The 142,022-nt window shown below is 48.6% G+C and overlaps 2 protein-coding genes across 2 annotated transcripts; one reads left to right on the top strand and one right to left on the bottom strand.

Moving 5' to 3' along the window:
- The first annotated feature begins 58,441 nt into the window (after positions 1 to 58,441).
- On the top strand, positions 58,442 to 86,085 carry AHCY (adenosylhomocysteinase). The gene is made up of 10 exons (XM_030462944.1): positions 58,442 to 58,615; positions 60,461 to 60,651; positions 63,393 to 63,468; positions 65,814 to 65,966; positions 71,310 to 71,422; positions 74,135 to 74,342; positions 75,147 to 75,234; positions 76,093 to 76,210; positions 83,121 to 83,315; positions 85,126 to 86,085. The coding sequence occupies exons 1-10, from the start codon at positions 58,588 to 58,590 to the stop codon at positions 85,255 to 85,257; spliced, it is 1,302 nt and encodes a 433-aa protein (XP_030318804.1). The 5' UTR covers positions 58,442 to 58,587; the 3' UTR covers positions 85,258 to 86,085.
- A 12,845-nt stretch (positions 86,086 to 98,930) lies between these two features.
- Positions 98,931 to 103,375, bottom strand: ASIP (agouti signaling protein). The gene is made up of 3 exons (XM_008491153.1): positions 103,180 to 103,375; positions 100,993 to 101,054; positions 98,931 to 99,109 (listed from the first exon to the last, which is right to left on the bottom strand). Exons 1-3 carry the CDS (start codon positions 103,352 to 103,354, stop codon positions 98,933 to 98,935), a joined length of 414 nt encoding a protein of 137 aa, XP_008489375.1. The 5' UTR covers positions 103,355 to 103,375; the 3' UTR covers positions 98,931 to 98,932.
- Positions 103,376 to 142,022: the final 38,647 nt, after the last annotated feature.

The following is a 142,022-nucleotide window of genomic DNA, read 5'->3' as shown; positions in this document are numbered from 1 at the left end:
GCATCCAGACCCCTAATCCTTACTAGCACATCATGCCCAGAGCCTCTCTGGAACATTTCAGTCTCAGGCTGGAGTGTTTCTGCCTTGGCCATAAGGCAACCCCCCAAGCAGCCCCAGGCTGGGGTCTCTTTTTGGGTGTCCTTGGAGCAGACAATGAAGACAACATCCCTCAGCCTGGCTGTTTGAAAAAAGCACAGAGCTTTCCCAAAATGGAGATAGGATTGAGGTACACTAATTTCTGTGTTCCTGCCCCTTTCCCTGCTCTTCCTTTCAAATTTGAGTTGTTTTTTTTTTTTTTGCTTCTGCTGCTTCTTCTTCTTCTTATAAAAAAAAAAAAAAAAAAAAAAATTTCTCCCTGCTGTTGCCATGTGAAAAACCCACACAAACAACAGGAAAAACTGGCTACCTCCACGCAGAACCCGGCACAGCGACTGCAGAGAGACTGTCACACAGGCAGCAGCCTAAAAAAACAGGGAGAAAAATAGATTTTTCCCTTCAGCCTTTTCAGACACATGACTTGGAGACTTATTATAGTAATAACAGGCAAAAAATTTTTTTCAGAAGAGAGGCTGGTCTCCATTTATTTCTTCCTCACACTGATGAAGTCCCTTCACCAATTTAAAGGGGGCAGATTCTGCTTTCAGCCACCCCTGTTTCCAGCTGACCAGCTCTTCAATCATGAACCTCTCTGATGTAGGAATCCCTCAGATTTGGGAAGGAGGGAAACCCACGCCATGGGACAGAGCCTTTTCAAGAAGGTGTTAGTTAAACCTGCCATTAATTGCTCTCCACCTATTGCAGCTGATTTCCTTGGCTCAGAGCCTCTTCACAAACCACCAGTTCACCAAATGAGGTGCAAAATACAAGAGATCAAAATGCTGGCATATATGGCAGCTCTCCTCTTGCAGCAAGAGGCCCAGAGGACAAACAGATGAGGACAAACCCAGGGAATGGCTGTGGATGCACATTGCTGGGAGGCAGGAGCTCTAGCAGAAGATAAGCCTTTTGGATGGTTGTCCTTGTATTTGTTTAGCTTCAAAGGGCTTAAAACAAGAACATGTTTGGATCTGCACATTTTCAAGTACATCTGTAATTAAGTCTAGGAGTAATCTAGGAGCAGAGCATTCTGAGATGCTGACACTTCACTGAAGCACAGTGCCCTTTAGTTCCTGCCCAGCCAGCTGTGGGTTGTCATGGAGATCACATCTGCCACCCATTTGTTCACAGGCTAATTAGACCTTTTCTGTTCTGGTGTGTGCCCATCCCAGATTTTGCTCTCCCCTCTTTACTTGTATACCAGGAGGGTGGGTGATTCCCACTGGAGGTGCTGCCAGGCAGCCAGCAGAGTCTGGCCAAGCCAGCCCGCCTCCAGACCCAGGAGGTTTTGTGCCTGGAAGGAGCTTCAGCTCCTATGGCCTTGAAATGGGACTGGGTACTGGCCCAGAAGCAGAGATGCTTTATGCTGAAGTTATCCTGATTGATACCAGTGGCTATTCTGGATTTCCAGCACTAATCAGGAACAGACCCGTGCCCAGCACTGCTACAGCTGAAAGCAAAGTAATTTTGGGCCAGACCCTGAACCTGATTCTTCACCAATGGTCTCAGCATGGATTCTCCCTAAATCTTCTGCCTCAATGACCAACTCCTCTGCTGTGCTGCATCATTGAAAGGGAGGGATTTGAGGGGATGCTCAGCTTGGGTGGTCCCAACAAGTCAGGCAACACTGTTCACTGTCATGACCTGCCTCTCAGGATTCACCTTCCTTTTTTTCTGACACTGAGTTACAAGATCTGTTTGTACTCTCATCTGTTCTGGCCGGGGACAGGAGTCAGAGTAAGAGCAGCACAGGGAGGCATTTTTCTTCCCTGGCTCTGTGTGTCCAGCCACTTGCAGATCACTTGTCTGCCTGGGGCATAAGGCAGGGTCACCAGAGTCCCAGAAAAGAGCAGGTCTGGGAAGCTGAGAGCTGGCAGTCACCCACCTGCAAGCACACACCTCTCACAAGGGGAAGGCAGAGGTTAAATTCATGAAATCTCTTAAGTGCAGCAACCCAGCAAGTCAGAGGAAGCTTGGTGTCCACCCCCCAGGGCTGGCACAGAGAAGGCCAGTGTTCTTCCCACAGGTTGATGCTGCTTGCTGTGTGACCCTGAGTCAGTCCTGGCTATCCACACTTTTCTCAGAGTGCCTCAGTTTCCTTTTTTCCCTGCTGAACTGGCTTGCAGGACCATTGGGCTCATGTCACTCATCCCTGGATGACCCTTGAAGCCCCGGGAGGGGAGGTGCAGCCAAGGTGCATTCTGTGTACTGCCAAACAACAGCCTTGGGCTGACTCTATTTCCAGAGCCAGGGGAGGGATACAGCCTTTCCATGCCTGAGAGAGACAAACAATTTATAGCCTGATGCTAAAAAGAACAACTCTGACAACAAAAAGATACTGGGGCAAGTGTCACTCTTCGTTTAATCCTGATGGATCTATTCTAACAAAGTAGTAGATAAAGCGGGCTGGGAACATGTGTATACATCCCTGGGCCATCCTCAGACACTGCTGGATTCATGATTCAGAACATTTTCCCTCCCTATGCTGCCCTTGCTCTCCAGGCAGAGCCACAATGAGACCAGACCCATGAGACCCACTGCTCTGAGTCTGTTTAAGGGCTCACAGGTTCAGCCACATGAGTGGAGGCTTTTCAAATGCTGCTCCTGAAGGTGTAATAGGAAAATGAGGTACCAATGAGGTACCTTTTGGTCTGGAGCCTGATCTGCACCTGCCTGAACCAAAAGCTAGACTTGCAACATTTTTCTTGATAGCCCATGATGGCTTTGCCACCCCATTCTCCAGAGCAACATTACTTTCTCTTATTACTTCTCCCACACTTTGGTTTTAGCTCTTCCAGTTAAATGAAAAGAAAAAAAAAAAGGCAGGGGATCTAGTGACCTCTGCAGGTCACCCCTCTTTGGCTGTTGGGGCCATTCCTGCTGGAACAGGAACCTGGATTTGGGATCTGGATTTGCAGGGTGAGCAGGCAGGACCAGGGTGGTGGTGGGGAGGCAGGAGGTGCTTGGAGGTGTTCCTACAGCCAAGACAGACATGCTGGAGAGGAAAGGTGCTGGGAAGGGCCAAGGCAGCCAGAGGAGCCTTCCTAGGGTTGGGCTTTCACTGCTGATCCCTGCAGAGCTATGAGGAAGCAGAGGGTCAAGGAGAGAGCCAGGGAGAAACCCCCCTGCCCTGGTTGGTGAGAAGTGAGCACTGAGAGCAGACTGCACGTCTGAACCGGCCAGAGGGTGCCCAGAAGGACCAGCTGATCAGTGGGTCTGGATCAGGACCACGGGAGAAGCAACACCTCCTCCCTGCAATGGAGGATTCTGCCTTTTTCACCCCTGGGCCCTCCTTGGCCCCACTGAATCAAACCCCTGAGGCAGAGAGCAGTGACAGCTCTGTGCTGGCCCGGCCCGACCCGGCTGCTTGGTGGGAGCAGAGGTGGGCCCAGCACCCAGGCACGGCCCCCATGGCTCTGCTGGGCAGAGGGAGACCTCAGCTCTCATTTCCAGCTTGGTGTCAAGAGGGATCTGTTCATTTCCTGCCTTTATTTCCTTCACTACCTGGCTGCAGGACCCTCTGCTGGCTGGGCACCAACCATAACATCTCCTGCCTCTTTCTGTCCCCAAGCCTAGCCCGGTCTTTGCTGTTTACAGAGCCTGGAGTGGTAACTGTGGGCAGGCATTTGCAGAGCTGTGTCTGGGAGGGTCTGTTTGAACATCTAATTATAACACAGCAAACCTTCTGAACAGCAAAGCTGCAGTCCTGTCACCCCCTGGAAACATCGAGCCATGCCTGGGTTGCTGTCTGATTCTGATCTACATAATTCACCATAATCCTTAAAACTGACTCGAGCAATGAGGTACATGGCACAGCTCACTGGATTTAATCCACCACTCCAGTGGTGCTAACGAAGGCAGGGGAGGAACACGTGGATGGCTAGGAGGCAGAGATAAAGCATTAATCCAACCATATGCTTTCAACCTTCTTTACTCTTCCACCCTCACCCCAGTGCCCTTTTGCAATACTGAGGGAGACCAGAAGCAGTGGGCAGAAAGAGGAAGGCAGGAGGACTGTCCCTGGGGGTGGGTGCTGTGTGCTCTGGCACCCTGTGCACCCTCAGCAGTTTGGGACAGACCCATGGACAGGGCAGGGCCACAGGGACCAAGCAGGAATCTAATGGAGATGCTGGTGAGGAAAGGGAACAGCTCCTGGTCTGTGATGGTCTCATTTCTAGATACAGCCCATCTATTCAATCCTAGCACCCAAAAGAGGCTGACATGACACCAAACCTTGTGTGTGTGCAGCACCCTGTAACACCTCCAAACCTCCTCCCTCCCACCTGGCACTGTCCTTGTCACTATCTGTGACACTCACCAGGGGTGCCCCAGGCTGCCCTCGGGACGACCATTTGGTGGGCTCCATCTCACCTGCAAGGCACGAGGGGCAGCTGCAGACAGAGTGCAGAGATCAGGACCTAAAGAGCCACCCTCACCCACCCTGGGCAGAGCAGGATGGAGAGAGGACAGCGAGCCTGCTGAGTACCCCATGTGCCTTCTCACAAGGGGGGTACAAGCAGCACCCACTTTAGCAGCACCCACTTTCCTGCCAGCTCTCACCTGCAGCTGGAGAGGGGTTCCCTGTGCCTGCTCTCACCCTCCTGGGGCATCACCTCAGACCTTCTGGTGGTTGCTGTGTAAGGAGAGGGAAGGTGAGGAAAACCCTGCATCCACCAGTGAGGGACCAGCCCTCAGGATCTGCTGTGGGAAGTGGTGTTGAAACCCCTCTGTAAGCCCTCAAACAAACCAAATGGGCTTCCAGACAAGGGCTGCCTGGCACCTATGGACATTACAGCATGAGTATGGCCTGGAGCCTGCACCTGGGGTCAGTGATAGAGACAAGTGGAGAGAAGTCCACTCCAGGTGCTCAGTCTGATCTGTCTCAACCAGGCTTACCCCCTGTTTGCAAATTATTGTTTAAGTGGAACAGGCCTATAAAAGGAGAGGAGGTGGTAGGCTTGGGGAGCTTCACTGACACCAACCCATTGGCTGGCCCAGTGCTGGATCCAGGACCTGTGAATTCTGTTGTCTCTCTTTATTTTCTTTCTGTTCTTTTATTTTTGTCTTCCCTTTTTTTGTTTGCTTGTTTGTTTTTCCATTTATTTTATATATATATAAAAAATAGTTGGTGGTTTCTTCCAAACAATTGCTCTGAAGTTATTTTTAATTGGTATAATAATAAAAAATCTGTTATTTGCAAGAAACAGACCTTGACCAACGTTTCTGCCTTAATCTGATTAAGGGTTATTGGACAGTCAACTTTTCTCTCAGACTGTAATATTTTAATTATTCTTTCTGGGAAACCCAAGCCTGGGAGGAGGATTGGACCCAGCTGCACTTAGGCTCCTCTCTGAGAAGGATTCTAGAAAGGAAGGGATCCAGTCCAAACCTTCCTGGTTATTAAATCCAGGCTGTGTCACCCTCCAGCAGCTGGACAGCCCCCCATGGGGCAGGGCTGGATGGGAGGAGGCAGGACTGTGTTCAGAGAAGCATCTGGAGAACAGAGGTTGGAGGAGGATGGGTGTTCTGGTAGGGAGCAAGGGTGAGGAGGGGAGGGGGAGCAAGGTCCTATCTCTCCAAGGATCCTGGCAGGATGAGCCCAAGCATCTCCAGCTCCTTCTGCCTACTTGCTGGGAAGAGCCGGGCACACAGCTACAACCCATCCAGGGGTGGCTCCTTTGCAGCTGCAGAGGGGCTTGAGCCACCACCCAGTAACCAAATTCAGCCCTCCATGCCTGGCTGGTGCCTGCTCCATCAACAGGTGTGGGAAGCAAACCCTGCCACTGCTGCCTGTGGGATCAGTCAGCAGGGAAAGGTGCTCTACAGAGGCAAAGGCATTCAGAGCCCAAATTAGCCACACCGGGCTCAATCTGAGATTTTGACAGCGGATGCCAAATTTATTTCCAAATGCACTCTGGAAATGTCAGAGTACTGGTCGGAAGGAATCGGGTACATGCTCCCTTTTAAATAGAACTAAGCATATGGGAGGAGGATGATTAGATTGCTTCCAAGCTGCCAAATTTCTTCTCTGCAGCTAAAAATCTTTCCCAGAGTGTCCCAACCCACAGTGTTTCTGAGCACCAAAGCCTGTGCTGAGACTTTTCCATTGACAGTTGTGCTCTAAGCAAGAAAACTCAGCTCTCCAGTGAAGTCCCAGGTGGTCCCAACTCCCAGGAGGCTGGGGGTTCTCCTGCCTCCTCTTGTAAGCCTTCCACTCCTCCCCTGGGGAGGGGGCAGAGTCTAGAATATAATCACAGAATGGTTTGGGTTGGACGGGTTGTTAGAAGCCATCTAGTCCAACCCCCTTGTCATAAGCACAGACATCTTCAACTGGATCATGCTGGCCAGAGCCCTGTCCAACCTGACCTGGAATGTTTCCAGGGATGGAGCATCTGCCACCTCTTTGGGCAACCTGGGCCAGTGTTTACCACCCTCATGGGAAAAAATTTCTTCCTCAACTCTAGCTTAAATCTCCCCTCTTTCAGTTGAAAACCTTCACCACTTGTATTACCATGACAGGCCCTGCTAAAACATTTACCCCCTCTTTCTTATAGAAGGCCCCCTTTACCAGCAGTAAGATCTCCCTGGAGAATTCTCCAGTCTGAACAACCTCAACTCACTCCACCTTCCTTCACAGGACAGATGCCCCATTGCCAAAGCTCCCACTCTCTTTCTCTAGTATCACACTGATTTGCTGCACCACACACCCCAAAATCTTACTGTCTTATATCTGCTCCTACCTCATCTATAGTGCTTTCCGTGTCCAAGAAAGCACCAAGTGAAGCCATCAGTCATGTCCCAGCTCAGTGGACTGGGAAAACAAAGCCTGTTGCAAAAAGACAGCAAACCCCAAAGCAGCTGAGGCTGGAGCATCCTCACCTCCTCAATCTCTGGGCATCACTGCCCAGAGGGGCTCGGGAGGAGGCAGAGCTCACCTGGCAGCTCAGGGTCAGGAATTGCCCCAAAACAGGCTGCAAGGCAGAGCCCAGAGGGCAGGCACAGGACTGTTGAGCCCAAGCAGTTAAAGTGAACTGGCACAGCTGCTCCCAGCTCTGCTCTCAGCCCACATGCAGTTAAGTGGCGGGTAGGAGGTTTTTCTCTGCATTGCAAATCCCTTATTTGAGTGCTGCAGTGCTGCTTGGAAGGAAAACAACCACTCTGGAGAGATAGCAAAGGGGTCCAGAACAACACCGGTGCCTTGTCTTGCCCAAAATGGGTCCCAGAACTGGCCCCAAGACAACCTGGCTCTGTAGATAAAACTAAAGATTCCCCAGCAGCCAGCCTGGGCGAGTGCAGGAGGTGCCCATTCCCATTCCCATTCCCATTCCCCTGTGCTTGCTTCTGGCACAGATAGCCCCTTGCTGAGCTCTCTCTCTTCAAACCTGGGAAGCAGGAGGAGAGGAGGAGAAGGCAGAGGGAAGAAGGCTTCCAGGTCTGCGGAGGTTGGTTGGCAGCAGAACAGGAGCTGTCAGAAGTGGTGGGAGGAAAGTGCTGCCGGCGCGTGGCTGCAGCCCCTCTGCAGCGTGGGCCAGAGTGGTGCTGGGAGGGTGCTGGTGCCATGAAGCTGCCGAGGCAGGGCACAACAACAGTGTCCCCTCTGCTCCCACTCTGCCAGACCAGCTGAAGCACCCACGCTGAGAGAAAATGGGGCTGGGGGCAGTTCCTGCCTCCTCTGCACAGGGGGCTGTGCTCTGCACCCCCAGGAATGTGGCTGCCCCTTTCTCAGAGGGATCATTTGGTGCTGTAAGCTGTTCAGGTTACTCCTGGTCCCAGCCTATCTCCACATGTCATATCTCTGACACCCAGCACCTGCTGCACACACCCAGCAGCAAATCCTCTTGCCAGACACACAGCACTATGGGCTACAAAACAATCCCTGTGTTTGCTGGTGCACAAATTCCCCCATCACCAAGTTTTTGGGAGCTACCTTATTCAACTACCACCACCTGAGGAGTGAGAGACTGGGCTTGTGCTCCTTAGCACAGGTGTTCAGGGACTGATGGAGTGTGAAGGTCTGGGGACAGTGTCCACAGAGCCTTTGACAGGTGAAAAACCTTCAGAGGGTTTTTCACCCCTGGGTGATGAAGGGGTCAGGAGCACAGTGGAGCTGAAATTCGGTGAATGTGCCAGGGCTTTCAATAGAGACCAGGGAGCCTCTCTGAGAAAGGTCTAAAACCAGAACTCATCCTTGCTCCAGGCCCTTGGAAGCCAAGGCAAGGGGGATGGAACTGAGCAAGGTGGAGCCCTTAGGGAGCCTCTCAGGAAGGATAGCAAGTGCCAATCCACTTGTTCCTAACAAGTGACATCATAGGAGGAGAAAGGAAAGAACCCTAAAACCAAGAGACAGCAATCCCTAGAAGCAGGGAACTGTCACTGGGAGTGGGACTGGGACTGGGGGGGTAGATTTCATGCACCAGATCTCCTGAGGGAAGCAGCAAGGGGGCACATGGTGTCAGGAGGCCAAGCCAGCCCAGCAGCTCTGCCTATGCAGCCCCATCCTTCCCACCCCAACATCCACCTCTTCACCCCTCTGACTTTATTTAGCTCACTGTTTTAGAACAACCCATTCATCCATCCATCTTGTTGTCCACTTGACCATCTGTCCTTCCATAGTTTTCTCTTTTATCTACGCACAACCTAAATCCATCAGCTGTCTGGATTGCTGTTTATCGAGGAAAGTATCCAGGCAACGATTAGGATTTCCATGTATTAGTTCCAGTACGTGTCTGTGGGTCTCTCTACAGGGTTTCTCTCTGCTTCTGTGCCAGCCAGAAGATCTGCAGAGATCTGGGCACCAACACACATGGCCTGTGGTAACAGACATCAAGCCTTGAAGTCCTTTGCTTTTATTCAGTCTCTAAGCAAGTGAGCTTCCAGAAGGAGGACAGATGTCTCCAGGAGTGGCCCTTGGCTTGTAGAAACCAAACAATCTCACAAATTCATCAAGCATAAATGTGGAAGCTGACTCTTGCAAGCAGGCCAGATCTCTTCCCTTTGCAAGGTGCTTGGTTTCATGGCTCCACGTTGTGCTGTGCTAGGAAGTCTCCAGGCTGAACATCAGCTCACAGCACCCCACCAGCCACCCTCATCCCTAAAGAAACACCACTGCTCTGAGCTACACCAAACATTCTAAGAAAGACAAGTCCTCAGCCATGCTTCATTGTGGATGTGTTCATGGAATGCATTCCTCTCCAGAATGGAGAATGGGCCAGGTGTTCTAATGAACCATGGAAATGCTCACCATCCCATCTTATTCCACCACCTCCTTCTGTACTCAAGGAAGCACGACCCAATCAGGGAGCCCTAATCCCTCCAAAACTGTCTGTCCCTGACTTTGTCCCAAGCCCTGGGGTAATCCTGCTCCCATTTCCTGGCTCTGCCTGCAGCAAGCAAGCAAGCAAGCAAGGCTGGAGCCTTAGGTTAAGCCTCTCTCCAGCACACAGAAGAAGGCGATTAGGAATAAGAAGTCCTCATCAGCCTCTTCTAAGAACTCCACAATCTGTATTCAGTTCACTCCTTAGTTTTTAATTTCAGATGCTCTCCCACTATGCACAAAGGCTCTGGCATCCATCTCCTAAAGGCCAGCAGATCCCTCCAGCCACATGGACAAATTCCTGCAGGAGCACAGGATATAGATACACTCCTGATTTCTGGTCTCACCCAGCCAGGGCTCCTTCTCCCCTCCAGACCCAACAACAAATCCCAGGGTCGTTTATGCAGGTATCCAGCAACCACCCCAGAGGCTTCTGCACAGACACTGGCTGGTGAGGGATGGGGGCTTCTCATGCAAACCTTCTTTCTCCTTTCAATTAATTTGAGTTATTGGCTTCTCATAACCATTAGGCAGCAGGAGGATTGCTGTGATACAGCCATGTCTCTGATGGAAGGGGTTGCTTTGGTTCCAAATTCCCAAAAATGCAAAGTGAGACCAGAGCCCTGGTGAGACATATGGCAAGAGACAGTCAAACCTGGATTTTCTGGTACTTTCAATTAGGTTATGAAAGCAGAATTCCTGACTAGTAAGAAGAACTCATGTCTCCTTTCTGAAGACCTATTTCACTGAGTACCCTGTGCAGAAGCTTCAAGAAGGTCCCTGCTTAAGACAGGCATGAGCAAAATCCTGTATCCTGAAGGAGCTGAAGCCTCCAGCCACTCTTAGATGGGTACCAGCAAGGTTTGGCCTCCTTGGCTCAGAGAGAGCAGATGGAGCACAGCAGCTCCAAGTCTTGCTCAATGGCTCCATCTCCACCTGCATGGGGTTGCCAAGCCAAGGTTTGTTCATGAGAAGCTTGACTGGGAGTGAGCATGCACCAGGCCTGAGCAAGCACAAGTGTCCTCTCCAGGTCTATGAAAAATGACCAACTGCAAAGCCCAGCCAAGGCTGCCAGCTTTGTGCTGTGAAAAAGTGCAGGCAGAGGCTGGCCCATCCCTTCCAGGTCACCCCACAGCATTGGAGGGCAGAGGCACCCAGAGATGGATGGTACCAATGGAGCACCACGTCCTTCCTCTGCTGTGTTCTGCTCCTGCCATGTGTCCTTCACAATGGGACCTGCCCACTGCTTCTCCCTCCTGAGCATCACTGAACCATCACCCTGGACACCAACTCACTGCCTTGCCACATGATGAAGTATGCAGGCAGCCAACCCAGCAGTGCATCCCTCATCCAGGCTGTCCTGAGCTCTGCCACCCACCTCCTGGGACATCACCAGCTACGTTCTGGCACCCTCCCTGCAGACCAACAGACTGTGCAGCCTCAGCATCCCCAGATGCCTCTGTGGAGCCCACCACACCAGCACAGTGGGGGTGGGAACCCATCTTGTGCATACATCCCTCACCCTGAGCCTCACAGGAACACAAGCAAAAACATCTCCAGGGTTTTTCTCCTCCAGGTCAGAGGGAAAGAAGCAGGCTTGTCTCTGCTCCATGGCTTTCCCCAGCATCCCCCATCTCCAGCACTGCTATCCCATGCCAGAGCACCTGGCACATGGCTCTTGCCTTCCAGCATCTTCCAGGGCATGGGAGCTGGGCTTGGCCCTGGCACCATGATTTCCCTCCCAATTCCCAAGGAGCTATGACATGGCACCAGCTGCCAGGGAGGACCATCCCTCCCCATCACTGCTCCTCTGCTGAGGAGCTGTGGGGGAGGCTGGGAGGCATGCAGGACAGAGCCTGGCCACACTCATTGGGGAGGTAGAGGTGGATTTTTTCCTCACCCTTTCCTTACAAAACAGAGAAAGGGAAAAAGAACGAAAAGAAATTGCAAAATAAAGCAAACCCGACAACTCCAATTTCTATCTTAATGAACAAATGAAACACATCCCAAGAGGTAATTAAGTGTTTCTAACCAAACATGTGTCACCAACACTAAAAAAAAAAGAACCCAGGGAGAAATCAAATAACTGTGGTTAAGGATAAGAGACAGCAGGGTGCCCAGCAGGGTATGGGACAGGTCAGCAGCCAGGGCCCTGTTCCCCCTGCCCTGTGCTCCCACTTTGCCATGCAGGTCCCAGGGGAGTGGGGGTGTCCTGCTCCCAGCACCCGAGGTGTTCCCAGTGGTTTCTCCTAAGGACATCAGTCTCTCCTGTGCCACCCTCCTGTGTGCCCCATGGGCACCCTGACTACTTGTTCTCAGGGCTCTCTTCCCAAATTAGACACCAAGCTCTGTCTCACCCATCCTTCCTGATATAACATCCAGGAAATACCCAAACCTGTCTCATTTAATTTCCTTCTGGCCCTTTCTCTGCCCTTGGGGAGCTGCCTGGAGCTATATCTCATCTATCCCCCAACCACTCAGTTTGTGCTGGGTTGCTGTTTGTTGCTGGGTTGCTGCTCAGGAGGAAGGATGGAGAAGGTTTTTCTGCAGTGCAGAAGGGGTGAGGTTGCAGTTGTGCATGACCTCAATGCTCAATCCAGCACTGTAGGCATCCCAGGTGCACAGCACACTCCTCCCTGCCCCACCTCCATCTTCATCCCTAAGTCTCCTTCAGGTCACTGCACTAGAAGCCAGAACCTTGATGTTAAGGAGAAACCTCCATGTATGCCAGCCAGCAGAAAAACACATCTCCAATAACCCCAGAAGGCTACAAATACTCTTTTTTTTTTCTGTTTTTCTGTTTTTTTTTTTTTTTTTTTTTTTTGGCCCAGAGGATTGACAAAAAGATTGACTTTGTTAAAAAACATCATGAATTTTCTTGTGGCAGCAAATCAAAGAGGGATTTTAGCAGCTATCATATCGAAAAAGCAGATGCTGTGGTGAGGGTGATGAGCTCCTCATCACTCTGTACTCTTTGGAGAAGCTCACTCTTAGTAACTTAGAAGTTACTCACTGCTAAGTGGCATCAGGGCCAGGACAGGGCACCCACACCAGCCCTGCACTGTCTCATCTCTTGGGGTTCCTGACCAAGGCTCTGGGGCTGTGAAGGAAATCCCCCTGATATGCTCATGATGCTTATTAAATTTTAGGAGCATTTTCTCCCTTTGTGAGGCCAAATCAAGACCTTTTGAAAATTTGGGCTTGGCTGAGCTGAGGATGGAGCCGGTGTCACATCCCAGGGCATGGCAGGAGCTGGTTCCTGACATGGAGAAGGCATTTGATTTATTCCTCTGTAGGTTTGCCTGGCCTATCACTGTAGAGAAACAAGATAAACCAGGTGCCTCGAGTTGCCAAAGAGTGGGTGTGAGTCCACCTGTGCCTGGTTAGGGCAGGCCCCCTATTACCAGGGGGCCAATAAAGGTGGGACACACACCCACAGAGAGAAGCTCACTCTGGTGCGAGGCAATGGAGAGGCCAGCAGCTCGTTGAGCCTCAGGAGCAAGAAAGGCTCCTCCTGCTACATTTGGTGGAGAATGTGGGCAACATACAGACGTCTAAAGAAGCAGCAGTGTGAGGAGCTGGCAACAGGAACATTCTCCCTGATTTGAAAAAGTGCCTGGGCTAACACTCTCCCTGAAAGGTATGACCAGCAAGCTCTTTGGATTGGAAACCCCTGAGCAGAGGGAAACCAAGATAAGGATTCTCGTTGGAAACCCCTGAGCAGAGGGAAGCCAGGAGGATGGAATCCCATGAGGAAGGGTTAAAACCTGTGTATGGAATCCCATGAGGAAGGGTTAAATTCGGTAATCCCATGAGGAACCAGAAACCCATGAGGAACCAGCAAGCTCTTTGGCAACTCAAGGCACCTGGTTTATCTTGTTTCTCTACATATCGCCACCTCTCAACTGCAGCCTTCAGAACAAGCTCCTTCCCTATGGATCTTAGCAGCTCTGACAACATTCACTGAACCCAGAGCCCTGCCCTTGGCACAAGATCATCTCCTTCCCTCAGGGAGCACATAGGCTTTCCATGTGCTTGAAAAGGCTGCAGCCATTCCCTGCAGAAGCCTTCTTCTCTCTCTGCATCCTTTTCTTGCCCACCCAGGCTGCTGTGAGTCATGTGCAGCTGAACTCCTGGTTACAGTGAGAGCAGGAAGGAAATCATGGTGAGGGGCAGCCCGACAGATGCCCCTGTGCCTACAGCTGCTGGGTGTAGCTGCCCTTTGGGTCCACTTGACACCTGACTGATGGTGTCCCATGGTCCCAAGAGGAGCCTGGATGCTCCCGTGCTCTGGCATTGCTCCCAGCAGCCCAGGCACCACTCGGAGCAGATGCTGTCCCAGCTCACCCAGAACAGAAACCTCCAGCCACCCTCTGTCCCAGGCCACCAGGGCTGTGCCAGCACCTTCCAGCAGTTCCTGTCACCTCAAGCAGTCCCCTTGCCCTACAGCAATGCTTCTCCTCCTTTGCTCAGTGCCCAGGCTCTCTTTTTGCCTCGCTGAGCAACAGCATCCTGAGAGAGGAGAAGCCCACAGCTTCCCAGGGGCTTCTCTTGCCTTGGAAACCAAGGAAACCCCATGGATCAGTACTGTGGCCCTGTGGGTCCCCCTGGGCTTTCCAACACCAAGGGGGTCCTCTTGCCTTGGAAACCAAGGAAACCCCAAGGATCAGCACTGTGGCCCTGTGGGTCCTGCCCCAGGCTCTGGGCAATCACAGTCTGGATGCTGTGACAGTCTCAGGGGACTCTTCCTCCAGGATGCTGCCATCATTCACAAGCTAGGGCAGAAGTGGTCTGTTGTCTGCATGGTGGGCAGAGCCTGGCAGCAGCACTGGCACCGTGCTCACCAGGCTCCTTGGACTGAGGACAAAACCAAGGGTGAGTCTAAGGGGGAATGGATAACCCCAATCCCTTCCCCAGTATATCTTTCTCCAGCCTCCCCCACCCTCTGCCCCAGGACCCCTCAGGCTCACCCTGTGAGGGAGGGATCCTACAGAGATCTCAAGTACCCCAGCCCCAGGGGTATCAGCACCAGACAGGCTCTGAGCACACCTGTATCCTGGAGGAGGCTGCCAGAGAGGTTGTGGAGCCTCCTCTGGAGACATTAAAAACCCGACTGGACACATTCCCATGTAACCTACATTAGATGATCCTGCTCTGGAAGAGGGGTTGGGCTCCATGATCTCTAAAGGTCCCTTCCAGCCCCCAATATTCTGTGATTCCCAGCATCTCCCACAGCACTCCTCCTACCAGCCCACCCCGGCTCCCCACATGTCCCTGCCTTCCCTGGGAACACACTGAGCAGGGCTGGGCCACAGGGCACCCATGAGAAGGACTCAGAGAGCCCTTGGAAGGAGTCAGCCATGCAGAGAAGAGTGGGCTCAGCTCCTCAGACGCTCTGCAGAGCAAGAGGTGGAGGCAAAGAAGGAACTCAGCAGGGATTTGAGTCCATCCCTGGCTTCCCTAGCCCTACTGCAAGCATGGATATGGGCTCATGAGCTCATCAAGAACAACCAGTCCACCATGAATGGGTGGTGGTCCCACTGCTGAGGTCAAATCCTCAGGTGTCACCAGAACACGTGCTGGGGTCCTGTTGAAAGGGGCAGCACCATTCCCCTGACTCCAGGGTCTCCATGGGCTGTCAGAGACCAAAGATTGAGTTCCAGCTTGATGAGAGTGTCCAGGAAAGGTCAACAGACTCCAGTATGGTCAGCAACTCACCCTGCTCCAAAGCAAACCTTTCCCCTTATGATTGTTGGGGGCACCTGGGACATCACACGGATGATCCCAGAGTCTTGGAGAAGAATCAGTCACCGTAGAATCAAAGAATGTCTTAGGTTAGAAGAGGCCTTCGAGATCATCTGCTCCAACCTTCCTGCCATGGACTGGGTGTCTTTCATCTAGACAAGGTTGCTCAAAGCTTCATCCAACCTGGTCCTGAACACTTCCAGGGAGGGGGCAGCCAGAGCTTCTCTGGACAACCTGTTCCAGAGTCCCAGCACCCTCGTACTGAAGAACTTCTTCCTAAGATCCAGTCTAAACCTATTCTTCTTCAGCTTAAAGGAGTTCAAAGGACATTTCCCCTTGTCCTATTGCTGGAAAAGAAATGGGGTTCAAGCCATGAAAGCAGTCAGGTGTACCACCAAGCTAAAGAAGAGGGCAGCTTCCTGCTGCTTTCAGTCTGCCCGGCTCAGCCCAGCAGTGACAGGCACAGCACTCTGAAAAGAGCAGCTTGCACTCCAATAGGATTAGGGGAAGAAAACTGCATTGCAATAAACCTAAGGAGGGGACTGACTGCCAGGGCTTTAATCTGAGTGGAGCTTTCAAGATAAGAGCATTAAGGAGGGAGGATAGAGCAGTCTTGATGCAGGGATGGTCTGAGCTGGTCCCCAGGCTGGGCAGCAGCACAGCAGAGCTGCCTGTGACATGTCCTGGCACCTGACAGCAGCTCAGCACAGCCCTTCAAATGTGACCCCCAGTACAGGAGATGGGGGAGCTCTAAGAAGGGCAGGACACAGCACACAGGATCACTATTTTCTATCAGAAACCTGGAATCCCAAATGGGAACGAAGTCAGCATGGTTGTTATCAAGAGACTTATGGGAAGAGATTCCTCCTTCCAAAAAGGGAACCCAGCCCCTGGCAGCTCTAACAGCACTTCAGCTCCAAGCTGACACTGGATTTCCTCTTCTGGCAGGTCCTTCTTCTGCCTCCTTTGTGGGGCCAGAGGCACCGTGCCCTCTGCAGAACTCTGCTCCTCCTGCAGCCATCACCAGCCTGGGTGATCTCCAACCCACACCACATGGATGGGACAGGAGCTTGACAACTGCTGTAGCAAAGCAGACACAAACTTCTTGCTCTCCAACATGCTCCTTCAAGAAAGTCAGACACCTTTTCTTCCTTGTGACCCTTGGGAGAGTATCCCCATGACAGCCCCAGGGAAGAGGAAGGGAATAAGAAATGTCAACCTGCATCCCTGGCTGAGGAGGACAATTGTTCCCACACTACGTTTGCCCTTGGAGGACCTACACCTGGGATGTAGCCAGGGATGCCAGCACAGGGTGGAGCCACCCCTCACATCAGCACAATCTGTCTGGAAAGAGTGGGGACTGTCAGCTCAGCAGGCAGCTCCTGCACTCAGCTGAAGAAGTCCTGGCTAAGCACACAGCTTCATCATGCTCCAGAGATGATGGAGACAGCCCTGCAGCTTGGTGGAAGTAATTGAGGAAAGAACATTTGTAAGGCAGGAGACAGCAGGATTAAAAAGGTGAAGCCCAAAAGGAATATGAAAAGAGAAGCGTTGATAATGGATAGGAAAGCAGGATCCAAGCCCAGCACTTTCCTGGATGTGCTGTTGAACAGTAGCAAGACAAGAAGAGCTGAGATCAGACCATCAAAACAGCCATGGAGCTTGCAGTTGAACAGGCATAGTCTGCTGCTGAGCTCCCAGCCTTTCTGGGAGACCTTGGTGCTGGTTCCTCAGCCCATCTGGGCCAGCTGGCCAGCATTAGGACCACTGCTTGCACATGGAGGTCTGTCCCAGGTGAAGTGCAGCAGAGTGACCATCACTGCTTGCCCAGCACATCCCCTCCTGAGCAGCTTTTGTCATGTTCTGGCCCTATCTTTGCAGAGCAGAATTCCCCAAACACCTGGTGCATTCTTCTTGAGGGCATTCAGAGACCTCCCAGAACACACTAGAAAGGTCATCACTGCAGTCTGCTGTGTTAATTGCTGCTGATCAGACAGCTTTCTTGGCAAGGAGGGAAAGGCATTTGAGAAGAAAAAAAATGTCAGTAGAGCTTATGAGACAGAAGAGTCCAAACCTCTCTTTGCACCAGGTGCCAAGCAGACACAGACCACCCCTGCAAAGCCAGGGGCTGTGACCACCAGGCAGAGCTGCAGGATGAGTCCCATCCATGTCACAGAGAGTGGAGGAGCCCGGGTGAACCATTGCCTGCCCACTGCTGCCCTGGCAGACTGAGAAGTGCTCAGACTTCTCACACTCAGAGCAGGTTCCTCTCTTCACCATGGTGAGGACCAAGGGGGAACTCACAGCCCATAACCCCCCACATCCCTCCCTTGTGACTTTTGGTGTCTTTGTGTCACCATGGCAGTGATTTGACCCCAGGCCCATCAGAAAGCACAAACAGATGGATCACCTCCCCTGCCTGCTCTCAGATCCCCTCCGTGCCACCTCCACACCACCTGCCACAGCCTGGTACCACTGGCCCCACACTCTTCCTTCCTTTTTCTTCAAGACCTAGGCTACCTCCAACAGGTTTCAATTCCTGTTCCTTCAGTCTCAAACACTAACCAGAGCATTACCTGCCTCCCAAATCATTCTCTGCTGTCTCCAAAGCCCAGCCAGGGCAGAGAGAGAAGCTGTGACTGCCTGCAACAAGGCAGAGGACTGCCCTGCTTGGGTTTCTTTAAAAAAACAGCTTGCTGTAATCTCCTGGGCAACCCCACATATTCACAAGATCCTGAGTCAAATCATTTGCCTGGGGGAGGCCTTCTCCATGCAGAAGGATTCATCCCACCCTCATCATTTCCCAGTGCCATGAGCCTGGCCCAGGGTTGTCCCCATACACCACAGACAGGGCTTGTGTTGCTGCTGCTCTAAATGCTTCACCACACTGCAGATCCTACCCCTGCACCACACCACTAGAAAGACCTCCAGCATATCTGATGAGCCCTGATGAACCAGATAATTCTCAGATGACACCAAGCTGGGGGGGAGTGTGGATCAGCTGGAAGGCAGGAGGGCTCTGCAGAGGGACCTGGACAGACTGGAGAGTTGGGATGATCCCAACGGGATGAGGTTCAACATTCCAAGTGCCGGGTCCTGCACTTTGGCCACAACAACCCCATGGGGAGCTCCAGGCTGGGCACAGAGTGGCAGAAAGGGACCTGGGAGTCTGGATTGACAGAAGCTGAACAGGAGCCAGCAGTGTGCCCAGGTGGCCAAGAAGGCCAATGGCATCCTGGGCTGGCTCAGGAACAGCGTGGCCAGCAGGTCCAGGGGAGGGATTCTGCCCCTGTGCTCAGCTCTGGTGAGGCCACAGCTTGAGTCCTGTGTCCAGTTCTGGGCCCCTCAGCTCAGGAAGGAGATTGAGGTGCTGGAGCAGGTCCAAAGGAGGCAACTGGGCTGGTGAAGGGACTTGAGCACAGACCCTATGAGGAGAGGCTGAGGGAGCTGGGGGTGTTGAGGCTGGAGAAGAGGAGGCTCAGGGGAGACCTCATCACTCTCTACAACTCCCTGAAAGGAGGTTGGAGCCAGGGGGGGGTTGGACTCTTTTCCCAGGCAACTCTCAGCAAGACAAGAGGGCAGGGTCTCAAGTTGTGCCAGGGGAGGTTTAGGTTGGAGATTAGAAAGAATTTCTTTCTGGAGAGGGTGATCAGGCATTGGAATGGGCTGCCCAGGGAAGTAGTGGATTCTCCGTGTCTGGAGGTTTTTAAGCAGAGGCTGGATGTGGCACTGAGTGCCATGGGCTGGGAACCACGGGGGGAGTGGATCAAGGGTTGGACTTGAGGGTCTCTGAGGTCCCTTCCAACCCAGCCAATTCTGTGATTCTATGATTCTATATCATGAGGCACAGAGAATTATTGAATTGCCAAAGAAATCACAGCGAGCCAAGAGAACACACAGGGATGAAGCTTTGTACCCCCCAAAGCCTTTTCATCCAGCACACAAGCACACTAGGAGCCAGACCAGCCCCAAAAGCACCCAGCTCAGAGGAGTGGGGATTCTGGGTAAGGCTGTGCTCAGTATGTGCAACATTATTCCCTGAAGAAACACTGGTTCATCATCAGCATACTCTAGGCAGCAAAGTCCCCACAGCAGAGAACCAGCAGGTCAGGATCCCAGACCTGCTGGGATGGTTATGGCCAGGATCACTGAAAACACCCGTTTATGGACTTAAAATCCATGATGCAATGGTAGTGCCAGGGTCCATCCCCTAGAGCACAAGTATAGCAGGACCTGTGCTGGGGGACACTGGTGCTGGGGTCTGATCACTCAGTTCCCAGTCCAAGGGCAATGGGAGCTTCCCAGACCAGGAACCAGGAACCCCTTAGAAACCCTATAAGAAATTAACTAAGGAGGATGTTTGAGGCTCAACCAGCCCTTGCTGGGATGGGGAGGACCCTGGGGGCTCAGGCAGCTCCAAACCTAAGAGGCAAACTGACTCCAAAATGTAAAGGGCAGGCAGCACTGGATGGTAATCCCCCCCAGAGATAGGTTGGAGACTCTCTAGCAGAAGCAGCTTCTTCTGGCTCAGACCTCTACAGCAGAGTCCTTCCCTGAGCCTGGAGAGGTTGGATGGTGAGTCAGAAACCTGAGTGGTCTCACTGTCACCAAAACAGGGGACACAGGCAGGGGCAGGGCTTCAGGGCTCCAGGACTCCAGGGCTCCAGGGCAAGGCCAATTGTGGCTTCCTCAGGAGGGATGAGGGGACCCAGTGGAGAGGGACCACTGCTCCCTGCACAGGCTGGGCTGGATTTGGGTGTTAATGAGCTGGAAAGGACAGGGAAGATGTATTTCATCAGGGCTTGAGCTCTAGAGGTACTTCAGCATCACCCATAAAACATTGATCTGGAAACTGTGCATTCACCTCTGTTCCCAGCATGGCCATTCAGGATGAGGAACAACCATTCACACTGCTGAGGTTTGCAATGGAATCACCCAGCAAACCCTCAGCCCCAGGGAACACTATTGGCAGTGGGGGAGGGAGTCTCAGGACCCCTGTCCTGGGCAGCCTGGGACCAGTGGGATCAGTTCCTGGGTTTAGTGGAAATAAAGCAGTGGGGCAGGAACAGGGGGAAACCCGAGAAACCCAAGGGCTGAGAACCAGCCCCATGTGATGCTTGTCCAGGAGCACTGGAGGGAAAAGCCAGGAGGCTGCAGCAGGCCCAGCCCTGGTCCCGAGTGTCCCCCCAGGATGCTCCATGGGGCAGGAGCCCCACACAGTAACCTGGAGAAGGGGTTTCTGGAGGCTGCTGCCAGGCAGCTGCTGCAAGTGCTTGCTGTGGGGTGTTGCCATGGGCCACCCGATTTGCCAGCCTGTTCCCTCCATCTGCTGAACCCAGCACGTTGATTTTTGTGTTTCCAAGTTTGATCAGATCGACTCTTCCACTTTAATCTAATGAGTGCACTGAGCTGAAACAAACACAATCTGGCCACAGAGGGCCAGGGAAGGATGGCTGGGGGCACTGCAGAGGCACCACGGGGAGCCCTGGTGCAGAACCAAGGCAGTTTTGGTAGCCAGCGTAGCCCAGGCTCACGCCCCTCACCCCACACATGCCTGCAGGGCTTTCCCCACTACTCCAGGGGACATTTTCCCCTCCTTTCCTTGTCCTGTGCCACTGGACTGTCTTTCCAGATAATTACCCCACAGATGGAACCTGCTGTTGCTCCCAGAAGTGACCTTGGCCACCAAAGGACAGCAGGAGCCTTTTTGCCCTCCAGGCTTCCCCAGAGACAGGCAAGAAACCTTCACTGGGAGGGACAACGTGCACAGCCAGCCCCTGGGGTTTGCTGCTCTCTGGGTATGAGCTCCTCTGCACCAGCTCCACAAGCTCTGGGGCACGGCTGAAGGCACCAAGGCAATGGTTCCCCACACTGAGATGGTCACTTCCACAAGAACCCCCAGCACTGTGTCCCTGCAGAGACTCCTTGAAGGATGGACGAGCAGTCTCAGGCTTGAAACTTTTTCTCCCTCTGTTTTTCATACCTAGTTTAATAACAGTAAAGCTCTGGGTAGGGTTTGTTCACCTTCCCGTGGTTTGTGTTCAGTGGGGAAAGGAGCTCAGCCCTGGGAAGAGCTTCAGGGAAGAGCAAGGGCTGGATGTGGGGTCTTTTAAGAAGCCATTTGCCCAGGCAGCATCACTGCCAATATCCCACTGTGCTTCTTCCCTGGTGCAAGGAGAGGGATGGAGCAAAAAGGAGGCAGCTCAGCTGAAGACACTGTCTGCAGATTTCTGCAGCAAGGACAACAGCCCTTGGGAGGATCTGACCTTGCACCAGTGGAAAGCCCCAGGAGCCCCCTGGCTGGGAAATTCCTTGGGGTGGAAGGGGAGTTGTCATCTGGCAAATTGTGGGGGCTGCTAGGGTGGCAGCTGGGAGGCTGGAGGCAGGACAGGCTCCTCCTGGATGCCCAGCTGCCTGGTACAGCTCAGCTGGCTGAGCCAAGCTGCCCAGCTGGCCCTGGTGAGGACAGCTCCATGGAAGGGCTCAGCTGCCAGTTGTATGCAATGTCAGGGTGTGCACAGGGACAAACTGGTCTTCTGCTGTGATGAGCAACAGAGGAAGATGTGGGGATGCCCCCTGCAGCTGGACCTGCCCTGCTCAGGGGCCAGGGCTTGGGTACAACAAGCTGGGTATGCTGGAAAACTCCAGGGAACAGGGGCTCCCATGGGGCTGTTTGTCCCCAGGAGCTGGGCAGAGCCAGACCAGTGCTTGTCCAGCTCCAGTTCTCCATCCTGCATCCTACACCTCCCTTCAGCCTCAGCTTGTTCTGGCAAGAGGCTCAGCAGGTTCCCAAGTCCATGTGGCACCAGGGGAGGTTTAGGTTGGATATAAGAAAGAATTTCTTTCTGGAGAGGGTGATCAGGCATTGGAATGGGCTGCCCAGGGAAGCAGTGGATTCTCTGTGTCTGGAGATATTTCCAAAGAGCCTGGATGTGGCACTGAGTGCCATGGGCTGGGAACCACGGGGGGAGTGGATCAAGGGTTGGACTTGAGGATCTCTGAGGTCCCTTCCAACCCAGCTGATTCTGTGATTCTAAGTGCTCAGGTTCTTGGGCTCTGTGGGATGAAGTGCAGAGCTCCCTGGGGAGCTGATATGGTGTCCCCATATGGTGGCACAAGTGTCCCCACGCTGAGGAGCTCAGCAGCCTCTCAACTGGGGTAAGGGTTGGCTTAACCTTGAGCCTCTCTGCAGTGAACTTGTGCATGCAGATAGGTTTCGTTTACTCTCCTCCCCAAACAAAATCCCCCAACTCTCTCCAGCTATCACATTTTCAGGTTCTTTTTCCTTAAAATGATAATGAAGTCCATGCCATGAGAGGCTCGCTTTTGCCCTGCTTTAATAACGAGGGAAGATGAAAAGACCAGGAGAAGATTTGCTTTTTCAGTGTCTCACTGTCACTCCCATTTCTGTGCTCTCTGTCCTTATTTCTCATTCTCCTTTCCAGGAGCTGTCTGTAAACCTTTGATAATAACCTCTTCTCTCCCAAAAGCAGGCAGTCTCCTTTCTTGCCTGCACAGCCAGAGAAACGTCACACTTTCCCTTTGATGTCAGGATAATGTATATATGTAGCAACGTGTGTATGTGTAACAAATGCAAACAGCCAGCTCTCTGCCCCAGATTTGGCAATTTAGGGAGAAAAAGGAAAAACTAAAAAAAAAAAATCTTAAAATTAATTATTCAATTAATTTATTTCTCCTGTAAATATTTCTGTTTGTTCTCTTCCTATTGCAAAGGTTTGGGATTATCTCCCCATTCATCACAGAGCTACCTCTGGGCACCCTGCCCTCCCAGGGGACCCATTTAGGGACCCTAAATGTCCAGGGTCAGGGCTGGGCCAGGGATGTCCTGGGTCCTGCTGCCACCAGGGGACATCCCCCATCACTGCTGAATACTGAGGTGAACTCAGGTGGGTCTCAGGGCCCAGAGGAGATGACACCTTCAGTCCAGCAAGATTATGGAGCAGCCACAAGCAAAGCAAGTAGCTCAAAACCTACAGTTTTGACCAAACCAGTTTGGGAGATGGATTTGCTGGAAAGCCTCACCCAGCAGCAGTGTGGGTGCCAGGGCTGCCCCACTTCCCTTGTCCATGTCTGGCTGAGCCAGGGGCCTGGGAAGTCCCCTGTAAGTTCCACTGTTCCCTATTGACAGTGCCTCTGGCTGAGGAAGTATTTCTCTGGTCCACATGAGCTGTGATGTGCCTGGTTAGGATGGAGGCTGAGCCTCCTCCCTGCACTGGAAGGATGGGAGGCATCACCCCCTGCCTGATTCCACCTCCAGCCCCAGCCTCTGGAACCCTCCCAGCCCCAAACCCTCACCCCTCCGGTCCCAGCACAGCTCAGGGTGTGATTTGGGTGCAGCACAAATCCCTGGAGGCAGTTGGGATGCAGTCAGCATCCAAACAAGCTGGGTGGGCACTAGGATGTCTGTTTCTCAGACACAGGGATCTTTCCTTGACTCCTCAGTGCCAGTGGGGACTCGTTTAATTGCAGACACAGTGGGGTCTGCAGGCAGCAGGCCGAGCAGAGGAGTTCATCTCCTCTTAGCCAAGGAACCCCAATAACCTCCAGACCCCACAGCCCTGTGGGATACAGCTGGGGGGGGGCACCCCAGGTACAGCAGGCAGAGCTCCCTGTCCCACAGGTCCTCCCCAAACCTCACACACTCCAGCATTATTTTCATTTTTGTCTTCACAGCCACCCCTTGGGTCCCTGGTGTCAGCCAGAACTGTGGGTGCTGGTGGCACCTGCAGGGAGGGGGTTTGGATCCCCCCAGACCCAGAGTTTATGTAGAGTGGTGCCCATGCTGTGTCAGTGCTCCCACCGGATGCAGGAGCTGGATCCAGAGCCACTCCTGGAGGGAAGGACCTGACCCTGGTTTGCTTAAACCAGCCTGGGGCCACCAATACCTCCCTGGTGAGTGTGACAGAACCTGTGACAATGATGACAGGGACCTTCTGACCACCTGGCAGCACTTGCTGTCCCTGGCCTCACGATTCACCCCTGGGGCAGTGAGTGGGGTGAGAGCTGGGGGAGGCTCAGCTGCAGTGAGGGGCCAGGATGCAGCAGCCAGGTCCTGCCATGGTGGCCAAGCTGGGACCTCCTGTGCTCAGCACTCACCAAACAGCATGCTCAGGGCAGCAAGTTTGGGCACATTGGTGGGATCCAGTCTGCCAAAAAAACGGAGCCTCTCCCTCTCCAGCTTCAGGCCATGAGGTCCTGCAATGCATGGTGACCCTGTTCCTGTGTTTTGTGACTTACAAGCCACTGATAACCAGGCTTGCCCTGAAGCTTGCCTTCCAGAAACCTCTTGTTCATCCCCAAACACACCCTGACCCCAGGGAGTGCAGCTCCTGAGGCTCCCCAGCTGCCTGCTCCTTCCATCCCACTGACATCTCCTCCTGCTCCCCCAGGAGCTGAGTGGCTCTCACCACCTTCTCCATGGACGTGTCAACAGCTGCCCTGGGGTGCAGCTGCATGGGGGTTTGCACCAAAAATGGAACATTTGGCTTCTGAAGCCTCTGTTTGAGTGACTCCATTGTTCACTTGCTTTCTCCTTCTGCCTCTGATGCAGACCCTCAGCATCAGGAGGGCTGGGGCTGGCATAAGATGCCTTCCTTGTCTGTGCTGCTCACCTGCCCTCTCTGAATACCCCAGACCACTCTACCCATGGGAATCTGAGAGAAGGAGTGAGGTTATCTCAGCTGGCTTCACTCAGGGCCCTGGAACTGCTCAGCCCATGCAGTGAGCAGAGGCCTCTGAGTCACAGCTGCCATTGCACACTTTCTTCCACAGGCTAAAGACAGCAGGAAAAGGGCTGTTCCTTCAAGTCACTGGTTGTACCTGTTTTCTTCCATCACCACTTCTGTTCTGCAGCCTAGGACAGCTCCATGCCCCTGTCCTGCCCTCTGGGCACCAGCCCCCCAGGCTGTGTCCTCTAGGTTGTGCGTCCCAGGGCCAGGCTCTGTCTGCCTGGGTGACAACAGGAGCTGCATCCACACCACTCCTACAACCCCTTCCTGTGCTTAGCAGCTGCACCTTGTATTAAGCCATTTGCAAAGGTTAATGCATGCAGGACAGATTCTCTTCTCCCAGATTAATTGATGCTAAAGACACTCGCAGCAAGGGGCCACCCATGATGTGGTAAGGGCTGCATGATCCCCTCACAGTGTGCTACTACTCCTTTTGGTCCTCAGCCTGCCCAAAGCACTGCTGCTGCCTGTCACTGCTGTGAGTAAAACCAGAGCTCCCTGTGACCCCCTGTGCCTTCTGCCCTTCTCCTGCCACAACTCCACTCCACACCACGGCCACTCTCCCCTTCACTGCTCTTGTGCATGCAAGGAATCTGCTGTCACCCCTCTGTGAGCCTCCACCTCCATCCCCAACCTGTACCTTGCTCCCTAGATTGTGTCTTGCCAGTCCAAGGGACACACATGCTGACACTTGGAACACCAAACTGCTTTACATGTGACTCTTGATGGCCACCAGCCCATCCCATCTCCACACTGTCCCTCCAAACCCAGTCTGCTCCTGCTGGCTCTGCTCACCACCTTGCATCACCTACAACTCCTGCCCTCCTTCCCTCTCCCAAGCCCCTACCAGCTGCATCTTATTTTTAAGCTTGTTGGCTTTTTTTTCCCCCCTTCTGCTTCCAAGTCTCATTTTATCCCCAGCCTTGAAAATGTGAATGCCTACCAGCATCCCTAAGGTCAGAGCCATGCTGGGATGGGTTTTCCCTGAGCTGGGATCCCAGCTCCTGCACACCAGTGGTGCACAGGGCCCCATCTCCTGCCAGCTGTGCCACCCAGGTACCTCCACCACCTGGGAGACAAATGGGAGCTGGCTCACAAGCTGGGGCTGCCACGCTGATGACTTCACACTTGGTATCACAGAGGGAAATGAAAATGCTAAAACTCTGGAGAAGGAAGAGGAACATGCATTGAACCAAAGCAAGATGGGGGAGCAATCCTTGCAGAGCCCAAGAGGAGCCTGGATAAAACTCTTCTGCCTTATCCCTGCCTGCACACCTGGCTGGCCAGGGTAAGCTCTGCTCTGTGCTGCCATCACTTGTGTCCTGCCCAGGCTCCAGAGTCAGACGCTAAGATCTTCCTATTCAAAAGGATTACAAATTACTGTCTGATCCACTAATTAGGAAGGGAATATGAGTGTGCTTCTGACAGTGATGTTTAGCAGCCATTTAGAAACTGCTCTGAAGGCAGCAAGGTACTGTGAGCACACGGCAACATGGAGCTGCATCTGCTCCATGCCACCAGACTGAGACCATCCCCCTGGCCCCAGCCTGGCAGCTCCTGAGCCACGGGACAGCCCTGGGAGGCTCAGCCTGGTGACATGCCCAGCCTGCACAGCTCCTGCAGCCAGTCTTGCCCTTCTGCAGAGCTCATCTGGCTCTCAAGGATGTCCCCAGGCCATTTGGCTCCTAGCCCTGGTGCCATTACTTCATATTTATTTAACAAAATTAAAACCTGATTAGTGGGGCCAGTTGAAGGCAGGGGAACAAATCAGATCTTGGTGCTGCTACCAGAGAAGGGCAGCCTGGTGCCAGGCTGGAGGCCACCTGAGCTGGCTCAGGGAGATGAGGACCCTCCTTCCAAGGCACCCCAGAGGACAGGGCAGGGGCAGGGAGCAGCACAGCGAGCTCCTCATGCTGCTCCCACCACCTCTTGGGCTTTCCCCTTGGCTTCTTCTCCACATGGCCACAGGTGGCAGGGACCTGGCTCTGTTTGGGAAAGGACTGCAAAAGGAAAGCCCTGACTGGCACCTCCATGCTGTGCTGGGACTCCCTGAGAGCCATGGGGATGTGGTCCTTGTGCTTGCAGACAGGCATGGCCATAACCTCTGATAGCCCCACTCCAGCTCTGCAGCCACCACAGGGCAGGATGAAAGCATCCCCCTGCCTGTGTGTTTTGAGTGAGGCCCATGACATGAGTGTGGAGGCTGCTCTGAACCCTTCCTCCAGACAGTGCCCAGAGACAGGATACTGCTCCCAGCCAAGGAAGGGCAGCAGGGACCCCTCAGCCTCTCCTAAACCCCATCTCTAGCAGACTCCCTGCTTTTCATGTAGCTTCTTACAGGACCAGGTTTCTCCCTCCTGATTAAGAAACTTGCTGAAGATCAAACAAGAGACCAGGTGGGTCTATGACCATCTCAGGAACTTTTCTACAGCTCTGGCTTTTCCCTAAAGTCATCCTAGTACTGACCCCCATTCCTCAGCATCACACTTCTAAAACCCAACCCACTGGTGAAACAATGACACAAACCAAACAGCTCAGCTTCCTCCAGAAGTTCTCCCTGGTGCCTGCAAAGACCCAGAGCTTGGGAAAGATCAGCTACCTCCTCAGGGCACAGGGGCACAGATACTCCCACCCTCCACCCCACCATCACCCTGCTGAGACCCAATGTCTGCAAGATCTCCCCGTGGGTGCTCTCCCAACCTGTGTGGCTGTGAGTGCTCCCTGCCAACCACCAGAGCTGAGCCAGCCCCCTGTGAAATCAGATGGAGGAGACACCTCCCTCAGGTGAACCTGGCCAGGTTAAGGTATTAGATTGAGTGACAGTGGTATTAATGACTGCTTGCAATTTTAGTGAAGTGAATATCCCTGTAAAAGCTCTTTATGCCCCAAAACATACGATATGAGAGAGAACAGCACTTCCAGATACATTTCTACAACATTTGAGCATGGTTTTTTGCAGACACCTATTTAACAGTAATGCCAGCCCAGCCTAGTGCCCCACCTGCACTGGGACCTCCCCACAGACTGCTACCAGCCACCCTCAGACATGTCCCCGTGCCACCACCGAGGAGGGCAGTCCCCTCTGCACCCCCAGGACAGTTCACCAGTGCACACCTCTGCACCAGGGCCAGCAGCCAGGTCATCCAGGGCCTCTCCTTGCACCAAGTTCCCTCAAGTCCACAACGCACGGAGACTTCTCCCAATGGGAAAGGTCCTGGCGTACCCCATGGCCCCATGCACCCCCTCATGGGGACACTTCCCTGCCCAGGGTGGGAAATGTCACAGCAGCTGCTCCTTGTCCTTATCTCCTGTTGGTTGTGTCATCCCTGCCCTGGAGGTGACACACAGCTGGTCCCTGGTCCATGCAGCCTGTCCCAGGTGCTGGGGGTGGCACTGCTGCTTTCCCAGCCACCACATCACCCTGAGGCAAGTGTCCCTCAGTGGGAAGGGGACAAAGCTCTGCCCGGGGCTGGCACCCTATGTGTAGCACGTTCAGGAAGGTGAAGGGCAGCAGCTCCCAAGTGATCCTGTCTGAGTGAGCTGGGAGGCCCGGGTACCTCCCAGCTGGGATGAGGCTGAGCAAACACTTCTGAGCCATGAGTGAATCCCTCTGTCCTCAGGTGAGGGTTCAACCTGACTCCTGGATGGAACAGCCTAAAGACCTGAGCTCTGAGCCTAATGTACATAAACATTCCTGCACACCTTCCCTCTGAGGAGGGAGGTTAAAGCAGCTTCACATGTCCAGTGCCAGCCAGCAGGCCAGCACAAACAGGCATTTTTGGAATCCAAATTCCTTTTCTCTTTCTCTGAAATTTGCCTTGATTCAGAGACCTTGGTTGTTCCTGCAGCAGACTGGGTCAGTTACCATGAGGGATGCAAGCTCTCTGGGAGGCATCCACAGGCACACTCCAGGCCTGGATGGAGCTTGGCAGAGGGACCCTGATGGAGCTGAGAGGTGCTTGGTCTGAGCCCATCCCAGTGGAGGGACTGGAAGTGGCTGGAGGAGTGGGGATGGAAAACCATATCCAGCATATTCCTGGATGCTGACAGAGGCAAAAATGGCTGGATTTGATGGCTTTGACTTCAGAACCACAAAGCTGGACTTCCCAAATAGCTATGGCTCATTTATGGACCAGTCCAGAGAGGTCAATTGATCAGCACAGGGATGTGCAGAACACTTGGGGCAGAGGTCAATAACTGGGCACTTAGTGCTAGGTTGTGTTCATTAATCAGTCAACATGAGAACACTGCAGATTGTTTAGAGGAGATGTGGCACTGAGGAGAAGTGAAGGAGGCCAGGGCAGAGCAGGGCCTGGCTTTTCTTCTCTCTGGAGATGGCACATGGCCAGGGCAGCAGGCAGCTGCATCTCTAGGACTAGGGAGATGAGTGCTACCAGGAGTCTCTGAACCTCTGGAGCTATCCCATGATGATTTCATGGATGTTTTGAGGGACAAGGCTCTTCAGGGACACTGCAGATGCAGTTTGGGATGCCCACCAATGAGGTTAAGAACCTGACTCAGAGAAACTCCTTCAACACTTGGTTTGCCTTTGGGGTTTTGGCCCCCAGAGGCCAGCCCAGTGTCCTGCAGCTCATCTTGCTGTGGTAGACATTGGATTTGGTCACTTCTTCCCACAGGTGTGCAGAGGCATAGGTGCTGATTTGTGTTCAGCTCCTGCCAGCATCTGGCCACCAACCCTTTTCCTGTACCTCAGCAGGGTCCACCAAAGCCCACAGCAGAGGAGAGGGGACGTGGCTGTACAGCAAGGAGACCAGGCAGTGCTTCTTGGAGCTGCACAGTGAAGGAGGGAGCAAATCAGTCAGGGCTGATTGCCTGGAAGTGGCTCACCTTCTCCAGGACAAGCAGTGCCACCAAAGTAGGGCTGCTGGGCTCCCTGGGGCCGTGGCAGCACAGAGACTTTCTTGGCTTGCTGCAAAGAACAGGGCGTTTCATCTAATTATATCAGCTCTGGCCCATAAAGAGGAGCAGGGAGACGGGGTGCCCTATTTACACAGCCCTCTTCTGGTCCCTGGCAGCCACAGCACCAGCACCAGCACCACCCCATGCCTGGTACCACCCTGGCCTGGCAGCCTCCTCGCTGGAGGAGGGAGCAGTTCCACTGCCTGCACCTCACACCTGGGCACAACCACTCCCAGGATGGGTGTTTGCAGCTGAGGGGAAGGATGTTGAGCAGGTGTGGGTCAGTGTCTGAGGGACCAGTGACTTCTGTCTCCATCCTGCCCTCCAGCCCCTGGACCGGCTGCTGCTGAGCTGCTCCTGCTGCCCACCACCTCATAAACACCCCAAGATCAGCTGCTCACACATCTCAGGCCAGGCCAGGCAGCCCTCTCCCTGCCCAGCATTTGCTTCGCTTCCCAGCTGAGCCTCTGCTCCAGGAGGGATCATCACCTGCAGAGGGAGATGGAGCCAACCCCCCCTGCAGGCTTGTGGTAGCCCCTGGCCAAGAGCCTTTTTGGGGTGGCTGTAGCCATCAGAAGGTAATTGCTATCTCAGGCAGCACAGGACTGACAGCATCAGGGCTATGCCATGGGCAGGGCAGGCAAACACCTGGGAGAAAAACCAGAAGAAACACACCAGTGCTGGGGTTATTCTCCTGCTTTGAGAATGCCAGGTAAGGGCACTCAGAAGAGTCACCAAAATGGTGTGTACAGAGCTGGGGGAGACAACGGTGCCTGCAGAGCTCATCCAAAGTCCTCTGGGTCCACTTCCCTGAAGCTTCCCTGTGCTCTAAAGGTTCTAGGCACAATCCAACCTCTCCTCATATGGGACCTCTGGATGCTTCAGTCAACAAATGGTGCTGGAGACTTGGCCCCTCTGCATATGTTTGGAGATGCCCCTTTGACCTTCCTGGGAGCTGGCCTTGGGGAATCCCTTTCATTCCATCTCAGCCATGGATCTGTGAGCCATTTCCATTGGGCTGTTGGTGGCACAGCCCTGCAGTCTGCTCTGGTAGGGCTGGCAGGAGAGGGCTCCCTGCCAGCTTCATCCCAGGGAAGCCCAAGGATTGGGGAATGGCTGGGGGTTGCCTGGCCCCTGCCACCAGCCTGGTGGAGGGGCTATGGGAACAGAGCAGATTGGGAAGCACTCCTCACCTGATGTTATTTTGGTTGCTAGGTGATTAAATCATCCATCTGCTTATGACAGCACAAGGGAGCAGTGAGTCAGTCCCCTTTGTACAAGACAACAAAGGGGTTTTCAACTCCAGCCCACCTCCAGCCTGTCCCTGTGTCTGTCCATGCCTGCAGGACATGCAGAGGGCAGAGCCTGCCATGTCCAGGGCAGCTGGCAGAGGCAGGCAGGCTGCCCTGGGTTCTGCCAGAATCTTCCAACATGCTCCTGGTGAGCAGGACCTCCACAGCATCCTGGAGAGCACAGCCTGTGAGCCATGTCCTCAAGCACCACCTTGCCAGAGGGGGTTTCATTATTGCATCTAAAACAACTTTGGGGGATGCAACGAGCCCCACTAGAAGCAAAGGGAAGTTTTCTGCAGCTCCTTGGGACAGCTCAGCACCCCCAGCACAGCCACCCAAGCACCTGCCTGTGCTGCAGGGATGGCAATAACACTGCACATGTGGAGCTGCAGCCTCGGGAGCAGAACCCAGAGGAAAGCCAGCATGGGAGAGCAAGGCAGAAAGGCAACAGTTTGGCAGAAAACATTTTTATAAAGTGAAGTCTATTAGATGAGGAAAGTGGGAAGAAAGAGAAAGAATAACTCTGGTGTGTGTGTGCGTGTGTGAGAGGGTGACAAGAGGAGCCTCCCTCCCTGCAAAGAAGAAACCGTCTCAGTTTCTCAGGTTTTGGAACTCCCTTTCACTGGAAAATTAAAGCAATGCTCATAAATGTGTTTGGAAAGTCCAGTACCAATGAGTAAGGCTCTGAGGCACATGTAGCCATCAGACAAACCCTTCTGCTGCCAACTTGGGAAGCAGCTACTGAGTGAGGGGCTGGAGGCTGCTCAGGACCCACCACCCCTGCCCACACAGAGCCCACTAAATGCTGAAGCCCACCAGGACCAGTGGAAACCTCCCAGGAGATACATGGGCCTCTGCGGGACCTTCAGTGGTCTTGTGGAGCTTTGCTTCAGGGATGGAGTTGCAATGTCACCCCAGAGGCTGCTCAACCCCTACCCACCAGTGTCCCAGTGGATAAAGCCCTGTAGCAGGTTAAGGAGCACCAAGCATAGCAGAAATGAGGCAAAAATATAGCAGAGCGGTTGGGAGATGCCCAAAACTGACTTCTCCACCTGTCAGGTCCCTTCCACTCCACACACCCCGTGTCAGTACTCAGACAGCACCCAGGCACCCACAACAGGATCCCAAACCCAGCACCCAGAATCCCAGACCCCAGGAGCTGGGCTGGTGGCCTCCCCAGTGCTCTTCACAGCCCTCCCAGATCCCTGGCAGCTCTCATGACTTCTTAGTGCAAAACCTCATTAATGAAGAGGAGAAGGAGGAGCAAGCTGAATGGTCTGTCCTAAGGGATAGCACATCAAGGAGGAGGAGGAGAACTCTGAGTGTTGATCTCAGGACATGCAGCCACCAGAGGGAGAGGAACAACTGTCTGGAAAATAACAAGGAGTGGGAAAGGCACGGGGTCCATCTGGATGGCAGCTGGCCCACAGGGGCTGCCAGCAACAGTGGAAGCCAAAGAGGTGTAGGCAGGAGTGCAGAGGGGCCACAGGAGCAGGCACTGGGCTCCTCTTGGCCACTAGCCCTGGCCACCAGCCCCTGGCCAGCTTTCCCCAGGCAGACAGCATGGAGCCCCAAGATCAGGGCTGTCTGCATCACACCTGGGTCTGCCAGGGAGCAGTGGGAGGGGAAGGTTTCCCTCCCTGCTTGCAGCTCCAGGTAGAGGAGTGGAGCCATCAGGGTGACAGGGGCTGTATGGCCAGCATCTCCATGAGAGAGGTTCCTCCTGCTCTGGAGCCTCATATTTTTCCTTGGGTCACCAGAAGCAATTGTTTCCAAAAGTCAGGACCCCTGTTCTGCAGCAGCCCCCTACCCCTGTGCTACATGGGGGACTTCACTCCCCATGGATCAGAGCCCTTGGCCACCACCTCTCTGTCCCTGTACTCTCCTGTGCTCTCCTCTGCTCATGCCTTCCACAGCTCAAACCCCACAGGAAGCCCTATCTGATCCACAGGGCTCAGGAGTCCCACACCCCACCAGCCCCACAAGATGACTGAAAAGCTCACAGGGAGCTCTGGTACATCTATTCCTGTCCCCACCCCATTGGGGATGCTACACCTTCAGTGAACACCAGCCTATCATGCTGAGCGTGGGAGAGGACAGTGACCATCATGATGTGCTGTGTCTGTCCCTCTGTGTACCTCCAGCCCCCAGGACATCCAGCACGCTCCCTGAAAAGCACAAGTCAGACCTATGCCTGGCATGGAAATGGTTTTCCCACCCCAGAGATTTTTACCCACCACCAGTGGGGGCTAGGCAGGGAATCACTGCAGTGCTGATGAACTGAAGGGCTGAGAAATCCTTTGAGCTTCAGTCAGTGGAAATTCTTCCTCAAGACACTTCTTAAAGGATTCACTGGGCTTTGGTCTCTTCCCAAACCAGCAGCAGTGTCCAGCTGAGACAAAGGGTGGGTGGGACATTTAGAAAATGACAAACTGACACTTTCTGATTATTTGGGAAATTGTCTTATTGTTCAGAACATGAAAATGGCAGGTAAAGGGACTATGTCCCTTGAACTGTGTCTACTTGGTCCCAACATCAGCCCCAAGTCCCAGCAGGTCTGCCCCAGGAGAAGGGTCCCTGGGATGGGGCTCTTCCCACCAGGCTGGGTGCTCCCTAGTCCAGCAGAGCAGGGGACAGGCAGCAGGTCCCAGCACCACCTGGCTTAGGTGCCCATCTCAAGGACTTGCTCACATCCACAGAACTCCAGCTGAGCTGCTGGAGCAGCCACCGCCTTGTGCCTCCCCACCCCAGGAAGGATTCATCGGATGAGGGAAACGGCGAGAGAGTGTCAGCTCCATTCCTGCAGTGAGGAAACGGTGCCATTAAAATCCTCTCTTCTGTGACACACACAAAGCCTATTTCAGTAATAGTTTGGCAGGGGAATAACATTACTGAGCCTAAAAATATCTCTTGGGGTGCTGCTCTGCTGATGGAGCAGTAGGACACTACCCTTGCCCACCTCGGTGCTGGCCATGGCAACCACCCAAGAAGGACACAGCCACCACCTCCTCTGGAGCTGGGAGCAGCATGGCCCTGCCCCCAGGGTGAGGGACAGAAGGACACATTCTGGCATTCAGGAATGCCAGGAGGAGAGGTATGGGCTGGGAGAGAACCACAGCTGGTGGGAATGGGGAAAGAGCTGCAAGAGCCCTGGAGACACCAGAGTGGGTGGAGCTGAGCCAGGGATGGAGATAAGAAGATGGTGGAAAGGGTCAGCACCCAGGCAAGGTTTCCTGAGAAAACTGCCAGGCTCCCTGTGACTGCAGCTGAGGACTTCAGTCTGATTCAAAGTGGCCTTATACACACCATCAGCCCATCTCCATCCCTGGGGCACAGGGGGGGTTTGACACCAACAGGAGGTAACAACTGAGGCTTCTTCACTGGCACAAGCCAATGCCCTGAAACGTGCTGGTGACTTCTGCTGCACGTTCCTCCCAGCCTACGAGCAAAGCCCTGACCATCAGCTGGGCACCAAACGTGAGGCATCAATGACCCATCTCCAACACCTCTACCAAGGTCCTGAGCCAATGTGGATGAAGCCAAATACCCTGCCACAGCTGAGAGGGATGGCACGTGGAGGAGAGGAGGTGGGGAGAAGGTCCTGGCACCCCCTGGCACATTCCATTGCAGTGCTGAGCAGCAGGGGACAGCTGGAGCTGCCGTATTGTCACACATTCGTCATCCTGCAAGGGAAATGGTGTGGGTGGCCCCTGCCCTGCCAAGGCACATGGAGGTAAATGGCAGAAGGATTTGGATATTAAACACTTACTCTAAGGGGACTTTCATGACACCCATCATGGGTCTCATTCTGCCCCTCTTGAGCAAGAAACTCAGCCAGTGCTGAGTAGTTTTAATATTCCTTCCCTCTACATAATTAATTCACACACTGAGCTGCCTCCAACCCTCCCAGTTCACAGGCCAGGCCTCTGCCCACCTGAACATATCAACACCTTTTCAAATCTCCTAGGTACCTCCTACAGAGGAAATTCCTCCAGCTCCCGTCCAGCACAGGAGAGAAAAGGGGACACCAAGCCCAAATGCAGCTGCTGGGACCTAAGGGAATGGGGTTCCTCAATGTCCGAGTCATCCAAGAGATGTGCAGAGGGGTTCTTGGTCCCCAAGGAATGCAGTAGCCAGATCCAAGGGACATCTAAATGATCCTGTAAGCAGGAGTGTAGGCTTGTGGCTGTTTGTCACAATCCCCCCATGCCCAGTGGGCATAAAAGCCCTGAGATCACCACGACAGCTCTGGAAGTTGTACAGCACTTCCTTCAAGCAGCTGGAAAGCTTTGCAAAGAGCTGCAGCGAGCCAGACCTCATTCAGGGAAAGCTCTCAGGAAAGGTAATTTTCTTGACAGCCCATGGTCTGAACCCACCAGACAGCTTTTATAGCTGGGAAAGGTTGAATCCAGGAGATCCTGCCTGAGCAAAACCAGACCTGGCACATTAGGGTTCAGCCTACAGGAACTTTCTCTCTGCAATGTCTCTGTGAGCAAGAGGGGGCTCAGGAATGCCCACGCACAAACCCAACACACAAGGTGGCACAAGAAGCCCACTGGAAGCTCTGCTAACAGCTGCATGGTTCTTGTAGCCAAAGGGGCTTCCCATGGGGGAACCCAGCTAAGCTCCCAAACAAAAGGTGTAAGCAGATACAAAGTGTGAAATACAGGTGTCCTCTGCAGAGCATCGCTGGGTTGATGCCACAGTCAGTGGGACACACCAAGTCCAGGCTGCAAGAGGCTGGCATAGATCTGAGAGAGTGTGGTTTCAACAATGCTTGGCTGTCACATCACAAGTTTGCAGCAAGACACAGCACCTCAAGCAATGGCTCACGCCGAGGGCTTCCCTCATATCCCCAAGCAGAGGAGCTGAATCCTCACTGTCACTTATTCAGCATAAACCTAAAAATACCTCCCCAAAATAAAGAATAATGAAGCAGACTCCCTGGTCAAAACAACTCCCTCTGATCATCTCAGCTACAGCCCTGGTCAACCTGAAAACCCTTTGCTTTCGGTAGGTACAGACCAGAGTCCTTTTCCCAGACGTGGCCTCCTGGTAGGCAGGGTGGGTGATACCTCGGGCTGGCCTGGGGTGGGCACATTCACCAGGGTCTGAGCAGGCACAGAGGTTGCCCAGAGCTGCCAAGCTGCAGGGAGGGGCTGCCCACTGCCCCCAGGCTGCCCAGAGCTGGGATGCTGCTGCTCCTGGTTTCAATGGACCCAGGCTGGAAGACAGTGAAAGAAAAAACCCTGACGAGCTCCCATATCCAAACCAGCACCTTGAAACCCATTCAAAAGCACATCAGAAGCCAGAGCAGCTTCTGGCAACCAGTTGCTGCCTCGCTTGTGGCTGACACCACTAAGCACAAACTGAGGAGTGCCCATCTTTGACACGGGCAGCAGTGCTGGGGCACCAGGGTCCTCCTGGGGATGCTTTCCCACAGGGTGCTCCTCTCCTTCGTGGATGGTGAAGGGATGATGTGAGCACCAAGGAAAGCAGGTTGCCAACTGGATCCAATACTGTTCATCCCTGACGACAGCAGTAGCTGCTCAGTGCCTGAGAGAAGCCCGATTGTGGACAGATTAGAGAGGACTCAGCATGTTCATTTCCATCCATGCTGTGCTGCTATTACCCAGACTGAAAATAAAGCCTCATTTTTCATGCAAAGATGCACAATGGTTAACATGAGACAAGCTTGCCTGGGAGGCATGCAGGTATCAAACCAATTTCAAAATGGGTTTCCAATTACTACTGAACTTTATTTGATTTACGTTTTTTTTTTTTTCTGGCTTGCCAAATGTTTACTGTCCAGGGGTGAAATTCAGCCTGGCACTGTTGACCAGCAAGGGTGTAAGAAGGTGCAAAAGTCTCCTGCTGCAGAGTAGCACGTTTCCCTTCAGCTGCTCTGTTCCTTCACCACTTGCAGTTGTGCTTCAAACTGTACCAGCACATCATGTACAGCGAGAGGAGCGAGGGAGCTGAGCTGCTGCAGAGATCAGAACGGGGCTCGCACACACCAGCTGCCAAGCCAGGATTTGGAAAAGCCTCATTTTCCTGCCGGCGTAAGAAACAGCCCCAATGTCTCGGGAGCAGGAGTGGCTGCTCTGACCAGGCATCAGCTTCCTGCAGAAAGCCTCTGGGCTGGCTCAGCTTTGTGCCTCCTCAGAGGAGAAGCAATTGGAGGCGGATTTGCGACGCTCTGAGAGTCCATTTTGCAGGAAGGGCTCCAAGCTGCCCGGTTCCTGTGGGCTGCCAGGCCCTGCACATCTGCACAGACACATCTGCTCCCAGCACAGCAGGTGCCAGCCCCACACCAAGACAGTGGCACAGTGTCAGGTGGGTCACGAAGGTTCAGATATGCCAACTGAGATGATGGCAATGAGACCCTAAATCCTGCTGCTGCCTGGGCCTCAACCTGGACTGGATCACAGCAAGGCCCATAGGAGAGGTTGCTCCAAGGCATCTCTTTCCTGGAGGGGAAGAAGCATGTCGGGGGACATTTGGCTGCCCTTCCAAAAGTTCAAAGAGAGTGACTTGACCACCACCTCTGGGCTGATCTGCACCATGGATACATCCAGAAGGGCAGGCAGGGAACATCCATGAAGAAACAGAGGGTGCTGCCCTACCAGCTGGCTCCAGCTCCCTGGCACTGTCAGCTGGGTCACCTCCCACTAGACCACAGGTCAGGGACACCTCCCACTACACCAGGTTGCTTCAGCCTGCTTTTTAGCACTGCCTGGGATGGGGCATAAAGGATGGGGAGGGATGAACTCTGCCTTCCTCTCCTCAGATACATAGACAGGGCCACAACCAGTGCCCACAGCTGCAGGGTGAGAGGTGCTACAGACCCTCAGGAGCAGGCTGGGGGTAGCCAGCAGAGCTGCTCGCCGGTGGTGCCAGGAGCCGGCCGGGGGCTACCACCAGCCCGCTCATCCCTGCCCCCACAGCATGCTTTCCCCTCGGTGCCTGCTCCCTCCATCACACCTCTGTGTTCCCTGCCACAACCGTACAGCCCCCAACACCCCCACCCCCGGCAGCGTACAGGCACACAGGCAAACATCACCCACCAACACACCTGCGTGTGCCCGCACCACGAAGCAGTGCACAGGCGACGAGCACACACATGCTCGGGCTGGGGTTGCTCTACACACGGGCTCGATGCGGCTGGGAGGCAGCCGGGGACCGGGACAGAGACGGGGACCGGGACAGACTCTGCCCCGCACCCGGCGTGCAGGGTCTCGCCGCCGGTACAAGCGCACAGGCCGGCTCCGCAGTGGGTCCCACCCGCACACACTGACACGCACACACACATTCACGCATACACACACACAGATACACACAGGCACCCCCCCCACACACACACACACACACGCACACTCACGCACACACAACGGCTCCCGGGGGGCCGCGGCGGGCTCGGCTCTGCCAGAGTTCCCGCACCCAGCGCTGCCCCCGCGGCCCCCACCCCGGCTCCGACACGCGTGGGGGGTGATGGGCCACGCCCCCGGGGGTGCGGGAGCACAGGGACACACGGACACCGACACACGGACACACGCACACTCTTGCCCGATTGCTTCGCAGACGATTAACTCGTTGTTGCCCGTCCCGTCACCATCCAGCCCGGTCTCAGTATTACCGAGCCCTTTCCATCAGCAACCGCCCCCTCCCCGTCCTGCCCTGCCGCCCCCTCGCCCCCCAGGCTGCCTCCCCCCTCCCCGTCGGGCCGGCCCCGCCGCAGCCCCCCCGCCTCCCGCCGCTCACCTCGCTCCGGCGCGGTCCAGCGGGGCAGCGCCCGCTTCCCGCTGCTCCCCGGCGGTGGTTCGGCGGGGGTCCGGCTCGGCTAGGCTCGGCTCGGCCCGGCCCGGCCCAGCTCGGCCCCGGCTCCGGCTCCGGCCCCGGCCGCCGCTTCCCCCCTGCCCGCGGCGCGGTCCGGCCGCCTCGCCCCTATGCGGAGGCTCCAGCAGCACCGAGGCGATGCCCATTCATTCAGCTTGTCCCCCGCAGCCCTCCCCTTCCGCCCCGCACTCCCAGCCTGCTGGATGGAGGTGGCTAGTGATGCTGCAGCGGTACCCAGAGCCCCCGGAGAGTACAGTGCGGAGAGGAGGGAGGGAGAGGAGGAGGAAGGAGAGCAGAAGGAGGGAAGAGGAAAGAGAGAGAGAGGGAGAGGGAGGTGGCTGCCCCCAAAACCAGAGCTGGATCGGCAGAAGACTCTGGGATTTCCACAAGGAAATCAGGGCAAGGAGAGGAGCGGGGCCGGCACAGCATCCTCCCTCCATCCCGGCACAGCACCCCAGCACGGTGCCCAGGGATGCCGTGAGGGTGGCGAGGGTAAGTGAAAGCCTGGGGAGCACAGGAGATGGGCACAGCCCCACGCAGGGCCAGAGCCATGTCAGGGCTGCCCTACCAAACCAAAATAACCTCCTCCTCTAAAGACTGGGCTGACACCAGGGCTGGCACCAGCCAGGAGGTCGCCAGCCCCTCTGGCCAGCATCTTGGCTATAAGACAGGTAGAGCTCAGGAACGTGCCAACCCAGGGCATAGATTCTATGCTCTTGGCCCCACATCTGCCCTTGGGGCCTCACAGCCATCCTCAGACAGGGTCCTCCACTTCCCTGCACAGCCAGGACCCCCTCAAAAGGCACTGGCATGCATGTGTCCCAGGATGTAGGAGAGTGTCCTGCACATCACATCAAAGTTCCTCAGCTTTTCCTAATCTGGGTTTTACTTAGCCCTCTGGAAAATAATCCACTGACCATCTGCCACAGTGATTTTTTTTTTTTTTATTTTTTTTAAACGCTGCACAAATTAGGCTCAACTGTTCACTTCTCTTTTCCCATGGCTTTTGGTCACTTGCCTGCATGTGTGTTTCTCTAGGCACCAGCTTGCCACAGGCTGGGGGTGACCTTAGCAGGCCTGGCTTATTTCTCACACTTCCTGATCTTCCTAGGATGCTTTGCTCCTTGACTGGGTAGAGGGCATTCCTCCTGCTCAGCCTACCCCTGCAGTCCTCTCCTGGGAAGAGCTGAAGAACCTGCCTGAGGGGAGCATCCTTCTTATACAGATGTCCTTCTGAGGTGTATGTTGCATAAGAGATGAGCTTTCTGGTACTCTGAGCAGATGGGTCCATGCAGGACCTTGGGCAAGCACTCTTGGACTCCCCCCTGCCATGGATTTATAGCCTGGATCTGTGGTTTCAGAGGTGACTGACTGCTAACTGGGAAGCCTGCCCAGGGCTGTCCCATGGGAAAGTGAGGTGTTCAGGGTGCCAAGCACTGGGCATTTCTAAAAACGAATGCTGCAGGCTCTGTACACCACTGTTCCCTTCCTACTGGCTTCAGAGTCAGGCCTGGGATACGAGTACAAGATGGCATGAGGAGCTCTCATGGTAATTTGCTCTTCACTTTGCCCTAGTGCTTTCACAAATGGAGAGATTGGCTTTCTGGGAAGAGGCTTCATTCTCTAAAGAACATGGAAATATACAGGGTTTTTTTTTTCCTTCCTGCAGCAGATTCAGCAAAAGTGCAGCTGCCTTCACAGTCTTGAATACAGAATTGACCATTTAGTTCATCCCTAAAGGGAAATGACCATGTAGAGGAGAAAAACAGACCCCACAGTGCTTTCTGCACCCTCTAAAGTCTTTCTCAACCCAGGCATTTTCCTCTCCCAGTTTTCAAGGGTACCTGTATCCCTTCACAGGGCAAGGAAAGCTACCTGGATGCTTCAAAATCCCTCTCCAAAAGCTTCAGAATGTTTTTTTCTTCTCAAATTGAATCTTAGCAAGTTGTTTGTTAATAATGGAGATTGGGGTCAGAGGTGTGGGGTCAAAAGAGAGCAGAAGGTGCTGAACGGCTTGCTTGAAAAGGCACCACCCTGCTGCAGAGGCAAAGCACATTTCATCTGTCAAAGGCAAGAAGGCTTCTAGGTCCCAGGGGGAGGACCAGGCAGTCTTGGATCTTTTGACTTAGAGGGGCAATGTCTTTTCCATTATCCTGCCTGTTCTCCAGCCCTCCAAAGCTTTCTCTCAGTCCCAGCTGTCCCAGAGAAAATAAAGGCATGAATAATACTATTTATTGCTGGTTTTACCATAAGTGCTCCTTGGAAAAGCTACTTGCTGTCCTAAGAAGTCTACAGCCAGGTGCAGTGCCTGGGGGGATGGCAAGCAGCCCTGGCAGCTTGGTGTGCTCCCCTCTTGTGTTTTTAGTTAGAAATGCAGCAAAACCCATGTGGAGGAATAATATGGTGGGATAAGGAGGGATATTAGGAATGAAGGGCAACTGGGAAGGTTTGTCTGAAAAACAGCCACAAAACTCACTGTTTAGAAGTCAAGAGGGCACTCAGATCCCAGTAGAAAAGCCACAGGGAGCCATTCAGGCATTTCCCAGGGAGGTGGCTCCCATTCCTGGTGAATCAAGGAGGGAAAATCAAGGGGGCAGAGGAAGAGGTGACACATTCAAGGCAAAGGGAAAAGAATATTTCCAGGACCCAGCATGGTGAATGTTTATTAACATGGCTGCTGTTCAAATGCAGAAATCAAATGGCAGCATACTTGAGCCCAGCCAAGTATTTTAGTTGAAGGAATTAATGTATGAAGCTTTGTCTGGAAGAGTGTATGGAGAGAAGGTGTGGGACTCAGGTGTGGGTGAGTGATCTAAGCTCAAGGTGTTGCAAAGCAGAGAAGCACAAAGGTCCTTTCTGCTCCTGAGAGGTGGGGGAAGGCTTGAGATGTGAGGAACTGCTCTTCCTGTGCAGAATCTGGGCTGATGGGCCAGACCTCCACCAGGGAATGTCAGCCAGACTGGCTGATTTTTTTTCAGAAAAGAAAGAGATAAGTCTGGCACAGCATGGTAGATCTGAGAGTCACCATAGAGATGGTGGCTGGAGTTAGTGGGTGGTAGAGATTACCCAGAGATAATGCACGAAGGGAGAACAGAAAGGGCTGAAGGACAGGATGCTCTGGGCCCCCAGCAGAAAAGGGAGGTGGGTGGAAAGAAGAGGCAGTGAAGCAGAGATGAGAAAGGCAGCCAGAAAACCAGGGAAGGACAGAGAAGATCAGAAGGAGCAGCTTTCTAAGGCAGTGTGGCTGAACGTGTGGCAACAATTAGGAAGATCAAAGGTGAAGATTAAGCATAGCTTTGAAATCATAGAGACCTGGACACAGGACTCTGAGCAAGTGGGACAGAAGGAGTGTGGAGGAGGAGAATACCTGGGGGAGGCAGGTCAGCAATCTGAGGGGTTTCCTCTGGGCTTTGAGATGCTGGTTCTGTAAGTCTGAGGAGCCCTAGCACAGGTTAGGGAAAGAGCAGAGCAGAGAGGAGGGAGGATGTGAGGGGGCTGTCCCCCACAGGAGGCAGGACATGGGGTTGCCAGGAGAAACTGAAGGATCCAGGAGAGTCCCACCGAGGTGGCACAGGCTCCATCAAGCAGCAGAAGAGGACAGGGGCTGACGAGTCAAGGTCTCTTACATCTCTTGTGGGGATGGTGGCAGGGTGCTGTGTGGGAGGTGTATTTGCTGAGAGGAATAGAGTCAGCTAGGGAAGAGAAACAGAACCAAATCCAAATGGAACTGTTTTGAGTTGAGGAGCTGGCTCGAGTTTGGGGCTTGCACTATGGCACCATATGAGCAGTGGGCAGTCAGTGTGTGTGAGAACAAAAGCCTGTCTGGACACACTATTTCAAGTTTTATCTTCCTGGAAGTTTAGCTAAGTGAATGGCTTTGCAGCCCAGAGAGCAGAGTGCAGCTTGCTACTTGCAGCTCTCTGCTGTTAAGCAGAAACAATTCCTCTGGCACTGGATTGCTTCAGTCTCCAAGGGTGACATAATTTGTCAAAGATGCCACTGAACATTTCAGTCATACTGGACCAAACTGCCCCTTTCCAACAGGAGAAATGACCTATCTTGGCTCTGCATGAGAAGTAAAGAAAGATGGGGAGGGCCTGGAGGACAACATATGGAAAGGGAGGTCAGAGGAGAAGGAGCAAGTGAGGCAGCAGTGTAGGGTGATGGATGTAGTGCTGAGCACTCACAAAGCATTAATGGGGCTGTTGAGTCTCCAGGATGCTGACACAAAACCACCAGGACTGATTTTGGACCTTGGAGAGGAAGGAAGAGACACAGGGAACCCAAATGAGGGCATTGAAGGAGAGCAGCTCTTCGTCTGCAGGACCCAGACCTTATTGCTCTATGACATGTGGAGGGAGAGCAGAGGGGAGTGCACTGAGCACAGGGTGGAATGGTTTCACAGATCACAGAATTGTCAGAGCTGGAAGGGACCCCTAGAGATCACCTACTCCAACTCTCACTAAATCAGGATCACCTGGAGCTCATCACACATGAAGCTCTGAGCTTGTGTGGCTCTTCCAGCGAGATCCTACAATCCCTCCCACATTCAGGGTGCTGCTTGCTCCTCCAGAGACCACTGTGGGGCAAAAGGCCAGAAAATCTGCAGTGGGCTGTAAAAGACCAGAGGCTGGTGCACAAAGCAGCACAGAGCAGCTGCATCTCCTGACTGGGCAGAGGGCAGCCCTTGACCTTCTGTCAGTGAATCACTCAGAGCACAACTTTTCTCCTCTCTTCTTGCTGAAATCACATCTGGTGAGTAATGCCAGCTCCTCAAACCCTCAGCCCCAGTCTTCCCATGCTCTCTGTGTCCTGCTCACAGAAAATGTCTCCCTCTGCCCCTGTCTTGATCTTGGGTGGCAGCTCTCACAACTCCTGTGTCTCTAAAGCCTCTGCTGCCTTTTGGTATAAAATTCCTCCTGACCACCAGGTAATGGCTCCTCCCAGGCACTGTAGCATTGCTGAAGGCTTGATGTTCATTCTATTGTTGAGAACAGATGGGGGGTTATTTCCTGGGCAGGCTGTGGGTCTCTGACCCTGACTGAACAAGCTGGAGACCATCAGCATACCTGGAGATATGCCTAGACAAGCTGCATCACCTGTAGCTGATGATTTATTATTTTGGAATCAAATTTTTTATTTTGGAATAAAAAATATACTGTGCCCTACCTCAGAGAGCATGTTAAAGAAGGTACACCAGGAACTGAACACCCAGAAGTGTGAGATAAATAGGCTCAAGTCAATCAGACTCTCATTCTCACTTTTGCAACACACCAAACTCATTTCCATACGTGATGAGCCAAGCAATGAGCACAGTAAGGCTGGCAGTATACAGCCACATCTGGTTATCTGAAGGAATGCTAGAAGGAAGACTGGGTTAAAACTCAGTAAGAGCTCAGTAAGATTCAGAACCAAGCTAAGGACTTATGGAGAAGAGGCCAGAGAGGGACAGCAGATCTCTTGCTACAAACTGTGAGAGTCTGGCCAGCCAGGGTTTGTCCCCCACAGGACAGGAATGCATGGTGACCTCCTTGAAGGCATTTGCCATGAGCCACTGTTAGACATGCAGGGTTGGACCAGGCAGGCCATCAATCTGCTCCAAAGTGACTGCTTGTGTGCTTTCCCTGGGCATTAGGAAATGGTTACACTACTGGGCAGCTCAGAAACACAGGTACATATTTAGTACCTCCAAAGCTTTGGGTAATATTCTATCCAAAATGAGTATGTACAAGGGAAGGGAGAGGGAAATTAATAAGGCAACCTCAGCCTCCCTGCCCTTTCTCAGCAGCTCATCTTGCTGCCACCCTGCCCATGGCCAAGGTGGGTTCTGCAGTCAAGCAGGGAGCAGCTCTGAGAAGGGACCAGCTGCAGCTACAGGGCTGTGCAGGGTTGTGCTGTGCCCATCAGCTCCTCTGACCTGCAGGACAGTCGGGGGATGCCAAAGCTTTGCAGGGCTTTGCTCCCAGACACCATCTCTTGCTTTCCTCTGCTGCCAGCCTGTGAACGTGCTGCAAGCAGGAAAGGACAAAACACTGTTTTGAGAAGAGTGGAGTGAGTCAGTCAGCTAATTGGAGGCAAGTATCTCTTCCAGAAATGAAAGATACGCAGGAAGCTCCTTACTCTGTGAGGATGAGGCTGGGGAGTCTGTATGGCAGTGCCTGCAGGGCTGCACTGGCATCTCTGTGTTCCCACGTTGCTCAGATGAGCTCCAGGCCGTGGCTGCAGGGTCCTGTTCCCCCACTGCACAAGGGGTGAAGTCCTCAGCCTGTGGGAAGTCCTAGGATTGACCCATAGAGTAGCCAGGGCTCTGTTCAGTCAGGGATCAGAGTGCTGTTTCATAGCATCCTACCAGTTCTGATACTAAATCTCATTCTCACATCATTTTACATTCAGTCTCTGCTACTCCAGCACTGCTGAGGGTGACGGGGTCCTGGCTGAGCCACTCAGCCTTGGTTTCCACCCAACTTTAATGCTAACTCAACCACTGAAGGGTGCCTGGGCACTGAATGGTGAGGTGGCCCTTTTGGAGGCTTTAAATACTGCAGTGAGGATGGACACGGGGTATCTACACATCACAGCTGAGATCATGTTGTAGATGCTCGTTGCTTGGCAGCCAAAGGCTTAGAAATGTCAATTTCTAATTAAAACCATGCACCCAAAATCTACACACCCTCCCAAAACCCAGTATTTTTATACACTGCTCTCAGCTTCAGTAGGCACAGTAATAGCTCTCAGCGTGCAAACATCCAGGAACAAGCCACGTTTCTGCCAGGGAGGATGCAGGTGAGATACATGCACCAGCAAAGCATGAGTGTATTAAAAAAAGGAAAAAAAAAATAGATGCAACATGATAAGAAGGAAGATTGATGATGTGACCCAGGAATGGACGTGAGGAAGGCTTCACTGGAGCACACAGCACATGCAGCAAAGCCAAGTGTGCTGACCACAGAAATGACAAGAGCAGCATCTCCCTTTCCTGGACCTGGGGACAGTGTTCTGAGAGGGGAAAGTGTTGGCACTCAGTGCCAGCCAGGCAGCATCTCCCTCTCCAAGGTACCTGTCCCTTCTACCAGGGCCAGGATCCTGTGCTAGTGACTGCTCAGTGCTTGATGAAAAAGGGATTTATTTCCTCCTAAGAGCTGGCGTTTGCAGCAGCAGGAACCTGGCTGTAGGGCTGAACTGATGTGTCCACAGTTCTTGCCCAGCCAGTCCTGGTTCTGCTTGGGCAGGAGACAGAGCAACTCCAGACCTTGATGACACCAGTCCCTGGAAGGAGCAGAAGGGAACTCCACAGTAAATCAGCCTCACTGAAAAGTACAATAAGACAAATCACTGTTTTTTAAATCCATGTCATTGGATTACAGATTTGGAGATGTTGAAAATAATAATCGTTGGCAGTTCCTGGTATATAAACCTTTAGTGTCTGTATTTCTAAGCTTTTGCTACATGAGAATAAAGCTAAGGGCACTGAGAGAGGGGGAAAGGACCTGAAACCCCCCTGGCAGGGGGGCTCTGGGCTGGCAGGTTGCAGTGACATCCAGAGCCTGCCCTGGGCAGAGCTTCCCCCCAGCAAGGGTGGAAAGAGCCTCACTGGAAAAGGTATTTAATTTCTGGACAAAAGTTTGAAGAACTTGTTTTTAGCATTTTCTCATTGAATAATTCTGGGTTTCTGCTTCTCTGTGACATTCAATTTCAACATCTGAGCTAGGAATAAAAATGCATATTTTTACAACCTGACTGAATTCAAACCAAAATGCTTAGAAATGATGAAACTGTCAACAGAGGAGCAAAGCAGAGGAGGGCAGGCATCTCCAGATGTGTTTCTGGCTGAGCAGTTTATTTTCCTGATTCAGACTGCAGAACCATGGCCCAGGGGCTGCCTGATGGACACTGCTCTGGGCACCAGGCTCAGCCCAGCCCAGGGGCAGAGGTTTGGACTATTTTGGGGATGTTTTACCATGGCAAATAGACCCCAGTGCTAGGATAATCTTTTCCACCCTGTTGCCTGACTCCCTTCATGCTCCATTCAGCTGATCTCAGAAGACATTTGATTGGCAGGTTATATCTAATGCATTTGCTTTTAAATTTTCCAGTTATCTTGTAGAAGACATACTTATAAAAAGGGACTTCCATACCATGTCCTTTCAGTGTTGGGGACCCCAGAACAGGACCCAGCACTGCAGGGGAGTCTCACCAGAGTGAGAGGCACAGAGGGGGACAGTTCCTTCTCTTGCCCTGCTGGTCATGCTGCTGGGGATGCAGCAACTTCAGCATCTTCTGCCCTTTCTGAAATCCAGATCCCATTAGATCCTGTCACTAGATCCCACCTTAAGAATACCATTCCTGGCCAAATCAAAGACAACAAAAATTAGGTTTTGCTGCCTCTTTTGCAGGATACTTATTTGGGAAAATGCAGATAGGGAAAGAATCATCTTTTAGGTAGAGACAAGAGAAATACAGCTGCCAGGTAAGTGCTAGCCTTCAGTTACCTGAAGAAAAAGAGGATTTCCAGAGACTGATCCCACAACATCTGGGATTACTGAGCTCCCACAGAGCAATTAGCTCCATACCAGTGTGGAAGAAATTGTAGAAATGTTTTGAGATATTTTGCTAAATGGAGAAGGGTCCTCTGAGTGCAGGGCTGTAGGGCTGGTTTGAAGGGGCTTCCTGTAGGCTAAGGCCTGCAGTTCATGATCTAAAAAAGCCAACTATAAACGTCACAAAAGCATTACAAAAGCCTAATTGGAGTGTAACAAGGCAACCAGGTGCCCCTAATTGCCAGGGAGTGGGCATGAGCTTGTGTCAAGCTCACCTGTGCCTCATTAGGGCAGACCCCACTGCGCATGAGCAGGACCAGGGGGCCAATAAAAGGTGAGTCCTGAAGCCCAGGCTCAGCTCAGTCCTGGCCATGTTATGCAGAGAAACCAGTTGCTAAGCCGGAGTACTGCAACGCCAAGGCCCCGGGGTTTGAGACTCCTCAGAGCCTCACCCTGAGGGAGATGAGTGCTAGTGGTGCAATGAAGGTAACACAGTGCTCCAAGAGCAACTGGCTTCTCTGCAAAGCGTGCTCAGGACTGAGCTGAGCCTGTGCTTCAGGATTTGCCTTTTATTGGCCCCCTGGTCCTGCTCATGCGCAGTGGGGGCCTGCCCTGATGAGGCACAGGTGGGTTTAACACAAGCTCATGCCCCCTCCCTGGCAATTAGGGGCACCTGGTTGCCTTGTTACACTACACCTAATAGAAGTAGAAATGGCTGAGCTTTGTTTTTAAAATCACAACATGGATCATTATTATTTTTAATAATCTCCGTGCAGTGTAAGAGACCATGCTTTGGGTTTGGTTGTTTTTGGTTTTTTGGTGGTTTTTAGAATTTGGTTTTTGGTCGGCTATTAGATTCAAGGTTTGTGGCAAAACGCAAACCCTTAGGCCGACTGTTGGTGGTGCTGTGGGTAAAATTCCATGTGAGGTTAGGGCCAGCCAAAGTTTTCAGTGGTCACACTTTGCATTTGTTTGCCAGTCCTGACCCTTTGTACTTTTGGGACCCCATTCAGCAATAGGGGAAAATGGCCGCTTCGGGCTGGTAGATTCAAGGTTTGTGGTAAAAGGCAAACCCGTAGGCCGACTGTTGGTGGTGCTGTGGGTAGGGTTCCATGGGAGGGTTAGGGCTAGATAAAGTTTTCAGTGGTCACTCAGAGAGTGGATCAGGCCAAGCTGTTTGTGTGAATTTACTTTATGTAAAATTAAGACTTGTAATATATGCTAATGAATTTCTATTCATAACTACTAAGAATTCAGGGTTAAACTTAGAAAGAAGTTAACAAAGCAGCTGAGACATTTCCCTTTCCTATACAAAGCCACTGAGACATGGCATTTTCCTAGTAGAGCAATGTAACCAATACAAGGTCCTAACAGGATTAACTTCTAGCTTGGAAATAATTGAGTGTAAGTCTTTGCTTCTGTAACTCTTTTCTTAAAACAAGTCTTGTTCTTAAGAACAAGTCTTGTTCTAATTCAGGCGCCAGCTGGACAGCAAAGGATGTGAACATCTGCACAAGAAGAACATAAAGATATCACCACCAATGGATAAGAAGAAAGTTATGGCTGGGGTCTGATATCACCTTGTAACAATATAATGAAGTCAGCAAGAACTGAGAATGTACTAATGTTGTAACCTCCCCTTTTACTGTATAAATACCCTAACCCCTTTTCCCTTAACTCTTGGAACTCTTTGTCCAGCGCGAGCTGGGAGTTCCCCGGATCCAAAAATAAATACCTTTGCTGTTTAAAGACTCAAACTCTGTCTCTAAACAGTTTTGCTTGGCCTTTTTCAGCTTCATTTTGGCGACCATGGCAGGACTGGACTCCGTCGTGCCGTGATCCAGGGGGGCCCGGGGATGCTTTTGGGGCCCCCCCGATGAATTCTGTCGGATCAGCCTCCCCTACTCCCTTGTCTCTACGCGCAGATGGACACCAGACCTTCCTCATACTGAAAAGGTATTTATATATATTTGTTTGGGTTTTGAGGGCTCTAGGAAGGGGGGTTAGAGATCCCCAGTGGGATAAAGTCCCCCGGGAGGTTAGAGTTCCCCCGGGAGGTTTGGGTTCCTCAGGATTCACAGGGACGCAGGGGACGCCCCCAGGCTGAGGGATTGGAGTCCAGTCTAGTGCTGAGTTCGTCCCTCTCCGGGGTTCAGGTCCCCAGGAGAACTGAGGTTCATTCACAGCAGTGGGAAGGTGCACTCTGTGTTGTATCGTGTTGATAAAGGGTTTTTGGTAATGCTGTGGTTCATATGATCATACGGTGATTGATGACTATGTTATTCTGTTGTATTGCTTATAAGTAATCAAAGTGTTTTGAGTGTTTGGTGCGCCGCTTTTTTTAAAGAGAATTAAGTGTTTTGGGTAATCAGAGAATTCCGGGGGGGGGGTTGCGGGGAGTCTTTTGCCGTGACACCGGCAGGTATTCGTGGTTCATAGCGGCATCTTGTGACCGTAGGCGGGAAAGCAACGTGTAAGGTTTTGTGTCAGATTTCACCTGTTCTGACTGAAAGTGCGGTGTGTGTGCGAGTGACTGAGACGCAATTTAATTGCGAAGCGAGTGCGGGTCCCGATTTGCGGTTCCGTGTCACCCGCGAGGGGACCGGCCAGAGACGGACGAAGCGATTGGTGTGAATCTGGAGTGTTAAAATAAGAAGTGTGCTTGAATACTAGAATAAGTGGAGTAAGGTGTTGAAATTGTAAATTGCTGAAATCTGAATAGAATTTGGTAATCCAGAAGGGGTCCCACAGTTGTAACCTCTCCAGTAGGCATAATGGGGACTGAACAGAGTAAGGAAATTGATGCTAAAACCCTCTTGGGATGCATTTTAAAACATTGGAAAGTACTTGCTGAGATCCCTGGGGGAAATATAGGGAAAAAGACACTTGTGAAATATTGTCAAGATTGGTGGCAGCTGTATAAGCTAAATGATGGGGAAAGGTGGCCACCAGAGGGAAGCTTAAATTATAATACCATCCACCAACTTATGCTGTTTCTCCATAGAAGAGGAAAGTGGGATGAAGTGATATATGCAGACATGTTTTTCACTTTAAGGGGTAAGCCAGAATGGCAAAAGGATTGTGGAACAAATGTATCACCCCAAGATCCATTGGTTTTAGCCCTAGAACGGGATCAGAAGAACAGCGAAGTGAAGGAACGCTGTTGTGATGCTTGTAGTACAGGGAAACGATGCCTTAAGTCGAAAGAAAAAAGCAGTGATGTGGAAAGTACCATTAGCCTCCAAGAATATCAGCCTCTTGTGCCAGGATGTGGAGTACCAGTGCCAATGTCAGAACAGGAAAGCAGCAGCAGCTCCACAGAATTGGAAAGTGAGGAAAGAGAGGAATTGGAAAGTGAGGAAAGAAAGGAGTTGGAAAGTGAGGGAAGAAAGGAATTGGAATGTGTTTCGCAAAAGTTGGAGGGGGGAGACAAAAATGAAGAGAAAGCCCCAAAGGAGACAGGGAAAAAGGTGAAGAAGAAAGAGAACAGAGCAGACACCGAAAACCTGAGAGATGATCCAGGAGAAGGAACTAGCCATTCATATTATACAAGGGCAACCGAGCGAAAGGAAAAGGAAAGGGAGGCAGAAATGGCAAAGATAGGAGAAAGAGCAAAATTGGAAATAGAGAAAGCGAGATTAGAAGCAGAGAAAGTGAAGGTAGAAGCCAAAGCTGAGGCAGAGAGAGCAAGATCAGAAGCAGCAAGACTAGAGGCAGAGAAAGCTAGGATAGAGGCTAAAGCTGAAGCAGACAGGGTAAAACTAGAAGCAGAGAAAGCAAGACTGGAGGCAGAAAAAGCTGAAGCAGAAAGGGTAAAAGCACAGACCGGAGAGACAGCGAGATTAGAAACAGAGAAAGCTAAGGCTGAGGCAGAGAGGGCGAAACTAGAAGCAGAGAAAGCTAGGATAGAGGCTAAAGCTGAAGCAGACAGGGCAAAAATAGAAGCAGAGAAAGCGAGACTGGAGGCAGAAAAGGCTGAAGCAGAAAGGGCAAAAGCTCAGACCAGAGACGGTGAAGGAGAGGGAGGAAAAGAAATCCCAGAGGACTATACAATAGCCCCTCTTTGGCAAGTAATGCCCAAATTAGGAGAACAAGCATGGATAAAAGTACCATTTACCATGAGCGACCTTAATAATTGGAGAGAGGAAGTGAAAAATTTAAGGAGAGACCCAGAAGGAGTCGCTAGGAGGTTTGAATTCACTGCAAAGAATTTAGACACTGATTGGGGGGATATTGATCTAATGCTATCTGAATTATCAGAGATGGAAAGAGAACTTGTTTTAAAAACTGGGAGGGAACGGGCTGAACTGCTACAGGAGCCTGTGGATGTCGTATTTCCAACCAGTAATCCAAACTGGGATCCAAACAACCCACACCAATATGATTTATTGCTGCAATACATAAGGTTAGTTGCACGGGGCTTGCGAAGAGCAATACCGAAAGCAGTAAACTGGGCAGCCCTGTTTGAAGTAAGACAAGGACAATGAAACACCAACAGAGTTTTTAGACAGGCTTAGAGCAGCAATGAGACAATATACCCCCTTAGATCCTGGGTCAGACATGGGTAGACAGCAACTGCTGGGATTGGTAATGGGGCAGTGTTGTGCAGACATTAGAATAAAACTACAAAAGCTTGAACATCCTGCAAATAGAGATCTGGAAATTTTACTGAATGAGGCCTGGAAAGTGTACAACAATAGGGAACAAGAAAAAGAAAAGAGAGAGTTTAAGAAACTTGCCAGAATTATAGAAGCAGTACATTCAAGTCCAAGGCTTCCAAGTGCTAGAGGTAGAGAGCGTGGTTATCCCATGAGAGGGAGAGGAAGGTTTCAGCAAAATCAGGTGGAACCAAATCAATGCTTTTATTGCCACCAAATGGGACACTGGCAATGAGAATGCCCTAAACGAAACAGAACTTGGAGGGGCATCTGTTGTTCTGGTTGCTCATGATAGTGGTAACTGAAGGGGACTGGTGGGTCATTCCCTAGCAGACCCACTGGTTAAAATAAAGCTAGGGGAAGGTAAAAAGGAACTGGATTTTTTAATTGACACTGGAGCTACCTATTCAGTCTTAAATCAGGAATTAATACCAAAATCTGATGAATCTGTACATGTTGTGGGGGCGACAGGCCAAGCAGAAAAGGCTTTCTTCTTGAAACCTCTTAAATACAAAATTGGGAAACAGATGGGGATTCATCAATTCTTATACTTACCTAATTCTCCAAAACCTCTGCTAGGGAGAGACTTGTTAGAGAATTTAGGGGCCGTAATAAAATTTGATAAAAACAAACTTGAACTCCAGGTAAATGAAGAACAATTCATGACTGCCCTAAGTCTGACTATCAGTTGTGTAAAACCAGAATCTGATAATCATAACATCAATGGAATCACAGATGGAACATATCCATCCATGTGGGCAACTGATACACCTGGGAAATCAAACCAGGCTGCCCCATTGTTATTGAATTAATACCAGGAGCTAAACCAGTAAACAGAAAACAATTCCCCCTGAGGCTAGGAGATAGGAAGGGAATCGAGCCATTGATAGAGAGGTTTTTAGAATTAGGGCTATTGATAGAATGTGAATCAGATTGCAATACACCAATATTACCAGTCAAGAAGCCAAATGGAACTTACAGACTGGTACAGGATTTAAGGGCTGTAAATGAGATTACTAAGACTCTACATCCAGTGGTAGCTAACCCTTATACACTCTTGACCAAACTAAAAGATAATCTGATCTGGTTTACAGTGTTAGATTTGAAAGATGCATTTTTCTGCCTTACCTTAGCCCCAGAAAACCAAAAGATTTTTGCTTTCGAATGGGAGTTTGTTGGTAAAGGGAGAAAAACACAACTAACCTGGATGGTGTTACCTCAAGGTTATAAAAATAGTCCTACAATATTTGGAAATCAATTGGCCAAAGAATTGGAGCAGTGGGAGCGGCCACAGGGAGAGGGCACTCTCCTGCAATATGTGGATGACTTACTGATAGCAACTGAAACAGAAGAACAATGTGTTGAGTGGACAATCTCGTTGTTAAATTTCTTGGGTTTAAATGGTTATCGAGTCTCCCAACAGAAAGCACAGCTGGTGCAGGAAAAGGTGGTGTACCTAGGATAGGAGATCTCTGGAGGACAACGATTCCTAGGAACAGCGAGGAAAGAAGCCATCTGCCAGATGCCCAGGCCTGAAACGGTGAGAGACCTGCGAGCCTTCCTGGGAGTGACAGGTTGGTGTCTGTGGATGTATCAGTATGGGATACCTGCTAAACCCCTCTGTGATTTGTTGAAAGAGTCTAAATATATTCTGCTCTGGACTCCTGAGGCAGAAACAGCCTTCAAAAGACTGAAACAAGAACTGATGAAAGCCCCAGCATTAGGCCTACTCGATGTAACAAAACCATTTTGGCTGTTCTCACATGAACGCCAGGGAATGGCCCTGGGAGTCCTGGCTCAGCAATTGGGACCATACAAAAGGGCTGTGGCTTAATTCTCTAAGCAACTAGATGAAGTAAGTAAAGGATGGCCCACATGCCTGAAGGCATACTAGATTATGAAGTAATCATAAACATAGAAGAGGCCAGAAAACTCACTATGGGCCAGAAAATGACTGTATTGGTGTCCCACACTGTATCAGCAGTACTGGAACAGAAAGGTGGCCACTGGCTGTCACCTTCTCGGTTCCTGAAGTACCAGGCAAGTTTAGTTGAATCAGATGACATAACCATTCAAGTGACTAATGTTGTCAACCCAGCATCATTCCTAGGAGGAAGAGTGTCAGCAGAGCCGATTGAGCATGACTGTCTAGAAACCATCGAGGCTGTGTATTCCAGTCATCCGGATCTCAAGGAAGAGACACTCGAAGGGGCAGATGACTGGTTCTGGGATGGCAGTAGCTTCGTGAAGCAGGGAGTAAGGATGGCTGGCTACAGTAACTACAACAGAGCAGGTAATCGAATCAAATCCCTTGCCTGTGGGAACTTCAGCACAGAAGGCCGAACTCATAGCTCTTACCTGAGCCCTCGAGCTGGCAAAAGGGAAAAGAATTAATATATGGATGTACTCTAAGTATGCTTTCTCTGTCGTGCATGCCCATGGGGCAACCTGGAAGGAGCAAGGACTGCTGACTGCCCAGGGAAGACCCATAAAATATGCAGCAGAAACCCTGCAGTTGCTGGAGGCTGTTCAGCTCCCAACCCAAGTGGCCATAATGCATTGCAAGGGGCACCTGAAAGGTAACACCCTTCCAGAAACAGGTAACAGAGCAGCAGATGCAGAAGGTAAATTAGAATTTCTTTACAGAGAGGGTGATCAGCCATTGGAATGGGCTGCCCAGGGAAGGGGTGGATTCTCCATGTCTGGAGATATTTAAAAAGAGACTGGATGTGGCACTCAGTGCCATGGTCTAGCAACCGCAACGGTGGTTCAAGGGTTGGACTCGATGATCTCTGAGGTCCCTTCCAACCCAGCCAATTCTATGATTCTATGAAGTACCCTAACCCCTTTTCCCTTAACCCTTGGAACTCTTTGTCCGGCGCAAGCTGAGAGTTCCCCGGATCCAAAAATAAATACCTTTGCTGTTTAAAGACTCAAAACTCTGTCTCTAAACAGTTTTGCTTGGCCTTTTTCGGCTTCAACTCTTTGCATTTGTTTGCCAGTCCCGACCGTTCAGACTTTTTGGGACCCCATTCAGCAATAGGGGAAAATGGCTGCTTCGGGCTGGTAGATTCAAGGTTGGTGGTAAAACACAAACCCGTAGGCCGACTGTTGGTGGTGCTGTGGGTAGGGTTCCATGTGAGGGTTAGGGCCAGCCAAAGTTTTCAGTGGTCACTCTTTGCATTTGTTTGCCAGTCCCGACCGTTCAGAGCTGTAGTTGTGGAACTCTTCTCAGCTCCATCACTCACTATGGGGATTCTCCTTCTCTCATCAAACCTCTGTGCAAGGTAAAACAATTTTAATTTCCTAATTCAAGGTGCCCTTGAATGCTGCCACCAGAAAAGCATATTGCTTTGCTGGCAGAAGTGGATTTGTTTTTGCAATATGAGGGTAAGTTTGTGAGAAAGTGAAATAATAATCTCCAGTTTGTGGGTAAGGATGAGCTGAGGTGCAGAATGTTACCCCACTGCTCCCATTGTTTGTGGATATCAGTCTGAAACAGACAGGGGTTATGTTGTCATTGGGATACTCATACAGTCATTTGAGTATTTGGCATTGTGCTGTTTTCTCTGAGGTGAGTGAGATACTGGGGACTTCAGTCCTGGGAGGTGGTCAAAGAAGAGGAAAGAGCAGAGGATGCATGATATGGGCAACTAGAAAATGAGATGCAACTGCTGGTCACTCATGCAGAGCCTGTCCTAGGGGACTGAGCCAGCAGCACAATGGAAGGTAAGTCCACTCTTTTTTAAAAATATAGTTCTAAAGAAATGTCATATTCTCAATTTTTTTAAAATTGTTTTTTTTCTTTAGGCTTCAGAGCTTTTCAGTGACTGTGAAATACTGAAACTGACAGCCCAGAACTTCCCTAACTAAAGTAGTACAGTAAATGTAACAGTCACAGGATGTATAACATGAATAAATGCCCTGTTACCATTTCATCTAGGGAGCAGGGTTTTGCACTCTTCTTTTTCCTGTTCCTTCTTCACTACATCCTATTCCCTTCATTTTGTGCCTATCTTATGCCAACTGATGTCCCAAATCCACCAGTGACAGCAGCAATGAAGTCAGCAGCAGTCTATATGGGTAGTCAAGGCACTGACTGCTTACACATTACCATGTAAAACAGTGCTATGAGATAGAAACCTCCTAACTGAGAGGGGCACCAGCATGATTTCCCTTTCGATGCTCCTTCTGCATTAAACCCAACTGAGTCTATTTTGCCTGCACAGGAGCACCTTCACTCTAGGTGGAGCTGATCAGTCCTCATTTAATAAATACATTCTGCTCCTGCCACCCACTCTTGGTCTCAGCTGCTGGTGGGTGCTGGCCCCTTTTGGCCTTCCCAGGGGAGGATGTCTTGAGCTGAAATTAATGGAGTAATATGAAATATTGCCTTTGTTCTGGCCTTGCTCATCAGCACCAGGATCCTGTCTGGGATCATCCCTGGTGTGGGCAGAGGAGCAGGGCAGGGATTGTCCCCTGTGCTGGGCACTGCTGAGCTCACACCTCAAACCCTGGGCTCAGTTCTGGGCCCCTCAGGACAAGAAGGACATTGAGGGGATGGAGAGTGTCCAGAGGAGGGAAATGGAGCTGGGGAAGGGTCTGGAGCACAAAGTCTGCCCAGGAGGGGCTGAGGGAGCTGGGGGTGTTGATCCTGGAGCAGAGGAGGCTGAGGGGAGACCTTCTGGATCTCTGCAACCCCGAGAGGAGGTTGGAGTGAACGGGGGGAGTTTTTTTACTCCCAAGTAAAAGTGATGGCACAAGAGGAGATGGCCTCAAGTCACCCAGGGGAGGTTTAGATTGGATATTAGAAGAAACATCTGCCCTGAAAGGGTTATAAAACACTGGAACAAGCTGCCCATAGAGGTGGTTGATTCACCATTCCTGGAGGGATATAAAAACCTGGTGGTGGTGGTGCTGAGGGACATGGGTTACCACCAGACTCAGTGGAGTTGGGCTAATTGTTGGACTTTATGATCTTTAAGGTCTTTTCAAACCAAAATTATTCTGAGATATAGGAAGGACGTTACAGGGTTTGCTGAGGGAGTCTGTGAGCTGACACTGGATGCAAGGCACATGGGAAGCATTGCTGTCCTGAGGCCATGCTGTTCACATGGAGCTCTTGGGAAGTCCTCTGCTTGCCTGTTGGCAGGGTCAGCTGGGCAGGAGCATGCTGAAACTACAGCCTGAAAGCGACAGAACCTCGGAGACTTGGGGCAAGTGGGCAAGGGGCTGCCAGAGCCCAAACCCTGTCCCACTGCTGCCTGCCAGGGTGTTCAGGCTGGGAGATAAACCAACAACAGCATTACTGTCCCTTTCCCTGAGGAACAGACATGCCCCTGCCTTGGGCACCTTGTGAGTTACACAACTGCTTGGGGTGATATAACGTGAATATCTGAACATCAAACATGGGCGTTACTACCTGGACGTGTGCAGGTGACAGGTTTTGTTGTTCTGTGTGGGGTGTTCACTGTCAAGAGCAGTCCCTGGAGATCAGCTCCTGCTCGGGTCAGAAATAGCAAACCTGGTAGGGCCAGCACTGGGTTTGGGGTGCCCGGGTGAACTCTGCCCTGAGAATTATTTCCAGCTTTGCAGAATAATTCAGTGAGATTTTAGGGCTGAGCAGATCTTCACTTTTCAGTATTTCACAAAGATGTTTAACTTCCTGGCTCTAAAGTTCACCCGTTTTGTCATAAGCCTCAGAGGCTTGTGAAAAACGTGTTTCAGGCGTTAGGACAGAGCTGCCGTGTGGCTGAGCCCCGGACACGGCTGCTGCCGAGCTCTGCCTCCCGGCTCCTGCCTCTGCTGCTCCGGCTGTAGCCCGGAGCAGGGGCCTGTCCGGCACTCCGCACCCGGTACCAAAGAGAACCGGCCCGGGACAAGCCCAAGGTCCCGGCAGACAGAGCGGCTCTGCCCGGCCCTGCCCCTGGGGAGGGTCCGTGCTCCGGGGCCCCACACCAACCAATCCCCCGGGGACCCTGCCGGGAGAGTGGGCCGGGGTGCACTGCCCGGGCAGGGCCACAGGGGCTGCACAGCCTGAGCCGGCACTGGGCACCGGGGCCTCTGCTGTCACCCGAGGCCGCTCCAGGCGTCCGCCCTGGCGAGGCCCTGGGGTTGCTCCGGTGCCAGGCGCAGAGGAGGCCGCTGGAGCCGGCGGTGCCCGAGGGGGCGGAGAGCAGCTCTGGAGTCAGCCCAGGCTCCGGGGCCCTCTCCGGCCGCTGCGGAAGCGGATCGGCGGCGGACGGAGGGGCAGAGAGCAGCCAGGCACAGAGGGAGGCACCCCGAAACCCGCCGTTCCCAGCGCTCGGGCTCCCCATGGCGCTGCGGCTGCGGTCCCGGCCCTGCCCGCCCCACGCCGGAGGCGGCACCGCTTCTACTTAAAGCGCGCTCCTCCTCTTTCTCCTCCTCCTCTGCCAGTGCCGCGGCCTCAGCCCCGCCAGCATGTCGGACAGGCTGCCGTACAAAGTGGGTGAGTGTGAGCCTCACACCCGGCTCTCCCCGCGGGGCTCCGGCGGCTCCCCTGCGGCCGGGGTCTGGCGGGGTGCGGGACCGGACCGAGGCCGTGCCGGGAGCCGCGGGGTCGCGGAGCGCGGCTGGATGTGTCTGGATGTGTCTGGATGCGTGGGGAAGATGGCAGCCGGCATGCCGCCCCGGGGGTGGGCAGGAGGTTCTGGTTCGGAGCCTCTCTGCCCTGCGGGCTGGGGCTGCCCTTGCAGCCGCGATGCTGAAATCCCCGCGGAGAAAGAAGCCGCGGCCTCTCGGGAGCCGCTGCAGCCGCTTCCCGCAGCCGCCCCCGGAGGGTTCCCTCCCCCCCCAGCCCCTTCGCTGCCCGACCCCTGCACCCTCTGCACCCCCGGCCCCGGGACAGCCCGGGGGACAGGCCGGGGACAGGCTGCTGCTCCATGCGGGGAAAGAGATTTAAATCTGAAACCTCTGTCACCCATTTCCCTATGTAAGGGTTTTGGCGGGTACTTTTGTAGACCTGACTCTCCACCCACAGAAAAACCCCAGCACTGAAAAATAAAAACCAAACCAAGCCTGACCTACCCCCGTGCTTTTTTGCTTTTTTTTTTTTTTTTTTTTTTTTTTTTTTTTTTGTTTTGTTTTGTTTTGTTTTGTTTGTTTGCATGTTTGTTTGTTTTTCTCTTTTTTGGTTGGTTTGGTTTTTGGTTTTTTTTTAAGAATTGCATATTCTTTGAAGATTGGTTTCAGACAGATGAACATTAGAGTATAAGGCTGAGATTCCTAAATATATTCCATATCTTTGGAGACTATGGACTGAAAATACTGGGGCAAATAGTATAATACTAATACAGGATTTATTTTGAAGCAGCCCTGGTGAAACTACCAAGCTGTTAAGATAGGTGGGATCCAAGCCCTTCTCCTCCTGATGCAGTTGTTTCCATGGTCCCTCCTTGCCTGGACTTTCTCCAGTTGGTGTGGTTGTGCCCCAGTCAGCTGAAGCACAGGATGTGGACTCAGTGGCCCCAAGGCATAATTATGGGGCAAAATGGAATTAGTTTGTCTTTATTAGGACTCGGGGGTTCCTCAGTGCTGTGTTCCCTAGGTGGGTGAACGAAAAGACCCTGACAGTCTCATGAAGTCAGACAAGCTCTGCAGTCTCTGAAGGAGCTGCCCAAGGGGCACTTTTTCAGTGCCACAAAGTGGTGCACCCAGGCATGAGCTGTTTGATCCTTGCCTTTTGAAGGGTGAAGTCAGACATCCATCATAAGTGCAGTATTTTCTACCCCGAGCTTGCCTGTCAGGAGTCTGTTCTGTTCAGTTTTGCGTAACTTTCCTACTATGGATGCTTTTTACAAAGGCAGAAGAAGACTTGGGTCTTGAAAGTGATCTATGTTCATCCAAAGGGGTAGGAAGCCTCCAGGTTTGCTTCAGCCTTGGCCTTGTACCTTTGGCAGGGATCATGCTGTGTGTGGGGAAGTTATTGCTGTAGAGGCAACACCACCTCCCATGTGTGGAAGTAAAATCTGTAGAAGTGTCAGAGCCTTGGGCAGCATCTGTAAGGAGTACTTAGGGCTTAGGATGTCAGCACAGTCGATTACAGTTGATGGACATGCTCAAACAGCAGCACTTTCTTTCAGAGAGGCTTTTAAGTTTGGTCTAAACTCATTGGAAAGCCTGGATACCCCAGGAAAAAATTGGGGAGCAATGGAATAGGGTCCAGTTCCCCCCAGCTCCGTCTCCCAGCTGTTGCTGGGTGTTCCATTCAGCTGTTCAGCTCTTGCTTATGCAGAGGTGTGTGAGCAGCTCCCAAGGTCTCAGCTGTTGTGACATTTGTCCCCTTCCCTTGCAGCTGACATCAGCCTTGCAGACTGGGGTCGCAAGGCCATCGAGATTGCAGAGAATGAGATGCCAGGGCTGATGAAGATGAGGGAGATGTATGCTGCATCAAAGCCCCTGAAGGGTGCCCGGATTGCTGGTTGCCTTCACATGACTGTGCAGACTGCAGTTCTCATAGAGACCCTGACAGCACTGGGAGCTGAGGTAAAGTGGCTCTGAGCTTCTCCTTCTCTGTGCTCTTAGGTCACCTCTGCCCAGGGCACCACTTCTGCTTCTATAAATGTCTTTGGGCATCCTGGCAAATGTCAGGACCTTGTGGAAGAGGCTGTGCTGCAGTCTCTAGATGGATGGATTGTGTCTTTTCAACTTAAGCTAAAAGCTTGTCACCTGCACTGTGTGCATCTCTGGGATGCAGTTTGTCTTCTCTCTCTGGACAAGCTGCATCTTCCTGAGTGCCTGTTCTGGGATGGGTCCCTGGCTGCAGCAGCTCTGCCAGCTGTGAGTACAGCACCCTGAGCAGCTGTGTTGTGCTCAGGAATGCAGTGCTGCAACTGAGGCTCTAGAGACTGCCTCCAGCATGCATTAGCCTGCATTCAGAACCACCCCACAGAGACTTGGTAAAGTCAGCAAAAACTAATAAAGCTTTTTGAGAGCTCATGTTGGCCCTTGAGCTGTGCAGGAAAGCAACAGGGAGTCAGAGTGGTTCAGTGATTGAGGGCTGGAGACTCCATTGAGTTTGGATTATTTGGTGTGAGGGACAGTTAGCAGTCACTCTGGTCCAGTACTAAAGACTGAGATAGTTACAAGACATTTACTGTGCTGTGTCCTCAGCCTGATGAGCTGAGTGAAGTCCAGACAGACATGATGGCTGAGTGCTCACTGTGCAGGCCCTCTGTGGAGCCAGGCAGCTGAGCACAATCCTCATAGCTTTGTGCTGAGCAGGGAGCTGACTGGAACTTGGTGATGGATTATGTTAAGTATGAATGTGATCTGAAATTCCTTCTTCCTGCAGTTTTTCTCCCTGAACTCTGGCTGCCCAGAGGTGCCCTGTATGGGATCTCTCCCTGGGAATGGTTAAGAATTTAGCAGTGTCATGCTGATCAAAAGGCACTGGGAGAAGCTCTCTCTGTTAGCAGATGAGACTTTTCTTCAGACAGGGGCAGGGCTGAGCAGCTTCCCAGCTCAGTGTGGTGCAGGTGTTCTTCAGCCTGTTCAGAGCCCTTTCATGGCTGCAAATAGTGCAGTGTTGAAGGAGAGCTTTGTGGAGGTACAGTCCTGGCTTTATTCCAGCTACACTGTGAACTTTTGTCCCTCCCTTGGATTTAAAAGAAAGCAGCAGGCAGTGGAATTTGGGAAGCTCCTTGCTGGGATATTGGTGGCTGTATCCCAGTGCAGCTGCCTAGGCAGCAGCTGTCTGATTCCTTAAATATTGCCCTGATGCTTTAGCCTGAGCACTATCCCAAGTCAGTGTTGCATGGGAGTCATCCGAGTCAACCAGGGTGGCACCTTCAGAGATTTGGTTCCTCCAAGCATGAGCGATGGCTGTGCCTGTAGGATGTGTGGTGGTATGTTAGCTCCTTCCTTGTCCTGATGCCTGCATATTAGTTTGGACTTGGGCTTCAGTTTGGGTTCAGCCTTGGTTCATCTGTTCTGCCAGAGCTTTGGAAACTGATGAAACCATACCCTGCATAATGAGGGTGTAGCTCATGGGGGTCTTGGTATCCCTTTTCCCACTAGGTTAATGAAAATGGAATAAGTACTCTGTGATTTAGGGTATAAGTTCTAAAGTAGTAATAAAAATACATCCTCTCCTTGACCAGTGATATAAAAATTAGGCTCTGAGCTCATCAGGTATGCCAGTTCTTCTGGGGTCTATGCCATTATCACAAACTGGTGCTCTGGATCTGAGGATGCAGTTGAAGTGGCCCCATGTCTCGTGTAAAGTGCCTGAAGTGTGAACAATGTGTGGGTATTCTGTGTCCTTTGAATAAGAGACAGCACCTGATGTATTCTCTACTGATATGGAGCCAGCTTAGAACAGCCCAGGTGGAGAGGTGCAGTGCTTAAGGTGACAAATGCCATTTTCCTGGGCTCCTTCCAGGGGTGTTTTCACTGACCAGTGTTGGTTGCACAGGCTCAGGTGAGGTGCTTGTTACTGCAGCCCTTATGTTGAAGAGTCAATTCTCAATAAGGTGGGATGAATATCTGAAAACAGACTGCAGGATTGTGCCTTATTGCCCTCCCTCCTCAAGGTCTGTTACAAAGGAGCATGGAAACACCTTCCAGGCAGCCCTGGAGGGAGCAGGGTGAGCAGTGGGATGTGGTGGTGTCTGTGCCTGCCCAGAAGGTATGGAGCAACTGCTCAATGCAACTCAGGAACTGCTGTTGCTCTTCTAGTGGCCTGAGCCTCCTTATGAAATCTGTGTGGAAAAAAGCTTAGCCCAGCTGGAAGAGCTTCCATGGCTGTAGCAGAGTGGGAATTGGGTGAGGATAACATTGGACAATGCTGTTGATGGGTGTAGCATTTCAGGTGCATTTCTGACTCTTCTGAGTGCCAGTATTGCTGCATGTACATATCCCTCAGTGGACACTCACTATGTGCCTATTCTGAAAAGCTGAAGAGTTTTGAGCAAAACTTTTTAAACCCAACCTACTGTGCACTTCCTGATGACCTGTAGCTGAATTTATGCTCTGGCTGGCTGGCAGGAGCTCTGGTGTGTATGGGGGTTGCTGAGTATGTTGCAAAGCTAAAGCTCTGCTCCATTCTCTCCCAAAGTGAAGTTATTTTCCCTTGCCTAGTCAGATACTTGGTTTTCACCTTAACTTAGCAAAACTACTGAGAAAGGCAGGAATCTACACTAATGCTTTTTGGGGATTTTTTATGTCAGGGAGTGCCTGATATCTCAGAACTTTGCTCAGCAAACAAAACTTGGGTTGTTTTCCAGGTACAATGGTCAAGCTGCAACATTTTCTCCACTCAGGACCACGCTGCAGCTGCTATTGCAAAAGCTGGGGTCCCTGGTAAGTTCTTGTTCTCATTTGAGGCTGAGTTGGGCTGTACTGCTTGTTCTAGCTAAACCAAACTGTGTACAAATCAGGCTTTTCTGAAGAAGCTTCAGGACAGAAACAGCCCATCAAAAGCAGGGATTGTTACAAAACAGGACATTTTATTCAAGCTGCATTGCATCAGACTGTTCATAGTGCTGCTGACAGTGGCTGGTGTTAGGCTGTGAAAGAGCTTTAAGCCTGGTCATTAAGCTGATGGAATGATCTCTGGGTAATTAACTGAATTGGTATGTAGGTGCATGTAGGTGGAGGTGTTTGGTGCTTTCCAGCAGGCTTGGTGCTAAATAGGGGTGGGGAAGGGATGTTAACTGCAAGTGTGCCCTGTTACAGTGTCCAGGCCAATATTCAAGATGAAATTAAGGCTAGAGGTAGACCAGCTGTGTTGCTGCCTCATGTCCCTGAAGCAGTTTATCAGGATGCAGCTGTTTTGTCACAGTTTCCTTCCAGTTCCTTGCAGAGCAGTGTGAATCCATGAAGCTGTTGCTCTGTTACTCAGCTTAAGCTTCTAAGTCCTCTTGGCTCTGTGCATGGCTTGAGCTCTGATGCTGACAGATGCTAAATCTGATTTTTGGCAGCCTGGGAGGTATCTTTCATTTCTGGTGTAATTAGGTTTTGCCCTAAACCTTCCCCAGCTGTGGTCTATGCTTTGGCAGTGCCAGCTGGAGGTGTCACCTCCTCACCCATCTCTGCCAGGTGATGGACCAGGACTCTCTGGATCTCATGTTAGGATATTGCCTTCCTCACTGCTCTCAACACCCTGAACTCAGCTGAAGAGCAGTTTACAGGTGGAGAGTTTGTTGAAGTTTTTGACCTCTGCCCTTGGCATCTTTGTTTCATGGAACTTGCTCTTTTTGTTAATATTGCCTTTCAAATACTAAACTTAAGAGACCTTGGAGCAGTGCTGGTCATCTGGCTATGGGCTGAGATCCTGGTGCATGTTTCTGCAAGGAAGATAATTGCAGGATTGGCTCTTTGTGGCTCAAGAGTCAGTTTTCTGTGTAAAGGTTGAACAGCGTGGCCAGCAGGTCCAAGGAAGTGATTCTGCCCCTATACTCAGCCCTGGTGAGGCCACACCTCGAGTCCTGTGTCCAGTTCTGGGCCCCCCAGTTCAGGAAGGATATCGAGGTCCTGGAGCAGGTCCAAAGGAGGGCAACCAGGCTGGTGAAGGGACTCGAGCACAGACCCTATGAGGAGAGGCTGAGAGAGCTGGGGCTGTTCAGCCTAAAGAAGAGGAGGCTCAGGGGAGACCTCATCACTCTCTACAACTCCCTGAAAGGAGGTTGTAACCGGGTGGACGTTGGTCTCTTTTGCCAAATGACTTTCAACAAGACAAGAGGGCAGGGTCTCAAGTTGTGCCAGGGGAGGTTTAGGTTGGAGATGAGAAAGAATTTCTTTACGGAGAGAGTGATCAGGCATTGGAATGGGCTGCCCAGGGAAGTAGTGGATTCTCCGTGTCTGGAGATATTTAAAAAGAGCCTGGATGTGGCACTCAGTGCCATGGGCTGGGAACCGCTACGGTGGTAAAAGGGTTGGACTCGATGATCTCTGAGGTCCCTTCCAACCCAGCCAATTCTATGATTCTATGACAATTTAGCCAAATGTTGCAGTAGTTAAATCATAAACTTAATATACATTTGAATGGCTGAGTACCACTTAAGGGCTCAAATATAGCATGAAGCCAGTACAGATGTCTGGAAAGGCAGAAATACTGCTGGGTACAACACAGTACTGGTTGCAGCATGTTGCTGGTGGTAGATGTTCTGATAGAGAACCACGCTGTCCTAAGAGCAGACAGGGCAGCCTGGACTTTATTAGCACTGTGCTAAAGACTGGAATGTAAACTCAAAAGTTTCTGAAGAGCTTGTAGCTTGTGCTAAGTCCCTTTTTTTCTGCTGTTGTGTTTTCATTTGTCTGGATCCATATATCCAGTGGCTGTTTCTAGTTCTTGGTAATGCAGGGGGTGTTGTGGGAGCAAGCCCAGTGCTGCAGATGTGAATTGGTTTTAGTTTGTTTTGCCTTCTCCCTTTTAACTTGGAAAACAAAAACAAAGCAGTAAAGTCTCAAAATTTGGACCAAATTCATGTCCTGGAACAGAAGGCAAAGTGATTTCACTTCTGCTCATTCTGAGATCCTTTTTTTTTTTTTTTTTTTGGTGCAAATGTCTTTTCTGGCCTGCAGGCACAGATAATAATCTGTCTGTCAGCTCTGCTACTGAGAGCTGCTGATGGAATCTTCCTTTGGCTGCTTTACTACATGCTGAGTAAGAAGCTGACTAATTGTGTGTGTTTGTTCCCATGCAGTGTTTGCCTGGAAAGGGGAGACTGATGAGGAATATTTGTGGTGCATCGAGCAGACCCTGTACTTCAAGGATGGGCAGCCCCTCAACATGATTTTGGATGATGGTGGAGATCTTACCAACCTAGTTCATACCAAATACCCACAGCTCTTGAAAGGTCACTTGTATTTTTTTTTTTTTTTTTTTTGTCAGGCACAGTTCTGGGGCTGTTTAGGCCTTCTGTGTCTCTGGGAATTCCCTGCTTGTGACAAAGGTGGGGTGGGGGAGGAGGGGGAGGCAAATGCAGCCAGGCTGTGAATCAGGCAATGAAATTTGCTTACAGTCCAAACCCAGAAACTCTTCCCTGCAGGAGCTATTTCCATCTCTGCTCTGTAGTATATAAGCTACAGTGCCCAGTCCTCCTGGCCATCCTTCACAGTTCCTGTTACCCAGGAATGACCAGTGGTACTGTGACACCCCAAAAGTTCCCTGGGAATGTGCTGTGTTACAGAATTGCTTCATGTCTGCTTACAGTTAGTATTTTGAACATTAATACTCTTTCTTGCCCGTCATCTTATGTACCTCTGGGTGGTGTCAAGACAACCAGTCTTTTCTTGGAAAGGGGACAGTTTTCTGCCTTCCTCATCCCATTTATGACAGCAAATATGCTGCTGGAATCAGGGTTGGGACTGTTGCTATGTTGATCAATGAGGTGTTGCTAGCACACATTGCTGGAAAAAGATTTATCTGGAAGAAAGCTGACATGGCCTGCAGCAGCAAGCTGATCTGTGCCTGGCAAGTCTTACAGATTCTTCTTGCCTCTACCAGCATCCATCACCTGTGCTGCTGCAAGCCACAGATGCCCAGTGTTGCCAAAGGGCACATTTGATCTGGAATGCAGTGAAAATCTGTGGTAATACGAGCTGGAAACTAAACTCATACAGCAGAGTGTGCTGATGTTCATTCTTCAACTCCATAGAGTTGAGGCTGCTGTAGGAGCCTGCTGGATCAGCTCTTTGCTTTAAGAGGAAGCTACAGAGAAAAAATCTGAAGGCAGGAAGGAGGCTGTGAATAGGGTTGTGTGAAGGGGGAAGTCCAGGGCTGCTCCCCATCCATGTCCTCATGCAGGCAGGGATACCAGGAGGAGAAGAAGCTTGTGTGGCAGGCCTCAGTTTGTCCTTCATCCTCAAGCTGGTGTCATTGCTAATCCAACAGTCAACATTTTTGTGGTATTTAAACTGTAAGGAGAAGTTTCCATTGTTGGCTGCTCAGCCGTGCTGAGATGCCCCCCTTCAGTTAAAGGGCTCTTGCTTCCTAGATTGCCTCTGTCTGTTCATCACCTTTTCTTGCTTTCCTGCCATTTGATGGCAAGGAACACCACAGCTGTTCATGCCTCTCTATCTTCCTGGCATTGTCAAAGGCCAAAAAATGGATTTTCCATGTTGATACTCTGTTGTGAAGGGTTGTTTCCCTGCCATGTACTTGCACCACCTGAAGTGGTGTCCCTGTTCTTGGGGATCCTTGTGCTGAGCTTCCACACTTCCAGCTGTCTGCTTCTCCCTCCCTTCCAGCCCTTTGTTCCCTTGAGTTGTTTTGTGCTCCTGGTGTGGGAGGGCTCAGTGTGTTATGGTATAGCAGGACAGTGGCTGTTGAGCTGTCCCCTGTGGAGTCTGCTGTTGATAAAAAGCATCCTTGCTGCCTGGGGCTGCTGCTTAAATTCATAGCAATGGCTCTTCCACTGGGGTTTTAGAAAGCACAGGTAGGGTGCCACACCTGGTGACATTTCCCTTGCCAAAGTGTGTGCTGGGGGCACTGGCCAGAGCTGAAAAGCCTCCTTGCAGCAGTTCACTGAATTAGTTAACACTGAGCTCTCTGAAGGGTGACAGAATTTGGTCTGCTTCACCTTCCAGTCCAGTGCTCCTTGGAAACAGCAAAACTTCCAGACTACTGAATGGAGTCTTGATCTCATTTAACTGCTTAACCTTTCCCTGCAAATCTGCTTAAATGAAGCTGTGTAGTTTTTGTTTGGTTTTTTTTGTGGTCTTATTTTGACATCTTTGTGTGAGAGGCAGAGTAACACTAGCAGAGCATGTGTAGTGTCTGGAAAACCCAGATAGTGAGTGCAGGAGATACTTTGGCCTGTGGCACCTGACAGTGCCATTTGCTGTTTAAAGGCTGGATGAGTTATCTGGGCTAATTTCAGAGGGAACTGTCTGTCTGCCATGCTTCAGCTGCTTCTAATTTAAACAGAAGTGAGTTCAGTCCTGGTGTAGCAGTTGAAAGCAGGGCTCATTGAAGTCTCCTTCACCAAGGAGGGGTGTGAAATAGCTGTGGAAATGCTCAGCCAGCTTCTCCCAGCTGTGATTGCTGTTAGAGAGCAGCATGGCCTTTGTACTGTTGACTTTTGCCCTAAACTAAATGCCCTTAAACCCAAGGTATGTAAAGGTAGGAGGGGGAAAACTGGAACTGAAAAAGAAAGTTATCTGAACTCCAACAGCTGAAGTCTCTGGCATCTGTGCAGAAGATTTTTGTTAAGAAAGGATGGAGGAGATGGGGTCATTTGTGATCTGTGGGTGCAGACTTGCTCATGAATCAGGTCACAGAGAGGGGAGTGAAGCAGGTCTGGGTGCTGAGGGAGGCTTTTCCAATTCCTTTCAACCTTTTCCTTGCTCTGGGCTCTTTGCTGTTCTCCAGTCACTTCAGTCTCTCAGGGTGTTAGGGGACAGTTCTTCTCATGAGCTTGCCAAGTCATTTAGAGTAGTTGTAAATGTCACCTGGGGGCAGCAGGCAGGTGGCCTTCAGGGAAGGGAAGCTGAACATGATGTGAGGTTTGCTTAGTGCACTTTTAAAGACAATCTACTAAACTTAGAAATATCAGCCAGAAGAGTTTCTGAAGGATGATGGCTTGTCTCCTAGTTGCTGGGTAGACCAGAAGAGAAAAAAACACGTTTGAACTGGAGCTTTCTGCCATGACCTTCCACAGATTTCCTTCACAAAGGGGGATGACTGTTCTTCATTTAGGCAATTGCAGTGGAAAACTGATGCTTTTGGGAGACATGCTGTGTTTCACTGGGCACCAAACAATTCTCTTCTACCTGTCCTGTCCCCTCCAAACAAACCCTAAATATGTAAAAGCCTGAGGTCTCTGCAGGTGACCATGTGGGAATTGTAGCTACCCAGGGCTCTGGGATGGACCAGATCAGCCTCACCAAGCTCCATCCCCTCCTGGGAGGTGGTGCTGGTGCTGGTTCTGGTGCTGGTGCTTCTCTCTGGTGGTCTGGGAAGCAAAAGGGAAGTCAAATGGCTCTGTCTGTCTTAGATCAAGGCATCTGTACAGATCCAGGTTTGAAACTGCTTTGAGTAGCCTGGAGACATAAACCCAAGCTATCTGTGCTCTGGGTGGTGCAGCTCACCCAAGCTTGGTCAGTTTTTAAGCACTGAGGGGTCTGGTGTGGTGCTGGGGAGCAGGAGGTTCTGTGAAGTAGTGGATTCTCCATCCCTGGAGATATTTAAAAAGAGCCTGGATGTGGCACTGAGTGCCATGGGCTGGGAACTGCAGCGGGAGTGGATCAAGGGTTGGACTTGATGATCTCTGAGGTCCCTTCCAACCCAGCCAATTCTATGATTCTATGTGGGAACCCTGCTCTGGTACCACTGAGGGTTCCCCTTTCTCCCCCAGCTCTTGCTGGGGTGACCTGAACCCTGCTCCCTGCTGCTGTCCTCCTGGACACTTCACACCCATACCTAGAATTAACAGACTACATAAATAATTTGGGGGATTTTGCTGGGGATTATTGGTGTTATTTCCCACTTGCCCATCCCTAAAGTAATCTGGGCTGCTGAGGAGGAGTGGGGGCTGTGCTTGGGGAACCTGACTGCTGCTTTGAGCATCTTGAGCTTTTTAAATTTTTTTGGTATCCTTTGGTCCCTCTGCTTTTGGTAGTTGAAAGATAGGAACACCAGTGCTCACCTTTAGGAAATACAAGGAGGGCTGTGGATGGAATGAATAAAAGACACTGTGGGGAGGAATTGGGAGTGATTGTATGTTACACAGTGAGGGAGAAGTATTAGGAAAAATGAAATTAAAAGGAGCAATATTTTGGTCTGTTTATGTGTACTCATGTAGGATAACCTGGACTGTCACCTGCTTCATCAGTAAAAGCACCTGAACAGAACCATTTCAGTGCTTATTTCTCAGTGTTTTTCTATCAAAATGACTGTAAGATTACTTTGCTTATGAGCATCCTTTCAGTTTTATTCTATGAGGTCACTTGCCTGGAGGGGCAACATCTCTGCATAAACCTCTGGTGTACATAGGATTTGGCTCTAATAATTTTCATATTTTCTTTTGTGAATATAGAATTTGGTATTCATTTTCATATTTTCTCTTGTGAATCTGAATCAGCTCCAAGGGCCACAAGGATCTCTATAGAGATGTTGATTTCTTTGGTGGTTTCTGCCTGATTTAGCAGCCTTGCTCTGTTTTCCCCCAGAACTTCAGACTTTCACAAAATAATTGTGGCATGCCTCTTGTCCTTAAAGAGCAAACAGAACTACCAGAGGAAAATACAGAGGAAATACAGCCAGACTGGGTAGTTTAGTTTCAGATTTATTCTGATTGTCATAAATTGTGTCCCTTTTTGTGCAGGTAGGCTTTCTAAGCAACCAGTGCAGTTGATACTCAGTGAGGCTTATTGAGACATCAGAGATAGCAGGAGTCATGTTTAGTGATGGAACTTCTGCTGTCAAAAGGTCCATGAAGACCCTCAAAGCAGGGGCTGCCCTTACAGCTTTGGATTTTTGGTGTAATGTGGAGCCAGGTAACCTCATGGCAGTTCCTCCCTTACCAGGATCTTGGTCCATGACATGACTTGAGTGTTTCTAGACAGTCCTTTGTCTCTGGGCTCTGTGCCCTGGACTGTTCTCAAACAAGGGGATATTTGCAATCCAGTTGGATTGTGCCTTGTGATAGCCATGAAACTGAAGTTTCTTGTAGGTTTGGGGGTGGTGTTGTTGACTGTTTATTCAGAGCTGAAGTTTATTACACCAGGGGTACTGGAAATGGTGAACTGTGTGTTTCATTTTATTTTTGAGGTTTTTCAGTTAATCCAAGTGTGGTTATTAAGGTGTCATCTCCTTTCAAGCCACCTGGCAGGAATGGTCTAGGCTGATAGAAACATCACTGGGGTGAATATTTTGCCCCTTTTTAGCACGTGAGTTTTTAAATAATTTTATGAGAAAATAGGTAGTAGTGGGCCTTTCCCTGATTGATGGCCTGGAGCTGTTCCCTTCTGTTTTTCCAAAGAGTATTTTGTCCTGCTCTTTTAATTGTTTTGTGGGGGAAGAACCTGGTTTGAAGTTTCAGACTGGTTTTTGAGGATCCAAATGAGGTTTCTCATCCTAGCTTCCTGCAAAAGGTTTGTTTAACTTAAGGCTCTGAAGGATGCATCCAACACCTGGATGTGTTGGTCTGCAACTGTCTCGCCATCAGCTGAAGTGAATCCTTTTACTTTCCCTGCAGGAATTAGAGGCATTTCGGAAGAGACAACCACTGGAGTTCATAACCTCTATAAGATGAAGGCCAATGGGACCCTCAAAGTGCCAGCTATCAATGTCAATGACTCTGTCACCAAGGTAATGCAGCTGGAGGCCACATGTTCTGCTTTCTGACCAGTCTGATGCTGGGATGTTGCTATTCCTCCTGCTGAGCTATTCTTGACCTGGTACTGAACAGCCTTTGACAATATCCCTGCAGTGAGCCCATGGTGTCTCTGATGGGACATGCAGGGTAAGTACCCTGTTTTCACAACATCAGGACATGCATTCTTCTGCATCCTAATGCTGGGAAAACCCCTTTGGAAATGATGGCTTGTGGGGTACAGGCAGTTCCTGTGGCACAGGGCATGGCCTCACTCCTGAGTAGCCTAAAGCCCCATGGTAGGTATCAGCTGGAAGAGTGTGACCTATATGATGTTGTGGCTGGGAATGTTGGTTGCTCTGTGAGCAGCAGTGGCAAAGGACAGGGCAGGAGTTAGTTATTCCTTAGCTGTGTTACTGCTTCCCAGGACAAATGCTGCTGACTTGAAGAAACAAGGGGGAATGGTGTTTAAAGGATGCTGGTGCTTTTTGGATGCAGATCCAAGTATAGTGGGAGTTTCAGGCACACTTTATGCATCTAGGTGTGTTTTAAATCCAGTTGCTAAATCTTTCAAGTTACCATACTGAGATTATCCTGTTGAGCATGGCAGTCCTCACTGTTGGTCTGCTTTCTCTGCAGTTTGCTCTTTGAAGAGTGTCTCTCTTCTGCTCACAAAGGTGCATCTGGCATTTTTATTTTGTATCTAGTGGGCTGGAATCCAATGTTTTTCTCATCATCACTTAGATTTGTGCCTCCTGCATAATAACTCAATACTGTTTAGTTGATCTGACAATTCAGTTTCTAAAATGGTCTCTTGAGGGGATTTGAGTTGAGTTCACTTTATTCCAGTGCCAAACAACTGCTTATTTTCAAGTACAGCTTGGTATTTATGTAGTAAAGGATTTGTCCTAGCCACAGGTACAGATCTCCAGGATGATGTGATACTGAACTGACAAATCCTGCTCTCCCAGTTTGACACTTCCATTTGGTGCCAGGTTCCTATACTGGTATTTGGAGAGAGAAGGCAGCAGCATCCAGTCCTGTTCTTCCATCCTGTTATTTGAATGTATTTTTGGGTGGGACAGATGTTTGCATCTGCCACTGTGCTGTCTGGCCTGAATATATATATACCATGGGAATGCACAGACATCTGGAGGGCATTGAGGGCAATTGGGGCATTTGGTGATGAGGCAAATCTCACCATGCTGCTTTCTGCCATAAGAATGCTCCTGCTGCAGTGGAAAGCTGCCGGAGGGCTAGAAAAGGGGACTGCCAACTGGCACTACCTTTGGAATTTGGAGGATTGCTAACACAAATTTTCTGAAATATTAATGGCAAATGTGCTTGTGATGAGACTTAGAGGATCTTCTGGATCTGAAGTGTAACTGCTCACACATTAGTCCTTGGCTGGCAGCCTGGCTGGGAGGGATGTGCCCTGTAAAATGCTCAGATGATGCATTGGGGGCATAGCTGCATGGTGCCTATGCATGGACTTTGCCTTTTTTATTATTAACATCTTACAGTTGTAAGCTGTAGATAAAACCCAAAGTGTAACAACACCTTACACCTGCTAGAGGGCACCAGCCATAGCTGCAAGTTGGGTGCCACTGGGAGATGGGTGCCCCAGGTCACATCCAGGGGTGCAGCCTTAGGAGTGCTTATAGCAGAGAGGCAAGAGAAAGCACAGGCAGGCTTTGAGGGCAGAATTTTGTTGCTAATGGTGAGTTCTGTATAGTCCTGCCTTGGGAAGCAGAACACAACTACTTTGTAGCCAGCTTTTAATTTATTTTTTTTTTTTTTCCCAGTTCTTGGCTTCTGTAACTCTTCAGGTAATCAAATGGTTTGTACAGCCCACTCTCCTGGTCAAATAAAAGGCCCAAAGAGAAAAAATGGAAGCATTAAAAGAAATCAGTGCAGAAATCTACATTTCTGAGTTCAGGAAGGTGTTCAGGTGGAGTCCTCTTTGACATCTGACTGAGCAGGACACTTGTGTCTGGAGGCCTGGCTGTTAAGCTCATGTGTTACAGTAATAAGGGGGTTGTGCTCTGGGGCATCAGGAGGTGAAATCCAGGGGTTCTTGGTTGCAGTGACCACTCTTGGGAGTGGCTGCTTCTGAATTTTTCTAGATCTGAGCAGTGGTGAGGTCCAGCAGTGTCAGTGTGACTCTTCCCAGGGGAAGACCAATTTTGATCTTCCTGGGCTGCAGAAAACCAATTTTTCATGGGTGGTGTGGGCAACCTGCTGCTGCAGCAGGATGTGTTTGTGTTGCAAAGATAAGAATGGATGCTAACCAATTGGCCAGATGTTCTGCTGATGTTTTTTTGCCTACCTGTGCCACTTAATTAATTTTCTGATAAACAGCAGCTGAGAACTGGTGACCATCTGGTTCAGGAACTTGGTCTGACTCCTGTATCCAATAATTGGTTATGCTTTTACTTGATAAATTCAGGTTACCTCTAACAAGCTTTTAACATGTCCAAGCCAACATTTTATGAATGTTTCTCACCAGGGCTGTGCTGAGTAACCCTTTAGATTGAATCTCAATAAATAAAACCATGAAACCAGGTTCTCTTCTTCCCATCCCTCACTGTGGTTATAGCACTCAGTCAGCCTCCTGCTTTGCAGTGCTTAGGTGCAAGTCTGTCTTGTGTCTCTAAGGAGTTTTTCCTTGAGTGACAGCTCTGAAACTGCTCCTTTTTCTTCCTCAGAGCAAGTTTGACAACCTTTATGGCTGCAGAGAGTCCCTGATCGATGGCATCAAACGTGCTACAGATGTGATGATTGCAGGCAAGGTGGCAGTGGTGGCAGGGTATGGTGATGTGGGCAAAGGCTGTGCCCAGGCACTCAGGGGCTTTGGAGCCAGAGTCATCATCACTGAGATTGACCCCATCAATGCCCTGCAGGCAGCAATGGAAGGTGAGAACTGAAGGAGATGCAGGAATTAATGGATCTGATGGGGATCTCCACGTGTTCCTGCAGAGCAATAAATCAGTGGGCCAAGAAAGTTTCAGTGGGTTCCATCCCTCTTCAGGCAGAGGTGACTCCAGTTTAATTGTAGGAATTCTTTCCTTACAGATGGGGAAGGGGTTGATTAGTAGGGATGTGAAGACGTTTGGAGTCAAGGGTATAGAGACTGCAGTGGGGAAGGTGCTGTAACCCTGGCTGTGAATGGGTTCAGGATCTTCAAGCTGTGAAACTGTCACCTGCAGTGTGGGCTGAGACTTCCCTGGAACATCTCTGCAGTGCCCCAGCAGGCATTGCCTTCAGGAGATGTTTTTGGAGAGCAATGCCAAGCTGCCTGCCTTTAGGAAGCTGTGCTCCTTCTCTTCTGTGGGTGCCTCATGTAACTGCTGCTTAGTGCCATCCTGCCCCATTTCTGGTCATACCTGACTAGAACCTGCAGGTGTTGTGGGTGCACATTCCTGTGCATGTTTGACCCCTTGAATCCAGACTGAGTGCTCTGCCAAATACTGCACCTGTGGACCTAAGACACCAAATGTGTAAATCTACAACCTGGAAACAGGTGTGAGACAGATGTTTTCATACCATCTTGGTGTTTAGTAAGCCAAGGATGTCCAAAACCTTGCATCCTTCATAGGTCAGGTATTGGCACAGATTTCTCTCTCATTCTTTCTGCATATTCTTGTACTTGCTATATTGTTAATAATTTCTTAATCAGTGCTGGTGGTTGAGTAGAAGAATAACTTTTTCTCTTTTCAGGTTATGAAGTTACAACCATGGAAGAGGCCTGCAAAGAAGGCAATATCTTTGTTACCACCACTGGCTGCACTGACATTGTTCAGGGCAGGTATGGTCTGGCCACTTGCTTTACTGAAAGCTTACCTGTCCAGTTAGAGCTCTTTTGTCAGCAGTGTGGTGAGGGTTACCACACAGTTTCATTTCTGGACATCAGAATTTAGCATCAGTTTAATGAGAAATTGGGCCTTTGGGCTTTCAGTTCTTTTGTGTGTCGCCACATTGCAGTTGTTTCTGTCTTACAGCATGGATGGAGAAACAAAAGGCTTAGGTGGACAGATAGACTTTTGGAGAATGAGAGCATCAGGGCTGAATTCTGTGTTAGGACAGATAAATGTGAACAGAAGAGGAACTAGGCAAATGTTGAAAGTGATTCCATCTGTGAGTACACTTGAAACCAGTCTGTTCTCAATAAACTCCACTGCAGGGTTTTTGTTAGCACTTCTTAGATCTCAATTTATATCCCTGCCACCCTGCACAGACTCATTCCTATTTTTGCCATTATGACTGTATGTGTTTTATTGAGAGGATCTAGGCCATTAATCTCCAGAGATATAAAACTGCTGGAAACCTTAAGGTCATGAAGACAATTATCCCTTCTCTGTTGGAAGGGGAATAACAGCAGCTATTTCAGTTTTGACCAGTTAAACAAAATAGTTTTACTTTCCACACTGGGAAAATACTTTTTCTCCAATACTCTGTTACATCCTTGGGAAGTGTCCTTCCCTAGAAGCTTGAAGTTTTTCCAGTAGACTTCACATGCATGAAAGATTGACCAGAGAGTCAAATGTAGTCAGTGGGCCAAGCATGTTCCTGTTCTGGAGCAGAGCTGTGGACCAGAGCATCTTCTGGGGCTGAAGAAGAAAAATTCTTTTGTGCATTGACTTCTCCTGTAACTTTTTCTTCGCAGGCACTTTGAGCAGATGAAGGATGATGCCATAGTCTGTAATATTGGTCATTTTGATGTGGAAGTTGATGCAAAGTGGCTGAATGAAAATGCAGTGGCAGCAGTGAATGTTAAACCTCAGGTGAGACAGCCCTTGCACAAGCTCCTGCTAGAAAGCAGCAGCAGCTGCTCAGTGACTCTTTGCATAAGGGGTGGTGTTTTTCTTTCAGGGCTTTGTGTTTCCAGCTTTCTGAGAGGCCAGTGTTGCTCTGGACTGATCAGAATGGAGATTCTACTCTGCTTTTCTCCAACTAACCTGGTGCAAGCTGCACTTCAGAGTTGTGTGTTGGTATTAAAGCAGTTGGTTCCAGCCAGTGCCCAAGTGGCTTCCAACCCATGCCCGTGGTGTCTGGTGAAAGGCATAGTATGGAAACATCTTTTTCTGTGTGTTCCTACTTCCTTGGCTAACAGGAGCTTACATTTTAGTGGTATTGAATCAAGTGCATACAATAAATCAGCTATGTTTGGGGTGTTGTAAGGAGATGGAAATGTGCTTTCTTTGATAGCCCCCAGCTGAAAACAATGCCATAACTCAGTTTCTAACAGGAAGTTAAATGATGGGATGCAGAACCAGAGTAGGGTATGTGTATTAATCACAGAGTCCATGGAGTACCTGGTGGCTGATCTGGATTTCCTCTCAGGAAGCTGCATGCTCATGTCCTGCTCTGCACAAGAACAATCCTGATTCTGGAGCAGGGTGCCAGGATCAGAATGAATCTGAATGGAATGTCAAGATTTGAAAAAAAAAAATTCACACCTCTTTGTTTTCAAAGCATTTCTGAAGCCTGGGGAGAGTTTGCCTAGAGCTCTGCCAAACCCAGACTCCTCTTCCAGACTTTGTGTAGAAACCTGTGCAGACCAGAAGTCTGTGTGTGGGCAGAGCAGGAGAGATGTTTTATCTCTGCTCAGTTTGCATTCTCACCATGTATTTGCTTCAAGCCATGGCTGGAGCTGTGCAGGAAAACAGGGATCTGAAATTACAGCTTTCAACTGGATGTCCTAAAGCAGAGAAAAACAACCCGAAACTAAATGAAAATTGTGGTTTTTTTTAACATCAGCACTGAGGGAGAGCATCATGTAAAGTAATCCAAGCTTTGTCTAGCTTGGCATGGGGCTTGTAGTTAGCTTTCAGAGAGAGCATGCTTGCTGATAGCAGGACTGTGGGACAGGTTTTCCACCTTCCTAAAAGCACCACACCCAAGCACATGGCTTGCTAGATCTCAGGCTGCCCTTCCAGTTTTCTTAACTCCACTGCTGGCCACCCACATCGGACTCCTAGTAAGGAGGATTCCTTTTTGGAATCCTTTTTGCTGTGGAGACACTATGTGGGCTCGGTGAGGTGTGAAGTTGTACCCTACAGTCAGGTCTGTTCTTGCCCAGGACTTCAGTGTGTGGCTGGCTTTGTTCAGCACTCTGAGGAGCCTGCAGGTAGCTGCTTGCTCTGCCATAGCTTGGGCTTTAAACTAAAACTGGGACTGCCCAAAAAGTACACGTTGAAGGTTAAAATGGATGTTAGGATGGTAACATGCACACTACTTGCACAAGGGTGTTCAGCTTGGCTCTTGAAGTCCATATGAAAAATTGTCACTCTTGGCAAAGACAGTGGCTTCTTCAATACCCAATACATTATAAAGAAAGAAACTGATCTGTCACAGATGTGTTGGGTGCAATGATATGCACTGTAGTCCTGTGTGTGAGAACTGACATGTTTCTGCTTCATAACAGAACCCTGCCTTTCAAAAGGATGGAGTTAGGGTCAAGGTTGTCCATATGGTTTCATTTTGAAGACCTGGATCCTACCCTGAATCCCTGGGGTCTGTTACATAAACTGCAGCTCTTGCAAGCAGGATGTTGAGAATGATACACAGGAGATGCCTGCTCATGGGGCAAAAGCTGTGACAGTAGTGTGCTGTGGGTGCCACAGGTGTGTTAGCTGAAAAGTCATTAATTGAAGTTTAAGAGGTATCTGACAACCCTGGGTGGGCCACCTCTTGTCTCCACTTGATGCAGATGGAGCTGAGGCTGAGAGGATTTCCTGGGGGAAATGGCACTTTCCTCTTGGGCTCATGGGCTTTTCTTTACCCATCCACTGGTTACTCCTGGAGATGGGATGTCCCTGGAGGTAAATCTCATCTTCCTTGGCCATCCCACATGTTTGAAGTGTTACTGAAGTGAGGATGGGCTATGGATGGCTGCATGGCCAAGCCCAGGGAAAGCTGGGGTCTGACTCAGGGTAGTGCTTGGCTGCTGTTGCCTTTCAGCAGTCAGGCTGAGGCTCTGCTCACCAGTTTGAGTTTCCAGTTGGACTCTCTCATATTTCATGCCCTACAAAGCTCCCCTGTGCTGGTGCTGTGCCCCTCTGCTCCATTTTGTATCTGTTCACATTTCCTGTCCCTAAACACTTCAGACCTGCATGAAATATTCCTGGGTGGCTGTTAGTGAACAATTTTTCTGCTGTGTAAAAGCTTCATAATTCTTCATTTTTGTACTCTGTGGCTGATTGCCCTGGTGGCTGGGCAATTGAACAAGAGTGGACTTCAACACATCCTAAAAGCTTTCTTGTTTTAAAAGGGGGAGGGTCAGGACTGGGAGGCAGAACGTGACTTTTAGAGCCCCAAATTCAATGCTTGAAACAAATTAAAATATATTGGCTAGAAATTTCCTGCAATTGCTTGAATCTTCTAAGATATGCATTAATTGTAGATTTAGAAACAAGCCCCCACCTCCATGGGAATTTCATAGAATCACAGAATCCTAGGGGTTGGAAGGGACCTCGAAAGATCATCTAGTCCAACCCCCCCTGCCAGAGCAGGGCCACCTAGAGTACATCACATAGGAACGTGTCCAGGCGGGTTTTGAATGTCTCCAGTGAAGGAGACTCCACGACCCCCCTGGGCAGCCTGTTCCAGGGCTCTGTCACCCTTACAGGAAAAACATTTTTTCGAATATTCAACTTGAACCTCCTGTGCTCCAATTTACACCCATTACCCCTTGTCCTATCACTGGTCACCACTGAGAAAAGCCTAACTCCATCTCCCTGACACTCACCCCTTACATATTTGAAAACATTGATGAGCTCACCCCTCAGTCTCCTTTTCTCCAGACTAAAGAGACCCAGCTCCCTCAGCCTTTCCTCATAAGGGAGATGTTCCACTCCCTTCATCATCTTAGTAGCTCTGCGCTGGACTCTTTCAAGCACTTCCCTGTCCTTCTTGAACTGAGGGGCCCAGAACTGGACACAATACTCCAGGTGCGGCCTCACCAATGCAGAATAGAGGGGGAGGAGAACCTCTCTTGACCTACTAACCACACCCTTTCTAATGCACCCCAGGATGCCATTGGCCTTCTTGGCCACAAGGGCACATTGCTGGCTCATGGTCATCCTCTTGTCTACCAGGACCCCCAGGTCTCTTTCACCTACACTGCTCTCTCTCCAGCAGGTCAGCCCCCAACCTATACTGGGACATCGTGTTGTTCTTCCCCAAATGCAAAACTCTACACTTCCCCTTGTTGAATTTCATCATGTTTCTCTCTGCCCAACTCTCCAGCCTGTCTAAGTCTCTCTGAATGGCAGCACAGCCCTCTGGTGTGTCAGCCACTCCTCCCAGCTTAGTGTCATCAGCAAACTTGCTGAGGGTACATTCTATACCCTCATCCAAGTCGTTGATGAAGATATTGAACAAGATGAAGATATTGAACAAATTTGTGTGTGTGACTTTTCTCAGGGCAGCAGTGATGGCTCCTTACAGTAGTTGATAGAAGGAAATTATGAGTTTGCCAGTTAGGCCCTTGCTGGCTTCCCAGTTTTGTCACTCAGATTCATCAAAGGGACACTTCTGGGATCATCTTGTCCCTCTTTTGGGGGCCTCAAGGGGAGGTTGGTCCTATGTTAAAGGTGTGAGAACTTGCTGTTTTTTCACCTCAGTGTTCTGAGGTGTCTCCTATGTTTCATAAAACCAAGTACTCATCTCTTAAACTCTCAACTTTTTACTAAGACCTGGCATCTTTTTTTCTATGTCCTGTAATGGGGTGAGGGGATATTGTGTCAGAGTGAAAATCTCTTAACCTCTTGTGGAGACATCTGTCTGGGGATCAGAGGGTTAATACCAGAGCTGAGGGTTGCCAGGCTGCAGCTGGAGGTACAGAGTAGTTATGGAAGGGTCCAACATGGGTGTTTTTCAGTATCATGTACAAATGGTGGGCTGGTGTAAAAAATGTTTAATGCTTGGGAAAGGAAAACATCTTGGGCCGTTCTGACTCCTCTGTTGCTTTCAAAGTACAGGGAGGGAGTAAATCAGGTTATTACTGGAAAGCTGGCAGCTTGTTTTGAGTATGGGTTGGCACTGAAGCTCTGATCAGGCATTAGAGAGGGGTGTGTAGCATGAGTTCAGTTCTAGAGGGATCCAAAAGGTCAGTGATGGGATCAGTGAACTTTGGCTCTGAAAATAAGTTGTTCACTTACTGTGTGCAGGGATGTGCAAAGCAGCCAGAAAGTCCCCAGCAAGCTGAATGTTGGTGGGGAAGCAGAGGAGGCATTTGTGTAAGGGTGGAGATATTAATTCAAATAACCGTAATTATACCTCTGTAGCAATTTCTTGAGTTTATCACAGAATTGTCCTGGTTGAAATGGGCCTCTTGGAGACCACCAAGTCCAACCATAGACACAGGCAACAAGTGACAAACCAAACCCCCTACAGTCTGAGCCACTGGAACATGCCCTGGAGTGCCACATCTACACATGTCTTAAATTCCTCCAGGGACAGTGACTCCACCTCCTCCCTGGGCAGCTGTTCCAGTGCCTGACCACTCTTTCAGTATAGAAATTCTTCCTTATATCTGGTCTAAACCTTCTCTGCTGCAACTTCAGATCATTTCCTCTGGTCCTGATGTTACTCACTTGGGAGAAGAGCCCAGCACCCACCTCCCCACAGCCTCTTTTCAGGGAGCTGTAGAGAGTGATGAGGTCTCCCCTGAGCCTCCTCTTCTCCAGCCTCAACACCCCCAGCTCCCTCAGCCACTCCATGTCTGACTTGTTCTCCAGGCCCTCACCAGTCTGGTGAATGAATCAATCTGTTTATCAGCCCACAGGTGAGATGTTTCCACAGTCCTGACTTAAGCCTTTGCTGATACCTCAACACTTTGATATGTATTTCTGTGCAAATACATTAATCTGTGCTTGCTGCACCTCCCTGTGCACTGAGCCATGTCAGCAGTCTTGGAGGCATGATATTACATGCACAAGTTAAGTTATCCAGATGCAAGGAGTGTGGATATTATGGGGATATAATATTTTGACACCTAAACCACTCAGTTCAGACTTGAAAACTGAGATGCTACTTAACTGCTACCTTGGAGTAGTTAATTTGCAAATAAAATGTTCACTCAGCTGTTCTCAGGATTTTTTGTGTTCTGCTTTCTGGCTGCTTCCTTCTTTGTTTCAGTGCTTCCTCCTCTAATCCTGTGACAGTCCATGCTGGTTTTTTTGAGTGGACTGAGCACTGTGACTGCTGCTCCACAGTGGAGAATCAGCATCCAGGAGAAATGCTCCAGCTGGAGAGCATGAACACAAACACTGCCCTGGTGTGCTGCTCTTGGACAGGAGAAATTCAGAATGTGAATGCTCCTGGGCAAGGTGGGTGCTGTCTGCATGTGTTGTGCTGCAAACATGAGAATCTGCTGGGTGAACCCAAGAAGCTGGAGGTTGTGCTTGGAGCATAGCTGGGGACAAAAGGTGGAGACACAGACCTGCCCTGAGGGCAGAACATCTCTTCCAATAAAATGGTGTCTGTTTCTCTACTGACCACATCTCTGCTGAGGACATGCCCTGAGTGTTTTTTCACTCAGTTCAAGCTTCATGCTACATTGCTCTTAACTCACAGGCCAAAGCTTTAGGAATAAAACTGAAAGCTCTTTGTGTTTTGCTTTGTGTTAAATAACTTCAGAGACTGAAAGTGGAGAGAGGGACCCTTTTAGGTCTTTCACAGTTGCTGTGACAGCATAAGATAAGTGGACTTGTCCAAGGCTTGTAAAAGTTGATTATCCTCTAAGTGTTTCCAAAGGTTTGCTCCACTCCCACATGCTTTCTGTGACAGGAGCAATAAGCACCAGTGAACACTAAATATTCTTATAGCTTATATATTGGCATTTCATTCTGGGCTTTCATGTTATAACCTCCTACAGGGGTGAAGAAAGAGAGAAGAGCTGGTGACTGGTGGGAAGGAGAAGCAGAGTTAACTTGAGCACTGCTGAAGCTCCCAGTCTGGCCCAGAGAGTTGAGGCACTTTGAGTGACATTATCTTCTGAATTGTCTGGGACTCTGGAGACTCTGGCTCATCTCAGACTTGATTCTGTTGGCCCCCTGAGAGCACAGGAGGGCACAGCAGAAGCTGGGACAGCTGATTGTTATGCTGTGAAGCAGTGGGAAGAGTTAGAGGGGAGCAGTTTCTGCAGGCTCTGGCTCTCCCTCCTCTGTCAGATGCCAAGGCTCAGCACTGATGCATGCAGAAGTCTTCTCTCTTCCCTCCTGTGTCTCCATGCTGGCTGTTAGGCTGATGTCAGGAAACATTTTTTTCCCTGAGAGGGCTGTCAGACATTGTAGTGGTCCAGGACAGTGGTGGAGTCACCGTCCCTGGAGGTGTTTAAAAGGTGTTTGGACCTGTTCCTTAAGGACATGGGTTAGTAGTGAGATGGTGTTGGTCAGAGGTTGGACTGGATGAGCTTGGAGGTCTCTTCCCACCTAAACATCCTGTGAGCTGCATTTTACTGCTGGCAGGATGCTCCCCCCAGCCCCTGGGACCAGGGGAAACCCAGCACTGGCCAACTGGGGAGGTACAGAGCAGGTGTTGGGGTTTGTGATGGGTGCAGTCCAGAAGGGCCAGGGGCTGGGAATTGAGGGAGTGGTGTCTCAGGTGTCATCCAGGTCTGGTTTGCCAGTCCAGTGCTGGATTGTGGATGTAGGAAGGATCTCTCCATGATCTCTCTCTGTGCCCCAGGTGGATCGCTACACCCTGCGGAACGGGCGCCACATCATCCTCCTGGCTGAGGGCAGGTTGGTCAACTTGGGCTGTGCCATGGGGCACCCCAGCTTTGTGATGAGCAACTCCTTCACCAACCAGGTGCTGGCACAGATTGAGCTGTGGACCCACAGTGACAAATACTCCGTGGGAGTCCATTTCCTGCCAAAGAAGGTGAGTTAAAGGGCAAGGTGCAAGCTTGTAAGGAGCTGACTCCAGGTGTGATCATGGAGATTTGTTTCATTTGTGCTCAAGTTAATTTCCTACTGAATGATGGCTTTGCAAGGAGCTTATGGCCCTCAGTGAATGCTTGGGTTTGGTCATGTTCAATCTGAAGTGGGGTGGTGGGTTGGGTTTTGTGGCTGCTCTGTTGTGCAGAACTGGGATTTGTCTGTCACCTGTGATAGGAATGTCAAGTCGCTTTTTTTTTTGCTTGATCCAGGGCTCTTCCCTAAGGTGCTAGGAAGCCCTGTGCTGCCTCAGGGTACTTGGAGAGCTTCTCAAAACCAACTTTTTCCCTGCTAAATGTCAGCATTCATAGCAAGCTTTCATATCCCTATCCAGCAGTAAAGTCTAGGGCAGAGCTGAAGCTGTAGTGAAAATAGGAATTAGTTGTACTGCAGCTAATAAGAGTCTGAGTCCCATTTACACCCAAGCAGAGCATATCACAAGCTGTCTTAAAAGCTTCACAAAATATCAATGACAGATTCCTTCAGGTTTCCCTTTAAACTTTCCTGTGCAGTCTTTGTTCTTGTAAAAATCTGGATCATGTAATAACTTGCAGATTCCTGTTGTAAAACTCATGTTGTTTCAATTTCTCAAAACAAGCCTGAGAATTTGAGATGGGCATTGAAAAAGATGTCAGAGTTAAATTTGACTTTAGAATGCAACCAGGTGTGAGACTAAATATGAAAATGCTTTTCTCATGGGAAGTGGAATTTATATCTTTGGGTTTACTTACAAAGTCTTTGCTGAGCAGAAGCTTCTTGTATTTTTAACAATTCTCTTGAAAATGATAGTCCAGTATTGCTAATAAAATGTAGCTTCATCCTCTGTTCTTCCTGAGCAACAGTTTTTAGTTACACACAAGTAGTGATGCCCAGGTCAGCTACTCACAAGTGGAGCTGCATGTCCATGGAGCATGTGGCAGTGATCTTCTCAGGTCCATACACTGTTAGAAAATGCTTTTTACCCTCTGCTCCACAGAAAATTTCAAAGAATGAAGCAGGGATCTTGTCAGAACCAAGGAAAGATGGGCAGAAGAGCTTTCTCTAAGAAATTCCTGGCTGGTATCTTCCCCTGTTCTGTGAAGTATCTTTGTGGTCCAAATGTAAAACACAAGAACCACCAAGTACCTTACACTGCCCTCCCCTTGGCTGTAAGAATAACACTTTGATCATTGACTCTTACAAATGTAACATGCACAGATTTCTGCAATCTGTGTTCCTGGAATTCCAGGCAAACTGGTGTATCCATGTTATTGGCACCAAATTTGTCCATTATGTTCAGCCATCTGATTTTAAGAGAAGAATGTCAACATACACAAATCTAGACAAAGGCATCTTATTTATCTAATTCTTGGAGTCCCCAGGCTGGAACATCTGTGAACCAAATTATCTGTGCTGTGATTTGAGACCCTGAGCTCAAATGTCAGGGACTCTGCTCCTTTTATGTGTAATCTGCCTTAAACTTTAGCTGGAAATGCACCCATCAGATCTTCACTTCTCAGTCTAGTTAATCAGATATGCAGTTGATGTTTAACCCTTTTTTTTCTTTTTTTTTTTTTTTTCCTGGCACAATCTGCTAAGCTTAAATACTTCTTTCCCCTCTGAACACAATCCTTCCAGTTAGAATTTGTTTTGTGATTAGAAACATTTGTGATTCTCACGCAGTGCTCAGTAGCTCTCATGGTTCACTTCCACTTTCTTCCTGAGCAAACAGGACTCTGTCCTAATACTCTTGTCTCAATGTTTTCTTTTCCCAGCTGGATGAAGCTGTGGCTGCTGCTCATCTGGATAAGCTCTGTGTGAAGCTGACAAAGCTGAGTGACAAGCAGGCCAAGTATCTGGGCTTGCCAAGAGATGGCCCATTCAAGCCAGACCACTACAGATACTGAGCAGGTGGCACTACCCAAAGACCAAACTGCAGGGATCCAACCTTCCAAAGCTCTTGTGTGTTCTGGGCTCCTGGGAATGAGCCCTTTGCCATATTCCTCTGTGCTGCACAACCCCTCCCCTTACCAAGGAAGCAAGCTTAAGGGCCTTATTTGTTAGTGAAAGAGGATCACTCTGACTACTGGGATTTAGAATTGGTTATCTAGCTAATGACATGGTGAAAACAATCCTGGGCACCTTTTATTGACTCCTAATGTCCCCCAGAAGGGACAGAAGGTTGCTAAATGAAAATGCATCCATGTCAAGTGCACACATACTTGTCAGACATGTGGCTGGTAGCCTCTTTGAACAGGCTAACCAGAAAGATAAGGAACAGTTCCTCCAGGGAGATGAATCCTGTTAGGAGGCTTCAGTGTCAGGCTTCTCCACAAAGGTGCCCTTAGCTGAAGTGCATGTTGTGAAATTGGAAGAAATAGGGAGGAGTATAGGTTGCTAGGTCTCCTTCCTATAAAATCAACATAATTTCTTACCCAGAGATTGGAGCTGGAGAGTTTTTCTGGGTTAGTTTACTCCCATCAGTTTGGGTCAGAACAAAGATCCTCCTGTGCTTCTTCAGACCAACGTGAGGAGGGGGGAAGCAAGAGTGACTCTTAGCAGCAGTGTGCTGTCAACAGCTGAGCAGGGGTGGTCAGGTTTAGGGACCTTTTTTGATCCTCCAATAACACCAGCAGCACACTTCTACCCCCAACTTGATTTTTCTCAGATGTCATGTCTGCTGTATCTTGTCACTGACTCAAAGTGCTTTTATTAAAGATCTGACTGTGGCCTGACTGGTTTTGTATAGTGAGATGTTTTGGGGTTTGCTAGGGATTTATTGACTTTTGTTTGATCCTTCAGCCAAAATATTTTAATGTATCCACATGCCTTTTCATGAAAAGGCAGTGCTGTGGCAAGCCTGCATCATTTACTGGAGTTGGGGAAAGCTGCTCAGGTTATTTAAATATCTGAAGGACTGAATCTTGCAGGAAAAAGACTTTTCCTCTGCCCACAGGAAGGTTTATCCCCAGGGATGTCATGGAAGTCCTCTCTTGCCACTGTCACTTCATTCAGCATTATACTGCAGGCCACCTTTGTTTCTGGATGTCAGATGAGGAGAGGTTTGGGATCGTGTTAAAATAATGCTTGAAGTGCTCTGAGATTCATGTGCAAGCACCAAGTGTGATGTCTGTGAATGATTAAAATGGGGTGTAGAGCATGAACTGTTGGAGGAGGAAGAATTGTTGATTGTGAATGAACAAAATGTCACTCCACGTGCAGCTCTCTTCATTGTTCTGCTTTGCATTGACCTCTAAAAAGCACTGATTTCCACTGAATTTGGGTCCTATAAATCTCAAAGGGATCCTTTACACTTACATATGTGAACTGAGCTCCACCCTGTGACATAGTTGCACTGCACATCCAAATCTAGGTGATGGTCACCATGTGTCATACAGTGCTGCATGTGGCAGAGAATGATAGAAAATAAGGTTGTAGTAGAACACCACGATAGGAAAGGGCTGGGTGTTGTCCTCCTTACTCTTCCTTAGTTTCTTGTACCTGGGCTTTGGCTTCTCTAAACCCATTTCTTTGCTGCACTTCTGAAGTACAGAGCTGTAATTCTGCTGTTGGGCTTGGGTCATGGATTCACAGAATAATTTAGCTAGGGCCATCTGAAGGTCTCTGGTTCATCCCTGTCCTTACACTGGGGCCAGCTCAGTCAGCTTGGGGACCATCTTGCACAGGTGAGTTCCAGTTGTGTCTGGGGACAGTGATAACAACCTCCTTAGGCTGTCTCTGGGTGTTTGGTGACCCTCAAGATGAAAATACTGAAATGGTTGTCAGGGCCTGGCCCAGGCTGCCCAGGGCAGGGCTGGAGTCCCCATCATCCCTGGAGGGGTTTCTGAGCCTGGAGATGTGGGGATGAGGGACACGGGGCAGGGGTGGCCTTGGCAGGGATGGGGGAATGGTTGGAGCTGATGGACTTAAAGGTCTTTCCCAACCAAAATGGTTCTGTGATTCTTGGTAAGTCTGGTAAGCATTAGGCTCAGGGGTGGCAGCTCTTGAGTTTCTGGAAGCATTTGTAGTGCAGAGCTGGGCTGGTGCTGATGGGGAAGGTTTGGGAGCAGCTCTGCCTCCCAGGTTTCTCAGCATCTTTCCCCACTCTTGTTGGCAGCTTCATTGGGAAAGGCAAACCCTAAAGCTGTGACACTTCCAGCTGTGCACAGCTGGAGAAACTGTGTCCAGTGTGTCAGGGCTGGGGAGAGGCAGTGTCTGCTCTTCTTCATAAAACAGGAACGGACTCTGATTTGCAGCTTTCTTGCCCCTCCCCAGTTCTCCAAATGCTGGCAACCAGAACTGGCTGAGAACTGGGAAATGCCTGAGTCCTCCCCATTAACTGTGCTTCACATTGAGCTATCCTTAGCTAGTAATTTCATTGAGACTTTTAAAATAGATCAGGGAGAAACCCACAGTAATGAAGCAGTGCTAAACCAGGCTTGGTTACCACACCTGGAAAAGTTCTTGATTAATGCCATGTCTTGTCTGGCTTTGTTTAACCTCTACAGTCATTTCCACTCTCCCTTTTGTGCCTTTTGTGTCTGGGCTGTCCCAGGATGCTCCTGCAGCCTCCTTGGTCCTGCAGAATGCTTGGAGCTGGTGGCAGGATGAAATGAGAGCTGAAGGATTGGACTCCTCATCTTGACACAAGTCTCTGATTTGGTCAAGAAGAGTAATAAACGTTTTCTCAAATGTTTTTGGATTTTCTGTTAATGCTTTCCTTCCCAATGAAAACACTGTTCTCTTTTAACTGAGGCAACTTTTGCCCCCCTTCTTCCTCCACTGCTGAGTCAGAAGTGATGGGTACAGTCTGGGCAGTTTTCTCCAGTTATCTCCACCAGATATCATGGTCCCTCTGGGGTTTTTTAAGCAACTGATTTGCAGCACAGATCTTGCTCTTTATTTTCTTTGCGTGGTTAAATGTTCTGTGAGAGGGAGATTGATGGAGGTGTACAGAGAGCCTTAGGGAATATGGATCCCTGTGAGCAGAGAACAAAGAGCTGGTAAATGAATATTGCACTGATTCCTGGCTGAGCTTTTTCCATTGCAGTTGTTGTGTTTGAAGATGATAGGAAGTTTCTCAGAAGTCTGCTGTGGTTTTTGCCCTTTGGGGCTTTGTTGTAAAGATAAATCAGAAGTGGTAAACAGGCACTGGGTTTGTAGTAGCATTGTTTGGCTCTGGAGAACTTTCTACAACTGCAAAGAAGCATAAATAACATTTAAGTATTTTCCCCCCTCTTTTGAAATCACTGACCCTCATGAGTGCTTGTGGCTTGCACAGACTCAGAAGAAGCAAAAGCAAACAAAAGACTGAGAGAAGAAGAGAGGAAAAAAAATAGTCCTGTGGAAAAATATTGTTGATGGGATGAAAACAAAAAGTTCAGGTTCTGCAGCATCCTTGTGAACTGAATGGTGTCTGACTGACATCCTTCTGCTTGTCCTGTCCCCTGGAGTTCCAGAGCAGAGAGATTAAACTCTTGAGGACATTTGGAAAGTTTTTACTTCTTGTTCCATCTCCAGAGTCCAGAGAGACTTCTCAGCACACCTGTGTGTTTCTGTAGCACTCTGGCTTTGGTTTCATCAGTGGTGAAGGAACTTTTGTCAGGGAGCAATAAATGGGCCCCAGTCCATGCCATGTGCTCCTTTTCCCTGCTGGAGCAGCAGTGTTAGGGGCAAACTGAACAGCACCTTGGCTGCAATGCTGCAGGTGCTGGAAGCCCCTTTAGATGCTGACTGACCCCCAGGTTTGGTTCTGAGGCAGTGCTGGTTCCAGGTGTCTGCTCTGCATTATTGGGTTCCACTCAGAACCAGCCCTGGGTTATCCTCTTGGCCCTCCCCTCCGAAACTTCCTTCCCATGGATATTTTCTTAGCAACTGGAAACAAACTCCTTTGGGCCCTTTTTGGCAGTGAGGAGCTTTGCTGTGCTCTGGTCTGCCCTGCCACGGAGATGGCAGAGAAAAGGAATTTCCTTCTCTCCTTTTGTAGGGAAGGAATGACAGCTCTGAGCACACTGCTGTCTGTAGGAGTGGTGGAGAAGAAGGGAATAAAGGGGTAAAAACCACCTGGGATGCTCATCAAGTGCTCCAAAGGTTTGTTTTCTAAATGTAGAAATTATTGTGACTTGGATTCCAGCTTTATAGCAAAATCTTTTCAGTACTGAAGTCTCCTGGGTCTGCCAGGTATTTCTGAGGGAGCCCTGGTTGGTGCATTGCTCCTGAGGCATCTGCTCCCATTCCCATTCTGGAGGATTAAAGGAGGTGAAACACCATCAGACTTTAATGAATTTATGTGTTTGGTTTCTTGGTTAGTGGGTGTTTTTTTGGTTTTGTTTTTGTTTGGGGTTTTTGTTGTTTTTTGTTGTTTTTGTTTGGTTTTGGGTTTTTTGGTTTGTTTGCTTTGTTTTGTGCTTGTTGTTTTTAATACTACCCTTCTTTGTTATGGAACACAATAAGAAAGAGAGAGACTATATATTTTCCTGGTTGATTTCTGGCTATTACTGTTAAAAGTTGTGTGGTACTGTTCCTTGCTTAACTGAAGCAGCTGCATGAAGTGAAGGGATGAAGGGAACCCCATAGGAGATCACAGATGACATATTAGTTGAGGAAACTGCCAAAAATATGAAGGGGCACCACAAGAACACTGATGGTAAAACCACCTCCTGGTGTAGAGTGTTTATCAGATTATGTTGAAGTCAATAGAAGAGACTGAAAGGGTCTGAACTGGATCAATAGATTTTGTCTTCACAGAACCATTTGGGCTGGAAAGGGCCTCTGAGATCCTCAGCTCCAACCCTTGATCCACTCCCCCCGTGGTTCCCAGCCCATGGCACTCAGTGCCACATTCAGTCTCTGCTTAAAAACCTCCAGGGATGGAGAATCCACCCCCCTCCCTGGGCAGCCCATCCCAATGCCTGATCACCCTCTCTGCAAACAATTTCTCCTAATATCCAACCTAAACCTCCCCTGGCAGAACTTAAGACCAACTTTTCCTGCTTTTATGTGTATGTAATGATTGCCACATGTGAGTTGTGTTGTGACACTCTTACGGCTATTTTAGGGCTCCTATATTTCAATTTAGGATTTAATTTCAAAGGATTTCCTCAATAGGAATACATGTGCATGTGTAATGGGATTGGTTTCTTCGTTTCACTGAAAAATCTTGCAGAAATGACTGATGCCTCCTTTTTCTTCTGGAAGAGATGGGAGAGGGACTTAGCCATGTGTTGACCACCTGCATATCATCTGAGAAGCTTGCCAAAAAAATCCTTGTGCTATCTCAGAACGTAATCTACAGGCACCACAGTTTTGAGCAGGGTATTTGGGGAGTGATGGATTGCTCCTTAGGGCAGCCTGGTGTGGCTCTGGCCCTGTGCTGCTGCTCCAGATGGGGACATTCTCCAGGTCCAGAGCCTTGCTCTGGGTGTTCCTGATCCTGTATCTAAGCTGGGACTGAGCACTCGAGCTGATGCTGCTGAGCTGCTCCAGTTGTGCAAGGCAGATACCAGAAGGGACCAAAAAAAAAGAACAACCCCCCCCCAAAAAAACCCCAACCCAACCCAAAAAAAAAAACAAACCCCAAAAACCCAAAAAAACAAAAAAGAAAAGAGCAAGGTCAAATTTTCATGTCCTGCTTCTTCACTGATTCAAATATAACTAAATATATAATATATATATATAAGAAATATAGATGTAAGAAATATATGTATGTATGTGTTAATCCTGGAGGTCCAGAAAAACCTTAACTAGCCTGGCATGCCAGCCTGGTATTTGGGTGTCTGAGCTGTCAGATAAGGGTCATTTGATGGGGAAGGGGGAAAAAATGCACCAAACCCTCTGTAATCAACAGTGCTGTAAGCTCCAGGATTCTGGAGAGCTGGGCAGGGACAAAATTAATGTATTACAAGGACAAGGATCTGGAAAAGAACAACCCCAGGTAGCAGGACAGGATGGGGACTGAGCAGGGGGAGAGCAGCACAGGGGAAAGGGCCCTGGGGGTGCTGGGGGATGGGAGGGGGACCACGAGCCAAAGAGGTGTCCTGGTGGCCAAGGAGCCCAGTGGCACCTGGGGGGCATCAGGAGGGGTCAGGAGAGCTTCTGCTCCCCCTCTGCTCTGTGTGAGGCCACATCTGGAGTACTGTGTCCAGTTCTGGGCCCCTCAGTTCCAGAAGGACAGGGAACTGATGAGAGAGCCCAGAGCAGAGGCACAGAGATGATGGAGTGGAACATCTCCTGGTGAGGAAAGGCTGAGGGAGCTGAGGGGCTCTGCAGCTTGGAGAGGAGGAGGGGTGAGCTCAGTGATGTTTATAAATATGTAAAGGTGTCAGGAGGATGGAGCCAGGCTCTGCTCAGGGATGCCCAATGACAGGACAAGGGGTAATGGGAGCAGGCTGGAGCGCAGGAGGTTCCACACAAACATAAGGAAAAGCTTTTTCCCTGTGAGGGTGACAGAGCACAGCACAGCTGCCCAGGGAGGGTGTGGAGTCTCCTTCCCTGGAGACATTCAAATCCCACCTGGATGTGTTCTGTGGGACTGCTGGAGGGGACCCTGCTCTGGAAAGGGTTTGGATCTTTTGAGGTCCTGTCCTGGTTTGGACCAGGATAAAGGTGATTTTCTGTCTTGTACTTTTACTTTTAGCTAAGTCTCTTGTAAGTAGTTGCACTTGCTGAAATTAACAGCAAGTTTCTCAGACAGTGTGTGCTTCTAGGATTGATAACACTTGATGTTTATAGTTACTGCTAGAGACTGGTGTGCAGAGCCAAGGACACTGCTCAGCTCTGAGGAGAACATTTTACCGTCCAGGAGGATAAAGAGGTTCCACCTTTGGGGAGGAACAGACAAGACAGATGCCAGAATTGACCAAACAGAGGATTCCATCCCATATACTTCACACTCAGTATAAATTTGAGGCATCACGAGGGCTGAGACAGATTTCTGGATTTCCAGACTTTGGGTTTTCCTGATTTCCTGCTTCCCTTCCTTCACCTGGCATCCTGGAAGGATCCCATCCGTTCGTCTGCCTGGTCCTGATCTGTGCCAGCCCATATCTGTGTGTTCCTGCCTCCAGCTCCCAACTGCTGCTGACCCCAGGAGTCCAGCCTGGACTTTCCCAGGGCTGCCCTGCAGCCTCAGTGCTGGTGTGAGAGTTACTGGGGGAAAGGAGGGAGGAACCTGGGATCAATTTTCCTGTATATTTGTATAGATTTAGTAATTTTACCTATTTATCATTACTGTTTCACTAAAGTTGTGTAGTTTAGTTTCCAACCCATCAGTCTCTCTCCCTTATTCTCTCTCCTTTCTTTATCAAGGAGGAGAGAGACATTATTAGAGAGCGTCTGTTATCTGGTTTAATTGCTGGGCCAGTGTTAAACCCTGACAGGTCCCTTCCAACCCCTGACTTTCTGTGATTCTGTGACCCTCAATGAGCTGCTGGACCTGAGGAAAGTGGGAATGTTGTTAAAGAAGTTTTCAGCAGAACATCTCAGGATCTCTGATCTGGAGCAGGTGTTGTCTTCTTATGTTCAGGAATGGTGTTAAGCACGTTATGAGTTCCTGGGGTGTTACAACAGCTCCTATAGCTATGGAACTGACTTGGGTGAGGAGCCACAAGCTGCTGCTTCCATTTTGCAGTCTTAAGGAGCTACCAAGAGTGAGGAAATGCATCCCAGGTTTGCCATGTGTGTTCCTGTCCTCTGTGCTATCCCTGCACTGATGGGACCTGATGATGCCATTTAAAAATGCTCCCAATGGAGCTGGGATCCTGGGAAAATGAGAGCTGGAACAGTGTTGGTGGTGTGCCCATTAGAGGTGACATGAGACTTTGTCTCATCACACAACTGTAACAGTAGGAAAAGACCTCAAAGATCACTGCATCCAACCATCAACCCAGAGAAAAACCACCATCCCACAAAAGCATGTCCTCTTTCCAGTGGTATTGTTGGTTTTTTTTGGAATGGTTTCCATCTGATGTAGGAAGAAATGATGTCTTTTCAACTACTAAATGTACAAAAAAAAAGCTAAGATTTCATTTCTGTTTGGAAATGAGTCACTGTGGTGCACTTCCAGTCTTGGGGATGAGTTGGCTCTGACCAATCTGTCCCAGGCATTACAGTGCCAATTGGGATTTTGCAATGCAGTGGCCATAGCAGCTCATCCCCCCTTCTGTGCCTTCTGTCTGCTGGAGATTCCTGTCTGGAGAAGGCACTTTAGGAGGGCAACAGTTCAGAGCTTAGGAGTAGGCAGGAAAAAATGTGAACTTCTCATGTGATTATTAGGAGAGTCTGGGTTCAATTATTTTCCTTTTCAGCCTTGATTCTGCAGCCCAAAATTGTGTCTCTCTGAGCTAAATAGGATGCTGGGTGTGAAGAAATGTAAAGTTTGGTCTTTTTGGTGTTTAGAGAGTCATTCTTCTTGCCAAGGAATGGTCTAATTCATAAAATCATAGAAGCATAGAATGGTTTGGGTTGGAAGGGACTTTAGAGATCACCTGGTTCTGAGCTCCCTGCATGGACAGGAACTGCAGTTTGAATTCAGCTCCAATTGAAGATGTTATGCTTGGATGTCACCAACACCTACAGCAGCACCAGCAGTGACCTCAGGATCTCAGGGGTGGGTGTCCCACAGCACCCTGAGCAGCACGTTTGCTGCAGGACTCAGAGGATGCAGTTTTTGCACTGTAAACCAGAGCTCCCACAGGATCAGCAGCTTTGGGCATGGGAAGTTCTTCTTTGGCTCCTCTGGTTATACAAGTCTCCATCTGGTTCTCCTATAACTAATTTCATCATGAAATGAACATTATCTCTGCATCTCAAAGGGACTTTATTGAATCTTTCCTCACCCTCAGCCAAAGCAGCATCACAGATATTGTTGACTCACCTACAGAACTTGGGAAAAGCTTTTCTGCCATCCAGCAAACCTTCCCTGCCCTGAGAAGATCCTAATGGCTGACATGGAATGTTGTTGGTTTTCCTTCTGGGGTCTCCCAGAGACTTTCAATAGTTAAGCTTGGAAAGCTGAGTTGTTTGGTACAGTCATTGAGATGTCAGTTCTGCTGTTTGTTTTATCCATCAGGATAAACTTGGATGTTTATGGTCTTTAAGTGTGACAGTAAGTAATCAAGTCAGGACTTTGGATGGGAAATTCAGTGTCTGTTTTAAATTCCCACAAGAAGGGCAATGTTCAGAAAAGCCAATAGTGATTTCTTTGTGCTGAATCCTACCAGGCTGTAATTAGGGTTAAATTTGCATTAGTCTGTAGAAGCAAAGTGATTGCCCTGGAGCATGACTGGGTCTGGGCTTGAGTTTAAGTTTCCAGTGAAGACATTTTGGTTTGTGACAACCAAAACTTAAATAGTCTTGAACATGGGTGTGTGATGTCCTCTGTGTGCTGGGGATGTTTCAGAGGGGACCCTGAGAGATCTCTTACCCTCACAAACTGCTCCTCAACAGAAATATCTGCTCTGACTAAATAAAGTCTGAGTTAGCAGAGTAGAAGCTGCCCAAGTGTTCACACATCCTCTGAGGAGTTCCACAAGTGCCAGCAACGCTTTGTCCCCAGGACTGGGGCTGCATGGGGGCCCTTCAGCCCCTGCACTTCATCTTCCTTCAACCTCCACCCTGAGCTCCCCATAGCAGAATCTCAGGCATTGAATCTTTAAAAAAATAATTTATTCAGGTGGCACAGCTGGAAAAAAATAAACCAGCCCAAGCTGGATGTCTCCAGAGAGGGCCCCCAGACAAAGAAATCCCTGTACAATTACACCCTGGTGAGTCTGCACCTCCCCTCCTGCTCTTCACAAGCCTTTCTTTGGTCCGGTGGTGATTTCTGGTCTGGGGTCTCCTAAAACCTTTTTGGGTTCCTCCTCTGTCTCTGGCAGGCTGTTTCCTCTCATCCTGTTGGGTTGCAGCTTCTCCATCCCTGGGCTGAGCTTCTCGTGCTCCCAGACTGAGCCATCAGTGGGTGTGATGCTCCTACCAAATGCAGAACACAGCTACTGGGAAGCAAACAACCCTAGTCCAGAGGGAAATGTAGCTGGGGGAAAGCTCACAGCTTGCAGCCTGCAGCTTCTGCAATTCCAGCTGCTGGGGCTGTCAGTCCTGAGCCTGCACCAGGAACCCCCACGTCCTGATGCTGCAGGACTGACTCTGAGCTGTGCCCTCTGTTCACAGCTCAGTGACAAGAATTAGCACAAGTGTCCATGGTTTCCTCATGGCTGTAATCTTATCAATACCTCATGCACTGTGATCTTTACCCAGTCACTAAGGCTAATAACAGATTTCAGACTACTTGATTAAATATATATTCTTTGGTGTGATAAGAGGAGTGGCAAAGAAAGCAGAACTACTTTCTAACCAATGCCAGTTACAAAACAAAAGGCTTGTTAGTAAATCAAATTTGTAAAAATGCACTACATATAAATGCTATATTAAAAATATGTGTGTATGTGTTGCAAAGCCTCTCTCCTCATTGTCATGGGTGAAGTTTTTTCTTTCTTCATTGCCTTGGCACATCATCCATCCTGTACTCTGCTGGATGGGCTTCCATGTCTCTGGATCCTTCTTGTGGGTCTCAGCATAGAATCACAGAATGATTTGGGTTGGAAGGGACCTCTCCAGGTCCCCCAGTCCAAGCCCTGCAGTATCAGGGACACCCTCACCCAGATCAGGGTGCTCAGAGCCTCCTCAAGCCTCACCTTGAACATCTCCAGGGATGAGGCCTCAGCCCCCTCCCTGGGCACCCTGTGCCATTGTTCCACTGCCCTCATGGCACAGAACTTGTTCCTAACATCCAATCCAGATCTGCTCCTCTCTAATTTAAATCCATTGCCCCTCAGCCCATCACTCCAGGCCCTTGCACACATTCCCTCTCAGCCTTCCTGGAGCCCCTGCAGATTCCCCTTTAGCACTTCCCATTCATCTAAGCCTGGGATAACATCTTCCCTAAGGAGCTGGATGCTGGGAACCCTCGGGAAGTCACAGAACTGGGAGCAGGGGCTAATGTGCCAGAGGGTTCTGCTGCCATCCAGAGGGACCTGGGGCAATTCCTGCCGGGAACCCGATGCAGGAGAAGTGCAAAGTCCTGCACCTGGGGGGGGACAACCCCGGGAATCAGCACATTCCCACCCATCTGGGAAGAGGTGAGGACGGAGTGAGGATGGAGTGAGCTGTGAGGCAGCAATGGGAGCTTGCAGTGAGCTTGGGCTGTGCTGGGAGCAGGGCTGGCAGGGGGCTCAGGACTGATCCCCCCCCTCTGCCCGGCACCAGTGCAGTGCTGGGTCCAGTTCAGGGCTCCCCAGTACAGAGGGTCAGGCACCCAGCTCAAGGGGACCAAGTGAGTTCCAGATGTCCCTGCAGCCTTCAGCCCATCTGTGGCTCTGCAAGGGTTGAGAACAGCTTTCTGCTTGATTTCTGTCTCCCCTTCCTTCCCTTTCCTCTCTTCCTCTCTACCCTGGCAAAATATCATTTTTCTGACCAGCTGGACATTCTGGTAAGAAAAGATTAATATTTCTATATAAGAATTTGTGTGGTTATTCATCTGGTTTGAGTATCAACCAAAGACAATTTCTTATAGTTATTTCTATATAGTTATTTCTTATAGTTATGAGGATTTTGAAACAACGGGATGGGATCCTACATCTTTACCTAGCAAAAGAAAGGGCCAAATTCTATTTCCTAAGGCCCCTGTATTTTCTCATCTTTCCTTCTCATCTTCTTTTTATTGTAAGTGAATGACTTACATATTTCTGAGCCAGAATATCTGATTAAAGATATGTTTACATACATTTAAATGCATTCAAGCTTGCATTATATATGACAGCTGATGAATTTTAGATAAGGAATACAATGACATCCTGTCATCATTTGGCCCTTTCTTAGGTTAATCTCTGATATCTGTATCTGTCCCTCAGCAAACAAACATTTCTGTCAACATCTGAGCTATGTTTTGAGCTCTGGGCTTTGGATTTATTGTCAGAAGAAAAAAGTTCATATGACTTGAGCCCCTTTTAGGGTGTCATCTGGATCATTTTTGTAATCCTCAGCTGTACTTAGTAATAAATCAATAAGGATTTTTTTAAAGATTCCTCTCAGTGAGGCCTGCACAGAGCATTAGAAAAATCAGGAGTGGGATCAAAATTTCATGGTTAAAAAACAGAGCAGTGTTAGGGAGAGGGGTGCAGTTACCCAGATGTGGGGTTGGCCCTGGGACTGCAGGTGATGGGCAAGAGCAGTGGGAGAAGGGGAAAATGATCCAACCAGGAGAGGGATGCAGAAAGGGGAAGAGTAGAGGGGCAGGGAACACTGCAGAGAGAGTGCAGAGGAGGTAAAAAGCAGAGGAAGAGTCCTCAGGGCCTGGGACAGCTCTCCCTGCTCTCCTGTGTCCTCCCACATCTCTCCTGCAGTTTAACCAAGAAGGAATTTTCTTGGATAACTCAGGGTTGAAGCAAAGAGCTTGAAGAGCAGGAGGAAGATGCCTTCTAGACACCTGTTTGCTGCTGCCCTGAGCTTCATCCATACTTTCTGAACCTTAAGGGTTGGTGCAGTGGTTGATGATTGGTTTTGCCCCTGTTGCTATGGAGATTGCCCCAGAGATGCACACCTGGGGTAGGTGCTGGGGCTTGCCCATAGTAAGAATGGGCAAAGAAAGAGCAATGGATTGGTTGTCATGGTTCCCTTCAGGATGTAAGTATGGGATGCACATTCATCTCTTTATTGATCTTTCCTTCCTCTCTTAAAGCCCTTAAAGTTTGTTAAAGTTAAATACCCTGTGTCCCTGGCAGCAGGAGAGGAAGGGCTGAGGACTCTGTTCCTATAGATACAGCTGGAAAAGAAAAATAATCTGATTTTTAAGTCATGAGGCACAGATATATTCCTGTTTCAAATGCACTTGCATATTATATGTCTTGGAGATACTGGTTACTGGTAGAATGCCCCAAAAATCCTGGAGGTGGATGTCCAGATGCTGAGCTGGGTATGATAAAAAAACCCATGTTCCTGTTTTGGGTCTGTCTTTTCAGGTAGAATAACCAATACAAATTCTCATCCTGATTTTTCCTGAATATGTGAAAGGGAGTTAACCTTGGAACCTGCATTTTCAGCATGATATTTGGGCTGTGCTGTCCTTGTGGATAAACCCAGGCTTTAGTCCCTCACTGGATTAACCCATCCTGGTTTAGTGTGGTGTTTGTGTGCCACTGGGGCAGGTTTTGTGGTGCTGGTAGGACAGCACTGTGTCTGATCTTTAAAAAAAAACCAAAAGGTTAGAATACAACCTTTCAAAAAACCCCATAGAAACCCAAGGCCCAAACAAACAAGGCCCAAACTTACAAGGACCCAGAATTCTTCTCAAAAACAAAGGTCAAGATTTTGCTAAAATACCTGTTCCATAGCAATCTCCCTGGCTGTCTGCTCCTGGAAAAAAATCCCATTTATGATAGTATTAACCACATTAAAAAAACCCATTGTCTGTTTAGTTTTAAGAGGGGCAAATCCAAGCTGCCAGCTTCACAGCTCTTGGCTCCAATAGACCCAGTTTGAAATACAGACTTGAGAAGCTGGTGCAGACCAGAGCCTTATGGTGTCCCCAGTTTAGCACTTTGGGTTTAACAGGAGGCATTGGCAGATGGTCTGGAAAATTCTGCATTTGCACAAAGCACAGTAGCTACAGCAGGAACTCAGGTGGGGTTTGCAGGGTTTGAAGTTGGGCACACAGTCAGCAGCTGGCGTGGGACGAGGCTTTGGTGGAGTCTTCAGTTCAGCATTTTTCTAGGAGAAAAACCATGAAAATGTATGAAAAGTTAAATGAGGAGGGGTCAGAAGAAAGCAGAGGTGCAAAGCAAACCATGGGAGCTTTGGGCTTGAGCAGTGAGAGCTGCAGTAGCAGTGATAGAGATGTGGGGGGCTGGATCCTGGGAAATGCTGAGTGAGCACCAGGATAAACCCAATGAGCCTCAGGGTTTGGGCAATGAGAAACCTGGCTGCACAGAGTACTGGAAAATGATCTGCAGGGAAGAATGTGGCAGCACCCAAGAATCTGCAAAGGCAATGGCATAATCAGTAAAATCTAGTAAGGAATTACTCTTGGATCCCCAAACTTTCCAAATCATAGAATCATAGGATGGTTTGGGTTGGAAGGGACCTTAAAGAGCATTTACTCCCAACCCCTGCCATGCTCAGGGACACCTCCCACAGCCCAGGGTGCTCCAAGCCCCATCCAACCTGGGCTGGAACACTGCCAGGGATGGGGCAGCCACAGCTTCTCTGGGCACCCTGGGACAGGGGCTCAGCACCCTCACAACAAACAATTGCTTCCTAAGATCTCATCTAAACCTTCCCTCTTTCATCTTGAGACTATTCCCCCTCATCCCATCCCTCCAGGCCCTTGTCCCAAGTCCCTCCCCAGCTTTCCTGGAGCCCCTTCAGGCACTGGAAGGTGCTCTAAGGTCTCCCCATTGCTCCCTTCTCTTCTCCATGCTGAACACCCCCAACTCTCAGCCTGGCTCCAGAGCTGCTCCAGCCCTCCCAGCAGCTCCAGGGCCTCCTCTGGACTTATTTCTTGAGCTTTGAGGTTGAGAAAGGGGAGAGGGGTGACTTGGCAAGGCTCTTCCTCACCTGCTTTGTCTGGCAAGCTGCCTGTGGGGCTCAGTAGCCCTCTGTGCATCCTGCCTGCAGCCACAGCCTGGAGAGCTGGAAGAATCTCTGAGCCTCCCAAGGAGTGCAGCTTCTGTGTCTGTGACTTGGAAAGGTGGAAAACTTGGGGCTGATCATGTGCCTGGAACCTGGCAGGGATCTCTGGATGCCTACAGGCACCCTATCCTATTTTCACCTTGGTAAATTCTCAGGAGTTTCAGTTTTATGGTAAAATGTTCCGAGGTCTCTCAGTGCCTCAGCAGCTCTGACAGTTTGATCCCAGGGATGTCCTGCTTTGGCCTTGTCACCCTGAGACCCCTTTAATCCTCATCCTGTGAGCTGAGGATGTGTTTGAAGGAAGTGGAGCACAGGAGACATCGATTAGAAAGGAAAAGGAGGAGCTCTCCATGTTTCAGTTTGGTTGTAAATGGCTATCGTGAGATATTCAAATGGAGTCAAAATGTCATTTCCTATCCTCAGGGCAATGTTTAAAATGCAGGAGTCCAACCCATGTCATACTTCACATTTGAGACCTTGGGGTAACATCACATTAAGGAAAACTACCAGCCTGAATCTGCTGGCCTGATTAAAGGACTGCTTAACCTTCCCAGCCAAATCCCAACTTCTTTCTGTGTTTTGACTTGGATTTTTTGTCCCCTGCAGCTCTCAGCAGAGGGAGAGTTTGTGCCCTGGGCTGCAGGTGCCCTGCGTGGGGTGATACCTTCCTACTGTGGCTCTCAAAATCATTTTACAAATACTTTAACCAGCTCAAGCTTAAAGTTGTGTAGGAGACACCCTCCCAAACCCAAACAATAACCTCAGACCAGTCAAAGATCATTTAGTTTTTTTCCACCATTAATGTTTTGCATCTGTTTTTACAATATTTAGAGCTTCAAACTGTAAGTAAATAATTTAAACCAGGAAATGTCTCAAAAAGCCTTGCAAATGAATGCACTGAGCATAATTAGAGATCTGTTAAACTATTTTAATTCAATAGTGTTTTCAAAACAGCCACCTACCTTGGCAGATTTCTTGTTCTCTGCCTCTTTCCTGCTGACTTTCTGGGATCTTTTAGTTAAATCTTGAAAGAGAAGAGCACAACAGGACATTAAATCAGTGTCGTGGCACATTACTGAATGGAGATGCCCAATGTTGCTGTGGTGCCAGGGAAGGCAGGGAATGGCCTTGTGCCCATCCCAGGGGCTCAGCTCCTGCTACCCCTCAGAAGGGCCCTGATGCTCCTCTTTTAGGAGGTTTTTTTCTGCACGTTGTTTGGTCAGATGCAAACCAACTCCAGAGAAAAAAAAGCAAACTCTGTGTAAGCTGAGGGCATGTTAGTCCCATGAACCAAAATAGAGAAAAAAGCCCAACAACTTTGCAATTCCATTTTTTTTTTTTCTGTTAAGAGGTGATGTAATCTGTAGGAATTGGGCAGGAATTAACAAACCAAAAACTCTTTCTTCATCTGGCCTAAGGCCTTCATATGTGTGCTGCCTCCTTTCATTCTTCAGTTTGCTGTTCACCTACCACCTTGTTGGAGGAACCATCACTTGCAGAGGTGTTTCATCCACATGCCTGCAGCTTTTTTTGAATATTTGTATTTTTTGTGAATATTTATTTGTGAATATTTGTAGAATTGAATATTTGTGGAACTGATTCAGGGATCCTGGTCAATGCAGAGGGGGTGTTCAGGCTATGCCTGATGTAACTTTTTATCAAACCACTCATATTTGTGAACTTCCTCATTATTATCCCTCATTATTCCTCATTATTATTGAGGGCTGATAGCAGTTGTCACTGCAGTTATTAACATTATCATATCAGTTATAATTCTGTTTCTTAGTATATTTAAACTCTGGGACTAAGACTTCTCCTGGGATCCAAACCATCCCTTTCCCCCTGCCCTGCCACCCCATGCCCTTGCCATAAGTCCCCCCCCCAGCTTTCCTGTAGCCCCTTCAGGTGTTTTAAGGTCTTCCTGGAGCCTTTTCCCCCCTGGGCTGAACAGATTTGCTCCAAATGAATTCTTTGTGTGGGACTGAGCAGTGCCCAGGGCATGGCTCTCCCTCCATCCAGCTCCTGAACTCCCCAGCCTGTTCCTGGGTGTCTGCTGGCAAAGCAATAAATGCCATGATGTAGCCTGAATGCTCTATAGAGCATTTTTGGGAGAAAAGGAGAGAAATCTGCTGAAATGTGGCTTATAGCTCTGATTGTAATTGGAATTGTCAAATTTACTGGAAGTGTGAAACTGAAGGCATCCAGGCTGCCAGGACCATGGAGCAGTGTGGTCTGGAGGCTGCAGACCAGCACAAGTTCTAACAAACTTGCAGGTAAAAACCCTTGAGGTAACTCTGGATTCAAATATTCAGATTTCACTGGAAATCCAACTGTGGGGCAACTGCTTCTCCTTAAAGAAATGTTGTCCTGAGCAAGAGTGCAGAGAAAAAATAAGAAACGAGGTAAAAACCCAACCTGCTTTAGGCAAAAGTTCTGCAAGGCTGTAGGTGGGAGCTAAACAGGTTTAAATCAACATTCTGATGCAGCTATGAGAGACACTCTGCACTTGGTTGTCCCCAGGTACCTGTAGGTTTCTTGAAAGAAAGGATGTTGGCTTGAATGACATTCAGAGTGTTAAGGCAAGCACTAGGAAAAAATTCTGTGACAAGGCTGTTCCCTAGCAGGAGAGGGACACTTGTCAGTAACACCAGGGACATATCTGCTTCTGCTTAGGTGAATAAATGAGCCCTGGTTGTCCCTTCCACTGCTCTTTTCTTCCCCTGGCTAAGGATGGCTTGGTGAATTAATACCTTGGAGAACTGGGGGTTTCCCTGCCACAAGAGCAGACCCTTAAAGAAAATCTAAAGTTCCCTTTTTTCTACTTGCCCTGGGCTTTCAAAGGAAGATTTCTGTCCATATTGACAGAAAACCACTTGTCCTCAGGATGAAATACTCAGCAGGACAGGACCTGAAGTGAAATCTGTACAGCTAAAACAAATTATCTGTTTCTTTTTTAATTTTCTTTTTTTTTTTCTGGTTTGCCACATCACTGTTCTTGGGCTGCATTCTCCCTGCAGTGCTGCAGAGTACTGAGGCACTGCTGTGAAATTGCAAGGCTGCAGCCTGCTACCAAACCAATCCATATTTATTGACAGTTGTAATTTCTGCAAATCTTGTTAGCTGGGCAGAGAATGGCAGATTTTACTGACCTGCTATGGAGATGGGGGGGAGGTCTTGGAGGTTCATTTGGCTGCTCCTTGGCAGGTTGCATTCTGTCTTCTCCTCAATGACCATGTGAGCATCAGCAGCTCTGAGCAAGCTGCAGCACAGCAAGAGGATCAGGATGAGGCTCTTACTTTCCATCTTGGGGAGGAAAAATCCCATTGTCAGGAAACCCAAAGTCGGTCAAAACCTGCATGTAGAGAGACACCAGGACTCAGCAATGGTTTCCTGTCATGTTGTGCAGCTTTGACAGCATCCCAAGGCTTTGTTTCTGCTTTGCCTCTGATACTGGAATACCCAAGGCTGCAAATGTCTGAATGGAAAAATGCTGCCTCGAATATAACTCCTTTAGGACTTTTTTGTCTTTTTCTTTTTTCTGTGCTCTTTTCTCAAAAGGTTTCTTTTCCTCAAAAGCTTGGGGTGAGTTCTCCCCACTTTTTTATGGAGTTATTCCTGTATGTCCGAGGGCAAAAGAATTTGTGCTTTTGACCAGCTCAACCACATCATCAGATTTTTCTCAGAAAATATTCTTTACAATTTTTACTACAAAACCTAGAAGAATTAAAAGAACACGCAAATTATGTTTCCTATTAATTTTCTCCATTTAAAAGCAAGTCACAAAGAAATATTTTTATTACACCCTGATGTGGTTGTTCTGATCCTATAATGAATCATAACTTACTCATTTAAGTTATGAAAGGTCCAGTGCTGGAAAGCGTTTATGGGCCTGGAGTGTAGCATGGATGTGAATAACTTTAAGAGTTTAGGAATACAATCAAGTCACACAGCAAGAAAACAAGGGACACGAAGGCACAAGTTGAACTTAACCTTGACACTTCTGTTAAGGACAACCTTCTAGAGATAGATCAACAGCAAAAGGAGGGGCAGGGAAAACCTCCATTCTTTGTTGGACGTGGGGGGAAAAACACAGTCACCAAAGATGAGGAAAAGGCTGAGGATTTGAACACTTTCTTCACCTCCCTTTTCAGCAGTCAGACCTTGTTCTGAGGACAGCTGCTGCTGGGCCTTGTAGAGAGAAATAGGGAGCTGAGCAGCTCCCCTGTAATCCTGGAGGGAACAGTCAGTGACTGCTGAGCCACTTGGATCCCCACAAGTCTATGGGACCAGAGGGGATTCACCCCAGGGGGATGAGGGAGCTGGGGAAGAGCTCCCCACGATGCTCTCCAGCATTTACCAACAGCATTTCAGTCTCTTCTCCCAGGCAGATATCAGTCAGACAAGAGGGAAAGGGCTTCAGCTCTGCCAGGGGAGGTTTAGGTTGGATGTTAGGAAGAAGTTCTTTGCAGAGAGGGTGATCAGGCATTGGGATGGGCTGCCCAGGGAGGGGGGGATTCTCCATCCCTGGAGGTTTCTAAGCAGAGATTGAATGTGGCACTGAGTGCCATGGGCTGGGAACCACTGGGGGAGTGGATCAAGGGTTGGACTTGAGGGTCTCAGAGGCCCTTTCCAACCCAGATGATTCTGTGATTCTATGAACTTCTAAGATATAACCAAATCTGTTGGATTTGGAGGAGTTTACGGAGAAGCTTGGGTTTGTACAATGTGGCCATGGACCTTGGGAGAAGCTGCTGGCCCTGGCCAAGCCCTGTGGGAGAGCAGCTCTGCATGGGACACAGGAGCTCACAGCCTGCTCTCCTCTTCCTCTGGGTTCTTAACACTGCTAAAGTTCAAAGTTCTGTTTGGCTTCCATGTGCATTATGCTCATGCTGTGTCAGAGTGAGGGGAGCATTCCCCTGGGGTAGCTGTTTGTCAGTGGAAAGCTACCAGTAGCAGTAAAAAAAGTGAAACCAAATGTTCTGAGCAATTAATATAACCAAAGAGAAGAGATGAAGATATTCTGATGAGTGCTGCTAAGCTGAGACTCTGTAGTCTCCACTGACCCATTCATCCTGTGGGATAATATTCTGCCTCTAATTCCAGGTGCTTGGGCTCACAAATCACCCGGCCTAAAGGACACCTGGCAAACTGCTATAGAGCAGTTCAGCCTCTGCCTGTGGCAGCTGCCTCTGAGCCATGGGAAGCACATGAAAATCCTCACTAGGTCAGGTACCTGCCTGGACACTTTTTCTGTGCAGGACACATCCCCTTTGATTGGTTTTCCCATCTCCTTTCACAGATGATACCCAAACCTGGCAGATTTCTTGGTGCTTTCTAAAGACTGTTCTAACACAAAGTTAGATATAATTATTTAGATCATAACCATTCAGGTCAGAATGGGAAATTCTTTTCATGTAACTGATCTTACCAAGCTGATGTGCACATTCTAGCTGTAGGCTTAAAATTCAAAAGAACTACATAACAGCTTCTGATCCCAAGAGCTTGTCTGGGTTTTCCAAATACACAGGTGGTCAAATAAGATGTATTACTTATTTTATAATTTTAGATTGCTTTACAGGATCTAGGCATATAGGAAAGGAAGAAATTTTTTACACTGAAGGTGCTGAGCCCCTGTCCCAGGGTGCCCAGAGAAGCTGTGGCTGCCCCATCCCTGGCAGTGTTCCAGCCCAGGTTGGATGGGGCTTGGAGCACCCTGGGCTGTGGGAGGTGTGCCTGACCCTGGCAGGGGTTGGGAGTAAATGCTCTTTAAGGTCCCTTCCAACCCAAACCCATCCTGTGGTTGATACATTCATCTGTTCCATGTAGGTGCAGACATTTCATCTCCTGGTTCTTTGCCTGCTCTGAGCTCACAAGCTGTGATCTGGAAGCTCTTTAGATCTGCACATCGTGGTCTATGCTGTAGGTTTTGGTTCCTTAAGCAACTTGTGAGCCCAGCTGCAGGTAATCTGGAAGATGAGCTGTGATTTTCAGGTCAGGGTGTGCTGCCCACCTGGGGAGAGCTGGAAAGTACCTGTCTGCTGGAGACCAGAGTCCACAAAGGATTGTTTCAGTAACTTGTTCCATCCCAGAATGTTGTTTCCATTGCAAATCCTTGTCTTTATCCTACCAAACCTGCCCAGGTGCCTGTGCCTGTGCAGATGTAGTGACCCAGGAATGTTTTACAGCTTGTGTCACCTCACCAAATGACACCCAAATAGGCTCTGGTAAATGCAAACCTGGGTGCAGGTGTGGATTTGTGTTCTTGGGCACATGGAGGGCGTTTTTTTTGCCCAAAACACCTGGCTGGGAGGCATGATACAGCCTTCAAGTGACCAAAATCAGATATTTGGTTTTGTCTTTTGCACTGTAGCACAAAACCCCTGCCCAAGGAGTGCCACACTAAGGAGTGGTTTACTTTCTGATTTTGCTCATTATTTTCCTAATTGTCTTTCTAGGACTCATCAGAGCCTGTTTGAGGCAATTAAACAATTTTCCTTACTTCCTGCAAGCTTCATTTTTTCTTTCCTCTAAACACTTTGTTTTAAAAGACTTCATTTTCCTATTGAGCTCCTCACAATGGAAAGCAAATTGCTTTCATAGCAGTATCTTCAGAGGGTTACCATTTATGGCTTTAATGAAGCTAAAATGTACCAGGAGGATTTGAACATTTTCAAATTGTTATTTCTGGGGACTTAATCTCACACAGCGCTGAAATGTGAACCATGGAACTCCAGCCACAGTTCAGCAAATTTTGTGAGGAATTAGTGAAGATGTGGCAGTGCCTTTTGTTCTCAAGGGAGTGGCACGAGAGCATTTGAAAGCCAAACCAAACCAAGTTTAAACAGTTTGTTGACTGTCAGCAGAGATGGCAGTAACCTCTTCTATGCCACTTCCTCTGCTTTGGCTTCTTGTGTTCAATATGTAAATGAAGTATTTTAATACTGACCCCAATTGTTTGCTCTCATGAGCATTTTTCCTGAACGTAAACTGGGGAAATGATACATAATTTCAAACAGATTTTGTCTCTTTTTAATCTATTTTTTGCGAAGAAATTACCATTCTGTATATTCAGTGTGTTTGAGGGCCACTCATTTCTTGTCACAGCTGATTTCCCTTTATTTAAATATTTATTCTCATGTAACCACAGGGTGAACCATTCCCAGCCTTCCTACATAAAGCCTGCTGTAAACACTGAAAAGAACAAGCTGAAATTTTCTTAGGAGGTTTGGGAGATTTGGGCCAACACATAACTAAAGTTTCACTCAGCTGGGGGGGAACAGGCTGGAAAGCTGAGGTTCCCTTTTGGCATGGACCCCTCTCAGCTGTGCCTGAGGTTCTGGAGCAGGATCACAGGGACAGAATCATAGAATCATAGAATCCTAGGGGTTGGAAGGGACCTCGAAAGATCATCTAGTCCAACCCCCCCTGCCAGAGCAGGGCCACCTAGAGCACTTCGCATAGGAATGTGTCCAGGCAGGTTTTGAATGTCTCCAGTGAAGGAGACTCCACGACCCCCCTGGGCAGCCTGTTCCAGGGCTCTGTCAGTAAAAAAATCCTGCAGTTTCTGCTGTCTGAGGAGACACCTGAGCTCCTTCCCCATCTCCCTCTGGGAAGCTCTTGGCCACCCCCACCCCACACATCTCCTCCTCTGCAGCCTTTCCAACCCGCCTGGATGTGTTCCTGGCTGTCCCAACCTGGGTCACCCTGCTCTGGCATTGGGGCTGGACTGGGGGATCTCCAGAGGTCCCTTCCAAGCCCTGACTTTCTGTGATTCTGTGATGATTCTGCCCTCATTTTTCCTGCCACTGGAGCATGAGAAAAGCTGACTGGGAGGATGAGAGCATCAAAGGAGCAGCTCTGGGTGTGTAGTGCATGGGACAGGCCCTGTGCTGGTGGCTTTGGTGTGGCTTCTGCCTTCGTGTGTCAGAGGTGTGGGTCCTGGGAGCAGGAGGAGGAACAGCACAGAGTATTCTGTTCCTCTCTGTGTTCTGCTCTTGGAGTTCTTAGGTCACTTAGGAATCAAGTTTCCAAGCTTCTCAAATGCAATTTCGGAAGCTGAATACTTGAGCACACCAAGTAACAACAACAACAGCAAGAAGAGCACATTTTAACTTTTCCTGGAACATAAGGGAATGTATTTTCCCCGGAACTGGGATCTATGAGTTCTTTTCCTTGAAGTGCACCTCAGCAGTGGTGCTGAGCTCTTCCAGCTGCTGGAGAGGCACTGGACAGGCTGTGCTGGACACCCTGCCCTTCAGAATGAGGGGAAGTGCCCATGAAATTCAGTTTCCAAACGTTTTCTGACCTTCCTCCACCCTGGCAGGTGACAAGGCATCTCCCACATTATTTATAGGGGAAGTTGATTTCTCAAAACAGGGAGGAAACCCTCCAGCCAGGCCTTGTCTTGCTGGAATTCTGTAGGAAGAGAAGTGGCTGCCTGGTTCTTCTCTCATCCCTCTGATGACGAAAGTGCCTGGTGTGGTTTGGTGTGATGGGAAGGTGCAAACAGGCAATGGCAGTGCCAAACAACATCCAATTCCTGGCACAATTCCCTAAACTATATACAAAAATTAAAAGCTCTTCAGGGCTGCTGGGAAGCATGGTGAGTTACTGACCATGAGTGTGTGGAGAAACACCTGAGGGTTGGTAGCTGAAAATCAGCTTTCTTCAGACTTCAAGCAAACCTAGGTCCAAGTCTTTTTTTCTTTTACAGATAATATTTGGGACTATTTTTCTAGTTATCTCCTATTACCTCTTAGTGTTACCAGTTAAGCATCTCCCTCAGCCTGTTCCTGCTGCCTGTATGAGACCCTGGTGCAGGGCCTGGACTGATGGAGGGCCAATGAGTTCCTCTTTCCACCCACAAGAACCCAGTTTTCCCTTTTTATAAAGCAGGTTTAAATCCTTTTTCACCTGGATAAAATCTCAATTCATCTTTAAACAAAAAGAAATGACGTGAATTTCTAGGATTAAAAATTGTATAGGATGCCATTGTGTTACATCCAAGTTTCTTTTTCTTTCCTGCTTTCCATTGGGAACAAGGCTGCTGTTCAATACTATTGACCAGAGTCAGGCTGGCAAGAGGCATTGGAGAGCTGCTCTCCATTCTCATTCCTTTTGTCCTTTCCTCCAGACTCTTGTCTCTGCTCTTTTGTGTATTGAACTCTGCACCCCTACTCCTATAATTCCTATTTTCTGGTTCTACCTTTTTTTTCTCTTTCCTTTTCAGTGACCCAATGAGTACTGAGTTTCCTTTAGACAAATTTCTCTTGCCTTTCATGCATTTAGTTCTTTTTCCATTCACACTGTGTCTTTTTCTCTCTACCTCATCCTCATCACCTGCAGCTGCATAATCCTGAGGGATGGAGCAGCAGAACTGGTTGTGATGCAGAGGGCAAGGTGAGAGCATAAAATATCTGAAATGAATGGCTTCTGGATTTCAAATGATAGCAGGACAAGAACTGGGAGTGTAGATCACAGCATGACCAAGGGTAACAATGTGCTGCAGCTGGGAAAAAACTGAATTAAGCCCCAGGCTGGAACAAGAGAAGATTTTTTTAACAGAAATGTGAAAGCTTTCCATATAGGATGCAGGCTCCCTCCACGGGCACCCCCTGGTTGTGGGGAGGAGTTTTTGTGCCCCTGTGAGGTTGGGGCTGTGCTGGAGGTGGCACATGCCTGCACTGGGGTCTCCCATGCCAGACAGACCCCAACAGGAGGGTCAGACCAAGTGTCCATGGGCAGGATGGGCTCAGCAGCCTTCAGGAATATCCCAGGAGAAGGACAACTCTAACTCCAAACCCAGGCAGATTGGAGCTTGTTTAGCCCTGTAAGCCCATGCAGCTGAGAGAAGGACACTCTAACTAAACCTACATCCTGAGGACTTCCCTGTCACCATCTGGGCCCTGGCAGATGAACCTCAGGAGTAAAGTGTGGGGCCAATTCTGTGCATGCTGAGCCTCACCTGAAAAAGCCACAGTGCAGGCTCAAGGGCTGTACCCACACCTCTAAAGCCCCTGCAGGGACAGGAGAGGGGGGAAAACAGGAGGGGAAAGGGGCACTGGAAGCCACAGATCCAACCCTGGATGCAGGAGGTTCAGGACTTGGGTTGCTCAAGACTGAGCCAGGAGGTGACAGTCCTGTTCAGCAGCATCCTGAGTGAGCAAGCTGCCTTTTTCAAGGAGAACACTGCTTGTTCCACATGGAGAGGGGCCAAGGAAAGGTGGCCCATCCAAAGCTCATCTCCACCCCAAACCCAGCTGGCTGACCACGGGACCAACAGGCATCTTCTGGTGTGGTTGAACAAAGAGACAAAGGCACACACCTCCCTCTAATGGTGTGTTCAGATTGACACTCACATGTTGGAACATCAGAACCATGCTTGATGCAGCAGACAGTGGGCATCCTGAGCATCACTCTGCTCTGACTGCCCATGAGCTGTCACGACCTAACATCAACATTGCTGCTCTCAGTGGAGTTCATCTTCATCAGGAAGGCAATCCCAAGGAACATGGTGCTGGCTACACACTGTTGCTCAGGCAAACCCAAAACTGAAAGACACCTCTCAGGAGTTGGCTTCATGATTAAAAACATTGCCTCCAAACTTGAAGATTTCCCGACAGGTCACTCCCATCACATCATTTCCTTATGCCTCCCACTACACAAGCACCATGTTGTTCTCCTCAGTGCTTATGCCCCAACCCTCCAAGCTGACCATGCAGAAAAAGTCAAATTCTACACCAACCTGCACCCCCTCACCCAAAAGGTTCCTGCAGATGCTCAGATCATAATCCTTGGAGACTTCAACAGCAGAGTAGGAAAGAACTGTGAAGCCTGGAAAGGAGTCCTGGGCAAGCATGGTGTTGGAAAATGTAATGACAACGGACGTCTCCTGCTGGAGTTTTGTGCTGAGCAGCAGCTCACCATCACCAGCACTCTCTTCCAGCAGAAAGACAGCGTGAAGACAACCTGGAAGCATCCTGGATCCAAGCACTGGCACCTCATTGACTGTCAGAACTGTTGGCAATGTCCGTCCTAGCCGAGCGATGCCTGGTGCAGAATGTCCTACAGACCACTGCCTTGTGCCATGCAAACTTACCCTCTGCTTGAAGCCCAAACCTAGGAGGGGTGGCATCCCAGGGAAGAGGCTCAAAGTGAACCATCTTCCAAAAGGTACAGTGAGAAACAGCTTCCAGGTGAAGCTTCAAGCTGGGCTTTTAGATCATCCCATAGATCCCTCTCCTGAAGTGCTTTGGCAGCACATTAACAAGAGCATCCTGCAGTCCTCTGAAGAATCCCCATGGTTCTCCTCAAAGAAAACCAAAGATTGCTTTGATGAAAACACCCAAGAGATCCAAGGTTTGTTGACAAAGAAGAGAACCTCTCAGCAAGCACACCTTGCTCAGCCATCTTGCCACGTCAGGAAAGCAGCCTTGCCTCTGAATGCAGTGAGCTCCACAGAAACTTGGAGACAGCCACAACAAGTGGTGGATCAGCCTGGCAGAAAAGACTGAACTATGCAGGGTATGGACCCACACAGGTCCAAAGCCCCTACTCAGTTCAGATGACCAAATGCTTCTCACAGATAAAACCTCCATCCTGACCCCATGGTCTGAACATTTTCAGACTCCTCAGTGCCAGCTGTGTAGTCCAAGGCTCAGCAATTCAGCACATTACACAACAACTGGTGAAAACCCAATTGGACACAGCCCCTTCTTTGGGAGAGACTCATACAGCAGCTGGAAACTGGCAAGGCAGCTGGGGTTGGTGGAATCCCACCCAAAGTCTGGAAGCATGGAAGCCAAGCTCTCCATGCTCCATTTCATGAGCTCCTTATGAGTTGATGGGAACAAGGCAAATTACCACCAGATCTGTGTGATGCAGTCATCATCAGCCTGTACAAGAAGAAAAGAGAAAAGTCAAACTGCTCCAACTACTGAGGTGTAACTCTGCTCTCTATTGCTGGAAAAATCCTTGCAAGAATCCTTTTGAACAGGTCAGTACCTGCTATAGCAGAGGAAGTTCTACCTGAAAGCCTCTGTGGTTTCAGAGCCAATAGTGGTACCACAGACATGGTGTTTGTTCTCAGGCAACTGCAAGAGAAGTGCAGGGAACAGAACAAAGGACTCTGCGTGACATTCACTGACCTCACTAAAGCTCTTGACACTGTGAGTAGAAAGGGCCTGTGGCTAACCTTGGAATGATTAGGGTCCCCCCAAGTTCCTCAGAATGATCATCCTGCTACCTGAGGATCAGTGGGGACAGGTCAGAGATGGAGATGCACTCTCTGAATCCTTCCCAGTAACCACTGGTGTGACACAAAGCTGCCTTCTCACACCCACTCTATTCACAATCCTCTTCAGCACGATGCTCCAAAGGGCCACAGCAGTCCTGGATGAAGAAAAGGGCATTTACACCTGCTATCAGACTGATAGGAGCCTCTTCAGCCTGAGGTGGCTGAATGCCCACACCAAGACCCTCAATCCCCAGGTCCCAGAGTTGCTTTTTGGTGATGCTGCTGCTTGCATTGCTCACACAGCAGCAGCTCTGCAGCTCACACCATCCTGCTTTGCAGAGGCTGCAGAGCTTTGTGGGCTGGAAGGCAGCTTGAAGAAGACAGAAGTTCTTTCCCAGCCTGCACCACAGGAACACTTCCATCAGCCCCACATCACCAGAGCTGAATCAGAGCTGAAGTCAGCCCAGCAGCTCAGCTCTCTGGGATGCATTACTTCCTTAGATGCCAAGATTGACAAAGAGAGAGACAACAGCTTAGCAAACACATACAGAGCACTTGGAAGACTTCATAAGAGAGTTTGGAGCAATAAACACCTGAAGAAAAGTCCTAAGATTGGTGTCTACAGAGCCATTGTGCTCTCTGCTCTTTTATATGGGTCTGAATCGTGGGGCATCTACTGCCACCTCCTGTGACTCCTCCAACACTTCCATCAGTGCTGCCTCCCTACAACCATCCCCCTGGATGACTGTGTGACCAATGTCACTGTCCCTGAACAGGCAGGGGTCACCAGCACTGAGGCCATGCTACTGAGGACAGAGGGCAGGGCAGGTCTCAAGGATGAGGATCAACAGCTCCTAAGATTGTGCCACCAACAGAGGAGCCCCAGAGAGGAGATCCCAGGAGTCCCTGAAACAACCCCTCAGCTCTGGCCATGCTGACTGCCAGCAGAACAACCCTCCTGCAGGTCCGCAGCTCCCATGGGACTGCAGTGCTCAGATCCTGGATGGGTGGATGGATGTTCTCAAAGTTTGGGGCAACACACATTGCCAGCTCTCAGAGCTCTGTGTGGCTCCATCATACACACGTGTTACAAAAGCAGCACTGTGAGTCTGATGGCGTCACCTACAGTACAGTCTTGTTAAGAACAGTCATGACTTCATCAGTGGAAAGAAGCTGGCCCCTTCCTTTATCTGTTTCTGATAACCCTGCACACAGACATCAGCCCTGCTCCTGACCTCAGACTGTGTGAAGCATCCTGATGCCTACAGAGCACTGTCAGCTGAAGAAGGCACACAGTCAGTGGGAAAACAGTCTGCGGAGGCTTAAGGATTCCATGTGCACATCAATATGATTGTATGAAATCCTTTTTTAACAACTTGCACTCACTTTATATAGAGAAGTCTTGTTTACACCATTTTATCATGCAGTTGGCTTTGTATTCCAATTGCACATACCATTCTCATGGAAAGATTCTTCTCACATAATTATTTTCCTCTTCTGTTGCCAATTAAGTTATCACTTTTCCAGTAGCTCATTCTCAGAAAGCCTCTAACTAGGCCTCAGTAACCATTAACCCAATGTGGCCTGAAGTAAGTCAGGATTGCTCACAACCTGGATATTTCTGAACTGTTTCCCCAACAACAGTCCATCTAAAAAGATTTTCTATTTGCAGGACTATGCAGTGACAGGCTTGCTGGGGACTTGTATATATTGACAACCCCCAATTTACAGGAGGTGTATGAGTTATTTTTGCAGACACACAGAGCTGCAGTCATTTTAACTCTCTCTGTGTGTAAGGCAGGGGACAGCTCAGCACAGGATCTTCCCAGCCACCCTCCCTTGATTTTATTCTCTGCTGCAACACTCCTTTATCAAACCCTAATTACACCTTATATCTGACCCTTCAGACCACAACCACTTGAGCTTGAATGGGCTGAAAAGGAAGAAACCAAATTTCCATCTGAGAAATGCTGAGTCTGTTGTGGCATCACAGCTCAAGTTTCAGGATGGTTTAGTGTAAGAATCTCTCTTTATAGCATGGAATCCTTCTTTTTTTTCAAGACTCACAGGGGTTCAGACATCAGTTATGTTTGGACTAGAAAGAAAGAGTGATAGGTGAAGAAAAACTTGTCCCTCCCAGTTCCCATAAGTCACTCCAAATTATTCCGCTCACTTTCCTCCCCTGGGCTGCCTCCCCTCTGCTTGGATGCTGCTCTCAGCTCAGGAGGGACTGAACAACAAACAGAGGTTTGAAATCCAGAGGAAAAGGTTGAGATGAGACATAAGGAAAACCTTTCCAATGCTCAAGATAGGGAAGTACTGAAGCAGTTTGCCTGGATATAATTATCCAGCCTCCGAAGTCAGAGATATTTAGGAATGGATTAGATGCATGTGTGTCAGCCAGGCTGCCAGCCTGCTTCTCATGTTCAAAACTAACACAAAAAAAACCCCAAAACCCAAAGCAGAGAAAAATACACCCTCTTAAAAGCTACCCAGTGTGATGGTGCATGTAAAGCAAAAGGCTGGAACACTTTCCATACAGATGTTACATGATGAGGAGAGAGTGAATTTAAAAAAAAATTTAAAAGTAAAAATGGACTGTAATAGTAGGGTACTTGGTCACAACTCATGTCAGAAGAAGCAAGGTGTGCTAATGGGAGCTGCTGCTCTGCCTGAGTGGAAAAGGCACAAGGAATCAATGATTTAACACCCAGGTGTAGTGATCAGGACAAATGATGTGGGGTTTGCTTCATGGATAGTGCCTGTATCAGGGCTTTTGTGCTTGTGAGTGTGTGTTTGCACTGGATTTAGAAGTGACTGAACTGATGGTTTGGGACAGATCTTAAGTAGTCCCAGGCCCCTACAACAGCACTGGGTATTCAGTGCACAGCTAGAAATCTGACAGAGCAAACACTGCAGACTGACAAAAGCAAAGCAGATGTACACATGCTCTGACCCCTCTGACAAGCTCTAGACCCTACTTGGATGGCACTTCACTCTCTAAGCCAAGTGATAAAGTGTATGGCAACCTGTTACTCTAAATTTGTCTTCTTTCAGTTTACAGAAAGTGAATCCTTTTAAAATCTCCTCTTCACTGTGGAAAACACCTTTGTTTCCTTTTATTTTTCCCCTCCTGAGAGGTGTGTGGATGGGCAGGTAGCTTCCCAGTATTCTCCCAGTTCAGGTGAACAGGTTGAGCCTGTAGAATTACAAAGTATAAATGGCTTTTCTCCCAGTTCTTCATTTCTCCCAGTTCTTCATTTCTTCTCTTCAGTTTTCTCTTTTTTTCCTTTAGTGGCTATGCTGAGGCCAAATAATCTTGTTCCATTCTAGCTCTTTTTAATCAAGTTTTTTATTTTCTACTCCAATTTTTTTCCTAGCATCTGAATCAAGCCAATGCTGTTCTGTGTTTCATTGGCATTGAGCTCCCCACCCAGCCTCACCAGTTTACCAGTCAGCACCTGCTTTAAAGTGCTCCTCTAACCTTCCTCCACCTGTATGGGATGGAACTGGGGGGCTGTGGTGGGATGGACCAGAGGTTGAATGGATGGATGGGTGGATAGATCAATCAATGAATCAATCAGTTAATCAATCCATCCACTGATTAGAGAAGGAATCCTGGGCCTTAAGGTCCCTAGAGGGAGGAGTGTTCACTTCTCAGGGCTGTCTCCTTGTTTCTCAACCAGCCTGTGAAATGCTTTGTAACAACTTATTTAGACCAGTTGATTTAAACCCACTTCAGTTAATTGTCTTCTGGACGACTGGTGGAAGGTAAAGTCTTTTTAATATCTGGTTTTTACCCCCATAGTGAATGGAATAGTTATTTTGGAAACTCTCACCTTTTCTGTGTTGTTATTTTTGGTTTAAATTCAGGTTTGGTGCTGGCAGGTAGCAGATGCACAGAGGTTACTGGGAGGGCTGATCTCCAGTGCACTCTGCAGGTCCTACCTGGAATTTCAGCTGCTTCTCACATACTGACATTTTTCTTGCTGTTTTTAAATAATTCTAATATTCTGATCTGTTTTTCCTAACATCAAAGCCTTGCAATATTTTATCCTTTAAAAATGGCTTTAGAGCAATGTTCTCCTGGTTCTCAGGTTGTTTGAAACTCAGGGACAGATCTTGGCTGATTGCAAATGTACTCCTGGCTTTGTACTGAGAGATGAGGCACTTTGTAAAGTGTTTGAGTCCTTCTCCTGCTTAATTTGGGAGAAATAGAAGTTAGAATTCTTCTTAGCTTTAAGGAACTCCCTCTGGAAGGACAGGCATGCTCTCAGGAGATGGGAAATGGCAAAGTGTCCATCTCTGAGGACTGTAGGGAAGAGGCTGCTGAGGACTGTAGGCTGCTGGGAGCCTGCTGCTGCCCAACTTTCAGCTGGAGGGTCTTTGGTGAGGCCAATCAGCTGTTAAGGGCTGTGAAGAGCGCGGCCACCACACCGGAGAGAAGGTATTTAAGAGGTTTCCGGGAGCGCCAGCGACCCGGAGCGCAGTGAACAGGAAGGGACGCGGCAGTTTGCGAGGCAGTTCGCGCAGGCAAAGAAAGCAGGAGTAAGCATGTGGCAGCGCGGAGCAGAGAGCGGCAGCTAGCTTCCAGAGGGCAGGCACGTGGCTAGACAGGAGCAACTAGTAGATAGATACATCATGGTCACAACGCGGACAAAAGCCACAGTGAAAAAGAATGTGGGGACTCAGACGGAGCTGCCAAGCAGGCATGCAGCAGTGCAAGTCTCTAGCTGCAGTGAATGCCTGTGCCTGGCACTGGTATCAAATGGAACCGGTGACACCGAATGTGTGCGTTGTGAGCAAGTAAATGATCTCCTCAGGCAGGTGGTTAAACTGACAGAAGAGGTTGAGAGACTGAGAACCATTAGAGAATGTGAGAGGGAAATAGACTGGTGGAATCACACCCTGAGGCAGGGGCAGACGGGAGAGGTTGAGGAGATGATGGATCCCCACCCCTCCTGCCACCAGACAGAAAGAGAGGCCTTAAGAGACATGAATGAATGGAAGGAGGTCCGGTTTCGGAAGGGCAAGAAAAAGTCCTCCCGACCCCCTCCTCCCTCCCAATTGCCCTTGAAGAATAGGTGTGAGGCCTTGGAAATTCAGGGACATGAAAATGTAGTTACAGAGGTAGACTCACCTAGTGAACCACCTAGGACTCGTCAGTCACCCCGTGTCCTTAGGACTTCTTCAATCGAGAAGCAAAGGAGAGTAGTTGTGGTGGGTGACTCCCTTCTGAGGGGGACAGAAGGGCCCATCTGTCGACCGGACCCATCCCACAGGGAGGTCTGCTGCCTCCCTGGGGCTCGGATTAGAGATGTTAAAAGGAAACTCCCTAATCTTGTGGGTCCCTCTGATTACTATCCACTGCTGATTTTTCAGATTGGCAGTGATGAAATTATCACAAGAAATGTAAGGGCAATGAAGAGTGACTTCAGGGCCCTGGGACGGCTAGTTAGGGGGTCTGGAGCACAAGTAGTGTTTGCCTCCATCCCTCCTGTAAGAATGGGTGGGGAGGTATATAGGAAGAGTCTACAGGTCAATGAGTGGCTAAGAGACTGGTGCCAAAGACAGGGTTTTGGTTTTTTTGATCATGGGATGCTATATGAGACACCTGGCCTGGTGGTGACAGGTGGGATGCACCTGTCCCAGAGGGGGAAGAGGCTTTTGGGGCAGGACTTAGCAGGGCTCATTGAGAGAGCTTTAAACTAGATGTGAAGGGGGAAGGGGAGAAAACTGGGTCTGTTAGGGACAAACACAAGAAGAACAAACCAGGGCCCAAAGGCAGTTGGTCTAGGAAGGATTTAGTCCCACCAGTGTGCTCTGTTTGTTTCCTGAAATGTCTGTATGCTAATGCACGCAGCATGGGGAATAAGCAAGAAGAGTTAGAGGTCAGTGTACGGGCTAAGGGTTATGATCTGGTAGCGATAACAGAGACATGGTGGGATAGGTCACATGACTGGAATGTGGCCATGGATGGTTATGTGCTTTTTCGGAAAGATAGGGCGGGGAAGCGAGGTGGTGGAGTTGCTCTTTATGTGAGAGAGCAACTAGAATGTGTTGAGTTTTGTGCAGGGGCTGATGAGGGGCAAGTTGAAAGTCTGTGGGTAAGAATTAAGGGGCAGGCTGGTGTGGGTGACACAGTTGTGGGGGTCTACTACAGACCTCCTGATCAAGGCGAAGAGGTTGATGAGGCCTTCTACAGGCAGCTGAAAGCAGCCTCACAACTTCAGTCCCTAGTCCTCATGGGGGATTTTAACTACCCTGATATCTGCTGGTTGACTCACACAGCCAGCCTTTCACAGTCTAGGAGGTTCCTCCAGTGCATTGATGATAACTTCTTAATGCAGATGGTGGACAAGCCGACTAGAAGAGGAGCGCTGCTGGATCTTATACTAACCAACAAGGAGGGCCTTGTCGAAGAAGTGGTGGTCAATGGCAGCCTTGGCTGCAGTGATCATGAGATGGTAGAGTTCAGGATCCTGTGTGGAAGGAACAGAATACCCAGTAGGACCAAAACCCTGGACTTCCACAGGGCAAACTTTGGCCTCCTCAATCAACTGTTAAGAGAAATCCCATGGGACAGGGTGTTAGAAGATAAAGGGGCTCAAGATAGCTGGTCAATATTCAAGGACCACTATTTGCAAGCACAGGATCAGAGCATCCCTATGGTTAGGAAATCTAGTAAGGGAGCTAGGAGACCAGCATGGTTAAAAAAGGAACTGCTGGGAAAACTTAAGTGGAAAAGGAAAATCTACAGATCATGGAAGGGGGGGCTGGTCACTTGGGAGGAATAGAGGACTGTCGTCAGAGGATGTAGGGAGGCAATTAGGAAAGCTAAGGCCTCCTTGGAACTTAACCTTGCAAGTCAGGTTAAGGATAATAGAAAGGGCTTTTTCAAATACATAGCTGGTAAAACTAACGCTAGAGGCAATATTGGCCCACTAAGGAATGAGATGGGAGCCCTGGTGACAGAGGATATAAAGAAGGCAGAGGTGCTGAACGCCTTCTTTGCCTCTGTCTTTACTCCTGCAGGGTTTCCACATGAGCCCCAGATTCATTTAGCCCCAGAAGTAGTCAAGATAGATAAGGAATTTGACGTAGTAGATGAGGATTGGGTTAGGGATCAGCTGAGTAATGTGGACATCCATAAGTCGATGGGTCCAGATGGAATGCATCCAAGGGTGCTGAGGGAGCTGGCGGAGGTCATTGCTAGGCCACTCTCCGTCATCTTCAGTAAGTCATGGGTAACAGGAGAGGTGCCTGAGGACTGGAGAATAGCAAATGTCACTCCAGTCTACAAGAAGGGCAAGAAGGAGGACCCGGGTAACTATAGACCGGTCAGCCTCACCTCCATCCCTGGAAAGGTGATGGAACAACTTGTTCTTGTCACTATCTCCAGGCATATCAAGGACATGGGGGTCATCAAGAGCAGTCAGCATGGTTTTATCAAGGGTAAATCATGTTTGACTAACCTCATAGCCTTCTATGAGGAAATTACTAGGTGGATAGATGATGGTAGAGCGGTAGATGTGGTTTATCTTGATTTCAGTAAAGCATTTGACACCGTCTCTCACAGCATCCTTGTAGATAAGTTGACCAAGTATGGGTTTGGTGATCAGGTAGTGAGGTGGATCAGGAACTGGTTGAAAGGAAGGAGTCAGAGAGTTGTAGTCAATGGGGCAGAATCTGGTTGGAGGTGTGTGACTAGTGGAGTCCCTCAGGGGTCGGTACTGGGACCGGTGTTGTTCAATATCTTCATCAACGACTTGGATGAGGGTATAGAATGTACCCTCAGCAAGTTTGCTGATGACACTAAGCTGGGAGGAGTGGCTGACACACCAGAAGGCTGTGCTGCCATTCAGAGAGACTTAGACAGGCTGGAGAGTTGGGCAGAGAGAAACATGATGAAATTCAACAAGGGGAAGTGTAGAGTTTTGCATTTGGGGAAGAACAACACGATGTCCCAGTATAGGTTGGGGGCTGACCTGCTGGAGAGCAGTGTAGGTGAAAGAGACCTGGGGGTCCTGGTAGACAAGAGGATGACCATGAGCCAGCAATGTGCCCTTGTGGCCAAGAAGGCCAATGGCATCCTGGGGTGCATTAGAAAGGGTGTGGTTAGTAGGTCAAGAGAGGTTCTCCTCCCCCTCTATTCTGCATTGGTGAGGCCGCACCTGGAGTATTGTGTCCAGTTCTGGGCCCCTCAGTTCAAGAAGGACAGGGAAGTGCTTGAAAGAGTCCAGCGCAGAGCTACTAAGATGATTAAGGGAGTGGAACATCTCCCTTATGAGGAAAGGCTGAGGGAGCTGGGTCTCTTTAGTTTGGAGAAAAGGAGACTGAGGGGTGACCTCATCAATGTGTTCAAATATGTAAGGGGTGAGTGTCAGGGAGATGGAGTTAGGCTCTTCTCAGTGGTGACCAGTGATAGGACAAGGGGTAATGGGTGTAAATTGGAGCACAGGAGGTTCAAGTTGAATATTCGAAAAAATTTTTTTCCTGTAAGGGTGACAGAGCCCTGGAACAGGCTGCCCAGGGGGGTCGTGGAGTCTCCTTCACTGGAGACATTCAAAACCCGCCTGGACACGTTCCTATGCGAAGTGCTCTAGGTGGCCCTGCTCTGGCAGGGGGGGTTGGACTAGATGAGCTTTCGAGGTCCCTTCTAACCCCTAGGATTCTATGATTCTATGATTCTAAGAGGAAGCTGTGAAATGTTCACTTCCCATAAAAACAACTATGCAAAATGTTTATTGCCTCTTTGTCTTGTAAGAGCCTGCAAACTATTTTAAGAGACATGACTCTTTTTGACACCTCCTTCTGACCCTGCTCTCTTCATACCTGCTTTACATAGGAGATTTCCTATCTGAAGTTACTCTAAGGTCTCTGTAATCATAAGGTTTTTTCTATCTATTCAGGAGCAAACTGGGTTTTATGTTACAGTCAAGACACACAGGAGGTGAAGTTCTTTTGACTTTGTTGTTTAATAGGATAAGAGTTTTATGAGTTATTTGTTCTGGGACTGGTGGAGGCTGGTGGTGGATTAGCTTAAAAAATCCTTTGGGCAAGAATAAAGCTGGAGCTGATGGCAATGTGAGAAGTTAAAAAACAAGAGTTAAGTTATATCTGAGGGTAAAACCAAAATAAAATCACTCTCTGGCTTTCCCTGTGGCTGATTTTTAGGTGGTTTGCCTGCAAGTCAGAGGACAGAGTTTCCCCAGTGCAGGTCCCAGGATGGGAAGGGGTGTTGGGTGCCCTCTCATCCCCTCTGCAGGGGATGGAAAGCAAAGGAGAGGGAGTGCTGGGGGAGTTCCTGCTGGGCAGTCCCTGCAGAGAAGATGGGGTCCAGGGGTTGTGAGCAGCCCAATGATCAGTGCAGGGGGGACCTGAGAGCCCGTGGGGGTCCCGGGTGCCCCAGCCCCATCTGCAGCCTCGTCCCCACTTCTGGGGTTTGGGTGCTGCTGCCTGAGGTTATGGCACAGCTGGAACTTGGGATCAGGCTGGTGGGACCTCCAGGTTCCCTTGTGTGCCCCAGAGAAGGCACACAAGGTGGCAGAAGGACCTGCAGAAGGGAGACTGGAAGGGGCTGACTGAAGGGCTGGATTGAAAAAAAAAAAAAAGATAAATCTCTTACTTATTTTCCACATGGAACCTATCTTCTAACTTCTACCTGCTCTTCTGCTTGCCCATATCTTTGTCATCCTAAACTGGAGGTTTCTGACTCCTGTTAATCTTTATCTGGGAATAAGCACAATGTTTTGGAAGGTCTTACTCCCAGACTGGTGACACCACATTGTTTGCCCACCACAGCCACCCCAGTGCTGATGGGGTGACCTGGCATGGTCACTGGGGTGGGAGGGAGTCGCCCATGGCTGTGGGGAGGACTGGAGGTTTCTGGACTTCCCTTCCACATCTGGGCTGACTTATCTGGCTGTGGCATGGCCAAATAATAAGCTGGAGCCATTAAAGTTTGCAACTACTCCATGCAAATAAATTTGTTGCATTTCCATGCCTATTTAGAAAAGAGGAAAAAAGAAAATAAGAGCAAGATTGATGGCATTATTGTTCTCTGTGGGTGGGGAAAAAAAAAGTGGCATCAGTGACTCAGACACTGCAGTCCATATGGAAGAAAGACATTGGAGCAGCCTTGGGTATCTTAATCCAGATCTCTCCTTGATCTTGCAATCTCCCCAAAGTGCTGGGAGGCACAGTTTTCCTCATGGAAGGAGGGAAATCCATATGTGGCCCAGAAGTGGGAAATGATGATGAGGACAACTGTCTGGCAGATCTGGGTTAACTCAGATTACCCACACGTTGGGAGAACGTACAAAATTATGGACAAACAGCTAAGAAAAAAATTCACTATTTTTGACTCAAGATGGGAATTCTGGAAAGCAGTGACTCAGAAGGATTGGGGAGTTGTGGTGAAAATGAGCTCCCGGTGAACCACTGCTGTCAAAAGTCCTGATATAGCTCTGGAAGGAGGGAACAGAACCAGCTTCAAGAGGAGAGAGAATTCTCATTGGAGAAGGGGATGGTGGCTCCTGGCAGACACTCCAAGAGTGATCCAGTTGGGAAGAGTTGATGAACTTCACAAATGATCAAAGGAATGGGGCAGCGTGGCTGGAAAGAGCTCCTGGAGCTCATCTGCTCCCACAGCAATGAGCAGCTGTGGGGAGGCTCAGCTCTGAGCAGGGACTTGGCAGGGCTGGAGGGAGGATGGGGTTGACAGAAGGGTTCCAGATAAGATGACAAAGGTGTAATTGGAATTGCACTTCAGAACCTCTACCCAAAGGCTGGAACAGTTTCTGTTATATAGAACTTAGAATATTATATATATATGTATTATATATACTATCATATATGATATATAATATAAATATATATAATACATAAATATACATATAATATATATAAATAAATATATATTATATATAATTGTATATTATATATTATTGTATATTGCATTGTATATTATATATAATTATACAATAATTATTGTATATTATATATACAATTATTATATATTATATAGAATTTAGAATATACTTTTTTGGGGGGTTTTTTGTTTGTTTTTTTTTAGTAATAAATACAAATTCTAAGCAGAATTGCTGGCAAGGACATGGTGCCTGGGTTATGTGTCAGCTCATGAGTAGACCTTGGGTTATTTTTATGGTCTTACCCATCTGAATCTGTGCTGGGTCTGTGGATGTTGACTTCAGGTAGGGCATGCTTGGGGCAAAGATGATCCTTTTATATTTTTATAGTTATGGCACTACAGTTTTCCTACCAACTGACCAATCTCTCTGCTGTTTTATTTCACAGTGCATTGGGGTTTTTGTTTCTTCTTAAACCTGGGATCTCTAAATCCTCTTTAGCTGTAGGCAAACAGATCGTATTTATCTCCAGAGACTCAGACCTAGTGCTGAAATCTTGCAATTCTTTCACTGAATCAATGAGCTTTGAAATTCCCTGTGCAAATGCTAAAAAGCTCAGGGTTTCAGGGTGAATCCTTCAATAATATTTTCATAGCTTTTATTTAGATTTATGGAGTAGCTGCAATGAACTTGTTCTTTTTCAGGGCTTGTGTCCCCTGCCATACAAAGTGTGGCTTTCAGAGGATCTGCCTGACCTTGCTTCTCTGCTTGTTTTTGTGAAATAAATACTACAGGAAAGAAGTTTGGGGTTCTGCTGGGCTTTGGCTCAGGAAGATGCCTGTGTGGGTTCTTCCTAAATCAGTTTTTCAGCTGCTCAGATGGGGGGGGGGGTGGTGGTGAAGAGGATCCACTCAGCACTGAGCTTTGTTTCATTTTCTTGGCTGTCACACCCGATGGTTCAGTGTGAGTTATTGCTTTCCCACAGTGGGATTAGCACCTTTGGAATTTTATTATTTTTATTTTATTTTTTAAGCAAACATGCTACCATGCCCAGGAGCCTTGGGGCTGGTTCCAGCTGCAGCATCCCCTAGGATCACCCATCCCTGCTGCCCCGAGCTGCTTCACCCTGGCACAGGGAGATTGGATACAGAAAGGTTCTGCCTGCCGTGTCCTGACACCTCAAATCCAGTCCTGACACTGCTTTCAGATTACATGAGACTTAAAAAAAAAAAAACTGAAGAGAAATAGAGTGATTGGAAATAATATAATAATTATAAATATATACATATAATTATATAGTAATATGGAAACAAATCCCATAAGCAAACCCCCTTTAAAAGCCCGTGGGGTTTTCTGTTCCATTTTCTCTGTTTACAAGAGGTTGTTAGAACTTTGAGCATAAAAAAAAAATGATGGAATAATTCTTCTCTTCAAACCCTTATACCCCAGGAGCCTGCACACTTCTTTACCAAGGTGTTAAGCAGACAGTTTGAGGTTTTAGTTGGTCTTTGCTCTGCAAAATACTGGGAGTTCTGCTTACGAGTCTGCGTGGAACTGACTGAAGGGAACACTAAAGATGAAACCCTGTGTTCAACCTGGCAAAATCCTTCAGCTTTCAGTGAAAATGTTCATTTTCCTCACATCCAAGTAAAATAATGTTTTCCCCTAGTTACCTTCCTCATCTCTGATCATTTATGTATTACTGTATTTGGGCTATTGTTATTTTTGTTTCTGTGGAAAAAAAGATTTTTTTCTGTGAATTGGGAGATTCACAGGGAAGTGCAAGAGCAGTGCTTGTGAAGTTAAATCAGAAATGTTGTTATTTAAAAATCAAACCAAACCGACAAAAAAACAACCCCAAACAAACTAAAAAAACCCAACAATCAACAAAAAACCAAACCAGAACAAAACCCAACAAAAAAAAGCAACACTTACAACAAAATCCAACTAGCAAACAAATCCAAAACAACCATCACAAAAGTCCCCAAATCTTCGTCCCCTTAACCATTATTAATCTCAAAAGACCCTGGTGAGAGAGACTGAGATTAAAACTGCCCAGAACGTGAACTGGAGAGACTTTAAACTAAGAAGTTGCTTTAAAGCTTTAAACTTTCTGTCCCAAAGAAAATGGACGCGGCTCTAAAGGAGAAGAGGGGAAGGTTCTGATGGCAAATAACACCTCTGAGGAGCCTTCCTGTCCCAATTCAAGTCTTTCTGATATTAAGAAAATATCAGAACTCAGAAAATCAGAACTCACAAACTACCCAAGAGCCAGCAAAGTGGCTCTGGGGAACACAGAGCTGCTCCCTGTCCCCACGGCTCAAAGTCCCAGGCAAAAAGGAGCTGGGTATTGTATAAGGAGGAAAAAAAGCAGGAAAAATTGTAGGCAAAATATGCAAACCAATAATTAATGCAGCCGTTTAAGGAGCTAAATATACCAGAATGAAGAATTTTTACATTTCCCAGTGACTGCAGGCACTCTAAGGTAGAAAATGTTGCTGGGAAAATGTAGGCTAGAAGAAAAATGTTGCTATTTATCCTAGCATTCAAATCAGTTCTCAAACTCATACTTTGTTAACTAAAAAGCAACCCATTGCTGGCCAAACGGGCACAAAATTATAAAATCTGAGCACTGCTGGAGGATCAGACACTTGGATAGATGTGGCAGAGAGCTGCTTGTTTTGTGATGTGCTGTGGAGAGAACTTCCAAGGTAAATTAGAAAAAAGAATTAAGGTTTGAAGAGAAATATTACCTCTCCCAAAATAGTATTAAAACATTTAATTTAGGAGTGGTAAAAGTTTCAGGAAAAGAAGGAATTTTATTTCAGAATTGTAGAGGGATTTTATTTATCTTGCATGAATGGGAGAAAAAAAATGATTTAGGTAACCAAATGAAGGGGTGTAAAAAATATAGCTTAGTAAATGCATTTTATTAACACTGAAATCACAGAATAAGAGTGCATAGAGATAACATGTGAAATAATTCTGGGGGGAAAACGTAGATTTGAGGAGACCGACCTAAAAAGCAAACCTTGTAACAACAACAAAAACACCGAAGGACCCAACATATCAAACAGAACTGAAACAACCTGAAAATGATGTTGCAAAAGAAACAGATGAACAGAAAACCAGAGCAAAGAAATGCAGAAGAGCAAAAAGGTGAAGCATCAAAGTCGGGAGAGGCTGAAAACTTTCCTGCTTCCCAGAGCAGAGAGAGAGAGAGGTTGAGCGGTGACAAATCTCTCCATTGCGGCAAAAGCCGAGTTTTTCAGGAGCAGAGAAGAAGCTTTCGTGCCCTGTGGAAGAGGTGAAATGTTGGGTCCTACCGGCACCGCGGGCTGGAGCTGAGGTCCCCGCATCGGGATCCCGGGAGGCGCCGGCGCTGGGTCCGCCCGGGCTGCAGCGGAGCCTTGGAGTGGTTGGTGCTCCCGGAGAGCTTTTAAATATCACCTCCTCCCCACCACAATGCACCAAGCATTTCCTAAATTTTAGCTGACAACATTCTAATCAGGATGAAGTCTCTTTTTTTTTTGATTTTTTGTTTTTTTTTTTTTTTCTTTTTTTTTTTTTTTTTCCTTTCATTTTTTTTTTTTTTTTTTTTTTTTCCCCTCTTCTTCAGCTTGATAACTGCGTGTACAAAAACCAGATGAGCTGAGAAGAAGGAGGCACAATTATTGAAAACTTATCGAATGTCCCTCTATATTTTCAAGGGTTTAATTAACCATTGAGGGGTATAATCATACTTTCTGCTCCCTGCTTTGCAGCCATGTGCATGTCATGTGTGGGACAAGGGGTTTCTACCTACTTGGTTGTGCTCTGTGCAAAGGGATGGAGAGAAGGAAATAATTGTTGAGCTCTTTTGCTTGTGAGGAGCCGACTTCTGTTTGCAGCCCAGGGCACTAAAAGTTTTAGATTGGAATAAATGACAAAGTGGCACTTGGTGTTTTGGAAGCTGAGTGATCAATTTGGTTCAACAGCCTCAGGAGTTTGCATGAAAAAAGATGATGGGGGGATCAGGATCTGCAGCCCCTCCACATCTCTCTGTGTGATTAACAGTTTCTAAGAAGTCTTATTTTAGTCTCAGGACTATATGGGAAGTGAGGAAATTATCTATTTACTTTTTTTTTAATTATTTTAATTTTATTTTATTTATTTTTTTTTTATTCTCCATAGGCCTCCCAATAGGTGGTAGTTTAGGCTGATGAAGGTAATCCCAAGGTAACAGTTTCCACCTATTTAATCACAGATCCCTTCAGAGAGGGAGCTAAGAGGCTGGGTGTTTCTAGTAAACGACCCCAACTCTTCACTTACTGGGACCCTATTTGCTCGGTTGGAAATCCTGTGCCCTTGTGGTTGTCCTGTTTGTGCTGACTGATTCCCAAGCAAAACCCTATTGCCAGCAGGACTGTACATGCATTCCATAGTGAGGTTGATTTTTATTTTTTTCATTTATATTCTCTCCTCCTATAAAACTTTTCTCCATTTTCCTGCTGGGGCTTTACTTCTCCGGTGTTCCTGCTTCAGTTCTCCTCTGCCCCAGTGAACCAGAACCATGAGCAAGGAAATCAAACAGGATTTGACACAGATCTGAACAGAAAGGGGACAAAGAACACATCTCGTGGTGATATAGGGAACATCTTGAAGTGAAGGAAGTTGTTAAAACATTAAAATTCACTGTGGGCTTTGTGAATTTCCCCCCTCAAAGTTGTCTTTTTGCTGCAGCAGAATTCTGAAGTTGTTTTACTTTAGTCAGAGAGCCACAATTACAGATTTGCAGAGAAGTAATTAGAACTGGAGAAGAAATTTTGGCCCCAAATGAGCTTTTCAGACAACAAATTAATTATTAACCATGTTATATCACTATGCAAAGAGGGCTAAGGAATGTTACTACTGCAGTGAACTTATAGCACTACTGTGGACTTGGACAACTTAATAAAAACCCCACTAGGGTGAAAAGGGGGAGATAACACCTTGTACTTCAAATTGAGTAATTTTATAAATCAAAGATAACCTCCTGCATCCAAGATGTCTCTCTTCACAAGGAAATATGAAGAGACACACTTTTTTTTTTTTTTTTCCCCCTCTCAATCTCTGCCCTGGTATTTTCCAATGAAAATTTCAAAGTTCTTTCAAAGAGGGAATATGTAGGAATTTAGTATTTTCACACTGAAAGGGGTAACTAAGCCATCAAACACCCTTACATCCTTTGCTGAGGTCCGTGCTGCTCTCACATGGCAGTAGTAGCTCAAAAACGTGATGTTTTTTATATGAAATGAAGTTTTTAATGTGAAACTTGGCCACTTGGGGCCTGTGCTCTGCAAACAGAAGTGTTCAAGGGCTCAGCCAGGTGATGATGCACAAGTAGTTGTTTGTTACATACACACACACACACAATATCCTCAGAGGTGTTAAAAAAGATGTGGATGTAGCACTTCAGGACATGGTTCAGTGGTTGGTGCTGGGAGGATGGTTGGACCTGATGACCTTGGAGGTCTTTGCCAGCCTTAGTGATTCCATGATTCCCTGCTAATGACCTGTGCCAGGGCAGGTTGGGATCCCTGGGGCAGTTCCTACCTGGTTTTGGGCCATTTTGTGGTAATCCCTTGAATGCAGAACTGGAATGCAGTGAGTCCATGGGATCAGAAGTGTGCATGGATAACCTCTCCCCAGCTTTGTGACATCAACTGAAGAGACTCAATCCAGTCTGAATTCAGCTGCTGTCACAGACAAATAGAGAGAACACCAAAGGGTTTTCAGGAACTGTGATGTTCAATGTCAGTGGAAGGGCAACATCACCAGAAACCATCTGGGGATGCAGGTCCTGCAGCAGGAAAGGCACAGGGCTTGGCACCCAGGGTCACAAAGGCACCCAGGGTCTCAGCTGGGGTTCTGGAGCACTCAGGGCTCCTGCACAGAGGAAAGGTGTGTCCAGCAAAGAGAAATATGGGCAAAAAAACCTGTCTTCTGTGGGTCACCTGAACGTGCCTGAGGTGTTTGAGAGGCCAGATGGGGATGAACACCACCAGCAAAGTAAAGGTGTGGTGCCCCAAGTGGCTTTGAGAAGAAATCTAGAAGAGGAGGAAGACACCCTTGGATGGTCATAAAATACTTCTGGGGCTTGTGAAAGAACAGATGGTTTTCACTTGCTTGTGTTGCTCCACTTCTGATGGCTGAGAAATCTGAAGCAGCACACTCACCAGAAGAGATGTTGGATTTTACAGCAATGGAATATTCTCAGTTGTTAAAATTGATATTTAGTACCCAAGTTTCCCAACTGGAAGGATATTGATTACAGAAGGTGATGTGCTGATCTCTATAGGAAATGACAGCACAAGCACTTTGCTGCCTTTGGAAAATGCTGCTCTTTCTCTATTTCAAATGTTCAAGTTCTGAATGTTCTGTGTTTTTGTTTTGTTTTTATTTTTTTTCTCATCTGAAAGGAAACAATAAATTACTTAATTTCCCATGAAAAAAAAAAAAGTACTTTTCAGACACTGCTGTTATCTGAATGGGAGCCACATTCTGCTCTTAGCTTGTATTCCAGCCCTGAGGCTCCAAATTCACATCTTGTTCTTCTGCAGCCATTTATGGGATGTAATCAATTTCTCAATTAAAAAGAAAGAAATCCCAGGGTTTTGTTCTGAGCTACTTTGCAATGAGACTCAGCTGTCAGTGGGGAGCACGGTGAGGTTGTCAGACACGATGCAGGAGCTGGGTTGGGGTTGTAGTTCTGGCTGTCACAGAACTGTGAAAAATGTGGTGTGGCTCCCCAGTTGTGTGACTTTCTCTTCTCTGATCTCAGTCAGTGTTTCATTTTCCCCCTCTTCTCTCATTGTCTTTTCTAGGGCTGTAAGACTACAAAAAAAGGAAATGTATTTATTTTGCCATGCCTTTTCTCCCCTTATTTCCTCCTCTTTCCACAGCTGACACATCTTGTCTCTTCTTCCATTTCTGTCCTCTCATCACCATTCTCCTTTATGACATTTGTTTTGCCACATTGCCTTTTCTGTCTCCTTTCCTCTTCTGGCTGTCTTTTCAGGCTTTCTTTTCTGTCTTTCGTTTATCCACCTGATTTTATTTTTTATTATCTATCCTTTCTGCTTTCTGCCAGTTCCCTCCACTTTTTCACCTCCTCCATCTCCTTTTCTTTTGTCTCCTCACTCTTTGCTCTTCCCAACCCATTCCATTGTGGAATTCTCTGACCCTTTCCTGCCCACCTGGTCCCCTCCTCCCATGCAGATCTCTGGGCAGAAGTTCTTGGTTGCATTAGCCCTGGGATGAGAAGTTTTTCTCCCACATGTGGTCTCTTTGTCACCCAGATAAGGGTCAGTGAGCACCTATCTGCAAAATCCATTCAATAGTTTGGATATTTACAGATCATATTTTTTACCTGCTTCGTGCTTCCTTGTAATAGGATTTGATGTCTTTTATGGGTCTGTGAGAGCAGCTTCCTCTCTGTAGCTTCTCTTGGATTTTGAAGTCCAGTTTGGGTCTCAGAGAGCACCCCAATCCATCCCTGTTTTGCTGCATTGATGCAGAGTGAGAATTCTAATTTTATTTTTTCTTTTCAGCTGCAAATCCCTTCATTGGAAAACCATTGCCATTCTGGCAATCTTTGCAGCTTGGCTTTATGTGGTGTTGGGTTTTTTCCTAATATATGAAGAAGAAAGCTGGAAGCCCAGCTTAGATAAAAGCTGCTGTTATTTACAAGCCTGTCCGTGGCTCGAGATGGAAGGAGCTTTGCTGCTCCTGCCAGCTGCTAATATTGACCTAAATTTATCTGCTGGGACAATCTGAGGGAACAACTGGGGAAATCCCATGAGCAGGCTGCTCACTTTAAGCTGAGAAGTGATGTGTGCTCAGACAGCAGCAAGCTGTGAGGCTGGGAAACCTGCATAAGCAAAATAAAATCTCTGTATTTCCAGACCTCAAAACTCTTACAAGCTTTCTGAATCAATTCAGCTCAATGACATGTACCATCAGACGTTTTCTGATTAGCAACCTGTGTATTTTTCTCGTACAGTGAGTTCTGGGAATGGAAATATGAAATTATTGGCAAGTAACAAAAATATTTTAATAAAGCATCAGAGTAGTAACTTGCAGCTACTATTTAAAAAAAAGGAACAGATTATTACAGGCAAACAAATCCTTATTCATACATGGGAAAATGTGTAAAAATAATTAAAAATAAAGTAGTGAGGTGTCAGAAACATGATAGGATGTGGTTTTAACAATAGTCAGCTGTAAAAGTGTTTCCCTGCCGAAGGGCTCTCATCCCTCCGTGAGGTTCCTCTTTCTCTTAAATATGAGAAGGTCCTGATCCCTCTGACAACAGACCCCGTGGTTAAACAGCTTAGGTCTGATCTGGTTCTTCCTTTTGTATGGGGAGAGATGTGAGAGGAGCCTCAGCAATGCCAATGATGGACACCAGGCTGGGGAGGAATCAGTGGGAAGAAAGTTTGGGACCATTCTTCCCTGGCCCATCTCACACCTCGAGTCCTGTGTCCAGTTCTGGGCCCCTCAGCTCAGGAAGGAGATTGAGGTGCTGGAGCAGGTCCAGAGAAGAGCAAGGAGGCTGTGAAGGGATCCAGCAGAATTCCTGTGAGGAAGGGCTGAGGGAGCTGGGGTGTTGAGGCTGGAGAAGAGGAGGCTCAGGGGAGACCTCATCACTCTCTGCAACTCCCTGAAAGGAGGTTGGAGCCAGGGGGGGGTTGGGCTCTTTTCCCAGGCAACTCTCAGCAAGACAAGAGGGCAGGGTCTCAAGTTGTGCCAGGGGAGGTTTAGGTTGGAGATGAGAAAGAATTTCTTTCTGGAGAGGGTGATCAGGCATTGGAATGGGCTGCCCAGGGAAGTAGTGGATTCTCCGTGTCTGGAGATCTTTCCAAAGAGCCTGGATGTGGCACTGAGTGCCATGGGCTGGGAACCACGGGGGGAGTGGATCAAGGGTTGGACTTGAGGATCTCTGAGGTCCCTTCCAACCCAGCCAATTCTATGATTCTATGGTCTGGTGCTGGGTCTGGCAGAGCTGTACATGGAATTGTTTCTGTGATAAGTACCAGAGAAGATCTGGGGAGAGCTCAGCATTTGGAGAAGTGATGTGTGTGAATGATGCAGGTGAAATTGAGCTGATTGATGCTTTTGAGCAGAGTCTGGTGAAGAGCAGAGTTTCATGTGGTGTTACATGTGGTCACTGGAACCACACCAGTTCAGAAGGATGCCAACCCTTGGGCTGCCACCATCCCCGTGTGCTCACAGGGCAGGACTGGGTTTCCTGCTGTGTTTGTGCAGTTTCAGTCCTGCCAGCTCCACCCCACCATGGGGATGTGCAATTATTATTACAGCTTCATTATGCATAATTCATAATGCAATTATTATCCCTTTTCATCGCTATGGAATTCATAACATCAGTTTTCTTTTACTCTTGCAATGATCTGAGGTCTTTCCGACAGATTTGACCTTATTTCTGTACTTGTTGCTCTGATTTTCAGAACACTGTGGCCAACATAAGACACGTTTTTGCTTTGTAATTTAAATGCTTTATTTCTCAGAGGAGAAATACTGTGACTGTATAAATAATGAAAAAGTCAAAACTTTTGGATTGGAACAATACTGGGTAAAGTATTGATTGAAAAAAACCTAAAATAATTCATCCCACATTTCATGATGTTTATATAGTAAGGGCAATCACCCACGAACATATAAAAAAAAAAAGGAATCTTTCATACTTAATCAGGAAGGGCTTTAGCTGGAGGCTGAGTACTTAAAATTGGTGTTATAGATTTAGTGGGCTTACTCCTGCTTTTATAGAAATCAGTGATAAAACTCAGGAGGATATGTCCTTAGTTACAGGTTTTTTCACCTACCTGAAGAATAAAGGAAAGCAAAAGCAAACAGGCAGAGCCAAGCCCCAGGGATAACCCAGGGAAGAAAGGCAATAGTGACATAAACCTAGAGTAAAGCTTTCTAGGTATGCAACTTGTCACATCTCATTCAGCTCTGATCACATCCCTGATAGGTTCTTGGCAGTTTAAATCCCAGACTGGTTTGGGTTGGAAGGGACCTTAAAGCTCCCCCAGTGCCACCCCTGCCATGCTCAGGGACACCTCCCACAGCCCAGGGTGCTCCAAGCCCCATCCAACCTGGGCTGGAACACTGCCAGGGATGGGGCAGCCACAGCTTCTCTGGGCACCCTGGGACAGGGGCTCAGCACCCTCACAACAAACAATTGCTTTCTAAGATCTCCCCTCTTTCACCTTAGAGCCATTCCCCCTCATCCCATCCCTCCCTGTCCTTGTCCCAAGTCCCTCCCCAGCTTTCCTGGAGCCCCTTCAGGCACTGGAAGGTGCTCTAAGGTCTCCCCATTGCTCCCTTCTCCTCTCCAGGCTGAACACCCCCAACTCCCAGAGGAGGTTCTCCAGCTTTCTGATATTTTTTTGTGGCTGTGAATCTTTTTAGGGAAGGGGTGTTTGTTACCCTCACCACAGCCCATGTGGTCTGTCAGGGTCTATGCCCTGCCTGCAGCCAAACTCTTGATAGAAAATGAGGTTTGGGAAATGCTTCAGGATTTTACATCCAAGTGTTTGCATTTGAAATTGCAAGCCCGGATGATAGTTGTGACCAAGGCACGAAAGGAAAAATCCTATTTTAATGGAGGAGCTCATGGACATTCCCCATTCGCAGCTTTCCTTACTCATTTTGCAGTCACTGTTTTTTGCACCATAGTGATTTGCTCACAGCACTGGAGCAGGTTGTGCTCTTGGTGCTTTGACACCTCCTAAATGGATTTTAAGTGTTCTACTTTCTAATTAAACCTAGAAAAACATTTTACCCAGTAATATTCAATGAATGTTCCCACATTTCTGGCTGCTGCAACAACCTCTTGTCTCAGTTCTCCCTGGGGCTACTGCAGGTTTTCTGATCAATCAGAACATTTCTGTTGAAAGGGATTTTGAAAGAAAGGGGAAAAAAGCACCTCAAAAAAGCAGCATTACCACATTTTCTTTCTTCTTTCTTCCCCCCCCCCCTCTTCTTTTTTACCATTTAAAACTTAATCACTGGATTGTTGATCTCACTGCCCTCCAAAAAAAAATTATCTGAGCTTCTCATCCCCCTTCAACAAAGAGAGTGAACACCCTTGGAAAGCTGCTAAAATTAATCTTAAATCAGAAAACCTCTTCAGTGTTTGTGAAGAGCCACAAAACTGTGCACATGAAACCAAGCATTGCATTTGGAGACCTATTTATTAAATCCTTCAAGTATTCAGGACTCCCCCAGTGAACATCTGGTCCTGTTTAATGCCACCAGTCTCTTTACAGGTTTCAGAATTTTCTGAACATCATAAACATATCTGCTGTAAATCAGAATTTATCCATTGTATAACAGTTATAAATAAGAGTTGCTGATGCTGGAAGGAGGCAACATAAACTTTGGGGAAATGATTTACAAAATCATCTAACATTCCATGATACCTCTTCTAACAGAGAAAATGAGATTTAACTCTCCCCAGTGAAAAAAAACCATTTATTTTTCTCCTATAATACAAAGAATTTTAAACCAGTATGAGAGGAAACTCTAAATTTGAAAAGCAAGGAGAAAACTGTCTTGCCCATGAAGGGGAGCTGCAGACAGCAATATTTTCATCTCCATGGAACTTGTTCTTTCCTTTTCAATATATTAATCTTTTATTTCCCTTTTTTTGCTATGCTTCATGGTCCATCTGACTGGTGCTCCAAGTTTTAAGGGACCTGATAGTGTCTGTTCATGCAGACATGGGCAGAGGGTTTAGATCACAGATTTCTCTGGCCTCTGCATTTTCATTTTAGCTTCCTGAACAAACCCATAGCACAGCTACAGCTCTTGCTGGGGATGTATCTGCCTGAAATATTTTGTTGGGATTAAGGAAAAATAAAAATAATAAAAAAGTGTGAATACTTCATGAAGAAAAGTAGAACATTCACGTAAATAACAAATAATTAACTCACCCCAGGTGTGTGGGTGAGGAGGATGTTCTGGGAAGCACTGACTGGCAGGTCTGGATTCTCTCATTGCAAGAAAATCTCCTGCAAGTCGAGTGAATCCAATCCTGCTGCATCCTTGGGGTTTCTGGAGGTTCAAGGCCTGTCCAGAGGTTTCTTCTACTGAACACTAAACCCCCAAAGGGAGAGAAGGAAGGGTAAAAACTGTTGTAAAAACTGCATCCTGGTCCTGCAGCATCAGCCTGGGCACAGCAGGATCAGGAAGGAAGCCCCAGAGATATTTATCATGGGGTCACAGAAGGGGTTGGGTGGGAAGGGGCCTTAAACATCACCAATATCCAACCCCCCAGCCCAGGCTGCTCTCCTGCTTCCCTGGGGGGAAATCTGAGGCTGGGGATGACATTTTGGTCAAATTCTGCTTCTGCCAGCCCTGCCTGGGGTCTTCCTGCTGATGCCAGCAGCACCCAGGGCAGGGGCTCCTGTTCCATTTCCTTTTCTGCAGCTCTGCCTTTATTTGAAAGGCACTTTGCATTAAGCATGAACAGACATTATGCAGCCTTAAAAACACAAAACAAAACAAAACAAAACAAAACACCTTCTCATTTTCACTGCCTGCAAAAAGTGTGGGCTTTTAGTTTTGCTACTGGAATGGCAGCTGGGCTGAGGGCAGGGCATGGGCTTCCTCTGAGCCCAGGGGGTATCACAGGGGCAATCCAGTCCTTCCAGTGTTCTCAAGGAGGAATTAAAGGGAATGGGGCAATAACTTGAAGCAGATAAATGCTTAAAGCATGGGACAGTAAAAAAAAAAAAAAAAAAAAAAGGATAGTGAATAATGTCTTTGGTGGTTTTTTTCAGTGAGAAGAAATTTAGAGGGGCTTTTTCTTCAGTTTTTGTGGCTGTGCAGGCTCTTGGCCATGAAATCTTTGATAGCTGGAGGTAGGTAAAAATATTCCCTACTATCTAGCTACAAAACTGATTTTTACTTTTATTGCTTGTTGGTCAGAGAGACCCAAGAATAGCAAATGCTGGACTTAGAGTTCAGCTGTGGTTTAATTTGGAAATGAAACCATGAAAAATCCTTATTTCATTTGAAGGGGAAACCATGTAATTTTCCTTCCTTTTCAGTATTTTCCCTGCTTTTTTGCTGTTATTTTAGTTTATCTGTTTTTATCAAGCTGAACATCTGGCCTGCATATAGCCTGGCCCAGAGCAGCTGCAGCCTCCTCACTTTTTCCTGAACCCCCTGATTATTTCTGCTTCCTGTGACAGGGATTATGCAGGAAATCTCCCCTGGGGAATTGGTTGTATATTTAACAAACATGCCTCTTGAATTGTACATTAGAAGAAAAATTAATCAGCAAAGGGCACTGACATGCCTTTGTCCTGGAGGCTATTTCAAAAAAAACCTCTGGGTTGTTTTTTTTTTTTTAGAAATGCTTTAATTCTGACTGTATAAGGTGCAGTCTCTCCACAAGCTATATGTTTGTCTCTGTCTCCTTTCACACAACACAATTATATTGGAGCTGTGGTGCTGAGGGACGTGGGGCAGGGGTGGCCTTGGCACTGCTGGGGGAAGGGTTGGGACTTGATGAACTTGAGGGGCTTTTCCAACCCCACACTTGTTTGGTTCTATCATACCTAGGTGTCTGTATGAGTTCACAGGACATCAGACCTTCAAGATGAGCTCTGCCAGGTGGAAGTGTCCTGTCTGGGTGAAGACACAAATCATAGAATCATAGAATGGGCTGGGTTGGAAGGGACCTCAGAGATCCTCAAGTCCAACCCAACCCTTGATCCACTCCCCCCGTGGTTCCCAGCCCATGGCACTCAGTGCCACATCCAGGCTCTTTGGAAAGATCTCCAGACACGGAGAATCCACTACTTCCCTGGGCAGCCCATTCCAATGCCTGATCACCCTCTCCAGAAAGAAATTCTTTCTCATCTCCAACCTAAACCTCCCCTGGCACAACTTGAGACCCTGCCCTCTTGTCTTGCTGAGAGTTGCCTGGGAAAAGAGCCCAACCCCCCCCTGGCTCCAACCTCCTTTCAGGGAGTTGTAGAGAGTGATGAGGTCTCCCCTGAGCCTCCTCTTCTCCAGCCTCAACACCCCCAGCTCCCTCAGCCCTTCCTCACAGGAATTCTGCTGGATCCCTTCACAGCCTCCTTGCTCTTCTCTGGACCTGCTCCAGCACCTCAATCTCCTTCCTGAGCTGAGGGGCCCAGAACTGGACAGAGGACTCAAGCTGTGGCCTCACCAGGGCTGAGCACAGGGGCAGAATCCCTTCCCTGGACCTGCTGGCCACGCTGTTCCTGAGCCAGCCCAGGATGCCATTGGCCTTCTTGGCCACCTGGGCACACTGCTGGCTCCTGTTCAGCTTCCTGGCAATCCAGACTCCCAGGTCCCTTTCTGCCTGGCTGCTCTCCAGCCACTCTGTCCCCAGGCTGTAATGCTGCATGGGGTTGTTGTGGCCAAAGTGCAGGACCCTTGAACCCAGAAGTTTGTTCAGCATCCTCTGGATGCAGGGGATGCTCCTGCATCTCATCTGAGGCTGTCCCAGGGCCAGCTCAGCATCTGAAACTCTGGGCTGGGAGGAAATGTGCCTGTGCCTTGCTGCCTCTGACTGCAGGAAACCACCTCTAACTCTTTTTTGATCCCAGAGCCAATGCAGTGACATCAGAACTGAGTATCTGGAGAGTTTTCTGTGTTTCATTCAGAGAAGCTGTCTGGGGGGATTTCAATCCATCATTTATCCATCTCTGGTTCTGCAGGGACTGGAATCTCAGCCCAGCAGGTTCTCAGTATTTGCAAAATTATCTTTTCCAAAGCTTTGATTGTATGAACTAGTGCCTCGGGCTTATGCCTCAACTTTCAGGATCACTGTTCTGCAATAATGGCAGTGTGATAGATTGCAATATTTTCCCATATATGAAACAACCATCTGAATACTTAAGAATGGTAAAGGATACTTAAGAATGGTAAGAATGGTAAATGTTGTCATTTATAAATAACAGCCAAATCACTTATTGCAGCTGCTTCTTTATCTGGTAGATTTTAGTGAGAAGAAATAACACCCTAATATGCAAAAATAGCAAAATAAAAAAAAAGCTCTATACCATTTATATTTCTGGTGAAAAAAAATGGTTTTCTGTAGGAAATACTTGCTGAATTTAATGAACATGGAGTGTCTGATTAGTATTAACTTCAGAAATAATAGGAATAGAGGGAGGGGAGGGAAATAAACTGCATACTGAAGTAAAGCAAGACTTGTTTTTAATAAAATTTTGAAAGTAACTGTTCTTCATGGAGACAGGAATATAGGATCTACCTTAAAAAGGGCTCTGCAGGATCAAGATAATAGCATACAAACAATAAAATTAGTCCTGTATTGTTCAGCTGAGCTTGGCTTCACAGAACAGTCCTCTGCTGCTTTGTGTGCTTATTCAGGAAAAGAGAAATTACTGTTTTTTGTTGTTGTTGTTTTTTTTTTTAAACATGCATTTTTGAGCTTGATTATCTATTGTAATTTTATAGAGTGAAAATGTAAACTCTTGGTCAGTTTTGTAGTAAAATTCCACAGTGGTCTGAGTGGTAAATAGAGTATTGTCTGTGAAGCATGAACTGAGGGAGAAGAATTTATGGTTCTCTGCTTCTCAACGATGGAAATACACAATGCTGAAGGAGAAATAAAGCAGTCCTTTGAACTTCAAAAATCCTGTCTAAACAGATTTCTGCTGAAGGCAAAATTTTTATAGGCTAGAGCATGAAGAGAAACATCTGCTCATAGATGTGCCACAGTAGGACATGTCTCAGAGTGGGACAACATCTGGAAGTGACACAGTGCAGAGCCTCCCTGTGGAAAAAAGAGATTTTGGGAGATCTGAGCAAGGAATCTCTCATTTGGAAACTGAGTGCTGGGAAAGCAGTGCTGCTTTTGTTGTCCCTGCTTCCCTGGCACATGGCTATGCAGACGAGCAAACCCTGAAACCTTCTCATGTTTTCCAGTAGTTTCTCCTCTCCAAATCTTCGGCTGAGGAGGACAGGAAGGTTGATGCCATTCATGAAGCCTTCTGCCTCAAAAACTGGAAGAGTTCCTGATGCGTTTAGGTTTTATTTGAAAGGTCTCTGATTTGGCTTTCCTGGAGGGGAGGATAACCAGAGGGGGTGTAATTAAATAGTGGCAGCTGAAATGTGAGGGATTTGGCTCAGCCACAGCGGTGGGGGCTCTGCCCAAGCCTAACCAACAGCTGCTGTTAACCTGCAGCTGGAGGGGCCTCTACCTGTCCTGCTTGGAGAGGACCAGGATAGAAAATCCCTGCCTGGAACACCCCCAGCAGCTGCCAACCTCTGGATGTGGCAGCTGTAATGAGGAGCAGCTGAGCCCATGGAGGAGGGGATGGGGCAGCTCCTCCTTGTTTCCTCCCTGGAGAAGCATTCCCAGACAGGTCACGTCCTGCCTACTCAAGGTTTGTCACCTTGAAAGCCCCTCTCCCTCATTCCCTTCCTCCCTCAGGGATGAAAGTGGGAACAACAGAGAGCATCTGGCAGTGTCCAGGCTGTGACACTCTCAGGTGCTTTAGGTCAGGTTTCTGTCTCTTGGAAAGCTTCAGGTCTCTCAGCATCACCCATGGGACAACTTCTAAGTCTGAATTTCCATCTCACTTTAACTCCAGCAGTGCCCAAGGAGCATTTCCCAAACACCTCAGCTCCATGGGGCAGTGAGAAGTTGGTCTGGGAATGGGAGCAGAGAGCTGCCCTGGCTCTCAATCTCTTCTCTCAAGTAATTCAGACTTTGATCTCAAAAAGAGAATTAAGCAATGAGCATTTGCTAATCCCATCTTCACAGTCTCTCTGCTGCCATCAGCTCAGCTGTAGTTTGTCAGGATGAAGTGGTTTAAACCACAGTGTGATGGGAGTCCAGGGGTTTGGTTGGGATTTTTGGGCTGTTTCTTCTCTCCTCTTAAGTCAAAACATAACATAACTTCTGCTGTAATAAGAAGTGCTTTGCAAAGCTATGCTTGCCAGGAAGAAAATTTCTCTCTGTTCCATGAGGATAATTCTCTGGTGCTGAGTAGTAGGTTATGAAATGCTCACAATCAAGAGAACTGGGAATCAAGTCAAAATCCAACTTCATGATGGTCCAATTTATGTGTCAGGAGGGAGCCCTCCCTTATTGTCCTGGTTTGGGCCAGGATAAAGGTGATTTTCTGTCTTTTGCTTTCAGCTCAGTCTCTCATAAGCAGCTGCACTTGCTGAAATTAACAGAAGTTTCTCAGTCAGTGTCTGCTCCTGGGACTGATAACTCCATGTTTATAGTTACTGCTGGAGACTGGTGTGCAGAGCCAGGGACACTGCTCAGCTCTGGGGAACATTCTGCTCTCCAGTAGGAGTAAAGAGGTCACCCCTGCAGCCTCCTTTGGGGAGGAACAGACAAGATAAATGACCAGAATTGACCAAACAGAGGATTCCATCCCATACTCATCATACCTGGTATAAATTTGAGGGATCACAAGAGTCAAACCCCTTCACCTTCACCCTTTGCTCTTCCCTTCACCCTTCTTCCCCTCTCCCTCTTTGCTTCAGCATCCTGGGAGGATTCCATCCCTTCCTCTGCCTGTGCTCCTGATCCATTCCAGCCTGGATCTCTGTGTTCTGCCTCCAGCTGCTGCTGACCCCAGGACTCCAACCTGGGCTGTCCCAGGGCTGCCCTGCAGCCTCGGTGCTGATGTGAGAGTTAGTGGGGGAGAGGGGGGGGAACGTGGGATCAATTTTCCTGTATATTTGTATAGATTTAGTAATTTTTCCTATTTATCATTCCTGTTTCATTAAAGCTGTGTAGTTTAGTTTCCAACCCATCAGTCTCTCTCCCTTATTCTCTCTCCTTTCTTTATCAGGGAGGGGGATTAATACAGAGCAGCTGTTTTGGGTTTAATTGCCAGCCCAGTGTTAAACCCTGACACTTCTGTTCTGCTCTGCTGTGCTGGGTCTGTCCCCTCCAAGCTGTGTTCTGCAGGGACACAAATCACTCCTCTTGAAGCATCCTGCTTTAGGCTCCTTTGAGATGTCCTTACTGAAGGATGTCCCCTTGGTGGGGACAGTCTGGCTGCTTATCTTGAGAGCATCCAAGGCATCATGGTGCAGTGCTTCATTTAGCCAAAGTGTCAGTGTTTGGTGCAATTAGCAACAAAAAGAGAACTCTGCCACCTGTAGAAGACCTCTAGCCAGAAAGTTTGAAGCTTTGTTCCTGAGCAGTTCATGCCTCTTGCTTTTGAAAGGTTTTGAGGGTTTTTTTCTTTATTTTTGACATTTATTTTGAGCCTGTTGGGTCCTTTGCAGGTTATGATACTGCCCTGAAGACTGATTCCAAGTAGCCAAACCAATGACACCTCCTTCAGTACATTTATAGTGAGCAGTAAATTGCCTTTCCTTCTTCCAGAGAACAGCTACAGCAGACGGTGGTCTGGGATACTTCTAATGTGCTGTGATTGACAGATCTGGTGTCTTCTGCCTTTAGACACTGCCTGGCTTACATATGGAAAAATGGGCTCTTTCCACATGTACTCAAAACACCAATGCTCTCTGAAAATACCATGCCCTGAGGTGAGAGGGAATTTCTTTATCACAGTGTTTAAGATGAAATTAATTGGGTTTAAGTGAAGTTACTGGGGATGGGCAGCAAAGAAAGTTGGATAGGATTAACTCTGAGATGTAACTACAGTCAAAAAAAAGGCATCTGGAGTCATCATGTCTTTTGTGCTTCCTGCTAAAGCCACAACATTTGGTTCACCATGTGGGCACAGGAAATTTGGCATCCAGTGCTGGGCAGAAAGGGCAAGCTTGCCAGGAGTGTGGCCACAGAATGTGTCAGCAATCCTTCAGCTTAATTTGTACAGCTTTACATGACACTAATTCC

Source organism: Calypte anna, chromosome 20 (assembly GCF_003957555.1).
Source record: "Calypte anna isolate BGI_N300 chromosome 20, bCalAnn1_v1.p, whole genome shotgun sequence".
Classification (NCBI taxonomy): domain Eukaryota; kingdom Metazoa; phylum Chordata; class Aves; order Apodiformes; family Trochilidae; genus Calypte; species Calypte anna.
The sequence above is the reverse complement of the archived record's forward strand: the minus strand, read 5'-3'. Positions and strand labels throughout refer to the sequence as shown.

What these genes read in the sequence shown, in the direction of transcription:
- AHCY (XM_030462944.1), top strand. Translation starts at nt 58,588, where the DNA reads ATGTCGGACAGGCTGCCGTACAAAGTGG. An exon ending in ACTGACATTGTTCAGGGCAG is followed by an intron (nt 75,235 to 76,092) that starts GTATGGTCTGGC and finishes TTTTCTTCGCAG; the next exon opens with GCACTTTGAGCAGATGAAGG. An exon ending in TCCATTTCCTGCCAAAGAAG is followed by an intron (nt 83,316 to 85,125) that starts GTGAGTTAAAGG and finishes TTCTTTTCCCAG; the next exon opens with CTGGATGAAGCTGTGGCTGC.
- ASIP (XM_008491153.1), bottom strand. Translation starts at nt 103,354, where the DNA reads ATGGGATTTTTCCTCCCCAAGATGGAAAGTAAGAGCCTCATCCTGATC. An exon ending in CCCCCCCATCTCCATAGCAG is followed by an intron (nt 101,055 to 103,179) that starts GTCAGTAAAATC and finishes TTCTCTTTCAAG; the next exon opens with ATTTAACTAAAAGATCCCAG. An exon ending in AGAACAAGAAATCTGCCAAG is followed by an intron (nt 99,110 to 100,992) that starts GTAGGTGGCTGT and finishes TTTTTCTCCTAG; the next exon opens with AAAAATGCTGAACTGAAGAC.